Consider the following 144,179-nt stretch of genomic DNA (forward strand, 5'->3'; position numbering starts at 1 on the left):
TCATTATTAGCCTTACAACTTGTAAATGTGAAAAAACTTGGTTGATTTCTAATTATATTTCTAACTTATAAAATGATTTTCTCTATTTTAATCAATAAAAATTACTTATATGGAATACTTGACATCCAACTTTCTCACTTTTCCTCCAATGTGCTAGCAAAAGCTCTCTCTACACAGCCTCTTAGCCTTTCATCCTATGTTCCAAAATATGCAACTCTATAGATCTGCTAAACTTGAGAGAGCAGTAGAGAAAGCTCTGTCCTTTCCTCTCGGTTGTTTCTTAGTGCCACTGTGGGCAGTTCTTGGTGGATATCTAGTATTGTTCTTACAAGACAAAAGAAAAGGCTAGGTCAATATAGTAATGCAAGTTACTTACTTTCTTGGTTATAATAATCCCTTTCTATATGTTGCTATATCTAGTTTATAGTCTAACCCCCTGAGAAACAACCAGAAAAGATGGAGGGAAGAATTTAAATATGCTGATGCCATGCTAGAAGTTGACACTGAATGGATTTTTAAATGAAAGTCTGATATTAATACTAACAAATAAATTGACCATTAAGTGCCAAAGCACACACCAAATAATATCCCCGATATAATCTTTACCTCTGGTGAATAAGTGTGTGCATGTTGAATGCAGGCATTAAACACTGGTATGTTTTCTTAGTTCCTTTGAAGAATATTTGGTAGTCCCTTCTTATAGGGATTGTATATTCAGTTAATATATATTATATTTCAGATACATTGAAGATAATTGACATAAGGAATGTACTTAATTACTGCACAGCTTGCTCGAATGGAGTACATCACTTAACACAGTGGGCATCATTACAAATTCCATTAGGGAGCATTGAACAACATATTATGCTGTAAGAAGATGCAAACTGTTATATGAATATCACTGAAAAGATAATATCTATTTTTAGGAATTAAATGGTCACTGAGTATATTCAGTGTTTGCACATAACAAGTAGTCAATATATGTTCTATAACTAATTATAACTTAAAGTACTACTATAATGTACAGACAATGTTTAATATTTAATTCCTACAAAATTGGAGTGGACTATTCTCTTGTATGAATAGCTACATTGAAGTATTTTTCTTTGTCTCATTTACATAAAATATTGCTAGCAATGGGGACTCTCACAAGGCAATGGAATGATAACTCTGGTGAAGTCTTTGATCATATACCCCTCTCAAAAATATCTGCATAGCTTTCTAATTATACAGAAATCATGTGTAGTTTGTAATATAACATCATCTCCCTGGACAAGTAATGTTTAAAAGTAGATATGAGTTGAAATTCTGAAGAAAAAAAAAAACCATAGTCTTCATATTTATGGATCATTGAGCGTCCGTACAGCTTTCCTTCTCTCCAGGGATTCTGCTGAAGATTGCCTGGGCATTGGCGCTGTCAGGAATGCCTGCCCGCTTTAAGCAAAGATTCGGATTGTACTCACTTGACACATGTTCTATTTCAAGTAGGTGCAGATCAATTTCATTGTGTCTGAGCCACTGGAGGTCTAATTAAATGATGAAGTTTTCTAACCTTCTCTTTTCCCGTGTTGTACTAAACCAAGGGGGAATTTATAAACACTCGCAAGGGCTCTCCAGTCTAAAAGGAGGTGTCATAGGTCATCAGCTTGCCTAGCTATCTCTATGTGTAAAGTAGAAATAAGGATATTTGTTCTCTGTTTTGTTATTAAATAACAAGGGAATATTTTCTCAAATTATTTATGTATTCCTTTAATCCCTGTACCATAACAATTAGAGGCTCATATTGTTTAATCAAAAGTCAGGAAAGACATGCAGTAGCAACCAGTGGCCCTTTTCCTTAAGTTGAGAATAACTTGACTTACTTCCATGTGTTTGTAGATGCCAGCATCTGGTCCTGAGTCATACATTAAGGAGCTCTAGAGACACAAAGCCAAGTAAGAATCCTTCTGTTATGGTGTGAAGCATATTCTGGTGGTTTACTCCTGATAAGATTGGCCCAATAATATTTCTCTATTTCTCTCATATATTTTTCTTGAATACATTATGTTCTTCTAATGTCCACTTTTTACACTTAAATCTTTGAAGTCAGTGGCTCCCTATGAAACTTTGCTGGTACATTCTGATTGTTGAAGATACCACACTCAGGTTATAGGACCTAGAAAAATCATTAACTGGAAATGTGTCAGAAGCACCCTGCTTATTGGCTAACCATCTTCCTATAGGGTAATGAAGACTGCTAGAAGAATAGCCATCAGTAGTCTTACTGAGCTACAAATCCTATGAGTTGCAGTAAGGAGGCCCTCTGTTACAGGAGGGGCATGGCTGTTACGAGGATAATCAACCATTTCTTATTTTATTTCAAGCTCACTCCATAGATGGAAACTCATGCTTAGTTCTATAGACCTAAGTAAGAGTCCATGGCTGGGAAAGCTGTAGTGGCTAGGGGGAAATGGACTACTATTATGCTTCTAAATGGTCCTGATGTCAAACTGTCTTCTATGTACTCTGCGTATACTCATAGATTGTGCTATGCTCAGCCTTCATAAAAAAATTCTTATTTTAGTGGGTATGTGTAATGCACAAACCTATGGCTTGCAAACAGCTGAAACTAAGTGATAATGGGATGATCAGTCTCAAAGCAGCATCTGTATTACTCCCTCCAGGGGTGAAGAACATCTCAGAAGAGAAGAGAAAAAAAAAATAAGAATCAGAGTATAGGGAGAAGTGCAGCAAAAGATATCTTCAGTACATGAGGTAGCTGTTGCACACCTAAGCTCACTGCAGCTGCGGTTCTCCATTGAAAACTTACACAAGATTGGGACTGTCAACATTGCAATGTGGATCAAGGAGCCACACACATGTGGCCTCACCTTTTTCCAAAGGGACATTGGCAGTTAACAGTTCTTGATGGAAGAGATGTCATCTTCTTCAGTGTTGTAGGAACCAGTAAGTTGCCCATGTTCCAGTAAATAGCATCTCACCCCTACATGTGCAAAGAGTTATAATTAAACTCAGTGGGTCACACATGAAAAGAAGGCATGGAAGGCAGGGAACTTGATGAGAAGAAATGGTTCAGCAGGAGAGAGAAAGGATGAGAGAGGAAATGAAAGTTGGAAACGACTCAATTCATTATATACACGTATGAAACTGTCGTACTATTTAAAAGGCAGGGCAACAAATGAAAAAGTGGTCTTTGAGGTTATATAGAAGGACACCATGGAATGTTTTTATTTGTCTTTCATAGAACAAAATAAAATATTCTTGCTAGTGTCTGTTTCTAAAGAATTCAAGGTTAGAGTACCTGAAATTTCTCTTGGAGCACTTAAACAAAGAAAAACAAAAGAACAACTTGTCATAATAACCACTGCAAACTGTACAACATATAGTTCTCGAATGGCAGCCTTTATGCTGAAAATCTCCTTACACAGTAAGATTTATTTCTATCAGTCAGGAACATGTGAAAATAAATCTATCTGCTTTTCATCTAAACTACCAGTTAAGTCATATCAGGTGGGAAGAGAATTTTTCAGCCAATAATATTCACCTGTTTTTTTGAAGAAAAAAATGTAATGCTCATGAATTAACAGAAAATTATAAGGTGCCTATTATGCTTCCAGGAAAGGATACAGAGAAGAGGTCCTATGCAAGACTTTGAAGGAAGGGATCAGGAGCAGAAATATGGACTTAGTTCCAAGAAAGACATGGCAAGTCTCTGAAATCCATGAAGGAGGTTAAAGGAACACACACACACACACACACACACACACACACACACACACACACACACACACACACACACAAGATGAGCAGTGCAGAGGAGGAATCTAAGCACAGCCTTTACTCCACCAATTCCTGGAGAAAAAGGAGAAGCTGAACCTGCTCCCAAAGGGTAAGGCAAGTGAGACCTGGGTAATCCCACTACAGGGCAAGGCAAACAGTCCCGGAAGCCTCAAGTCCAGTTGTAGGTGGTGGTGAGACAATGATCCCTACTGGGAACAGCAGTAGGAGAAATGTCATTCTGTCATGTCATATAACTCAGAGGCATCAGTTTGGAGAATCTTCGGAAAGAATGTCCTCTTAAAAACTGAGCTAAACTGGAGAGCTGAGATCAGGAGACAGGTCAGCAGTCAGCAGTTTCACTTGGTTTGGCCACAAGCCCTGGCAGTCCACTGTAGAAATGAGGATGGCTAAACACGGACAACCACAGGCAGAGTACTGGTGACAAAAGGCTTGGCGAAGGCAGAGAAGTGCATATTGAAAGACAACCCTGTTCTTGGTAGGCAGGAGCAGATCTCTTTGATTGAGAATAACCTTGGTATCTGATTGCCAATGATGAAACCTCATCCTTAAAATATGACATCTCTATCACTCCATCCAAGCCCCAAGGAATATCATAAGAGAGGAGTGAAAAGAATATAGGAAGCTGGGGGAGTTGTGAGGCATTGTAGAATATTGTCTCCTTTCATGATATAGTGGCTTCTGAAGTCTCAGCTGTTGTGGTTGCATGTGCAAGCACACTATAATTGGGGAAGGGGTATCAAAAAGCACTAGTACCCCTTGAGGATCTAAAGGAAAAATAACCATATTTTGTATTATAATATTTAAACAGATCAATTATGTAGAATGCCTCTATTTCTCTAACTTAATTATATTTATAGTGCATCATTGTTTATTACTTATGTCATATTGAAAAGTACTTATAATAATTTAAAAGGATTATTAGTTTTTTTAAGGTACTAAATCCTTTGAGCTCAGTTTGATTTCTTAATATGCTAATATATTATAAGTTGAAAAGTCTCCAGACATTCCAAAACAAAGTAGCCAGAAATTTGGAGTCTCAAAAACAATAAGACCCCAAAAACAGATTGCATAAATTTACTTGCAAGGAAAAAAAGAGACACGTGTAAAATACATTTTGTCTTCAAATATGGAAGCATGAACATCCGAGTGTGATATTTTTATGTTCATAATTTCAGTACTCAGAATGCCTCAAAAGTAAACTGTGAATTCTAGGCCTGAGTGAGTGATACAGCAAGACCCATGTCACACTAAAAACCAAAACCAAAACAAACAAGCAAACAAAAACAAGAGGCAGGGGAAGACGGAGAGGATGGAAAGGGAGAAAATGGGAGGGAAGAGGAGGAGCAGGCACTCAGAGAACAGAATACATGTATTGCAGGCAGCACAAGACAAACAGAGAGATACCAAGGAGATGACCCTTCTATTCTGCATTAAAGTGAGTTTCCTACAACTGCTGCCATTCAATACTGAACCAGGCCTCCTCAGAAGAGCAGCACACTTTATGAAAGGGCAGGGTGGCTCCAGCCAAGAACATAGAGTTTCTATTAATACAGAGATAGGTTGAGAAGGTTTTTATTTCAAAGTGATTTTTTTTTTCTCCTTGCTTCTCCTGTCTCTTTTGAGTTCATTTCAAATATCTAAATTTAGACAGCTAGGCCCCCCAAGAAAGCCATGAAAATCTCTGGTTTAAGACAGATGACCAAAGAATGATAGCAAGTATTTTTAGCCCCTTGTAAAGGAAACTTACACTTTTTGGATTTGAGAGCATTGGGCGTTTCTTTTTCCCAGAGCAAATGAGAACAAAAGGCACTTTTTTTTCTGTAGTCACATTTCTTCACTATCCAATTTCAGTTACCTTCATGCTCAATTTGAAGCAAACAGATTTTACTGTATTGATGCAATTTGGGAATATCTAATTGTCTCAGAAATATTTTGAATGAATATCTATACTGGGATTTACACCTCCTATTGCCTGAGTGCTAAAAATAATAAAAGAATAAGAAACTCATTTTGTTGTGTTCACTGATTATTTCCTCCTCCTCCTCCACTTGTAATTTCTGTTGAAGAGTTTCAAAATACAAATGGAACACAGTGAGGAGACAGATGGCTCCATTGGTGACAGAATGCATTTGATCCATCTGACTGTTACCATACTGGGAGACAGAGACCTTCATTAATAGTTGGTCAGCCAGTAAAACAAATGATTTGGCAAAATGTATCTCAGATGGATATAAATATCTTATAATTGCTTGATTCGGATGTTTCTTGGGGAATCAACTTTTTAATACATTTACTTGATCATATTCAAACCAGCATAAAAACATTGCTAGCATTAAATAAAGACCGTGAGTCAGTGTACGAGCCTATTTTAGCCTCGTCTACTCAATAGTTTTTTTTTAAGATGCAATTAAAAGTTTCTATTTGTCAGTCTTCAAATACCATTATCACATATTGATGTTACAAAAAAAACCATAAAGGATTAAAAAATATCTACCTATACAAAGTGTTCTGAGATAACAGAACTTCAGGACAGGATTGGGATGAGCTAATTATCTGTATTTCACTGGGAAAATAAACCAAGTCCATAGGAAGGAGAAGATTCTGCTGAGACCCACAGCTTCCTGCCACACCCAATTCTAGAGCCTAAGATTTGGTCTTCCCCATCATCCTTCCTCATATTATCCAGTCTTTTATCTTATGTGGATTAAACATCTTACAAATGCCTCTGGTATTTTTTTTTTTTTTTTTTTTTTTTTTTTTTTTTTTTGCTTTTAAAGACTGGAATGAAAACTACACATATAAGTTGCCTTTTTCAGGGCTGTGATAAGGTACTTGACAAGAAGTAACTTAGAGGAAGTGTGCCTTTAAACTGGGCATGGTGACTATGCTTTTTGTCCTCCAAAGCCGGAGTTTCTCCATGGGTTCAAGGACAGCCTGGGCTACATAGTGAGTTCAAGGATTGTCTAAACCACAGCGTTGTGTAATCTACAGAGCAAGAATGTCTGATAGAGAAAAAAAGACAAGGAAGTGGGTTTTCCTGTTGTTGTTCTGTTTCTGTTTTGGCTTACAATTTTTAAAAAGGTACCACTGATGATGACAGGGAAAGCGTGGGATAGGTGAAGAGTGGCTGGTTACAGGGTCTCTATAGACAGACAGGAAGCAGAGCCATAGTCTAAAACATTAAGAGTCACCCACAGGATTCACATACAGCAAAGCTCTACCTTTTAAGGATTCCAGACTTTCCAAATCAAAGCTAACAGATGAGGACCAGGTGTTCAAATACGACACATTCTGTATTTAAGCTATAAGACTACATGTTAAACTACCCATGCCTGTACTTTTGCTTTATAAAATTAGATATCATTTCAATAGCTAAACATGGCAGGATACACACAGTTGGGAGGCAGAGGCAGGTAGATTTCTGTGCTTCAAGGCTAGTTTGGCCTACACAGTAAGTTGCAGGCTAGGTAGGTAAACATTGAGATACTGTCTTTTTTTTAAAAAGGGAAAAAAAAATGAATTATTGTGATGCATATTTGGGGCTGAAATGGTGACTTAGGCTATGAGTTTGATTCCCAGAACCCAGCTTGAGAAGCTCACAGCCACTGTAACTCCAGCTTCGAAGGACTCAACTCCCTCTTCCAGACTCCAGGAACAATTGCACTCACACATACACACACACATAGAGACACAAACACTCATGCAAGCACACACCACCACCACCACCACCACCACACCACACACTTTAAAAATATTAAAGAAAAAAAAAAAACAGAGTCTGAATGGCATAATTTAAATTCTAACAAAAAACATCTCCATAAAACATCTAAAGATACTCAATAATATTTATAATTAAACTATGGTCTGGAAAGAGAACTTAAAAGGGAATGAGTCACTTGTGACCATTGATCAGGTTATTGGTACACTACAGTTCTGTGACTGGCATAGTGTTGTGATAGTCATTCTTGGTTATCAACTTGACTATATCTGTAACTAAAACCCAAATGCATGGGCACACCGTGAGGTGGTTTTTTTTTTTTGTTTTTGTTTTTGTTTTTTTTTTTTCTAGATTAAATCATTTGAAGTAGGAAGATCCATTTCTAATTCAGATCTTTGAGGTTGGAAGGTATACTTTTAATCAGGGACACCCCTTTTGATAGATAGATAGATAGATAGATAGATAGATAGATAGATAGATAGACAGACAGACAATATAGATGACATTTTCTTTTCCTCAACAATTTTCCATACTTATAGAATGGATATACTTATATAGTGGTTAATAAGATGTGTCTGTGTAACCTCCTCTGAGTATAACAAAACATTGATATAGATAGCTAATATCCAAAGACAGATGACCTCTGCTCCCTACTAAAACTGAGTTTTTTGGTTTATCTGGAAATTTACCAAACTGCATAATCCAAACAAGTGTGAAAGTATGCAAATTTACTTCCTTAAAATATCTACATAAAACTATTGAGCTCTAGTTGACCATGTATATGGTGAAATATTTTGAAAGTGTACTAATTAGGTCAATTTATTTTGAAACAAGTCAAAAGGAATATAGATGTTTATATAATAATATACATATTATTGGATGTGATTAAAGCAGATGCCACCTAATATTGGTATAGAGTTCATGAAACGTAGATATTGAGGTTCAGTTGTACTTTTTTCCCCTGTATTTTGAACATTTCAAAGTCGCATTAAAAGTACTACAGAAATTTAGACATGTGAAAATTCTATTCCACTATTTTAGATATCTGTGTCAATCATCTGTAGTCTCAGAGGCACTCTTATATTTACAGTATAAAATATCCACTCAAATTTTATAGACACAAAAGACAGTTCAACTAATTTGAAATTTAAATAATTATGGCCCTAGATATGAAGGACAAATCTACTTCAGATTAGATACACTTAATAGTCACCTGCTTCTAAATACAGCTTAAAAGTATAAATTGTTCATAATTTTTAAAAGCCTTGATTGTCATAGCAGCTTGTTGCATTGGATGAAGACAAGACATTTATTCATATCCTCCTATGAGCATTCCAGAAACTCAGAGTGAGCATCAACAATCATGAACATTAATGTCTACTATGGCATAGAACATTGGCTTCTCGACTGTGCATTTGTCATATTTATGCACAGATATGATCTTACTTTCTGGCAACTTTTGTACATCTTTAAGGGCAGTGCAGTGGTCAACAAAGTGTAAACACTAGTCCGACCCTTAAACTTTCATTTGGGAATATGAACCCAACCACTGGTATACTATAAGAACTTCTTCACAGCACTGGCAAAGCACAATTAAGCTTGTGAATACCTAGTAAGTGTTTTTTGTGTCATGCTTTCTGCAAAGCACTAAACAGGGAGAATACTGATATACAATTCTTACCAGAGACTTAATGGCTGATTCTGCAGCTAGCTAGCTACATAATAAATAGATACTGCACCAGCATTGAATGAAAGAAACTAGTCTATGGGATTTCAACTTGTAATTCAAATGATCAGTTTAGGCCATCAATTAAGTATGCATTTATATTATATATGAAATTTTATTCTTGAGCTTTCATCATTAATCAATGAGAATAATAAATACTTCTGTCTTAGAAATAAAACTGACTTACTGAACATGCTATTCACACATAAATACACACATGAACACATACAAACACTGTAGATATATTTGTGTATATATATAGCTACAATTTTTACTAAAGTCTAAAAAAAAATTGTAGTCTATCTTGACTTAAACTTCCAAGAAAAATAAAGTGAAAATATACATTTAATAGCTATAACTATATTGCCCTTTAATTTCCATTTTAACAATTATAAAATATGAGGTCTTTAAAATGTGAAATCAGTCTTAGGAAGAGAAACATAAAAATACCTAAAATGTTAGTCATTTACATTGAATCCATATGTTCTGCCAAATATATGTTAAAGACTTTAGACTAATTTCTTGAGTTGTAATTTAATTTATAGCATTTAGAAAATGTACCTTACTCTATCTGACTAGGGAGTACTTTCTCATTAGTTAAGAGGATGACAAAATATACATTGAAAATCTATTAGAGTTTTAAAAATAAACCAATGAGATAATTTTAAAGGATTGTGAATCATATTCATGTCAGCATTCTGCAGGCAAAGGAGGGTCAACGTGTAGGTACCAGCTGCTGCTGAGATGTCCTTTAATTCTCTTCGGTGTTGACCATTGAAAATTAGCTACATTGTGTCTCCCTCCTGAGAGGCCCAAGAGTCAAGTGCTGTGGTTTCCAATGAGCTAGGGTAAGGGTACTGAAAGAGAGAGACAAAAGGAGAAACAGAAAAAAGAGGAAGACAAGGCAAAGGCAGGATGAAAAGGAAGTGGAGGAAGGAAAGACTGAAACACAGGGAAAGTAAGAAGAAGAGAAAGAAAAGGGTACTCTAGAAATACTATTTTTCAAATACAAATTAAAAATATTTTTAGGGTTTTCATTCAGATTTCTCCAACTATGATTCTAAAACATGACTGATGAACTACGTATAGTGCAGCGATCTAAGTCCCTCAGAAAATATATTGCTTAAAAATAAGCACCGCTGCACTACTGTGGAGAAGTAAATACACTGATCTCTGCCAGATGATGAGTGCTTTCATTAATAACTAAAAACAGTTCCTCGATCTGGAGAACACAGAGGATACGTGTCTTCATGGAATAGACATCCTTATTTCTCCCCAAATAGGTGTCCATTAGATATTTTCTTACTAAGGCAGTCATTGAAATTCTCCTATGTTGGAGGCTGTAGGGACAGACAGCTCAGTTGTTAAGACTACTTGTTTTTCCTCAGAGCACTCTGATTTGGTTCTCAACATCCACAACCATCCACAGCTCCAGCTCCAGAGATTGCTGCACCCTTTTGAGGCCTCCCCAGGCACCACACATACATGGTTTACACACCTACAAGAGGCAAATCACCCATATAAAATAAGAATGAGAAAAATGTTTAAAAAGTAAGGATCTTATCACAAGGGAATGCAAGCTAATAGAACAATAAGTCACACTGGCATTCACTTGCGAATGACTTGACTCTGCCTACATTTATTTCTCTAGGAAAAAAAAAAAAAAAACGGAGCTTGCTTGTTGTGTTTAATATTTAATACATCTCAAAAATTATTTTGCTACCATGGCCACTCACTCTGTGTTTATAAGAACTAAATTTGTTGCATCAAGAAATCATCAGGAGATAAACGATTGATACAGCTGTAGACTTATGCTTTTCTCAACTCAAACTTCTCACTGGACAGTTTCCTGGCTTTCTCAGTTCCTTCCTAAATAAGATAGTTGTACAGTCTTTAAAAACGCTCCAATGTTCTTGGCCATGTATTATGCTTATTCCACTCATTACTGCAAGATTGGTAATAGTTGAAGATTTGACTTTTTAAAAAAATTATTCTTTGTTGTGTTTGACAAGAATAGTATTAATTCAAAATTATTATCAAGTATTTCTCTCAAATGTTTAGATCATTTAAATACTGCCTGGGTAGAGATTATGATAACTTCTTCACCAAAAATAATTACATGAATACTAAGAAATAAAAATAATTTCACAATAAAACATGCTATGTAAATATTATAGAGTTTATACTTACTGGAAAGTTAGTCTTTCAAAACTTTGTATTTACTTACATTGAGTAAGCTACAAAAGAAGAGAAAGATAATGTATTCAATATTAGGCAACCTCCGTGCAAAGTCAATGTATTAACTTATCAACTCATTTCATTCTCTAAACAGTCTCCATGTTACAAAGCTAAGATTGAAACTCAATATCCTACTGCGCTAAAAACAATTTCTTAGTGTCTTAACATAAATGCCTATGAAAAATATTAGACATCAATTAGGTGTTTAGAGGGAATTTCAATAATAACTTAGTGGAAACATCATGAACACAGCACCACACACTCACATACTTAGTTTAAGATGCTTACGAATTTAAAAAAAATAGAAATAAAAATTTGCGTTTGGAATGTATTTAAATATTTAGTGCCTCTCATTATAGCTTGTCTCATGCATCCATCTTCGTGGCTAAACATTTGTGCATTGTTTTCTTGGCCCTCTCAGTCCCTTCCTAAATGAAATAGCTGTACATACTTTAAACATGAACAAAGATATTTGAGAGAAGTCTATAATTAAATAAATTTAATTAATTAAAACTTTACTATAAATGAGTTATGGCAGAAAATGGGAGGGAGAGAGGAATGGGAGGATACAAGGGATGGGATAACAATTGAGATGTAATATGAATAAATAAAATATATCAAAAAAGAATATAAAGATATAGATAAATATATCTATATAAACATATAAATAAATATGTTAATATATTGATAATGAGGAAGAAAGATAAGAAAATCAAAACTTGGAGAAGTAAATATACTGTACAGTCAGATCACAAAAGTAACCTCTACCAATAATGAGCACAAATTAACAAATAAGTAGAGAAATGCTAAAATTGCTTGTCATATAGAGAAATTTTCATTGAAAAAAGAAAACTTGTTACAAGAGCTTCGGAGTGTGGGTTCTAATGGGCCTGATACGACTGTTCATAATAACAAATTAGGGGAAGCAAAGGGCAGTGGTAGGCTGGAAGGCAGCTCCTGAAGGCCAGCATTCATGACAGGATTTCAGCAGGGAATAAGCTGAGACTGCCCACAGGGTTTGTCTTTACTGTGAGTGAAGAGATGAGGGTTAAATCAGCGTTTGCCTGACATGCCTGACCTTATTGAGAGAGCCCCAGCATTGCAAAGTATGGCTCATGAGTCCAACCATGGTTGCTGAGAATGTTTGCCGAGCTCTTCCTCCCATCCTCAGATGGGTACAATAAATTGATTTTTATGGTGAAGAACTGGCATCAGTTTTCAGGACACATTAGGATAGTCATAGCGTGCCTTAGAGTCTCTTTCTCCATAACCATAACGGATGACAAGGCATGTGCCAACTGTGCCAGAGACAGGAGAGATAGCCATGTGCAAGCTTGACAAAAGGAAAAATGGAAATAAAGGAGGAAGATAAAACTCTCTGCATAGCATTCCTGTTTAATTTATTTGAATCTATAGATTACCTTAATAAGAATAAAAATTGTCTAAGAAATTTAAAAATGAGATTATAAAACAACAAACTAATACAGTAAAAATATTAAAACCTCATATTATTTTATTATAATGTCAGGGGAAATAAATGATACAGAATACTAAAACTATTAAAATATTTTGAATTATCAAATTAAAATATCAAATTATTTATGATGCAAAGGCCTTGAATTCGTAATACTATAAACAGGCAAAAACCAGATTTTTAGTAACATGTGCTCATTATTGGTAGAGGCTACGGAAATGATTGGGATGTCCCTCAGAAGAGTAAGTAGTGTCCTTCTGAGAAAATATAAAGTAATTTGAGTATTATGAAAGATCGCATGACTTTGTTGGGCTGAAGCACATACTCAATATTCCATTCAAAGGAAGGTTCTCAAAGATAGCGGGGATGGTTTAGACACTGAAATAAAATCTGACTAAGTTACTGGAATTAAAAATTTCTTTAAACATGCCTTTAGATATGCTGGCAATGTGGTACAAGTCATTGTTTTGTGTGAAAAACGCAGGCTGGCCTCTCTGATGGGATTCAATTAACATAAGAGCTTGGGTGAAGATGGACAGAGTGCTGAAGAGAGGAGAAGCCCAGACAAGGTAAGCAGCTGAGATGTTCAAGTGCATCTGCATACCAGGCATCATCATCATGCATGAGGACCAACTGGTCACTCTCCTCTTCTTAGTCATTCTGCTAATGGCTGCCAGTCAGAGCAACATGAGTTTGTGTAGGAAGGTGCTCTGGACATCTCCAAATATGAGAGAACAGAGCTCCAAGGGCTGGACATTTAAGATGTTAAGAAAGTTGTAGCAAAACGACTGCTAAAGTATATCTGCCTTATCAGAAGGACCAGAGAGCATCACCTGGAAAGCCATCACGAGAGCATCATTCTAAGAATGACCCAGACCCACTGTATTGGTACCCTAGGCACAGGGCCCAGGAACATTAACACATCTTCCAGGTAATTCTTATGTACAGCAAGTTTTTGAACCACAGTGCTGGTGTGTACTTTTTGCAAGTAAAGATGGTAGCTCTCAGGGTAGAGTGATGGATAGGTGGTGAGAGCTTTAGTATTAGTCTTGGGCCTACAACACCAGATATCACAAGCATGGCCTCTGTGGCCTGGACCATGTGCTGTGTTATGTCCTGAGCCCTACCTTCACTTTTTGACTGACGTTTCAGCCCTGCCTGTGATTGATCACACGAAAGAAATGAAACCGGCCATCTTAAAAACAGCTTGCCATGATCAATTAAGTCCAATGGCTTTGTGAAAACCAAAGGAGGAAACAGATGGCCTATGAGTTTAGAAATAGGTAACACGGGGGTGTACAAAGAATAACAGAAAAGGCCAAATGAGCACAGAACCACACAGGGATTTTTATGGCTCTGGGGAGACAGAAACCAGCCTTGAAATGTGCCAGCATCGTGAAAGAAGTCCTTGTTACAGGTGTGATGTGTGCCATTGGTTTCCAGTCGGGGGTGTTTTTACTGGACAGAAACAAAAGACAAATGCTGTGTATATAGGAAGAAAATGTTATGACTTTTATTTCCATTTTACTTTGTCCATTTAGAATGTATTATCCAAGTGCATGATTTATAAACTATAAAGTAGTACACAATACAATATATAAAAATACATATTTGAAAAAAGCCTTGGGGACTATAAAGACTAGAAATGTATGAATTGAAGACATTTCTTCATGATGAAATTCATGCAGCAATGAAATGAATAAAACATAGGATTACAGAAACCATTTAAATGAAGAGCTGAGACCAAGTCACTGGGAGAATTATGGCTGCAAAACAGAAGGGATGTTTACGCAGAGAAAGAAACTATTTACCATAAAACCAACATAGTGAGATTGTGGGAAGAGTCCTGCTTGCCATAGGCCATAACTCCAGCAGGGCACTTCCTCTGGGATAAAATGTGAACAATGCTCCCTGGAGCTATGAAGTGAAAGAATGCTGGGAGCAGGGTTGCGGGTGTGAGCATAGGAAAAGTAAGTCTCTTGTTGAATTTCCTATCAGGTAGTCAACCAATATTGTTTTGACCGGAACATACAATTGAAAGTACATGACTCCACACACAATAGTTTTTGTTTTTTTCTTTTTCTTTCACTGACTTAATTTTTATGCTCCATTTCTTGTATCCAAATGGTGCATGTTCGGTGTTCATTCAGTTTCCTTACTTCCAGTAAAATTAAGCTAAAAAGAAATTAATATTTTACTTGACAATACTATGCACTGTAATCTTCCACTATCGAATACTTACCTGTCTGTGGAGAATGGCTTACTATTTCTTATTTTGCTGAGTTGTGTTTTTTTTGTTTGTTTGTTTGTTTGCTTTTGTTTTTTTCCTTTATTTTTCTTTTTATTAATTTATTCTTGTTACATCTCAATGGTTATCCCATCCGTTGTATTCTCCCATTCTTCCCTCCCTCCCATTTTCCCCTTACTCCCCTCCCCTATGACTCTGCCTGAGGGGGACCTCCTCCCCCTGTATATGCTCATAGGGTATCAAGTCTCTTCTTGGTAGCATGCTATCCTTCCTCTGAGTGCCACCAGGTCTATACTAAGTATCCACACCAAAAAGTAATTCCTTAAAAATATTTTACAAAACACAGAATGCAAGGAATATTCTTTCAGCCAAGTGTAACTGGTCCATCTCAGGGTCTCTTGCTTTCCCCTTTACAGTGAAGGCAATTGTAGTCTATTTTGCCAGTCAGAAAACACTGTTTTAAAGCCATGCACTTAATCTCATACTGAGTTACAAACACTGTCTTGTTTTTACCATTTTCTATCTTACATAAGTTTATACAAACTTATGTAATAGAAACAAAAAGCAGTAACAACAATGATTGTATCCATTTTTTAAACTATACCTTACTGAAGAATTTGATTTTATTATCTTCTCAATATATGACGCTTTTTTTGTCTGGAAAGCTGAGTAAGAAATGTACACAAACACTTGATGCATTGTTTTTGGAAAACCATTCACAATGGAGCTGCGTGAATAAAGGGAGCTGCATGCTTAGAAGGGAAAGCTGTTAACTGCGTCTGTATCGGGTTATCTCAATTCTTAGTATCTGTCCTATTGACTGGAAATTTGGAAGCACAATTCTGTAATCCAGAAACTAATAACAATTTATTGGAGAAATTTTAGAGGAGGAAATGGCTCAGTGGAAAAACAACAGCAACATGGTTACAATTATCTTTTTAATTTAAGTATTATGTATCACTTGTGACTGGAAAGCAGTCTAAGGGGGTTTTAATGCCAGGACGGTTCATTCCCATGCAATGAAATATTTCACATACTTCATCTGCTTTAATATTTAAACAATGGCTATATAATGTGTGCTTTTAAAAATGTGAGTAAACTAAGATCCAGTGGGACAACACAAGGTATTTTGAATTCCAGGAGAATTCTACACAGAATCTGAACTCAAATCCTGGGGTGCATTTTCTAAAGATCAGCCTAGAATGTCTGCACTATTTGGCCTCAATTATAACATAATGTTAGTCCCACAGGAAGGTTTATTCCTGTGACTCATAGAACACTCAGATATTTTGGTTCTAATGGTTGCAATAGCTAAGATATTGATACTTTGAAAAAAAGTCTTTCAGTTTTTGAGAACATAGTCCAAGGCCACAGTACCTAATCTTCTAAGAAAGTCCCCAAGCCAGTCCATGCCCTGACCCTGTTCATGGATACATATCATTACATTGCATGACATTCATTAATGTTTTCAGTTTCAACTATATATAAGTACAGACTCTTGATGGTTTGTAAGGTGTGTGTATGTGTTTTGTATGTGTGTGTGTGTATATATATATATACAGAGGCAGAGGTATTGTCCATCATGCACTGTCCACCTTTTCTTTCTTTCTTTTTTCTTTTCTTTTCTTTCTTTTTATTTTTTTTTAATTTTTTGTCATGTAGACTTGAGATAGGGTTCCTCAATGGCCTATATCTTATAAAGTATATAGGCAGGTGTTGTGTGACAGGCCCTTCCTGGGTAAATGCAAGAAACATACATCTGTCAACTCACCCCAGAAGGGAACCAAGGACAGACCAAAGACAACTGCACTAGTGTCCAACTTAGTGAATAAATTGGTTTGTTTTGTAGTTGCTAGCATGAGTGCAGTGATTGGTTACTTTCATGGAACAGGGATAACTCAAAAGTCACTGCATCATGGAATAGCCCAAGCCATCAAAGGTGATGATCCGTAAAATCCCTGGACCCATCTCCACAGTGTCCAGGCAGCTTGATAATACAATAATATCTTCGTAGCTTAGCTATTGAGTTGGCCTGCCCCAAAGTCATCTGGTTTTCTTCTTCTGCAAACCTAGGGAGGGGGGTCTTCAATAATATTCCAAGTTTTTCAGTGTGACACTTCCTCCATTATTATTATTGTTGTTGTTATTGTCGTCGTCGTCATCATCATCATCATCATCTTTATCATTATTTTATTCTTCCTGGACTCATGAGCTTGTTCTTCCTCCTGCAGGGAAGCTTTCAGTTCTAAGAACTGCTCTACAGCAGTTAGCTGGCAAGTAAGCTCCAGGCTTCTGCCTCTCTCTGCCTCCTTGCTACTGGGATTATAAGCAGGAACCCCACACCTGGGTCCTTTAGGTTCTGAGAGAGTCAAGCACTGTGCCAACTGGAATATTTTTCTAGCTTCAGACACTTATTTTTTTTCCATCTTTCATGTCAAATACATCAATTATTCTGACAAATATTGGGAGACAACAATGTAGCTCAAACCTATTCAATTCTACTATTACAAATCTTGAAATAACTGGTTTAAAGCTATGTCCAGCATTGAATAAACCTTTTGCTCCTGCCATATGCTAGGTATTTTGGCGGTACAGGGGAAGTCAATACACTTGTCAGCTTTCATATGACTGTGAATTGATTTACACCAACAAAGACTGCAGTCATTGTGTGGGGAAGATTTTCGCACAAACAAGAATCAGAGAAAGTAGAATAAGGAGACAAAATAGTCTCCTGATGCCTAGAATGGCTTGGAGATTGCTTTTACTAGAAGCTAGCCTCCAGTTCTTTTTTATTAATTTATTCCTATTACATCTCAATTGTTATTCCATCCCTTGTTTCACCTGTTCCCCTTCCCTATGTCTGTGACTGAGAGGACCTAATCTCCTTCTATATGAGTATAGGGCATCAAGTCTCTTCTTGATAGCCTGTTATCATTCCTTTGAGTGCCACTGGGCCTCCCTATCAAAGGGACCTGGTCAAATATGGGGCACTAGAGTTCTTGTGAAAGTCAGTCCCCACTCTCCACTCAACTGTGGAGAATGTCCTGTCCATTGGCTAATTCTGTGTAGGCATTTGATGTTTTCTGCACATATTGTCCTTGTCCTTGGAATATACCCAGAAGATGCTCCAGCACACAACAAGGACATACGCTCAACTATGTTCGTAGCAGCCTTACTCATAATAGCCAGAACCTGGAAACAGCCTAAGTGTCCCTCAGTAGAAGAATGGCTAGAGAGACTGTGGTACATTTACACTATGGAATACTACTCAGCTATTAAAAACAAGGAATTCCCTTGTTATGTGCTGGAGCATCTTCTGGGTATATTCCAAGGAGTGGAATAGCTGGGTCTTGAGGAAGCCCTATTCCCAGTTTCCTGAGATAGCACCAGATAGATTTCCAAAGTGGCTGTACTAGTTTGCATTCCCGCCAGCAATGAAGGAGTGTTCCTCTCTCTCCACATCCTCGCCAGCATGTGTTGTCACTTGAATGTTTGATTTTAGAAATTCTGATGGGTGTAAGATGGAATCTCAGAGTTGTTTTGATTTGCATTTCTCTGATGACTAAAGATGTTGAGAATTTCTTTAAGTGTGTCTCAGCCATTTGATATTCCTCTGTTGAGAATTCTCTGTTTAATTCTGACCATGTTCATATCAGCCTTATTCATAATAGCCAGAACATGGAAACAGCCTAAGTGTCCCTCAGTAGAAGAATAGATAAAGAAACTATGGTACATATACACTATGGAATACTACTCAGCTATTAAAAACAAGCAATTCCCGAAATTTGTGGACAAATGGATTGAACTAGAAATGATCATAATGAGTGAGCTAACCCAGAAGCAGAGAGACTCAAATGGTATATGCTCACTTATAATTGGACACTAGCCCAAGGGGCAGGTCCCATGAAAGTCTTCACCTATCAGGAAAATGGGATAGAGGTGAGGACATCCTATTGAGACTCTAGGTGAGAAAAATATAGTGGATAGGGAAGTAGGTGGATCCAGAGGGTCCTAGAAACCTACAAGAGGAACATTATGATGGGTGGATCTGAGCCCAGGGGTTCTGATTGATCTAAGGCACCAACCAAGGACAAAACGTGCAGTCATCATCAAACCCCTACCCAGATCTAGCCAAGGGACAGAACATTCTCCACAGTTAAGTGGAGACTGCGGACTGACTTTCATACGATCTCTGGTGCCCCATATCTAGCCATGTCCCTTTTTTGGGGAGGCCCAATGGCACTCGGAGGAAGGATAGCGGACTACCAAGAAGAGACTTGATACCCTAGCACCATATTCAGGGGGAGGAGGTCCCCCTCAGTCACAGTCATAGGGAAGGGGGATTGGAGTGAAAGTGGGAGGGAGGGAGGGAGGGAGGATGCATGGGATGGGATAGAAAATGAGATGTAATATGAATTATTTTATTTTTCAATAAAAATGTGTTTAAAAAACAAGGAATTCCTGAAATTTGTGGACAAATGGATTGAACTAGAAAGGATCATAATGATTGGGTTAACTCAGAAGCAGAAAGACTCAAATGGTATATACTCACTCATAATTGGACATTAGGCCAAGGGGCATGTCTCATGAAAGTCTTCACTTACCAGGAAATTGGGATAGATGTGAGGACATCCTATTGGGACTCTAGGTGAGAAGAGTATGGGATAATGGGAAAATAGAAGGATCCAGATGGTCCTAGAAACCTATAAGAAGAACATTATGATGGGCAGACCTGGGCCCAGGGGTTCCGCTCAAACTGTAGCACCAACCAGCCTCTCTAGTCCTTATCACTGCTCCTACCCACAGGTGTCACTGCAGTGAGAATGACCTAGTGAGGTAGGTTCCTGGCTGCTGCAACAGAATCCGATTAACATGCTAAGATGCTAACCCAAAATCACAAATATCAGTTTTCTCCCTTGCTTCCATACCGCCCTCACACACCCAGACACGTACACAAACAGTACATGTATTACTACATGCCATCCAGTCTTACATGTTAGCCCTATCTGCCCCTTTGCCCACCTCTTATTCCTTTCTTTCTACTTATTTCTGTAATACGGAAGAATGACGTCCATACCAGCTTTTGAACCTCTAATTTTGGTGTTAACCTCCTATGTTGTTAATAGTGACAGATTTGATAGGTAAGTAAACTTCTCAAAGCTATCAGCATCATACCACGATACACAATTTCCTATTCATTTCATCTTGGCATCACATAATTGGAGAGATTGTGTTAAAAAAAAACTACACTGAAGGCATAAAAATAAGGCAAGTGGGTGTTTGTAATGTTTTCTTAATACTGTTCCACCACGTGCTGCTAACTGTACATGACTCTGAACCTATTATAGAATAGACTAGAATTGACTGAGGAAATGAGACGGGTTCCATCATTCTTTTAGCCTACTGCAGTTCCTCTTGAGGTGTTTTGTACAAAGTATTTTCTATTTGGGATATCAACCTAGTTTAGTGTATCGCTGCAGTCAAAACAAACCCAGTTAAAACAAATGCAGATGACCCAGCACAACAGAGTTAGCCCTTTGTGTGTGAACAATTCTATTAGCTTTTGGATTGGATTTCTTTAGGGAATGATCAAAATGACATCAAACACTGTATCAGTGGCCTTGACAATGGATGCACAGCACAAGTAAGGATGGTATACATGATTTCAGAATAGCTAGACCACACTATTTACAATGAATGTGGGATTTTTAGGGAGAGTGTACTCATTTAAGATGTAAGCCACATTTTACAACCTCCAGTAAAATCAAAGTCCAGAGTGCAAGGTTTGGGCAAAGCAAAGGATGGAGACGGAGAAAGGAATGGAAATATCTGCTTGTCCAATAAATCGATCACAAAATGGGATGGCTAGGGGTGGCCTGAAAAGCAGTTAGATTTCACCAAGTCAGAAGCAGAAAAACAGAAGCACAAAAAATGATTAGCAGAAAGAATGAAAATAAGGAAACAAGGTTTGAGTGGTCTGACAGCACAAAGGCAAGCCTGCTTTTCCACTGTCTGAGCCAGTTGGTGCCTGGCAACCATGAAGGAACAGGAAAGACCCCTGGGCTGAGGGGATACTGGGGAAGCTGCTGTAGGAGAGGCTCCCAGGCTCCCCGAAATGTCAGTCTGCAAGCACAGGCCACCCTCTTGCTTCCTGCCAGCATGTGAGCGGGTTCCAGGCAGGAGCAACTGAGCCTGAGAAAAACCACAAAGGCTTGTGGGTATGAATCACATCTAGACACTTTGGTTATTTTTTTCATTGCTCAGGATGTGTGCTAATTGCTTATGAGAGGATAACTTCCTTGGAATTTGAACTTGTTGACTTTATAACTGAAATAAAATTGTTAGATGCACTTCTCAAAGCTGCCAGGTCTTAGTGAAAACCACAGTGTAAGGCAAACATGTTTCTGGGCAGTCTTCCTAAAAGAGGTCACTATTTTTTAACAAAGTCACAATTTAAACACTCTCTCTCTCTCTGTCAAATTCCAACGCTTCTTAATAGAAACATTCCTACATAAGAAAATCAAATACAAAAATGACAACAGCATACAGAAACATTTATTCCTTTCTTTTGTAAGCACACATGGATGAGGTGCCTTGCATCCAGATGTTTACGTGATGAAAGACACATATAAAAGTGTCACTAGCATTGCACGTGATGTTGAATTTGGAGAGTTTTACTATTTCAACAGAGATATTGAAATTTCAGCATCCAGAATTTGTCTGACATATAAAATAATGTTCATTTGCCTCTGACAGCAACTTGGCCAGAAAGAATGCACTGATTCTGAGAGAAATGCTATGCTGAATATTCCCGGCAGTCAATATCATTAAGAGACATTACTAGGCTAATTCAATCTCTTGTCCTAGCTTGCATTAAATGAAAATAACTCATCACAGAGTTGTAAAGCCAGTCATTTTACTTCTTACCCTTGGGGCACTGGAGCTTATATATATGTGTGTGTGTGTGTGTGTGTGTGTGTGTGTGTGTGTGTGTGTATGTGTGTGTGTGTGTGAGTGTGTGTATAGTGCAAGTATTTGCAACTCCAACAGACTAGCACCTTAGAATCAACAATGTTTATATGTGTAAACACACACACACACACACACACAATGACAGACAAACACAGAGACGGACACACACATAAACACAAAAACTCATGTGCACTCACGTACATACACACACACACACACACAGATGACAGATGCATATGCAAAGACAGACACATATACACACAATGATAGACAGACACAAAGAAAAATCCACACACACATAAAGACAAACACACCCAGATATACACACAGAGGCAAAATTAATTACAATAAGAACCCTAACCTATCAGGTGGATTTCAGAACATCCATTATTTTAATCCAATGTTATAAATTATTTCAAGCTTTTAATAAAGAGAGCGTAGTAAATCTGCACAGAATCACTGCTGAATAGCACAGTGAGTCTAAGTCCTTGGGCTTGAAGAACTTGAATAAGAGTAATAAAAGCAGTCTGAGACTTAAAGTGCCATGTATGACTCGAGAGGAAAACATCCCTTTTCAGTGGATGATCTTGTAGATTACTAAGCTGTACACATCACCATGGTGTATTTAGATTGCTGCTAGTTCCTTGTATATAAAAAGAAGGAAATTTGTGAAAGAAAGTGACTAATGAATGAACTGCCACCTGGCACACAACAAGCTGGCTCTGCCTCAAGGTATCCATATATGTCAGGGAAGGTCCCTGGCAAGTCCCATCTCTTGATTCTTTCCCCAGTACTATAGATATGTATAAATGACAATTAAATTTCAGCTTTAGGGAAATACCTACAGCAACATATGTAATAAAACTGAGGGAGAAAAGAATACAGATGATTTACAAAAACAGCATACCATGTCATTTCTAGTCCTGAGTATGAGTCCCTGTTTCAGTCATTCCTAACAGCAGTGAAAGAATATTTAACTATGAGGTCATATAATAGGTAAAATTAGGCAAACAAGAAAATGAAACATAGAATATAAACAACAGTATGCATATGCATGCATGACATGCATTTGCTATATAAGGTTCCTGTAAAAGTTGCATGATACTGCTGAGTTAAAAAAATGTCCTTTTCCCATTCTGTAGGCTGTCACTTTATTCTGTTCACAATGTCTTTTGCCTTACAGAGGCTTTTCAGTTGCATGAAGTCACATTGATTAATTGTTGACCTTAGTTCCTGGGCTATTGGTGTTCTGTTCAGGAAGTTGTCTCCTGTGCCAGTGAATTCAAGGTTCTTCCACACTTTTTCTTCTAATAGATTTAGTGTATCTGGTTTTATATTGAGGTCTTTAATCCACTTGGACTTGAGTTTTGTGCACGGTGATAAATATTTCACCAAGCTGACATCTGACAAAGGGCTAATATCCAAAATATATAAAGAACACAAGAAATTAAACAATAGCAAACCCAATAACCCAATTAAGAAATGAGGTTCAGAGCTAAGCAGAGAATTCTTAACAGAGGAATATTGAATGGCTGAGAAACACTTAACAAAATGCTCAAAGTCCTTAGTCATCAGAGAAATGCAAATCAAATTGACTACTAGATTCTATCTTATAGCCATCTGAATGGCTAAGATCAAAATCTCAAATGACAGTACATGCTGCTGAGGATGTGGAGAAAGAACACTCTTTCACTTTGGAAATCAATCTGGTGCTTTCTCAGAAAATTAAGAATAGGGCTACATCAGGACCCTGCTATTCTATCCCTTAGAATAAACCCAGAAAATGATCCACCCCACAACAAAGGCATATACTCAACCATGTTCATAGCAGCCTCATTTGTACTAGCCAGAATCTGGAAACAACCTAGACGTCCCTCAGTCAAAGAATGGATAAAGAATCTGGTATATTCCATAGTGTATATGTACCACAGTTTCTTTATCCACTCTCCCCTCAGGAACAGTCATAGGGGAGGGGAATAATGGGAAAATGGGGGGGGGAATGGGAGGATACAAGGGATACAATAAACATTGAGATGTAACAAGAATAAATTAATAAAAAAATAAATAATAAAAAAAAAGAATGTGGTATATTTACACTACGGAATACTATTTAGCCATTAAAAACAAGGAAATCCTGAAATTTTCAGGAAAATGGATGGAACTAGAATTGATCATCCTGAGTGATTTAACCCAGACCTAGAAAGACACATGGATGTCTTATACTCCATATAGTTGGGTACTAGCTCAACATGGATGTCCTCTGGGACTCTTTACTCAGTGGAGGATTGAGACAGATGCTGGGACTCACAACTGGGACTCCAGGTGAGAGTGGTATGGAAGAATGAGGAGATAGAGGGACCCAGAGGGTCCAGGAATAATACAAGAAGATCATTGAGGCTAGTGGATCTGTACCCAGGGGGGCGACCTTCACAAACTGCTGTACCAACCAAGGACATTGCACACAGCAAACCTAGATCCCCTATTCAGATCTAGCCAATGGACAGCACATTCTCCACAGTTGTGGAGAGTGGGGACTGCCTCTGACATGGATTCTGGTGCCCCCTATTTGGCCACTTCCCCTTGGTGGGGAGGCCTGGTAGCACTCAGAGAAAGGGGAAGCAGGCTATCAAGATGAGACCTGATAGGTTGTGATGATATGGTGAAAGAGGAGGTCCCCTTTTGTCTCAGGTCTAGGGGAGGGGAATAGGGTGAAAGAAGGAAGGATGGGGGAAGGGGAAGATACAAGTGATGAGATAACAATCAGGATATAATCTGAATAAATTATTTAAACAATAAAAATTTAAAAATTAAAAAAAGACTTGAAAAGAAAAATGTACTTTGTATGTCTTTAGGAGTTTTATTTGGCAGCCAATGCAGCATGGATTGTGGATTGGGTTTGGTTTGGCTCTTGTCTGAGAGACTTCTTGCACCGAGTGAGGTCTTTGGCTAGCTTTGAATGACAGATGTGATGGAGTGAACACCAGCTCTGGATCTGGAGTTTCTGTTCTCCAATCTGATGCATGCCACTGTAAACCCTCAGCCTGTGCATGGGCTACTTACTTTCTTAAGTCTGAATTCTTCAGTCTGCAAAAATAGATATTATAACTCCAATTTGTATGAAGGGCAAATGAGTTAAGAGTGCTTGGCCTGTGTCTCATACCTATTAAAAACCAGTGCTTCATGTAGTAACTCTGAGTAATTGCTTCAGAGTCGCAAAGCTAACACTACAATGCTCATGAACACTAAAGCTATGGCGGAGTAAGACACAGGAGGTCTGAGTAAAAGAGAGCCTTCTAAGCCATAGTAGATGGCTGAGAAAATTCCTCTAATCTCCATCTCTGCATATTATATTTTGCTTACTCTCACATGAAGGAATCTCAATAGCAGCCCATGTCCCAGAAATCTTCAGGGTCACAGTGTTTTCTGTCATATGACACCATATGTGTGTATTTTTATGTGTGTGTGTGTATGTATGTATGTGTATAAATATACACACACACACACACACACATACATATATATACATACACTGATTTTGAAAGTCCTATACATGCAATATGTGAACATATGGAAGCACATAATACTTAATGATTAAGTACCTAGAAGGGGTTGACTATAGTAAATTACAAAACATAAACTTTTGATCAAATCTAGTTCATTTCTTCAATGACTTGAAGTAAAAAGGGCATGGATAACAAACATGACAGGGATACTTATATTTCTAAAGCTGTGAATATTGTCTTAACTCAATATGTTTCCTTTCTGGATTATCAAGAGAGAAAATGTAAAATATATTGTGAATTTAATATAGTGGCTGAAATAATCTTTGAAGCAGATTTTGGGAAATAGAGTATATTTTAAATAAATAATAAATCAGGGATCTGCTGATTCGATGAAGCAATATGAATGAATATCACCGTAATAACATCATGTGATTCCTATACCATCCTGTCCATGAACAACCCAGGGTAGCTTACCTTTTGAAGGTATCAACTAATTAAAGTGAGAAAAATTAAACAAAACTTTCTATTGATACAATGCTGAAAATTTAAACATATATGTTACAGTAATAAATTAATCTAAGTTGTTAACAATCTTGTAGTTCTTTTTCTTTGATAAAACAAAAGACATCCCTGCTGTTCAAGCTCAAACCAATATCTTCTTTATACTTTCATTTTGGGAGAACTATTTCTCCTAAAAAGCCATGACATAAAATACTCAAAACGTGAAAAGTCAAGTAATTGTTTAAAAAGAGTTGATTCAAAAGGAAGCTTGTAAAGGCACCTAAATCTATGGATGCTTCCAACTGGAGTGGAAGTTGGCCTGGGACTGAGGTCTCCTGACATTCTAGCTACTTCTAGATGCTTTCCCTTTGCAGTGGAAACACCACACTGTCTACTCTTTTCAACACAAATTCATTAACAATTCCTAAGTACAGTGAAGCTGACACTATGTGAAGGTTTTAATTTTAGTCAGTGAGACTCTCCAGAGGTGATAATGAAAAGAAAAATGTAAATGGGGGAATTAAATAGAATTTTAAGTAAAGCGATAGCTCCTGATGCTACAAGAATGTGCTGTGAGAAATACATTTACCAGAAAAAGGGAAGGGAGTGAGTGAAGATTTCAGAAACAAGTGGGGATGGCTCACAGAAGCTGATTGCCTTCTCCACATGAAGCGAAGTTCAACAGAAGGGTAAGTGATTTTTTTGACTTTTGAATATTAACCAAATTAGAAACAGTAATACAATATTTTGAACATTTTGCTATGTGCTGTAATGTTTTCCTACTCATCTCTGTTTCTATTGATTTTGAGTAATCTTTTTATTTGATTAACTAGACCAAGGTTCTGTCAGTCTTTTTGTTTTTCTTTTAAAGAACCAGCTTTTAGATTCACTGAGTCCTTATTCAGTGTTTTGTTTGTTATTAATTTATATGTTTTCATTAACATATGCTCTGATTTTTATCATTTCCTCACATCTACTAGATCTGGGTTTATTGTTTTTCTAAAGTCTAAAGATGCATCATTAAGTCAGTTATTTGTATTCTTTCTTTTTTAACGTAACTGCTTAAGACTATAAATCTTCCTTTTAGAACTGCTTTTAATGTGTCCCGGAGTTATCATTGTGTTGTGTTTACATCTTATTTAAGTACAGGAAGCTTTCAAGTGTCTTTTAATCTCCTGAGTTCATGCACTTACTAGAGAGAGATTCGTTTACTGTTGATTTTAAGCTTTATTTTATTGTGGTCGTATAGGATACATGCTGTTATTTCAAATTTTCTGTTATCTTTACTAGTATGAAAGTGAGTTGCAGCACATTGAGCCACTTTTCCTTCATGGGATCTATTTGTTTTAAATTACATGAATTATGTTTATTTGTTTTTTGAGACAGGGTTTCTCTGTGTAGTCTTGGCTGTCCTGGACTCACTCTGTAGACCAGGCTGGCCTCGAACTCACAGCGATCCACCTGCCTCTGCCTCCTAAGTGCTGGGATTAAAGGTGTACACCACCACGCTCAGCTACGTGAAATTTTTTAAGTCCATGACTTCCCATTTTAAAAATGTCTGAATTGCGAGCCTAAGTCAAGCTAGGATAATTTTTTTAATCATCTGAGAAGTCTTCAGAAAATGTCATCAATTTATAATGCAACAAACAAACAAACAAACAAACAAACCTTCATAAGGCCTCCAAAGCACCTTAGAATACCTAGAAAATGGAGTATTTATGAAAATGACCCCTAAGTAGTATTTTGACAATTTGTTTTAAAATAGCCACTCTTATGTTTTAATAAGGCTCTATATGACATAAATAAATAAACAAATAAGTAAGTAAGTAAATAAATAAATAGAAAAAGAATTCTTCCGAGGAAGCACACTTTACTTTATTTGTACCATACATCTGGCACACCGGGGCAGCCTATCACACATCCACTCTGAACCTTTTCCTGAAATGAAAGAATCTATAAGAATGAGCATATAATGGGCAGCCAAGAAAGGCAAAGTAGAAACAATCTTCCAACAACAGCTTGTATTCTTTTTTGGCCACCCATCACTATGTCGGAAAACAATGGACACAATCAAACAAGAAGAGATTTTTTTTTTTTTTTTGAAATGGAGAGTTTATGAATTAAGTCCTTCACATGATTTCTGATTTTAAAAGACTTTATTGAACTATCTATAAATGTGTCCTATTTCTTCATTAGCAATTAAACAATCCAGCCTTAGATCCCCTTCCAGGATAAATTAGTATTCTAATATCACATCGTTTGTGTTGAAGCAAAAGTATGATAGATGAGCAATCTAAATATCCTGACTTCATCATTTTATAGGCGTGAGTGTGCGCGCTCACACACACACACACACACACACACACACACACACACACTGAAGCACCACATTGCAAACCACAAATATATACAATTATGTGCTAATTAAAAAGAAAGAAAATGATGGGCTGACAACATTGCTGAGCTGTGCAATCATGACAACCTGAGTTCCATCCTCCAAGTCCACTGTGGAAGGAGAGAACCAACTTCTACACATTGTCCTCTAACCTCCACACATGCATCTTGACATGAGCACATTTCCATACACGCACACACACACACACACACACACACACACACACACACACACACACATACACACTGACTCCCGATTCCTTAACGATTCTACTGTATTAGGAATTTATTGAAGGCATTTACCTCCCTTACAACCCGACTATCCTAAATAGAAGGGAAAGGAGACTAAGAGGAACAAGAATGAAACCTTCTGGGTATCATTTCTGTGGGGCAATTCCCCTGGCATAATTCTGAGGAGTCTTGCTGATCACCAACCCGCAGAAGGAGCCACACTATCCGTAGACCAAACTTAGAAGTATCCCTCAGACCTCCACACTGCCTTCCCTAATCCCGCAACTCTGTGGCATCATTGTCAGGCGGGAATCTCCCATCTTTCTCTCAGGTTTCCACCTCCCATTCATGGTGGTTTTGCAATATGATAGCCTGGCCTGTCTTTTGTCTTGGGCTGATACTTCCTCCTCTGAGTCTATCTCAGATGTTTATCAGTTTGTAGAGACAAAGTCTCAGTTGGGTGGCATCCTAAGACTGTTTTCACCTTGGGCCCAGACTAAGACACACACAAACACACACACACACACACACACACACACACACACACACACCACACCACACACACACACACCACAACACACACACACACCACAACACACACACACACCACCCACACACACACACACACCACAGCACACACACACACACACACACACACACACACACACACACACACACCACACACACACACACCACAACACACACACACACCACAACACACACACACCACAACACACACACACACACCACAGCACACACACACACACCACAACACACACACACACAACACACACACACACACCACAACACACACACACACCACACCACAACACACACACACACCACAACACACACACACACCACAACACACACACACACACACACACACACACACACCACAACACACACACACACACACATACACCAATATATAATAATAGTACATGTCTTAGGGTCTTATTGTTGTAAAGAGAAACCATGACCAAGGCAATTCTTATAAAGAGAAACATTTAATTTCTGCTGTTTACAGTTCTAGAGGTTTAGTCGTTTATCATCACGGCAGGAAGCATGGCAGTGTACAGTCAGACTTCTTTCTGGAGGAGCCAAAGGTTCTAGATTTTGGTCCCCAGGGAGCAGAAGGGGACTGTGTGCCACACTATGCAGAGCTGAGCATAGGAGCCCTCAGCGCCTACCTTTACAGTGACACACTTCTTCCAACAAGGCCACACCTCCTAATGATACCACTTTCTATGGGACAGATGTTCAGTCATTCCTATGAGCAACATACCTATTCAACTAGGACAGTAAATAAAAGTAAATATAAATAAATCGATAAAAGGTAAAAGGAATGAATAAGAGAGAGAAGAGAGAAACATATTTATTTTGCCTACATTTGTAAACAAACTAGATTAAGAGTTAACAACAGACCAATGAGTCCTGTTAATTTTGGTGTCTTCCCATATGTTGTAGAACACTGGTCGGATGATAGAAGCACAGTGCTGGGGGCAACTTGAAATGGGGAGAATAAGGAGAGCACAGAAGAAGGTGCCTTGGTGGCTTGTTTAATGGAAGCGCGTTATGTTGTAAAACAGAACTTAACTCTGTTTTAGGCAAGTGGGCTTCTAAAACTAAAATGTAGCCCTATAGTGGACTTCAAAGCAGGGAGTCTGGTATAAGCTGCTGGAGCAACAGCAGGCACAAATACTTTAAATCAATGGAAGCATTATGGATGAGGCCCTATCTCCTCTGCGGAGAAGTCACCAAAGTAGCTCAGTATCAGCTCTCTGTTACTAAGTTCTTGCAGCTGATCCATATTAGCCAATATCAGGCCCATTTGAAAGCAGCTGATAAATACATCAAAGATTTTCAATTATAATAAGAAATGAGACTAGCAACCTTGCCCTTTCATGATAATAGTATTTTAGAGAAATAATCTAATCAGAAATAATTGTGGATTTTTCTCCTTTTTTTTTTAATTTAAAGGAAAAATAATATGTAGCTCTATATGACTGATATACATGATTGATTACATAATGATATTTAACTCTGATATGTTTATTAATTTATTAAATCTTTCTTAATCTTATGCATGAGTCTATTCTATTAAGTTATTCTATGAATTCAAGATAGGGCTTCAACGTATTTTTGAACAACATGCTGTCTTCTAAATGAAGTATTACTTGGAGATAATGAATAATACTCTGACAACAGATATGAAATATTGAAAAATAAATCTGTTGCAAAATAGGATATCAGAAAAGCTGTATTTTGCCTTAAGTAGATTTGCCATAATTTAAAATGTTGTACAGTCTTCATCACTATTTAAACAACTAGTCAGAGTACTGGGAGAAATCAATAGCCATTATAAGTATAATTTACTATGATCATAATTCATTAGCAGCTGCTGTTTCCCACCAAATATTTAATCATGAGCATGGGCATATATGAAGCAATCCTAATGACTGGATGGAAATTGCGCTTTAGGATTTACAAACAAGGAAGAACTAATCATTAAATTTGAGGACATGCGGTAGCAGAAAAGGAAAAATGTACTACCTATAATTTTATGGTAATGATTGTTAAGAGAGCGACTTAATATTGTGAGTTCTGATATAACTGGCCTCTAATGTCACACTACATACTTTCTTTTAAAAATATTTCATCTTTTAAGAATATGTCATGAGTATATCATTTCGCCACCCCTCTTAAGACCCCTCAAACTCTCCTATACATCCCTTACTCTCCTTCAAATACATGGCCTCTTTGTTCATTGTAGTTACAACATATTCATAAATATGTACATATATTCTTAAATATATAAATAAAACCTACTTTGTCTGTATAATATTACTTGTATATATGTGTAAGAGCTAGGGATTTTTGTTGGATAAACAATGGTGCGTTCATCCCTGGGGAAGACTCTTTCTCCTACTCTCAGTAGTCTTGTTTGCCTGTGGTTCTTTAGGTAGGGTTGAGGCTCCTGAACTTTCCTGCATCAATGATAGCATGTCTATTTTTGTTGCCTAGATACATCTATAATACAATTCCATCACCCAAGGTTAAGGGAACATTGCCAAATAGGGGTGAAAAGATGACAAGAGCCAGAGGATCAGGGAGTTTGCTGTGAGAGTGTGTTTCATCGGAATGCCAGAAACCACAGCCTTAGAGTCTCACCTACATGACTGTTTACTGTTGTAATGTAATCATTGGCTCAAACAGGTGTCAAAAGATAGACATATAAGGCTGAGAGGTAATAGCATTTGTAAGTGCTTGCTACAGAAGCATAAGGGTCTGTGTTCCAATCCTGACATTCAAGCCAGGCATGGTGACTGGCACTGTGAGTGCAATACTGGAGAGAAAAGAGAAGAGAGTCTTTGGAATTCACTGGCCAGCCAGTCCTAGCTGAAATCATGATCTTCAGTTTCATTGTGTGAACCACACATATGTACACTTACACACATGGATGCATTCACACACATATACAATGATATAAATATATGTGTGTATTTGGTAATGTATTTTTGGTGCACAGATGTTGTAACATAATTTTTTGACTTAGAACAGTTTATTAATATTCATAGCAAAGTGTAAGGATCCAGAGGGTCCTAGAAACCTACAAGTAGAACATGATAGGCAGATTTGGGTCCAGGGGTCTCGCTCAAACTAAGGCACCAGCCAAGGACAATACAGGCGGTAAACTTTAAACCCCTACCCAGATCTAGCCAATGGTCAGAGCAGTCTCCACAGTTGAGTGGAGAGTGGGATATGACTTTCTTATGTACTCTGGTGCCTCAAATTTGACCATGTCCCCTGGAGGGGGAGTCCTGGTGGCACTCAGAGGAAGGACAGCAGGTTACTGAGAAGAGACTTGATACCCTATGAGCATATACAGGGGGAGGTAATCCCCCTCAGGAACAGTCATAGGGGAGGGGAATAAGGGGAAAAGGGGAGGGAGGGAAGAATGGGAGGACACAAGGGATGGGATAACCATTGAGATGTAACAAGAATAAATTAATGATAAAAAATTAAAAATAAATAAAATAAAATAAAATAAAATAAAAAGATTCTGATGCTTGCTATATAAGCATGAATTTATAACTGATCTTTTGTCATTTACCCTTAGACCCTCTGTCCAAGTTTTTATTTACAATGTAACAGTAACAACATAATTGATATAAATATAAAGATTATATTTATGAACTCTAAAGAACTGACTCACTGTTGGTCGTCTAATACAACCTATAAATCCAGCCCAGTTATAATGTAGTCCTTGATGATGTTCACACTTCCTTTCAAGGATAAATATCTTCATTGTGTGTAGAGTTAGAATACTAGTGACTCATCAAAATTAGAAAAATGTTTTTATCAATTTTGGAGTGAGAGTGTTGGCAGAAATCAGCAGATGTATCAAAGATATAATACTAAAAGATACAGAGGTGTCAGCCAAATACTAAGTGGCAGCATTGAAAAACATTATAACAGCCTCTTCTGGGACTCAGGTTATTAATCCTGTATAGGAAAAATAAAAGTACAGTCACTCTAGTGAGAATGGCTAGAACCATCAACATGTCAGCAAGTAATAAGCACATGTGTGAGTAGCCGTTGTATATGATGATGCTATTGATCCAGCACCAGTAGGGCACACACTTGGAGATGCTAGGCTGAAAGGAGTGATGAATCTAAGCTCATCTGCCTGAACTTCATTACAGAAATCAGGTGCCCTTGGGAAGCAGAATTTTCTTTTAAAATGAATCCACATGACTTGAACTGACCTATTCCAGAGGATTGACCATCCTGACTAGCTGTACCATCACAACCGAGGTTATGAGATAAAATACACTCACAACTTAAGATTGTATCCAATTTAAATTATAGTGTACTGTAGAAATTTCTCATTATTTTAAAGTCAAAGATTTGATTTATTGGTGGAGTGGTACCCACTTAAACAGCTTAAAAAGTGCCATTAACTCAGCTTCCTACCAAGATGGGCAATAATGTAATTGTTGAACGAGAGGTGAAAATAATGATATAAAAATACAATTTTGCTTAGGTGTAGGAGCAATTTAATTAAAACATTGTTTTGATACACAATATACTGTTCTTACAGAAGCCATCCTGCTGTTATACATTCATACAATTCTTATAACATCCGGCAATATCATTAATGGCTCAGATAAATAGGAGTCCTATTATTTTCTTCAGCACAAAACAAAATTACCAAAGCCATTTTATATTCATAGAAGGGTAATCATTTTGTTTGCATATTTCTTTAATTCAATATTAGTCAAATTTAAATTTTATAACACAGTATTAACTTATTCATAAACAAATAATCTACTGTGTCAAGGGTGATAATATTCATATTCCTTTGTCAAGTCAGAATCATAATTTTTTTTGAGATTTTTCTCAATTAAATTTTCCTTTCTCCAACCCCTCCCATATGCTCTTCTTCAAATTCACTGCCTCCTTTTTGTTATTACATGCATATATGTACTTGTATATAGATACATATTACGAGAAATAACCTGCTGAGTCCAGTTAATGTTACTTTCAGTAGGTTTTCAGAGTTGACAATTTGACACTGGAAAAATAATAGTATTATGTAACAGCTTTAGGCTCTAGAGCTCTATGTACTTATGTGTCCTAATGTCACAACACCATATCCTGAGTGTCAACAAGAGGAGAATAATAATGAATGCAAACAAACAAGAAAATTAATATTCATCTTACAAGGTCTCTGCAAGGACTCAGTGAAAATTTGACTCATATAGGGGCCAGAAAGTTTTAATTCATGTGTCCACCCACTTAACAGTACTCATTAAATGCTTGTTTTTATTTCTTTCTTGGAGATGGTATGTCTCTACACAGCCCTTGTTGTCACCCACTGTGTAGACCAGACTGGCTTTGAACTCACAGAGATTCACCTACCTTTGACTCCTGAGTGCTGGGATTAAAGGCCGGTGCTAATGTAAAGTTGAACGCGCATTCTTTTAAGCACTGAGCCTGGCTGGCTTGTCTTCCAGTTCTTATTTGTCTGCTGTCTTATGAAAGCCACACTGCAGTTCTATTTATTTACCTCTTGTATTCTTATTTACTTTCCTCTTCCAGCATTCAGTGTTCATAATCTATATGACAGCAATGAGATGTGTCCAAATTTTTCTCTTAATGTATGGGAAGTAATTTCAAGCAAATAATTTGAGAAATCATTTCTGTTGGTTAAGATGGTTTGGGTAGTAAACTGCTGCCATCCTTAACTTAATGTATGCGTTTACTTTGTCTACAAACATGTTTCTGCACTCTTGTCAGCATGAGATAAACATTATGACATGTGTGGATTTAATGATGTTTAAAAACAGCCATGCTACTATAATTGTTAGAAAAAAGGAGAACATCATGAATTATTAAGTAACATACAACCCATGAACTATTTGTTCTTTGTCTTAGAGACGTGTCAATATCATAAAAGGTAATTCAAATTTTGCTACCATGAAAAATTAAAACCCGTACACCAAACCTACAGGGGCTACATTAGCTACCACTCCTGTAGTTTATTGAAGATACCTTTCAACTGTTAGGGAAATCTATATAGTTCTTAATTAGTCTTCTAGAGTTCCTAGAGTGGGAGGTAATTTTGACATACATTCAAGCTTGCTGTGCCTTGAAACTGGTAAGATCCTGACATGAACCAGCGTGGTACAGAATCCAACAGTTTATACTTTTATGAAACTTCCAGTTAGCATTTCAAAGTTTCCCAAGCATGCTTGTTTCAGATGAAATAAAAACAAAAATCAGCCTTTTGAACCCAGAACTGCTATATGCCAAAAAAATTACAAGCATGATTTGATTTTATCCTCAGAAGAATTAACTGAAGGTCCTGAATTCTCATTGCTCGTCCCAGCCTATTTGGTAAGCAGTCTCAGGCCACCTCCTCGCTGAGCTGCCCTGGCCTCTGCACTCGTGAATCTCTCCAAGCTGTTGCCCTTGCTGTCACCCAGAAAACACTGCATTTCTTCATTTCATTCAGGTTTACCCAGATGGCATCTATTCATGAAAACTTTCCTGATCATTCTATAAAATTCTGTCCCCTCACTTTGCTTTTCCTTAAATTCATTTGACATCAATGAATCAAATATTCTTTAATGAGTGCTGACCCTCTGTGCTGTTTGTGGATGTTCTAATGCATGAGGAACTCAGAAAGTCTGGAGTAAAAGATTCTAGCCACAGTTCCCAGAGTGCTGCACAGCATTACAAAAGAATCAGGAGATGTGTTAGGGATCAAAACAACAAGGGCCGGGAATGGTGGTACTCACCTTTACATTTTATCACTTGGGAGGCAGCGGTAGGTAGATTCCTGTGAGTTAGAGGCCAGTCTAGTATCAAAAGTAAGCAAGCAAGCAAGCAAACAACACCGACAAAATAAAAAACTGAGAACAACCAACCAACTGAGGTCTGACAACATTAGCTTTCTCAAGGTCATGATAGCTCAACAATTATTACTAGCATTTTGTGTCACAATTATTTCCAAAATGATATTTAATCTCTTAGACTAGTGATTAGTGAAATTTGTAAAGTGTTATTTAGGCCTTTGAAATTAAGTCTATTTTTTGATGTACAGATATTTATTAAATAAAATAGAAACAAAAATACACATAGACATTTGAACTAAAATTATTTCATAAACATGTGTTTTTTACTTGTATGTAAAATATAAACATAGGTATAACTGTTTTTGAAAGCAAAAATGTAGCTTGATGTTATGTGTTTGATGTTAACCAATAACTTAAATTAGTTCTTGGTACAGTACAGAAACCTATAGTACTTTTTTTCTTTAAAGAACTATTTCTTGTATTTTCAAAAATTATAACATAATTACATCATTTTCCCACCCACGTTTCTCTTTCAGAACCCTCCTAAATAATTTTCTTTCTTCTCTTTAATGAACAATGTTTTATTAATTATATATATTTGTATACACATATACATATATTATTTTTAATAATAAAATGAAACTAAGACATCGAAGTTGGACAAGACAAATAAACAGAAGGAAAAGAGCTCAAGAGAAGGGACAAGAATCAGAGACTCACTCGTCAATACACTCAGGAATCCCACACGAACACTAAACTGTAAGTCATAATAATACAAATATTTTCTTAAGTGTATAGATGCAACCTGCTCAAGTTTGTATAATGTTCATATGTGCAGGTATTTAGGGCTAGCCATATGGTAGTAGAGAGTCAGCTACTGTGCTCTCTCCTTGGGCAGACTGTCTCTCCCAGTCTCAGCATCTCTTCGTTGCCTGTGGTCCTTTGGGCAGGGGTGAGGCCTCTGAGTGTTCCCTTATCCATGATAACCTGCCTATCGCTGTTGTCCTTAATCAGTTCATGTTTAGGTGGTCATGTTGGTGAGACTGAAACCTTATGACATTATCTTCTGACTTTACTTGTAGATATAACCTCGCAGAAAACTCCCTGATCCTCTGGCTATACAATCTTTCTGTTTCCTTGTGTTTGATGGTCCCTGAGTCTTAGGTACAGGAGTGTCTTTTAAATATGTCCTTTGGGACTGTGCTCCAACTCTGCATTTTGATGGGTTGTGTTTTTCTGCAGTGGTCTCCTGTTGCATAATGAATTTTCCTTGATGAAGGGAAGGAACTGTGGCTATAAGGACAAATATTTAGTGCTTATTAGATATTATGCTTGTTTAGTGAAGTGGCAGTTGTAGTTTCTCCTTTAAGATTCATGACTTCATGAGGACTGAGTAGTTGTCTAGGTTTTCAATACCAGACATGATTATCCTCTTGCTGAGTTGGTCTTATGTCCAATTAGAAAGCTGTGGTTACTGTCGGATATGCGTGCCACTACTGCACTCTTATCGTGTCATACTGATCACTGCTATGGTTCATAGGCACCAGAACTGGGTAAGATTGTTGGTTTTTCCTTCTTTGGGAAACTTTATGACATTTCCTGGTACCATAAAAGCTAGTCCTCAGGGAGAAGGCTCTCACATCACTTCCAGTTCTGGGGCTTCTGGGCTCTGTGTCAGAAGTGCATGGTGTCCTCAGAAATGGGGACTTGTAACCCACATCTGAAAGGAAACTAAGAACAATAACAATGGTATGTAATGTTTTTAGAATCATGTGGACAACTCCGAACCAAAATTTCAAGGAGAGTTTCTTATGCTTGGTGTGGTTTTTGTTAGGCAGTCTTTGGCTCTTAGAGGGAGATTATAAACCTAGATGGAAATTTTTCATTTAAAATATATGTATGTACATTACACACACACACAGAGCGCGAGCGAGCGCGAGACGCGCGAGAGCGACAGAGAGAGAGAGACAGAGAGAGAAACAGAGAGAGAGACAGAGATAGACAGAGAGAGACAGAGAGACAGTGACAGAGAGACAGAGATAGACAGAGACAGAGAGAGGAGTGGAGACAACTTATGTGTGTGTTTTAGATGAATCCTTATGATTTTTCAGACATTTTTACTGTTATTTTACCTTTCTCCCTCCATATTATGTTTTTTAATCTCCCACCATCTTTCCCACTTATTCCACCATATCATTGAGTACGTCAATTCCTTTCTATTGCTCTCCCACACATTCACCCTGGCAATGATCCCCTTTTACTTTCCAGGTCCCTTCAGCTATGCTAGGATATGTGTTCATATCTGAAGATTTGAAGAGAGAAAGACATTTAGGCTGTTTCTATTTCCTAGCAATTGTGAATAGAGCAGCAATGAAAAGACTGAGCAAACATCTGTGTAGTAGGATGTTGAGTCATCTGGGCATATTCCAAAGTGTAGTATAACTGGGTCACATGGAGTCTACTAGTAGAGAAATAGCCCCTATTACAGGACACTTGCCATTATTCTAGTGAAGGGAGAATGTTCTTGTGAAAGCGAGACAGACTAATAGTCTCCAGTATCACCTAATTCTGTTCTAACACCCAGTTTATCCTGACTGTAAGATTTTCACCTACATGGTTTTTACCAATATGCTTCTTCCCAGGTTTTGGTTTTAAAACTTTAAACATTTCTGGTAGCTGCTGCTCATATAACTGATATCCTTAAGTAAACTCTAAGGACCACTACCTGGAAAAAAAAAGACTTTAAGCTGCCTCCCTACAAGCTCTAGCCTTTAGACACCATGGCCTTTTATAATCCTTTTCAACCTAATGTGGGCAAAAGTTTGGATTTGCTACTAACTAGTAGAATATGGCAAAAGTAATGGAATTTATTCTTGTGAGATTATAAGGCCTAGACACTAGTTAAGCTATGCCCAGATCTATGATTTACAGAAACTTGGATAAGAAATATTGATTTTTTTAATAGCCTCCTAAGTATTCTACAATTTGTAATATAATGGGCATTTATAGTCTTTTATAAAGCTAACTGTCTTGGTTTATAAAATTTTTCAGATGTGTGGAAAAAAAGTGGGCATCTTTAGAAGAATGGTATTTTAAAAACATGACAACATCACTGCACACATAAGCTCACAGTGACTGCAACAGCAAGTGCAAGACCTGTACAAGGTACCAAATCCATCATGAGTATGGAAGTGGCATAGGGCACTCCACCTATAGTTGAGAAGCTATTGGCAATCGATGACTGCTGTAGGAGACAGAATAAGTTATCTCCAAGAATGTGGCATGTACAAAGCTGTTCCTACTCCAGCTGGTCCTGTGCACTCACACATATGTGCAACAGTGAGTAGAATCAGTGGGTTTACAAAAAGACAACATGAACTTGAGAGAGAAAAATGGTACAGAGATGGGGAAAAGCTGTAATGGAGACACATTTGATCAAAGCACATTGTATTCATGTATGAAATTTTCAAACAATAAAAATGGGGAAAAAGGGTCTCTGTATCCAGACTCCCATCCATGTACCTCAATTCAGCATTTCTGAAACATGTTTTGCTTTGTTTCTGCTAGTACATGCAAACCAAATATTCAAATTCTATGAAAATGAATGTGTTTCCTCTTAGAGGATTAAAAAAAGAAGAGAAAAGAAAAATATATATCATACTTACTGTTCTTCCAGAAGGGAGAGAGAGTTGGGAGAATATGGAGAAGGCAGGAATCATCTCCTGATACCCTTTTCTCCTGAGGAATCTTTACAGTGTCTTCATCACTAGAAGCTATTTGCCTGTAGAGATGAGAAGTCACAGAGGTGCTTCCAGTAACTTACGATATCTAACAAAGTCCCGGATGAACATTCAAGAATATTAGTTGTAGCTATCCAACTACATAATCTTGTTATTTTTCTATGCCCTTCATTTTCTTCAACTAATCTCATTTGACAGTCTACTGCCATTACAATAAAGCCTTTCACCTAACTTACAGCATAGTCCACCTTGAACCTGGGGTTTGTTTCTTTATACAAAGCCACTTCAACTCTACGTCGTGGTTGAGTTTATAAATGGCTGGTACAAAGCTGTCATTTTAACTTTCATAAAGCTTCTAACATGTCACTAACAAATCTTTATATGTATGGCCACTTCTCTCTCTCTCTCTCTCTCTCTCTCTCTCTCTCTCTCTCTCTCTCTCTCTCCTCTCATCTCCTTTTCCTCCATCCCTGTCTCTCTCTCTCTCTCTTAGTGGAAGGTGAAAAACTCTGGCATTTGCTTGGGATGTTTCCCATTTTTAAAACACCATAAAATATTTATTATTACTTTCTAATTTCTCAGCACATAATTTTGGAAAACAATTAGTTTAATGATGAAAAGGTCTCACATGTATATATTGCACTTCTTTATAGTGATCGCTCATGACGTCTTTTACCTCACCCCTACTCTTGTTGACTCTCTGCCATTCGTTTGAATGCTCACACTCTGGCATGTAAAGACAATCCCTTACGGTCTCCTGCATTTCTTCCCACCCAATCTCTCTACAAAACACTAGGTTCTCTCATAAGTCCACATATGGTCAGGAAGAGTTCTTCCAAGTATTTTTCCTTCTAATCTAATCCCAGAGTTCTATTCCTAGGGTCTGTTTTCCGCCTTTGCTAATGTTAACTTGTATCTCAAAGTTTTCTCATTTACCTACAGAAATGAGAAGCTTAAAAGTACAGTGTAGACACCACATTTCATTTTTACATTGACTTCAGAGACATATAGAAAAAAAAAACATAGGGTAGTTATTGACTTGGACTCTGCTGTAGGCCAAAGAACTTGTACTCCATGAGACTTCCTACTGATGCTCTGAAGCACATGTCTCAGTAACATCCACCAGAAAGATAAAAGGGACCAGGACTCACATGTTATGGCTTGCCTTGCATTACTCCTCTATTGACTATGAGCAGCCACACACAATGTATTTCTTACATTGATAAACTTTGCTATACTTTGTGGTCAGCAATTCCCTGGTAAGGGAGGCAGAACATGGGCAGATAGATTTGACACTCACATGCTACTGTTGTGACTAGAAACAATATACTTGGGAACTATTTTCTTTCTTTCAGAACTATACTAGCATTGTACTGCTATGTCCTGGTATTTTCTGTGCTTCCTGAAAGACTGCAGCATTGTCTAAGATACCTCCAACTCTAATAACCCTGTTTTATGTTTCTAGGTATTTGAAGAATGAGTTTAAATCCCTGCATTTTGACCTTTATTATGTTTTCCATGAAATGCAATAAGGCTTTTGTACTTGCAATTTCTATTTTCCTTCATTTTAATTTTTAAAATAAATTTAAGTAATTTCAGTAATTTTGGTGTAAGCTTTACTCTTCCAAACAAATTACCATTAAATTAAATTATTTTCTCTCTTTGAAATTTATTGCCTACTTTTCATATTGGTTTGATTTTGTGTTATCTTTGGCATTCACATTAATAACCTCAAGTTCTTCCTTGTTACTTTATGGTTTAAAACCATTCTTATTTCCTAATTTGATTGTTATTTTATGGTTCAGGTACAAGGATTCTTTATATACTTCAGAATCTAATCTTTCAATGGAATTACTTCAATGTGAATTTGCAAATACTTTCATTCTACACTGATTGTATTTCATATTACCATCAAAATGGTTAATTTTTATGAATAGTGCAGCATCTCAATATTCTCTTCTAAGTTCTTTTAAATGTTTCAATTGGAAGATTTAAATAATCTAACATATTACAGGAGAAAGAGGAAAGTGCAGGTGTTGGGCAGGTGGCTCAGTGGTTTAAAGCACTCATAGCTCTCGCAGAAGATCTTACAAATGTTTTGATATGCTTTGTGGTCAGCAATTTTCTTGTGAAGGAGGCAGAAGATGGGCAGATAGATTTGCCACTCAGGTGCTACTATTTATGTCATATATGTATGTACTATACATATATGCAGCATACATATGTAGTGTAAGCAAAAATCTATGTAGTATGCATACATATATGCAGGTGAAAATATAACATAAAATAAATAAACCTTAAAAAATAAGAATACTGCAGATGTGTGATCCCTGGAAAAATAAGTAAATTCAAATTCAAAACATTATTATGCCAGTTGATGAAATGGTGGCTTGTGCTTGAGATAAATATGTGATCATCTTAATTAGGCTTACTTAGAACGTCTGGAGTTCAAGCTAATATTATTAAAACCTTTCATCAAATAAACTACTTTATTAAATAAAAAAAAAAACAATGAACTCAGATCATTTTTGTTTGTAGTCTTCTGTCCTATGCAGTTCCTAAACGTCCTTTGCCTATCCAGTGTTCATATATTAGTATTTGAGGTACCTTCTTCAGACTATGAATGTGGGACATGGGCCAACATCTGGCAACACTTTAGGTCCTTGACAGTATCTGTCTTCACTTTGACACTACTGTGAGCGAGTGTTGTCAATTGGCTAATTCATGATAAAAGAGAAGCTTGCCTGTGCTATTCAGACTTGACGTGGGCAGGCTACAAAGATAGTGTGTTTTGTAATATTTTTCCACATAAGCTCTTGCTCTCAAAATATGTTGGTGTTTTACTAGTTGTTTTAGGTAGAGTTCATTTGTGTGTAAAATTTCAATCCCGCACATTTGTATTTTAGCCACCAAATTTATTCACTATCAATAGGATGTACAGATTTTGTTCAAAAGTATATTACACACCCTATGAGTGTGGTTAAAACAAGTACCCACATTCTCTGTTATATCTAAATGGATACAAAAATAGCAGCATGGCAGATGGGAATTTTAACAGCCCTTGTGATTAAAGGGTAACACAGAAAAGCATTTGTCAAAAGCTATAGTCTTCAGTAGGAAGATTAAGTGAACAAAACAATTTTATGTCATTAAGTGACATTGGAATTTTTTTTCTCTCAGAAATAGCATCAGTCCTAAAACTATAAAAAATACTTTGAGTTGCTCGTCTTTTGAATTACATTAATAACATCTTCCTTGTAGAGATGTAGGAGGCCCAGTATTATTATAAATGCAACAAAAGTTCTCATGAGTTCAACCTAAGTATCAACTTGGCTGTTAAAGATAATATTATGATAAACATGGAAACCCATACTTCCACGTCTGGTGGGAGAGTGATGAAGCTTCAGCAAGCAGGATATGACAAAAGTTACTTAAAAACACGTAATAACATTTGAGAATGGTGATTACAGAGAAGAAATCTCAAGGATTCCTGTTTCAATTCCCTGAGCTCTTTGCTTTACATTCAAATTAAATAGAATTTTAACATTGCTGCCATTCTTCAAGTACTTGACAATGCAGAGATTTTTGAATGTATCTAATCATAAACAGTGATGTTTGCATTTAAGGACGTGGAAGGAAACTTCTTTAATGCTTCTCTCAATTCACAATCTAATAGTGACTAATTATCTTCCTTACAGATGTGGAAGCAAAGGAGACCGCCTGACGTTACCTACAGCCCCAAACAATTGTGATTTTTTATCTGCTATGACTCACAGGTTTGTACTTCACTAATAATAAGCAATGACGATGACTGGCTATATTTCCTTGATGTATTGTCTTGCATGTTTCAGGTTCTTAATAATCATTGCAGGTGATTTTGTAAGGAGTGGATGATGTATTGGGATATGTTTTATTTTAGAAACATGGATAAGGGTAATAACTTGCACCATGGTTTTAAAACTATGTAACTATGCATGAACTATTCTCCATATGGAGGGTCTTATTATTTTATGGTGTGACTATTTATATGAGTACTTTTGAACATTACTATTATGCAGATTATTAGGGAAAATGAATCACTGCAAGCAAACAGGCAGTGGAATCAAACCACACAATTGAATGATATAGGTCTTCTTTCTTCAATAATTAGCTGACGAAACAATGCAAAGCTATTAGAGATAAAGAGTCACTAGTTTCCTAATCTCTGATTTCATTAAGTCCTACTATGAAAAGCAGGAAGTAACGGAAGTCAGGAGAAGCACATAAGATTTTGCAGTGAGCAGCACTAGATGGATGGAACTACATTTTCTCTGTAAAACTTGGTTGAATAAAACATGTAAATGAAAATGAATAACTGACATTCCCAGTAACTCCACATCCAGTGTTTACTTCCTGGATGTTGGATCTCCCTAGTTAAAAAATTTGAATGTAGATGATTATGGCATTATGTTGTATAAATCTCCTCTTAACGTGCATCGGTGTTTGTTTATTTATTTATTTAGTTGGCTTGAGGATAACACAAAATAAAATCAGCTCTGAACACTAGAATTTTTTAAAGCACTGGAGGCTAAGATGTGATGGAGGATTTAGATCTTGCTATTAATAATTTTGCTGATCAGATAAGAGCTGATGAGGCAAATTCTCTTTCCTTGAAATGTAAATGATGATAACAGCTTTAAAGTAGACATAAAAGAGCTTATTATGTTTCCATGTGCCATAACTGTTTTAGGCTTTAGCATGTAATTGATGGGAAGGATATGGAACCTACTGTGTTTTCTATGTAATACTTTGGCTATTCTCTGTTCAGCTCACAACTATATTTCTATATTTTTACTTTCCTTTGGAGAATTTTACAAAACCAATATACTTTTTATTTATTTCCTTTTAGGCATAATGCCCACTGATTCTTTTTCCATTTATTTACTTTAGGTGTTTGAATTCTTTGCCTGTATGTATGTCTGGGTATACAGTGTCCTCAGAGCCCAGAAAAAGGCATCAAATTTCCTATTAATAGATTAGCAAATGGTTGTGAGCCATTATGTGTGTGTGGGTCCAGGGAATCCAAGCAAGGTCCTCTGGAAGAGTTGCCAGTGTTCTTAATCGCTGACCATCTCTCCAGCCCCAATCCCTACTGATTCTTATTTTTTAAATAAAATATTCCCTAAGAACATAAAAACCATGAGAAATATATGAATGGATCATTATGCTCCTTCAAATGTTAATGAAGAAAAAACCAACTAACCAGTTATTACTATGTTCCTTTAGGCAGTGAGAATACCACAACTGGGGTGATCTTTGCAGGATCTGGCCGTTTACAGATAGAAGTAATTGGGCAGTCATTTTGAGATACAACAAGGAATCTGTTCATTGTATATTTTAGCTCAAAATTTATTTTCATTGAGTATTTATGAGCATTATAAATTATGAATATCCACAAACTTGTACCCTGTAACACGGATGTATGAACCACAAGCATCTAAAGTAAGCCATAGAATAGTGAGAGATTAAACTAAGAAAGAATTAGTAGAATTCCATGGTTATATTTCATGGCTATATTACAAACAGAAGGCAGTTTATTCAGTATCCCCCAAACTTGGCAAATATTTCCTCATCTGGTATATTACTAATAGTTTGAGTGTCTTCTGAAGATACTCTCTGCTTGCAGCCTTCTTTTGGGTGCTTCTTAGTAAACGTGTTTTGGTATTCTATCTTATCATCTCCCACTATGTGTCCTATAGATACATGGAGAGATTGCAATAAACATGAGTAAGGAGAAAACAGGCGGTATGATGTGGAAGAAAGGGTAAAATGTGGAAACTTTATAGGGAAATGGTGACAGACATGAAAGAGAATAGCACAGTACACACATGCATTAAGCTCTCAAGAATGAATACTGGGCGGTGGAGCACAACTCTAGGGGATTAAGTAAAGAACATAGATGCTTCAAGGCTATTTCTGTTTGTTCTATACTCTCAAAGCCACTTGAGACATCCAACACATTTATAAATTCCCTATGAACTTTGAGTAAATCTCCTGTTGCTCTGATAAAATATCTTAACAAAAATAATGAAGAAGAAAAAGTTGGTTTGGCTCACAATTTCAGATTAACAACCACCATTATAGGAAATTCAAAACATCTGGAGCTCAAAGTGTCTAGTTCTGTTACATCCACAGTCAAAAATAAAAAAACATAGATTCAGGCATGTCTATGAGCTCTCTGGACACTTCCTCTAATACAGTTCTGCAACCCTTGTCACAATTGGCAGGTCTACCCACCCCCATAAATGGTAGGTCTTCTCACTAACCAAATCTAGGCAATTTGTTATTTCTACTGGATTTTCAGGTGGTTCTAGACTGTGTCAAGCTAACAATTAAAACTAACAGTCTCAATACCTCTCCTACATTAGCTGGTTCATATAACCCGAGAATGTCACATGGAAGACCTCACAAAGGGTCTTCCCCATATGAAAAAATGTGATCCAGAGCCAGAAAGAGAGCCAATTCATTCATTGTGCTTCCACACTCAGCCTTATACCAAATCTATCCTTTCTATCGATGATGCTTTTTGAAGGGTTTCTTTTAAAAATGTATCTCATTAATAAACTCAAGATGGGAGATGGAAGCACAAGAAGCATGAGTCCAAGACACACCCAGGGTACATAGTGAGACCTCGGAATCACAACAAGCATCCCTGGTGTTACCAACACCATTATCCCTCACATCAGGTTTTCTGCTGAGCGGGCTACAAGTGCATCCTTAAGTAAGTGGCTAGCCATCAGCATAGGTATTCGTGCTTGAGAGCATGGTCATAAGCACAGCATCCAGAAAATGATTTTTTTAGTTCTATAAATGTCATCTTTGGAAACAACTTGTGTGATATGTTAAGAAGCTAATATGTAAAATTTTATATCAGGAAATATTGTTTTCTTTGAAAAAAATCACAGATGACAATTAAATCATATTGACAATGATAATGTTAGAATAGTTGAGTCTCTATATGGGAAATTTATCTTGTACTTTTCAGATTAGAAAATTATCAATGGATCAGGTAAAAGCACAAAAATGAAAAAGTAATACAAAAGAAAGACTAGAGTGGATATGTATTAAAGAGAACTCTGAAGATAGAACAACATAAGAATCATTTAATGGCACGTCATCGAACACCTATTCTGTGATGGACCCTACTCAAGATACAAACGACTGTCTAGAAATGTGGAAATGTGGTAGAGGATAAGCAGAGATGAGCTTTTCATTGGGCATATGGTCAGATTTTCTCCTCAATGGAAATGGCTTTGAAGTTAGCACTAAAGTATGAAGAGGATACTGCAAGGAGCTTTAGGGAAGGGCACTTCAGATCAAGGACATTCAATCTGAATCCTCAGAAAATGCAAACAATGTAATATAATTAGTGAGCAAGACCCATCCACAATGTAAGAAATATTAAGTGAAGAAGACACTACTAAAGCAAGGTATGGAGAGCTGGTTTCAGCTCCAGATATTTTAGGACATAGTCACTATAGCAAAGGGTCTGAATTTTATTCTGAGCACCATTGGAAGCTACTAGAGAGTTTAAATGAAAATAAACGGCACTAACACTAACAATAAAATGCCCTGGTATAAATCTAAAATGTGTAGAAAAAATGGTAAGGACAAGAAAAGTCTAAATGGGGTAATTTATTCATTAGCTGATTTGACAATGTTTGGTCTGGAAGCATAGAAATAGATACCTCAGGATACCAAAGTATGCAGAGCAAATTTGGGGATTCGGGACAATAATATTGAGTAACAAATTTGTGGAAGATATTAAAGATGAGATAGGCTAATGCTTCGAGGGTTTGCTCAAATTATATAGAGAACAACGGTCCCTGTAAAGTCCTGAGAAAGGAATGAATATGTACTGGAAGGGGTGGGGCACACTATGGGGATTTCTCTTCAGGTCATTTCAAATTTGAACTCAAATATGATGTTGAGCAAGTAGCAAATACACTGGTCTAAAACTCAAGGGAAACTTTAAGGCTAAAGATATACGCTAAGAAACTTCTGTGAACAGAAGATGCAAAAACAAAATAAAACAACAACAAAAACACATACCAAACCCAAAACAACAACAAGAATAAAATAATCAAGCTCAGATCAGTAAAGGAGACTACACAAAGTTCATTCAATTTGAGACTGAGTGTGTTTAGTATAACAAGAGCTATGCTAAATAATGTAAGGAAAAGGTTTTTTAGAAATCTAGACCAAGAAAGATAAACACTTTAACTGGTTACTGCAGGTGTAGACAGATGGTAAACTTCAGTAGCAGTCAGGAAAACACAAATTATGACAACTGGGTATCATGTTTTAGTTCAACACATTGGCAACAGCTAAAGGTATGAAAGCCCTTGCTGATGAGGATTTATGAAAATAAGTAATGCCATGTATTGCTGTTGGAGTTAAGAGGTTTTACAGATTTCTGGGAAAGAAATCTGGCCCAATTTATTAAATGAAATTACATATTTTTGACTTAATGATTTTTTTATTTTGCATATTTATTTCAAATGATCAGGAACAGTTTTATCACAATGTTTATTACATAATTTCTCCTAGACAGTCAAAGTAAATTGAATGTTTACTGGTAAGGAACAAACCATAGTATTTTTATAGTCTGGAACATTATTCAGTTATAAACACAAAAGTGTAGCCATCTATACTAAAACTAGTGTTAAAAACTTAGAGTCTTTAAAATGAAACATATATACATATATATAAGTAATCTGATTTAAATATATATTTTATAATCTAAAGTTTCTAAGTAAGAGAGATGTGAGATGATGATTAGGTAATTATTTTACTGACCTTTATTACTTGCTTTATTGAAACAACCATATTACATTTATACTGAAATTAAATATGAATGACTCATTTTTAAAGTATACAAAATAGTTTCCCTTTTTAAGGATGACAGATTACACCCACAGACCTTGTCTTCTGTCAGCTTTGTTTCAGAGAAGTTGTTTTGCGGTGTGCAGCAGTCAGAGGAGAGATGCACAAGTGTTCAATGTGCTGAGGTCAAGAGGCTCAGTGCTCAGCATCAAATGAAGCACTTATATAATCCTGACTCTCCGCTGCTACCCCTTCTCCTGCCACCAGCCAGCACCGCCAAGGCTCAGGGAACATTGCAGAAGGGGAAGTGGGACGAATGTAAGGGCTAGAGGATAGGGAGTGATTTGGCATTGTGAAACGTTGCCTTTTGGACACAGCATGCCTATTACAATTATGGTGTCAAGGCAGTTGCAGCTACCTACACAAGAACTACAAAGATCATGACAACCCAATTGTCAGCATAGTTACATAGATGGTCTCTAGACTCTACCGTGTACGTTGGAGCTTTTGGCAGTGGGTAGTTGTGGGAAGAGGGAGGAAAATTCTTTATTTAATGTGTGGCCTCTGGTAGGTTTCCCATAATTTAGTGGATGGGCCCAACGAGTGCACATATGTGCACCACTAATGGGACTTAGAGAGTTATTAAAAAAGAGGTGAGGTTGATGTAGATATGGGAGGGAAAGTGAGGGGAAGGATGAGGATGGATATGAGAATATTTATGTGTATAAGTTCTAAAAATAAAGACAAAATTAAAAATAAAGGGACAAATTTACTTCTAAATTATTGTTTGATGTTGGGTATTTTCTCTGCTAACTGTGTTCTGTTCTGACCTGCATCTTTCACTAAACCACACTGATCATTGTTGAGGTAGATAAGAGTTTGTGAGTAGGAGAGAAAGAAGAGATTTAAATCTCCTCCCATCACCCACTAGCTTAGATTGCTTAGAGATGGGCTCTGTGACAGAACTGATTTTTTTCCTTTTCATTATTACCTACATGTGTAGGCCAACCAATAGGCTACACTCATGGTTATATCAAGACACCTAATGAAAAAAGGAGAAGATGCAAGTTAGCACACAGGGTTCTCTATCAAACGAGCTCTTGCTACCCACAAAAGAACACTTCCATATCTGTAGCAGCACTGCTGCAAATATATTTAATTTTTAAATGAGTTTTCACTATGAAGAAGGAAGTTTTTATATGGAATATAATAAACAAAAGATCAACTTTAGCCAGGCATGGTGGCACACACCTTTAATCCCAGCATTTGGGAGGCAGAGGCAGGCAGATAACTGGGAGTTTGAGGCCAGCCTGATCTACAAAGCAAGTCCAGGACAGCCAAGGCAACACAGAAAACCTTGTCTTTAAAAAAAAAAATCAAGTTTAAAAAGTTCAAAGTTTAAACACAAATATCTTATCAAAGAAAAAGGGTAAATTGTCCTTAACTTTCTCTTATACTTACTAAATGCTGAGATAGTTATAATTGCTTACCCAATAGCAAATGATCAGTCCTGAGAATATACATACATGTAACTTCATACAGACTGATCAGGTTGTATTTATGCATTTAGGATTATATTACATATGCATGTATACCTCTCTCTCTCTCTCTCTCTCTCTCTCTCTCTCTCTCTCTCTCTCTCTCTCTCTCTGTGTGTGTGTGTGTGTGTGTGTGTGTGTGTGTGTGTGTGTAATGAAAAGGAAGCCAGGAATTTGAAAAGGAGAAAGGAATGGCTTAGGGAAGGGTTTGAAAGGGGGAAAATGAATGGAGTAAGGATGTCATTATATTATAGTCTTATAAATAAAAGAAATAATTACTGTAAGTAAGTGAAATATATAGTGCATTTCATCATGAATATTGGTAGGTTTTCTTGAGTGGGTGGAATTACTCCTACTGCTTGAAAATAGGACTTTAGAGGCACACCAAAGCTGTTCCGTAAATACGCCTGGAATGGGCTTCTCTTCTACTTTTCAGCCAGTCATTTGTAATTGTCTAACCTGATAGAAGGCTTATTGTCTTCCTGTCCACACTATCCACACAGAGCACACAATGTAAGAAAATAAAAATGGCAGTTACATAATGGGAACTTGTCTAGAATATAAACCACTTTATCTAGAGGCAAAGATTATAATCATAAAATAACATGAACTTGGAAATTGAAAGTGTTTCTAGACATGAGGTTGACGTCCTTTACTTTTACAAACGAAAGCCGAGAAGCAAATTTTTTGAGGTTCTGTTATACTCCACTATCCAGCACTAGAGTCTAGAAACCAAGATTGTCTAAACCTTGCAGGAGTCATCTGCTTCAACTTTTTGCACACCTGCTGTGCTCAGGTCAGACTGGTCTTACCTACATCGGGTTCTGCTTCAGCTCTTTTTTAGATGTGCAGACACAGGGAAATGGTTGAAAGGACTTCATACCTCTGCTTCTCTGTCCTTCTGGATAAACAATGACGTACAATCTAGTTCTCACATGGAATGCCCCAGCTCTATTGCTACAGCCCAGGTAGTAATAGTTAATAGTCGGTAGTAAATGTGAAAGCCGAGTGCCTTTTAGTGCTTTAAACACTTTAAACATATGAAATGTCCTAAATGCTCATAACTGGACACTGCAAATGCTTAGAAGTTCAGTAACTTTACTGTCACCATTTGTGGATATTGAAGTGTTTTATTATGGAAAGGACATATATAGAGTTAAAACGCTAACATGTTTCAGAGTCAAAATGCCAAACTGGGCAACTTAAAGCAAAAGTTATTGATTTCTACAATTCTTCTTACTAAAATATGATCCAAATCCTGTATATAATACCTATAGTATACTGGATGAGTTGTTAGTAAAATGCAAAAATTCCCATGTAAAGATCCACCTTTTAATAGCATATTTTACTCAGCCCAATACTCATACATGACGACCTACCTAATAAGTACTGTTTCCATGCTTTCCTTGATAGATAGATAGATAGATAGGTAGATAGATAGGTAGATAGATTGTGTGTGTGTGTGTGTGTGTGTGTGTGTGTGTGTGTGTGTGTTCTTTTTATATATGCAATGAAATAATGAATTTCCTCATAGAGTAAGTCAATGCAAAGTTTTTGGTTATTGTCAATGTTGATTGTGATTCTACTACTAGCACTCCCATTATTTTCTCTGCTTGCAAGCTAAACAGTTAATGCTAGGTGTTGACTTTACCTCTCAATAGTTCATGTCCTTTTAGTCTTTCAACTTTGTTTGCGTGCATTCTGGGTTAGCTTCCAGTAGGTAGATGCCATTTATAATTTTCTCAGACTCTCCCCTGTTAAATAATTATCTATGGTCCTATGGTCTTTTTTTCAGCAAGAAATCTCAGCTTTTATGTTTAATTCTGGTAAAGTGTCCTTCCTAATAGACATAGGAGAAGAGATCCACTCCAGAAAAGTCCACATAAGCTCCAGGCTTATAACTAATCTTCACCTTGGCATTATTGCAGTCAGAAGAGATCCAAGGTGAATGGTGTTAAAATCTGGGAAAACAAAGGCAGATGGACAGTTTGCACCAAATGGTCTCTCGGGCAGAGCCACATAAATACACAAATAGGTGAGAGAAAATGAAAGTTTATTCAAGAAGTACTTTCACAGTCAGAAGTGCACCAAAACAAGGGAATATATGTGGAACTGAGATTTTGAATAAAATATTTGGGGCTACCTATTCAGTGTTTTTCACTATTTGTTCTTAAAGATCTTGTCCATTTGGTACAGATATTCAGCCTCCCCATGTTCAGCTCTTCTCAAAGTTTCTTAGTGCGGCAGAGTCTTGTAGGCTAGAATACTGCAATGAACTACTTACTAGACTACCCTTCATGTAAAAGGCAGCAAGGCAGTGACAGAGCTTATAAGCCAGACATCTTGCAAGTCAGGAACCCTGCCTACCAAGAGGCAGACGTTACTGTCACAGGCACGAAGATAGATGTCTGCATAAGCCATATGGATGTGGAGCGATATGTACGGGTGATGACTCAGCATCCTAGTGCTACGATTAAGTAATCATGCCCAAAGTTAAACATATCACATGGGAGCTCTGACCCATGCACTTGTGGTTGATCTCTGATAAAGAAATTCTTCTTAATATTTTCACATTTTTTTCTGTGATTTATATACCCAGTCTGCTATTCCTCAAGTCAGGTCTTTACCAAATGTTAATGTAAATAAGTACCAGGGGCATAAAGAAATGGAAAGATAGAGCACTCACACTCTCAAAGAGCAAATCATTTAGTGGTAATCAAACAACAGTAAAGATGTTAATGAATACATAACTTAATTTTAGGAAATTATAAATAAGTAATAAAAATAAATATATTCATGAGAAATATACTACTTGAAATTTGTGTAGGCAATTCCTTTTTTAAAAAGTTATTTTATTTCATTTACATTTGTGTTTTTGTCTCCATCTATGTCTGTGCAAGGGTGGACATTGCAGGAACTGGAGTTACAGACAGTTGTGAACTGCCATGTGGGTGCTGGGATTTGAACCTGAGTCCTTTGAAAGAGCAGCCAGTGCTCTTCATCACTGAGATACTTCTCCAGCCCCACATGGTTTCTAATTTGGGAAATGAAAGGAGGAAGAAGCCATAAATATGATACTCCATGTAGAAAAGGGCAATGTGGATAGAACAAACTTCACTCTAAAGCCTTGACCAAGATATCTTCTTATCAAACATAGTATCTTTATGGAAGCTCCAGAAATTCACATGTGATAGTCGACATTTCTGACATGAGGCATAGGGTGATGGGTACAGTGCAGTTGGAGCAGTTGCCAAGTTAGAGAGAAGATAGAGTGGATGAAACCACTGGTTGAAGGGGTGGTCCAAAAGATACGTATAAGATTGAATGAGTGCTTAGTTGACAGTTAACTCTGGACATATGGAACAACTCCCACAAAGTAAAAGAAAAATAAAATCTTGAATAAGCCTAGAAGAAACACACAGAAATTTCGGCAGCTATTCATGGCAGAGAGGGAAAGATTTGGTGTTTCAATTTAACCATGTCAACAACCCATTAATAGGAAACTCAGATACTTTTAGGAAAAGGATGGAAAATTCCAGAATGCTGAAATGTGATTTTAATAATGTAAAATTTAAAAATTATTAGAAAGATATTTGAAATAATATAAAATTGTCACTTCTCTCAGTTCATAGTCTAGATTTAAAAAGTCAACTAAACACTAAACTATGATAATGCAAATAAGCCAAAGATTTTAAAACAGCTGTTATACATATGTCAAGGGCATAAAGGGAAATGTGATCATGGTAACATATAAGGGGACCTAGAATAATAGAAATTACTTTTTTTAAAATAATCAAGTGGAAAGCTTAAAGTATAAGATGAAAATTCAGTTAAAAATATTCAAGTCAGACTAAAGATGTTAAGAAAGTCAAGGACTTTGAAATTGATGATATATAAAATCATTCAATTTTAGAAGCACACCCAAGAAAAACTGACTCATAGAAAAATATTAAATGGACATCAACATGTATATGCTGCCTTCCAAACTGAGAAAAGCATGACAAGGCTGACAATAGGTATGTAAATAATTAACAATGGCAAGTATTCTAACCTTGGCAGAAATAGAGAGTTTTGATTGAGAAACTTCTATGACCAAATCCATGGACTATGTTAACATACCCAAGAAACTCATTCTAAACTCCGTGGCAAATCAATGCAAAGAAAGCGCTATCTGGCGTATCACATAGCATACTAAATCTACTTGAATCCATAAACAAATTAGAGAAACTCAAGTTTTATACAAAGGAATTAGAACTCATCAGAAACATTAGCAGAAAAAAAGACAGAACAGTTTTGTCTTTAACATTAATTAGAGTCAGTCTAGAGTTCTCTTTTCAAAAAATATACCCTTCAAAAGGGGGATAAAATAAAAAAATAAAAATGTTGGAAAGCAAAATAACCTCTTTCCAACAAGTTTATACAACACATGTTATCTTGTCTATGTTTAAATATTTCTGTCTACAAATTTCAAATTAGAAAAAGCAGTAGAAATGGTAAAAAGTATGAATGGATGTAAAAAGGCATGAAGTTATGTAGTTTACTCGAGTTCTTTAAAAACCAAAATCTGTTTTTTTTGGGGGGGAGGTGTAATTATTAATCAAACTTTGTAAAATGCATGTGGTTAAAATGAAGTTAGTTTTCTGACAAATGAACAAAAGCAGATAAAATACAATGTTTTAAAAGAAGTGGTGTTGGAACAAATGGACATCAATAGTCCAAAGAATAAGCTTTTCTCTCACCTCCCATATTTTACAAGCCTTATAAATTTTCATGATCTAAATAAAGTGGATATATATATGAAGCTTGTAAGATAAATTATAGTTGAAAAATATTGTGACCGTGATAAGCAGTGCTTTATTTTTTTTTAAACCAAAAACTTTAAAAAGGACAGAAGTCTGTAGTATCACCTTATAGCCCATGTTCTGGTGATTCATAGGATGGCAACATCACAACATTTAAGATAGAAGGGTCAGGTAGAAACTCATCATCAAATGTCCACTAAGTGACAATACATCCTATACAGAGATGAGTCAAGTGTATACATTTCTAGAACAGTCCCGTGAAAATACACAGCTTCTTAATGTGTCAAGGTTTAAAATGGCCATTTAAATAAAATATTAATTTATTCCAGGAAAAGTAGAAGAGAAAGAACAAGGGAACTAGAAAGTTGTATCTTTATATACATTAGTAAAAAAGACACCACTTTAATAATATTTAAATGTAAGGGGAAATGGATAAAAAACAACATGCTAATATATACTAATGATAAAATAATAAACCATGAAGACAATGACATGATCATCTGAAGTTAATAATAAGCAAGATGCATCAATAGCACAGGAAATTTCATTTACTACATTATTACTAGAAAAATATCAGATTTCAAGATATGAAGGTCTAGGTTTTTTTTGACATCGTGAAAAATACCAAAAAGAGTTTAAAAAGAGGAAATTTTATTTTGACTTATGGTTTCTGAGATTTTGACACAAGTTGGGTGGAAAGAAAGAAAGAAAGAAAGAAAGAAAGAAAGAAAGAAAGAAAGAAAGAAAGAAAGATGATTGGATTGGGAAGACCCTATCAGAGATCAGAGGCTTGTCAACTCAGAACAGGCAGGAAGTAGGATCCACCAAGGTGTTAGCTATGAGGCCTATCTTTCTAGAACATACCTCAGTAATCAACTTCTGTCAATCAGGACCCATCTCCTGAACTTCCATTACCTTCCAATTTAGGGACACGAACTGGGTATTGTGCCCTCAACATGTACTTCTTAGGGACATATTTCACATTCAAACCATAATAGTAATTGTGGACAAAGTTCAATACAGAAAGGCTTCATGTACAAAAATCTCAAATAAACTTCAAATACTCTTTCAAAAAGATTTGAAAGTGGTCAGTAAATATTGAAAGAAAAATTGAAAAAAAATGAAGTAATGAAAATAGATTTGTGAAGAACATTAAAATTTACCTGATATTATTTAATTGCATTTCTGTCTGATTATATACAACTGAAGGGTGAAGTCTTTTCAGGATCACGTGGAATATTTATTATATATAAATTACAAAGTACAAATAATTGAAATATTGCAGAACAAGATCCCCCAGAACAGGGGAAACAGAGTGGAAATCAACAGTAATCAGGTGTCTACAAAGGCTTTAGCATTTGAAAACAAAGTAACATGTTTTTAAATAACTTGCAGATTAAAGAAGAAACTGCAAAGGAATTTAAAAAGAACCATATACAGAATGATAATAAAGCATACCATAAAGAAATTTATAGCCGGGCGTGGTGACGCACGCCTTTAATCCCAGCACTTGGAAGGCAGAGGCAGATGGATTGCTGTGAGTTTGAGGCCAGCCTGGTCTACAAAGTGAGTCCAGGACAGCTAAGACTACACAGAGAGACCCTGTCTCGAATAACCAAAAAAAAAGAAAAGAAAAAAAAAGAAAAAAGAAATTTATAAGATACTTATTTTTTCCTTTTGTTTTTTCTAACTTTTTATTGTTTTTTTGTGAATTTCACATCATGTACCCAAATCCCACTCATCTCCCCATACCTCCATAGTCTACCTCATCCCTTGCAATCTCCCCTACAAAATAAAATGAAACAAAGCAATAAAAATAAATCTCACAGTGGCAGCTTCAGTGTGCCATGGTGTGTCACAGAGTATACACTCCTGGCCACACTTCTTAAAATTGTTCATTGCAATGAGTCAGTGATGTGGTACGAGGTCTCTGGCTTCTGCTACATCATCAATACCGGATCCTGACTGGGAGTCCTCTCAGATATGATGTTGTTGCCCTGTGTCACTGGGATCCTGCAGCTTTGGATCTGCAGGACTGGTCCCTTCACATGCTCCAGCTGTTCACAGATGAGGCAGATCTTGGGGTGGGCCAACTCAGAGCCTTGGTTTCGAGCCTGAATGGTCTCTGATTTGGTCAGCCTGTCAGCTCTTCTGAACCAGTAGCACAAGGGCTGGCTCTCCTGACAGCTGTTGTTGTTGGCAAAAGGCCAGACTGGCTCTCCAGTGTCCATGCCTTCAGGGTCAGCTCTCCCACACTTAAGCCACCTGAGCCAGGACTATTATGCTTCCCAGGTGAAGTGATGGGCCGCCCTTCTATAGAGAGTTTGAAAAGCTTTCCTCGCCTTACTTTTTTTGGCAAGGTGAGGATCAAAGACATCACGACTTGTTCATCTGAGCATATGTAAATATATTTTCTCTGGTCCTGACAGTCTGGGAATTTTATTTCAAGGCAGAATAGATCAGACACTACGCACAAATTCCATCCTATTCATATTGTGATTCTCTGTGGATCTGCATAAATCTTTTTTATTTTGTTTTACAGCAAAAATCTTTGTTGTACCCCACCCATCTGAATCAGCTCTAAGCTCTGCAGCCAGTCGTGCCTGGGAAGTGGTTAGCGTCCTTACTGCTCTGACACAGGGAGTTTAGAATGTGGCAAGAAGGAATAGATTTTCTGTTGGTCTTGCTCTTATAAGTGGAGTGTCCAGGACATTTGACTGGTTCTGCATCTTGCCTCCCATCCCTTAAATCTAGCCTGTCCGCTGGACCAAATACTCTACCTAATCCAAGCCAGTCCTTTTCTAAAGACAGTCAAGTGAGGGAAAATATAAGGTCGCTGTTGTAAAGGGAAAGACGATCTAGAATGTGCTACAGTACTGTCTCTGTTTATGAAAATGCACACTTTCCCTTCTTCGTCTTTGTAGGTACAATAGGCATCATGGGCTTAAAGAGGATCTGCAGATTTCCTCCATAGACATCACATAGAAGTATTTCTGTCATAAGCTTAATCTCTGAGGAGTGGGAAGAAATCTCCCTTCCCACCAATCATCAGAATGGGGTTGTGCAGGCGAATGCCTCAGGTGAATTTCCACTGTCTTCCTGGAAGGACTCTAGTGATGACCCAAAATGTCTTTTCCATGATTTGCATAGCTCAGTTCATCTGTAGGAGCCGGTTTGTCTTTCACCCTGTGGTGTTATCGGTGCACAGTGGGATTTTAACTCATAATTTTGTTACAGAGCTTATTTTCCTTAGAGGATTTCTGATATGCTCATCACCACTTCGTATTTGGCTGAGCCATGAGACCGCATTGATGCCATACCAGCCTCATCATCTCACAAACAAAATGTCATCCTGTCCTCCTTACTTCACCAAATCTTTATGTCCACTAGACTCTCCATCTCTATGCAGCAATCAAGAAATATATTTATGTTCTTCTCAGCACATTCCATATTTTAAGTATCAGTCACACAGGTTCCACATCATTTCAGTAAAATATGCAGAGACAGCAGAGTGAAGCCTATGGATTTGTCATAAGAACTGCTGATTGCTTCTCTTTCCAGGGTAAGAATGTGTACCTTATATACAAAGAGAGGCAATTCAAATGTAATTAAAACACATCCATTACCTCACACAATCCACTGACACACAAAGTGAGTGTAAATGCGCATACAAACCCCAGGAGGCCTTTCAAACACCAGTGAGAAGTAATTTCCTGTAATTATTTGATAGTGATCAGGGCCAAGAAAATTTCATGAAATAGCTTCTGTTTCCATGACCAATATGGTAATCTTCCTTGGCACATGAGAAGTAGCCAATAAGAGGTAAAACAACCCATGACAGATGATGTCAGCAATCTGTATTTAAAGTGTTTGTTTGGTCCCGTTACAAAGCTTCTTTGATGTGGCTATTCGGGATCAAAGGTTTTCTTTGAAGTGGATGTCCATCACTACATGCCAGTTTGTGGCCCCTTCATGTCCATAATGCATTTTAGATACTGCTGTGGTTATGATTTCCTGTGTTGTCACCAAAGAAGCCTAGGATCCAGGGGCCTCAACGCTGCCCTTGTGGCTTATGCCTTTTGTAACACCTAAGAAAGGCGACTTCCTACCCTTTGTCTGCTGTCTAGAATTATTATGAGCAATGATCCCAAAGTTGGAGCTGATAATTAAAATGAAAAAAATACTTGGTTAAAACATGATGAAGGCAGAGACTCAAAGGTGATGGTGGTGGTTGCGGGGTGGAACACATTTAATGCAGTAAAGAACATTTAGACAGAAATGCCTACTAATAGCCTCAGGCTTAAGGGTTCTGAAAATTCAGCTTTCGTAGTAAAAATTTGGAAGAAGAGTTCATACTTTTTTGGCTTTTATTTTTATCTGGCTTCTCTCTGATTAGAAGTCTTTACTCCACCTCTCTGATTTACAATCCATTCTAGGTACTAGGAACAGTTATATTTGAGATCCCTGTAAATAATCATTTTTTTCCTTATCAAAATGTCAGCAAACCTAGGAAGAAATATGTATGAACTAGATTTTACAAACTATGTTGTATGGACATGACTGTATATATTATATATTTAAATTTTTTTTTACTTAGGACTATCTACTTGCTAGAAATTTGGAAAACTCATGATTGTAAGACATAAATGCCATGAATTTTAATGACCTCGGTGCACAGATATTTGTTTCTCAATGGGAAATGTTTATTTCCACTCAAAATATAAAGTGTCCACAAAACTCACACTAAAGAGGTATAGATGGCAGACATGTTCATAGAGACAACTGGCTATCCTAGAAAATGGTGTTGAGAATCAAACAATGCCTAAGTGGCACTGAGTTGTATTTCAGTAACAAAGCCAACCATCCCCGCAAAGAAAATGTCAGTGTCATTCAACCTAACATGTTGACTGGGGTGGATATTTATGTTATTCAGAAGTAGAAGATTCAGCGGTTGCAGTCTCCTGCAAAGTTGTTATGCTTGTGTGCCTTATAATCTATACCAGTGTAGATGAACATGCTCCCTGGTGAGGATTTTCATTATATAGCAAAATATATGTTTTAGTTTCATTCCCTTTTCTGGGTAAAGTCAGGGTTTTAAGCAGACAAAAACAACTTGAGGGAGAAACAATTTATTTGACTCACAGATCCTGCTTGCTCTCTATCAGTGTAGGGAAATCAGGGCCACATGAACTGTGAAGTAGTTAGTCACATTACAGCCCTAGTCAAGAACAGAGAGCACTGAATTAATACATTTCTGCCTGTTTTCAGTTTTCTTCCTCTACTTATATTCACTTCAGACTCTCCTGCCTAGAGAATACTGCCACCAACAGTGGGCAGGTCTTCCAAGCTCAATTAAAATAAGCAAGATAAATCCCACAGAAATGCCCATGGGCCAAACTAATTTAGATATATCCCTTTTGAGACTCTCTTTTCAGATGAATTATCAATTTATAATGAAAATTAATCATCATAACATATAAGATATTTACCCAGGATGACCTTAATTTTGCTGGTTCATCAATCGCTTGATTTAGCTGTTGGGCCATAAACAATTTGCATAAAAGGCATAGAGCTCTGCCAGTAATAAAAATTTTTGCAGAGATAATTTTGTATATTTACAGCTAAAAAATCCTACATAAGAATGCTAGTGAAATAATCGGTACAAGCCAAAAATTTAGTAGTCACATCTGCTTTTCAACAGAGCTGTTCTCTTTATATGCTTTCCCTTGTGTGTTTGTCATATTTCTATGTGGAAACTCAGCCCCCCACTCCCATTTCTGAAAGGGTGCAGCTGCTTTATCAAGTGTTTATTACAAGTGTGGCTTCCAAGCCAAACTAATTCAGATTTCAAACAATTGCACGCATCATCTGGCACAATCGGAAGAACATTTTAGATAAAGTTTAATCAAAGATGTAAGTGTTGTATTAGTTATTTTTATATGGTGGCTAAAGATTTATTTTATATATATACATTTTGTGTGGGATTGGCCACTTAAGCCTGAGGAGGATGGTGGATATCCTGCAGCTGGAATATAAGAGGTTAAGAGGTGGGAACTGAAGTTGGGTCATCTGAAGGGCATTAGGTGCTGAGCCATCTCTCCAGCTACTCGTCCACTGTTCACCCACATGTCGTTACTGAAGTGACACTCAGAGCTTTATACAGTGGCAAGTACTGTGCCGCTGAGATAGGGACCCGACCTCATGCTGCATTGTGGATATTTATCTCAGATTGCGCTTACTCTCAAAATCCACAAACTTCTGGCGGCCATGGCAAAGTCTACGTGTGTCTTCCTTTATGTTCAGCAGTACACAGAATCTGCTATTTTTCCATTGCGCAAACTTAAGTTCTTGATTCAAAAATCAAGTCTCTTTGACCGAATTGGGAGAGTTTCTCCTAATCTGAAAACATGGCTAGAAAATTTAAGATCTTATTAAAAAATACAAGGTGAAATACATGCTGGGAGGCAAATAGTAAATTCCCATAAAACTAGAACATTTTGTCCTTTGGACCCAGCCAGCTGCACTTCCCTTTTAATGTTGTGTAATCTTCCAAAATACAATGATAATGCCGTAGTCAGAGGTCTCTGGGGCCTTCTCTCTTGTACTTGGTAAACTTACTCTTCCTTACTTTTCAACAGAGGTGGTCCTTACAGTGTGACAGCCAGCAATACTCAGAACTATTCTGACATAAATAGTGACATCAGTATCATGGGTTCCTTCCCAGATCAGCCTCTGAGCAGCTGTGGGATTAATCACCATTTTAATCCAGCCATACATAATGTTATCCTCCTCACTCTGCACTTAATCATGTACTTGGCATTATAGAAAGTGTGTAATAAATTAAACAATGACTCTTCATACAACAATGAGTACAACCTTAGAGAGTATGTCTAGGAAACTTTAAAAACATTTCTTCCAGTCAGAATCTTGGTTTCAAATTAATTCTTTTTTTACATTAAAACAGGAGATAAAAATAAATGTCAGACATATAAAAAGTGCCACACAACATGCTATTTCCACAGAACAGAATTTGAACACCATAACCATAGAAAGCTACCTATTTTTATTTTCTCTCTTATTATTTAACAGGGCACTTTTATATTTTAAAAAAGCTGCCTGATTGTGATCTTTTATAAGGCATAGAATTAGTGCTCGCCACTTTCACTGTTACTCCGTACTACCGAAATGGTCCCTTTGGGTGTTTGCACTAACAGAGAGGCTCACTGAAACACAGAACCATGTCTAGGAAAATCAGACTGTAAACACAGTAGGCATTCCATTGAAGATAACTAGGCAGTTGGGTCCTCCCCAGTGCAGACCCTGAGATGGAGCACTGAGAAGCTGAACAGTCTGAAAGAATGACGTTTCTGTAGGAATGGGTTGGTTTAGAGGTATTCTGCTATTGTCCTTTGAGAAAATAAAAGGTAGGTGTATGTCTCCTAGAAATAGCATAGTAAGGAATGACAGAGAAATACAATGTGTAGAGAAATAAAAAAGGACCACATCTAACTACAGAGGGCAGCAGACTATGCCAACTAAAGCTATAAACTTCTTCTGTTGAGCTTCATTGGCTTTCATACACTTTTATTACCACTGTTTATTTTTCTTCAACAGAACCTCCAAAAAAAATCAGATTACTCTTCTCCTCCTAACACACTGCAGGTCGGATGTTCTCATGTGGCATCCTTTGCTACTGCCAGAGAAAGGAAATAGTTACACATTTATGTAGTTTTTATACTTTGCCAATAATATCGCTTCCAATTTTTGTAATGCTACTATCCTAACACCTGTAAACATTTGGCCTCATCATTCTCATAAAAACACACTTCACAGCCTTCCAAAAATTATGCACTGTTTATTGAGGTATGACAATGCTACATCTGCTGTGACTCTAATAAATCTAAAGTAAGAGTGTAAATCCAGACTGTCTGTCATCAGTAGCCTGTGCCATCTCTAGTGCAAACATTATTTTTTTTTCTCTTGACTACTTTCAGTATCCTCCTAAAAACAAGTGATTTAGAGTGAAAAGAGAAGAGGAAAAGAATATTATTCTACCGTGGGACAAGGCTGTGAAGAGAGGCTGGCTTAACAAGAAGTGTGAATAAGAAGTTGGTAAAGGCATGGATGCAGCTTGAGCTGAAAAGTTTTAAGTGTTTCCATGGTATCAATACATTTTTCTATGAACCTGTAAACATTTAAATTTATAGTTCACGATAAAACATTTACCATACAAATACAATTGAAAAAGAATATAGAGTATTTTCCCTTTTTAAGGACCTTTACTATGCTGATAATCTCATTTTCTAGTTGTAGTTCTCTATTTCCTCTCATCTTCTGTTAAAATCAAAGCGTCCAGTGTGTCTGAGCAATGCCATTTTACAAATGCTCATCCAATAAAGAATGCATCTCTCATTCCAATGACTACCTAAAGGAAGTTTCAGATGAGGGCCTATTACCACAAAGCCAAGTAATACAAATACGTGCAGTAAGGCTTTTCGTTTATAAAATCGGGTACATTTATTTTTACAATATTATATGTGTGTGTATATCTAAAATTATCAGAAGCACCAATGAAATAACTTTATTGTTGGGGGTCACCACAACAAAAACAAGTGTAGTAAGAGGTCAAAGTATTAGGAAGGGGGATAACCACTGTCTTACTAGATCTTGCACTTCCCACTTCAAAACAAACCAACAAACAAACCTTTTTCTCACACAATTCCTGTTCGTGTGGAGAAGCATGAGGCATGTGATTACACATACAACAGAGTCAATGATATACTTTCTCACTTAACAGACATATCACAAGAATAACTCTAAGTTTTAAAATTATTGTCTCTTATCTATTGCCCAAGATGACATCAAATCTTTTGAGACAAGCCATTCTACCTCCTCCGCTTTCTGAGCACTGGAGCCTACAATTGCCCGCTATCACACCCAGAAGTAAGTCTGACTTGTATATAAGAGGAACTGAGACAGTTGGTTGATACACAGATCTTTTCAGTATCTCATCAAAAACTAATCATTTTGACATTATTATGAGTAATAGTGACAAAGTTGGATAAGATGGTCAATACGTACTGAGAGTCTTCATATAAGTGGACAGGTGATGCCTTTGTAACCACGATGATTGTAAAAAGACAAATGTGCATGTTGGTTTTGGTTAAGGATCACTGAAAGCACTATGGGGTGATTCCATCCAGCTGAGCTTGGGCCAGACATTTTTAGGCAGTTATGAAAGATCAGTGGATTTAGAGGCAACCTCTCCTGGAAGAATATTCTTCCACTATTCTGTGCCTTCCTGCTCTGACTGTTTCAACAGACAGGAACACAGAATTTTAAACACACACCCAAGGAAGACATTCCAGTTTATGCAGCACTTAAATATTGGAAATATAATGAATTTAAATGCGGTGTTTTTCTTTTCACACTGGATGGAAAATTCATGAGAGGAGAAGCTGCTTCTCAAACATGTTGGCGCTCTGTTTCTATAAACAGCTTCCAGGATAGAGAAGCACAAGCAAACTTTCCAATTACCAACCAAAAGTTTGCAGGAGTGACAGGAAAATTGTACCATCCACTTTCCAAGGAAAGACTTAAGAAGTAATCATAAACAGTAAGGTATTTTTGTTCCATAAAATAAATTATTAGGTTTCAAAGTATTTTTGACTTATCCTAAAAATATAGATATGGCTTAGATGATACAAAAACTGTAAAACGAACAATTCTTATGGGCAAGCATACTTTTCATAGAATTATCTGTAACTTTATCCATAAGTCAGGGCAAAAGCTCAAAGACAAAATTCCGGCTGCACTGACATATTGGCTAACCCATGTGAGTAGCCTAATGCCTGTGTTTTGATAGGAACACAGAAGAAAGAAAAACAATAAAAATTATAAGCTTAAACAATCCCAATGAAAAATACAAGAAATTGTAAACATTCCCAAATTTGATTAAATAAATAATATCATACTTATTTAAGATTGGACAATGAAACTAAAAGTCATCTATTTTCTGCATAAGGCAATTACTTTAAATATAGCATGTATAGGTTAAGTGGATGAAAAAAGTAATATGAAAAGCCAACAAGGATCCGGTGAAAGTTAGAGCAGCCATATCCATATAAGGATATGGAGACTTTAGATCAATAAATATTACTGCATCAAAAAGATGAATGTTACATTGGGAAACAAACACTGAGCTCCATTGATGCTTCGTGATAGACTTTCAAAATACAAAACAAAAAATTGGATCAAACCAAGAATATATAAAAATATATTCATGATGATAAACAAATTAGTGTTCCTGTTTGTAGAACTGTACAACTGCATAACAAGCGGCATATACAAATAATCATACTATCTACATCTGGAGTATTTGACAATTATGGAACAATACAGACAACCTCAACAGTGTACACAAACATCTTCATATAATAAGTGCTTTTTCCATGTCATAAGCCACAATTCAACAAATTTAAAGAGCTCTTGCCACAGGAGGCATGCTCTCTAGTAGAATAGAATCAAGCCAGAAATCAGAATCTCTGAAAAACCTCAAAATACCTGCATAATAAACAATATTCGAGTAAACCAGTAATTGCTTCAGAAGAAGCAAGAGTAATTAGCAAATATTTTGAATAAAATATAAAAACACTTCAAAATTTTTGAGCTAGTAAATATTTTGAATAAAATAAATATAAGGCATTTCAGAATTCATGAGCGGCATCAGGTAGCTGCTCAGAGAGGGAATCTCTGCATTCATTACTTAGGTTAATAATCTAAGTTTACGAGTTGTGTTTGAGGTGAGGTCTCCCTACAGTGCCCAGGTTATTACGTGTCTTTAGACTAAGGCTAGCTTCCTGTGTCACACTCTTCAGTAGATGATGAAAGTTATGAAACAATGATGTCAGGGTATGATAAAATATCAGAATGAAATATGAAACAGATAAAAAATAAATTAGTGAATAAAAACTAACTTTCCAAGATTCAAAGATTAAAAAAAAAGTCTATTAAAAGGTTAAACTAGATTAATCCGAACAAAGGAGAGACCATGTAACAAGAGTAAGAACTGTGAAGGCATATTACAGAAGTTATTGAAGTAGTTCTGGAACATTCTGGAGAATGGTATGTAGCAAGAATTAAACAAGGAAAAGAAACAGTAACTTGATCATAGCTGTATCTGCTCTTGTAATTGAATTTGTACTTAATAACTTTCTCATAAGAATAGACATCAAGACAGGCTGTTTTATGTTGAATCTGAAATAATTCATTCCAAAACAACCCTCCCAGAATACAGAAAAGTCTTCACAATGCCTTTTATGAGATAAGCATTGTACTGATGACAAATCCAACAATGATAAAACAAGATTCATATCACTTACTAATATAGTCCTTACTTCCTAAAATAGTCCTTAACGAAGTATCAACAGATCAAGTCCCTCAATAAAGTCTTAGAATACAAAACACATTGTAATCAAATGGGGTTTTCCCAAAGACACAATATTTCAACTTGCAAATTGACCAATTATACTGATGATTTCAACAGACTAATAAGAGAAAAAATCATCTGAATATTAAAGTATCAGAAAATTCAATTGCTTTCATAAAAACTCTCAACTATAAAAGAAGAGAATTTCAACTAGATTAAGCTATGAAAGGGAAAGTCTTAAGCAACAAAAGGGAACAGATAATATCACCCGAAGTAAAATGTTAAAATCTCCACAGCATTATGCTGAGTGAAAAAATACAAATGAGCAAAGTCTGCAAGATCCCCTGGGCATAGCATTCTGCAAAGACCATGCTGTAATGTTTGATTGCAAATACCTAGATTTGGGGCCGGAAGATAGAGGTCGAAGAATTTACAAAGAATGGAAGGAAACTTTGTAGGACTGTGACTAATCACTAAATCATCACTCTGGTAGGAGGAACATGACTACATAATTTTAAAATCCTGTAAAATATATATCTAAAAGATTAATATTATTATATTTAAATTATTATTAATTAAACCTGACATATCAAAAGACTTAAGAGGAGGTTAGCAGTCCTAAACAGAAATAGTTGAAGAGAAAAAAAGGTTATTCAGCACATCTGTACATAATCCTTTGCTAAAATTTTATAATTCTTAATAGATGCCACATTTACCAGTTCACCAATTTCTTAAAAGATATGTAAAGCAAGAATTTTAGCACAACTCAGGAAAATGCGGTTTGAGAGGAACCATCATAAACTAGAAATTATAAAGTGGCAAACTAGACAGATATTTCCTCCTGTGATAATGCTTCCGGCCTTCAATATCATGACTGCAAAAAAAAAAAAAAAATGGTCTGGAAAAATCTGTCTTGCTTTCTTCTGAGGTATGTCTGGGAAAATGTAATATTTTAAATCTTCTTTAGTCACTTTGGTTTACTGTGAAGAAAACAGGAAAATAAAAATGAGGAGAACATGAGTTACTCTACCTAGAAAAGACTGTGTGTGTGTGTGTGTGTGTGTGTGTGTGTGTGTGTGTGTGTGGTATCTGCACATGTGTGTGTCTCTGTATGAACCTGTGTGCACATGAAGAGGTCAAAGAGGAATACCCTGTGTCACTCTCCTATTTCTTCCTTTGAGGCAAGACCTGGCACTGAAACTGGAGCACATGCTTTTGGCCTAGGTTAGCAGCTAGCAAGTCCTAGACATTCTCCTGCCTCTGGCCCAGCTTAGTGCTAGGGATACAGACACATGCAGCACAGGCCTGGTTTTGAAAGTAAGTGCTACACCCACACGCTCATTGCCATGCTTGTGTGGGAAGCGCTTTTAACACTTGAGCCATCTCTCCTGCTCACAAAACATTTTCATTAAAAACATTATGGTTTATTTATTTATTTATTGGCCTCTTGAATTTTGTCTCTTGAATTTCACATTACAAATCCAAACAGAATAACAAACACAGGGGAAAAAAAGAAAGTTCATATGAGAAAATTTATGAGTAATAATGTTGTAAAAAGGTTAATTCATTTTAAATATCATATATTGTTCCAAGTCTTTATAGAACAATTGTGAATAATGACAACAAATAGTTTTTCTTATTAAACTTATTGGAAGGAGTATATGTCTTGTTTTTTATTTGTTTTTTAAATTTGAGACATGGTCCTGTGATGCAGCTTTGGCTGACCTAGAAAACAGTAATTCTTTCTCTTCAGCCTTCCATGGACTAGTATTATAGGTATAGTCTGATACAGTTGGCAATGCCTGATAACACAAAATTATCGCAAAAGTAATTTAAAGATTCAACAAAACACAAAATTAGATGAGAAGTTACATAATATTTACATAAAAACCAACAAGCATAGGCATCATATGCAAAACAATTTTAAATAAGATAACACTGGATTTCTAGAATTTACTTTTATCAGCGTACTCTTAATATTCAACATTTTTGCTTGGTGTAAGGGTCAAATGTACTTGAAAATAAGTGTAACACAAATACTGAGCAAAGAAAAGTACCCAAACATCCCAACTTCAAATTTGGAACCTCAAGCTACAGTTCACCACTAAGTTAAGAATACATTTTAGTCACACTTCATGTATTACACTTCCCCCTTGGCCGGGAGCCCTGCAGGTTTACAGGAATGGGATGAAGGCTATACGATTGAGACCTGATAGGCTGTGGTCAGATGGTGGGGGAAGAGCCCCTCTCCCCATCTCATAGGTCTAGGGGAGTGGAATAGGGCAGAAGAGGGGGAAAGGATGAGAATGGGAAGATACAGTGAGGGGATAACAAGCAGGATGTAATATGAATAAATTATAATAAATAAATCATTTTCAAAAAGAGAAAAAAAAAAAGACTTACGGAACTTCAGGTATTATCAAACAATTTGGAGGCCGTGAACGGACAATTGATCATGTGATCATCACAGAAAGTGTGTAGGGCCCGAGTCTCCCCCGTGGGACTCTTGGCTGGGGAGAGAGAGTTTCCAGACAGCATTCTACTAAGGCTCCCTGAAGACACAGCCTGAACACAGTTGCTGGGACCTTGTCTGGGATTTCAAGAAATGCAGGAGAGGGAAATCATTGAACTCAGTGCTGGCACTCCCTTCTCTCTGCCCCTTGGCCCACATGATGTGAACGGTGCTGTTCTTGGATGGGATTCTGCCATGACAGGTCAGAACCCTCTGAATCCACTACCAAAACAAACCTCTCCTCCCTTGGGTGGTTGCAGGATGTAATTGCAAGGAAAGTCACTGGCACACCTGTTTTCAGTCTGAATTGGATCTTTGTGCGCAATTCATCATGTGTCTCCTAAGTATTTGGGAGTACGTTGTATTTAAATTAATGTCTGTGTCCTCCAAAGCCCAGGAGCTGTACAGCAAAGTGGCAATCCACCTCATTTGAATTTAAGGGACCACATATTGGTCCCTGTGTGGTAACACGTGGTTTACTCTGAACAATTAAGAGGCAGAGGCAGGCAGATTGCTGTGAGTTTGAGGTCGGCCTGGTCCACATTGTGAGTTCCTAGACAGACAAGGCCATGTAGAGAGACCTTGTCTCCAAAACAAAATAAACACACCAAGATACTGAAGTTCTGTATTATATAAGTAAAGTTAAGTGCTACCATATTAAAGTGTAGGAAGCAGCTAGTATTACCAACTTGACTAAATATTTTAATACATGTGCTCACAGTAGGGACATCATGGGACACACAAAAAGGAGACAAAGAGGGGGCTCATTGGGAAGGAAGGTTTTACAGGAGAGGGAGGGGATGAGAGAGAAGAATGAGGATTGATAATAAATGAAATTCAACATACAAATTCATGAAACTTCCAAAACAATAATAAATTTAAAACGTTAATCACAGGTATGAGAGCTTCTGTTCCACTAGGAAGAGTTTCAATAAAGAAGGATTTTGGATTGACCATATGGGTTGAGTTGGGCAAAGTAAGAATATTTTTAATACTTCATGTAGGTTTTTTATAGACATTTTCCCTATTGAAGAATGTGAAGGGCATTTTGGAATGTGCACAGGTGTCCCTCATGCCCTGGATTTCTCTGTCAACAGCCATTGCCTGGTGTTCTTCCTCAGTGACGTGGGCACCTAATTTACATTCCCAGAATGTCTAGCAAAGTGTGAGTTCACTCAAGTGCAGTACAACTGTTTATAGCTTGAAATTCCAGTCAATTTGCAGTTACTTCTTTCCCATTCGACATCAAGCAAATATTCTAACAAAAATTTTCACAGGAATAACGGAATTAGTCAGCTGTGACACCAGATAATCACAGACCAAAGCTGCAATGCTACATTTAGAATAAATAGCCACATTAAAGTTAAATATGAAGTTTAATCATTTGTAAAAAAAAAATCAAAGAGACCCATAACAACTGCTTTAGCACTTGTCTGGATATATATTAGTTGAGACTGTAAATATATGAAAATGAAAATTTGTGTGTATAAATTAATTTCAGCAAATTGATTTGGTCTCTCTATCATCAATTCCAACCATTTTGAAAATGTTGTTTCTTGAATTGTAAAAGATGACTTCTCATTTAGACAGTGAAAATGGTTAATTTTGCAGAGTGTGTAGAAACGACCAAACTTTTCATGACATTTCAAAGGTTTTCAATGCTTCACATATGCCTGGGAGTACAGATTAATATTTTTGATGCCATACCATTATCTAACATTTTGATGAGAAAATCAACTACAGATAGACTGAGAAATTTATTCATGATGATCTAAGAACTGGGGCCACATTTGAACCTCTGCTCATAGCATATGTCTGATTGCTATAACTTCACATTTTAGTGTTGCTTGAGCATTTTTTTAACTTAGGGGTACTTTAAAAACATCTAGTACAAACATGGCCCAAATTCATAATTCTTCATTGCTTCTGGAAGTCCTAGATATTTTATTTAGGAAACAGTGACGGGGTGAAGCATGTGTAACTAAGGTGTTCATGTAACAGAGATTTTCCGGCACAGTCATAAAGCTCGCAAACAGACTAACCTGGGTACATAGTTGCTCCTTTTCATGATTCACATGTACCTATCTGTGTCCATATAGAGCTAACTATAGTTGCATCCTCAGCTCCAACCCAACCCAAATCTTCTGTAATTTGTCTTCATTCCATCACTTTAATAGTGAGACCCTTACCTCTTCTACTATCCATCCTAATTGTTTAATTATGGCAAATAATTCTCAGAAACTTGTGCCCTTACCTCCATGGGAAGTTTTTATTGTTTTGTTTTGCTTAACAATCATGGTACAGTGCTTAAATGTCCCTACTTCTGTTTAGTTTTATAGTCTTTGTCATTTCCAAGGGGCTTACATTAACAGCCTTCCCACATGTGATAATATAATATATTAATAACCCAGTTAAATTTTGTTGTCAAATATTTACTTATTGCTGGAGTGTGCTGACCTCTTAAATAACTTTATTTTCAATTAAAACACATTTATGCCATAATTTCGTGGATTTTCAAAGATTTGTAGTAAGTGTATTTACTACTTCAGTGTTAAGCTGAAAAGTTTCATAAATAAATGAGGAAAAATAAGCAAACCTCACATTCAAAAAGAATTCTGAATAAATTACACAGTTACTATATTATACTATATCTTCAAGGATATAGAACACATTTCCTATCCTTAAAGTGTATAGTGCTTTTTTACCTCAAGTAAAGACTAAAAAGTGGGTGGGGGGAAAGTAGCTTAAGATAAAGGGGGCAGTAAAAAATATGGCTTCAACTTGGTGTTTAAAGTTAATATTAGGTAAGGTCCCACAATGGTATGTCCCCTTGGCCAGGTAGAGGAGAACTGTATATTTATCTCTGTGATCATTCCTACAAATGTACAGAAACCTCAATCTAACTACAAGAAAAAACAACAGTTACAACAAAAACCAACAACATCCAGAAAAGGCCCAGCATAGGGATATAGTACAGAATTCGTGATCAGTATTTCTATGAACTTAAAGGTCCCAAAAGCTGGTTTGAGAGACCACTGCTGCCTAGTGGGCCTTATAAAGAGAGTATGACTAAATTCAAGATGATGCCTTGAATGGGAGTCCTAAATAGAAATAGGACATTTGGGCCAATGTAAACATACAAGCAAATATAAACGTTAATTGTTGTAATTTTTAACAATAGCCTCATTAACTGTAACCACATATATTTACCATACCAACTATAAGAGATATGTGTCCATGATATTCATAACCATTCTATTGTCAATATTTCTGTATATCTAAAACATCTTATTTCTAGAAGAAATATACAAGAGACAGCATTGAAGAGAAGTGTAACAGTGGCAGAGATTAGCTTCAGTTATAGCAAGTATATAGTAAACTCAAACCAAAAAGTCAAAAGAAAAAACAAAACAATAAAAAAACATCTCTTAAAACTCCAAGCTAGAACTCAAAGAAGGACAGTATGATCAACTTACAGATAATAATGATTCTTCATTGGGGGTGAATCTGAGGGAACTGGTTCTGATGTAATTTTAAAATCCACTGAAATGTACAGTGATTAAGAGGAGAATAAGACATTTTGTGACCATCTCTCTTTTTTCGAGAATTGAAAGTGTGTAATAGACAAATATGATTTAGAGAAACCCACGCATCAGGGAAGAGATGACGGCACAATTCAGTGGCGGGCAGGGTTAGGAGTGTCACTGACACTTGTGGGTGCTCCGCAGTAGCTTCCTGCAGGAAGCCCTGGAATTAGTTCAGGAGATTTCTCTCTTCTTTGAGACATCTCCCTGGATTCTAAGGGTTTGTTTATCCAAATGTGCTGTTCATTTGTACCTTTAAAAAAAAAACAAGGTATTTCTAAAAATCCCAATGCTTTTTCTCTTCCAAGAGTCAAGTTTCATATTTCTTTGTTCAACAGTGAATGAGTCCACAGGATATCTTATTTTCTATCTCTTTGGACAGGACTGGCTGAGGTATTTCTCCTGACAACAGGAAGTCAGGTGGAACTCTGATGATATGCCAGTAGTCTCCTCTTTCACCTGGATGAGTTCCTTGCCATGTGTTACAGGCTTCCTTTCTTCAGGATTAGATGATAGATGTAAGATGTGCCAAATCTGAACATCAGTGTTTTTAATGTCTTTCTTTTCCTCACTGATTACAATTTCCAGTTGTGAAGCCCTTCTCAGGTAAAGCATCAGACAGATACAGCGATCTTTGTTTTAAAGAGAACGATAGTGTCTTGCTAAATTTTTAAAAGAGTGCTACCACCAATGAAAAGCTTAATTTCCAGTGCCACCCTGCTTTCAGCTGGTTCCCAGACAAGGGACCCTTGGCAACCACTCCAGCCAGATCTCTAAAATGGCCGCCAAACCTCCATCTCCTCTTGACAAAGTCTTACAAAGATTTTTGCTTAAATATAGCATCATGAATGCACAGCTGCAGAGGATGTGCAAAACGGCCAAAAATTGTACACATTGCAATCTGTGGTGGATTTTGCTTTCTTTTTATATCTAGGGTGTTGTTTCAAACAGCCATGTGGATGCTGTCACTGGCACACTGCCATTTCTCTGGCACATTCATAAAACAATTAGAATGGGAGTGACGAGGTGCTGTTCCCAGAGATGCGAATGCCAAGTGAAACAGCTTTCCTTTCACTGAAATCTGCCTGAGATATGAGTGGGCAATGGTTTAGGGATCATCCACGAATAATGACTTAGTGCATTTGAGAAGAAGCACTAGTAATCCCCACCTGTGTCTTGTGTTTTCACATAAGAGTTAGCCTCTAGGGTGTTTAAGGACCTTAAATATCACTTGAGAGCACTGTCATATCCACTTCAGCACCGACTGTAAGGGCATCCCCTGGCTAAGCATAATGTTGTGATGTAAGCTTCCAGGCATCAGAGTCCTTGAGGGCTAGAGAGAGCAGGGAGATTCCATGACATATTTAGCATATGCTGTAGAAAATATTCATATACACAAAACATATCATCTCTATATATGCTAGAAAAGGAGTTACTAGAAATGACACATGGGGACGCCTGTACATATGGTGTTTATTTTCAAGAATGGAAACAGAATCTTCCTTAGCAATGCGATAAAGTTATAATTGAACCAGGGACACAGTTCAGTTTTTCCTTTTAAATTCCCAAAGTACTTAAACTGTTCAGAAGATGCAAGGCGTACACAGCTCAAAATATATCTAAGTTGTTTTCTAAGAAATTATTTGGTCCTTGAGCGAACTGAGTGAATGTGTGGGGAAATAGTGGTTGGAGTGTTTTTGAAATCAGTAACAGAATCGGCCAAAGAGAAACTTTGTGAGTAGGAGTAACGTAAATCTGAGCATGAAGCTGACACTGAAGATAGGACCTCCCAATGCAAGATTTATGTATGTCTTCTAAGATGTTGCGACATAAATATTGGGCAGTATGGCCTCTGCATTCATCTGATATCATTAATAAGAAGACTAAATGTAATAAAACATCATTAGCAGACAAATGCACTGGTAAAATGGAGAAGTGTGCCCCCATCTTAGATATTCATGGCACACATTAGGAAATAAAAGTCTTTACAGTTTAATTGGGCATTAGCCAGCCAATTAAAAGACTAAAAGCAAGGATATGTACAAATAAGGTTTAAGGGTTTTACGGAAGATTTTCAAAGAATTAAATAAAATTAAGGTGCTTGGAGAAGAGAGTAGGAGTCCAGGAGGCTGTGGGAGATCATCCAGAGGTCAAAATGGCAATGAGGATGAGGACATCAGACATGCTTCCCAGGAAAGACTAGATCTTAGTGTACAAACAAGAAGGATGTCAACATGGCAGTAAGGTGGCTTTTGGGCCACTATAAGTTCACAGGGGCCTAAAGTGCTGTATTCAGGGTGTTAAAATTTTCATAAGTTGGCTTCACCCTGAGTTGGTGTTTTGTACAACACCAGGCTCAGTATGTGAGAACTGGGCATGAGTCAAAGAATGTGTCAAAAGATAAAGGAAGAGGCAGACAAATCCAGAACAGATGAAGGACAGTGTAGCAGAGATTTATAGGCACAAGCATGTCACATGTTACAGTCATAAGCAAGAAAGAAGCCCTTCCTACTCCTTTTACAAAGCAGAAGAGAGAATTCATATCCTAAAGTCAGGAAATATAGATCACAAACTGGGGATGGACCTGGGCTCTTTCAAAATCTATTAATCTTTCAAATGTTGGCTAAGATATATTCTGGGTGTTGCTGACTGAGACAACACACTTAGCTAGACTTAGAATGACTTTGTTCTAAGTCTCTGGGCTGCCTGCTAGGATCACCTGGCATAGAAAATTGCAGTTGTGATGAAGAACCTTGGTCTTATGTCAAGATGTTTCTCTACAGATACATATTTGACAAATATTGTCTCATTTTTCTTCACTATTATTGAGAAAAGCTGGTAATATTGAAAGAAATGAGCCTCAGAGATTATGGGTACACTATCCCATGATCATATACTTAGTAACTAACTGAGTTATAACATGGTATGATGTTCTAACCACAGCAAATGTAGTTATGCTGGTACCAAGAATAGACAGCAGAGAAGAATGCTTATATAAAAATGACCCTCAGTGAAGATGCAGAAATGTTGGCTCAACAAGCCACAATCCAGCCTGGAGAGGAGGGACTCAACATACATTCAGTGACTCTTTAATTGAGTAGATAGTAGATAGCAATGGGTCATGCCAAACAGTTACAAAATACAGTTTGCTCATTGCAGCTATGTAGCCCTTCTCTCAAGGAAGAAATGCAGGCACCTATTCATCTCAGTTACTGAAAATTTTACAAAATATGGGATGAAGATTATCCCTCTCTACTGAAACTTAGTGCAAAGGAAAAGTCTTTTGTTCAAGAAGGCACAGGTTTTCAGACACTTTAATCACCGGAAGATATTTTGATTCTCATCAAATGATATATTTTCACTCATTTTATCCCTACCTCCTAAATAAATTCACACTCTAATTCTTCAGGCTACAGCAGAAAACATCCTTAGTGATGAACATGGGTGCAGGTACCAGATGGTTCACTAGTGGAAAGACAAGAAGTGATTGTAAGGGGAGAGCAGGGCCCTAATAGGGCCTAGTTCTTGTAAGAAAGATTAAGAGGTGTCTTTTCTATTGATCAGGGGGTTCTTCCAAATGACACAAATGCAGAACTGCCAAAGAGATGTATATGCAGACATATTAAATTCTGATAGTCTACAAATGTACAATGATGGGGCTTAGACTGCCCAGGGGCTTAGAGGATGCTTCAGTTTAGAATTCTACTAGTGGGATTTTATTTTTATAGTATTCAGTAATTTCTGGGTGACTATTTGACAGCACAGACACTTTTGAATACTTAATTGATTGAATTTCATTACCCCAGAAGTACTGTCATTTATTCTAAGATTGGAACACTATTTTCTGCAGTCTACTTGGATCTGAGATGAAATAACAGAAGAACTGGGAGTGATGAAGTGAGGTGTTGTCTCCAGAGATGGTTATTACTAGGTAAAAACACAGAAAAATAGGAGATTTTGAGAATGTGGAGAAACCTGTAGTTTTCAATGATAAATTCTTTAAAAAAACAATACTCTGAAACGTATTTGAGATGACAGTATAAAAATATGTGTAATTTAGTAAGTATATTGTAGGATGGTAGCACAGAGAGTGAAATCTAGAAATGGAAGTCAGCCCCTCAATGTGTGTGTGTGTGTGTGTATGTGTGTGTGTCTGTGTGTCTGTGTGTCTGTGTGTGTGTGTGTGTGTGTGTGAGAGAGAGAGAGAGAGAGAGAGACAGAGAGAGAGAGAGAGAGAGAGAGAGAGAGAGAGAGAGAGAGAGAGAGAGAGAGAGAGAGAGAGAGAGACAGAGAGAGACAGAGAGAGAGAGAGAGACAGAGAGAGACAGAGAGAGACAGAGAGAAACAGAGAGAAGATTATCAAAAACTAAAAACTGTAGCTAATTTCTAGCCACAGGTCAACAATATGTCTTTGTCCAAAGAAACTGTATCCAGGTTTCAGCACATAGTGGCTATAAGGACCGCTCAGTGGAGGAATACATTGGTGGGTTCTAGTGCACCTGACATAAGGGGTCCTCCAGTGAGGGAATAGATTAGATTTGGGTTCCAGTACTCAGCTGCCCAAGTAGTTAAAGGAATGTTTTATATGCCCAAGAGATCCACAGAGAACTGCTTGCACTCTAAGTAATGTGATGGTTTGAATAAGAATGGCCCCCCTAGATGTATATGCTTGGTCACCAGGTAGTGGCACTTCTTGAGAAGGATTAGGAGGTCTGATAAGTGCTTTGGCATCAGACATCAAGACACAGAGTTTGGAGGTTTCCCTGCTGGATTTTGGTTTTGCTATGGTCCACTATGTCCTCACCATGCTTCTTTTCCTCCTCTTTGGAATGGTAATGTATGTTTCGTGCCATTGTATGATGGCAGTGCATGATCTGGTTTTTAATTTTGATTTTACTGCGATTTCCAGTTAAGAGATTGCCATGGGTCTCAGAACTTTTAAACAGCATTAAGTCTGTTTTAGGCTATGGAAAAATTTAAAGTTGGACTGAATGCATTTTTTGCATTGTGATATGACTACAAGCCTGTGGGGTCTGGGAGTAGAATATAGTGGTTTGAGTAAGAATGTCCCTCCTAGGCTCATAGATTTAAATACTTAGTCATCTGAGGGTGGCACTATTTGAAAAGGATTAAGAGTTGTAATGTTTTTGGAGAAAGTGTGTCACTGTGGGTGAGCTTTAATTTTTTTTTCCAAAGTCCAAGCCAGGGATAGTGTCTTTCTCTTCCAGTTGCCTGTGGATTTGGATGTAAAAATCTCAAACTCCTTTCTCCAGCACCATGTCTGCCTGCATGCCACCATGAGAATGAACTAAACCTCTGAGAGCAAAAACAAGCCACAATTAAATGCTTCCTTTTATAAGAGTTGCCATGGCCATTGTTTCTTCAATGCAATAGAATTATTAACTAAGACAAGTTATAATTAATTAATTAATTATTAATTAAGATGAATTACAACTTGTACTTCCTCTCATGATGAACTAGTTGGAAGAAGGGTGCTTTTATATTTTTATATGCAAGAGATAGAGGGCCGAGGGGGCATTAATCACAGGGATGTTTCAAAGAAAAGCTCTTCTTCATTCCTTTACTGCTAATACTGACTAACTAAAAGGGCTAAGCTCAACTGTGACCAAAGTAGCACAGATTCTATGGAAAAGATGAGCTGACTTCCATTTCTAGATTTCACTCTCTGTGCTACTGTCCTACAATAAACTTACTAAATTACATATATTTTTATACTGTCATCTCCAATACATTTCAGGTTCCAGCACACAGTGGCTATAAGGATCACCACTTGTGCCATGAGGACAGAGTAATTTTATTCATAGTGAGGAATTCCAAAGGTATTAGCAAACAAAGGCTTATTCCCAACTTCACTGTTTCCCCCAAGCCTAAAACTTTCTGTCCTGGAAACTAATGATTTTTGGAGTCTTGACTTTACATCTGTGCAAATGGCAACATTACCCCAACTTTTCAAAAATAGCTTGTGAATGTTCCATGAAGGGAGGGGAAGATTAAAAGTACCTGATTTAACAACTAGTAGCAATTTGAAGTTTTATATTTTCTATTAAAATTGCTCTCTACACTGTCTTTTGCCCTGGTCTTCATGTACTCTCCCCAGTCAAAACTTCTTCCTCAGCCCAAGAACTTTCTAAATTTTAACATGAACACCCTCTCTCTCCCTAGATTCAGCTATTTATTTTCCTCACTCCCTGCTGGAAACAACAACAGCAGAAGCAGCAGCAGCAGCAGCAGCAACAACAACAACAAATCCTATTCATTTAGATTGTAAAAAGTAACAGATCTTATGGAGATAGGGCATGAAACTGCTTACCTGTGGGTTCTGTGTCCATACCTATTACTTAAGACTCGCATTGGCCCTCCTTACAAAAAGGAAAGCCTTGGTGATATATGAATACTTCAGTCCTCTACAGAGTTGAAAATTCCCTGCCTGAACTATTTCCTTGGCATCTGAAACAGATGCACGTGGCTCCATTGTTTCCAGTGTCTCCCCTGAGAGTACAGTTATCATCTTTAAAACAAAGAAGCTGCTAGTTGCTATGCCCGTTCTACCACCAAGCCTGAGAGAACAGCACGATGAAACCACTCTCAGACCACAGTATTTTAAGGGACAATCTTAAACTCTGGTGCCAAGAGCCAGACTCAGCTGCTATCAAGCAGCTTAAACAATTCTGCACTGCCATGGCCACCCTCCTAGTAAACAAAAACCATTCCTGGTTCTCTTTGCTTCATCAAAATTGGGGCCTGCTGGGCTGTGCCAGCCCATGTTTGTGACAGATTTCAGCCACCAAATAAATTACTCCTTCATAACTGCTTTTCAATGAAAACTTACCAAACATAATTAATGTTTTGTTTGAGCCCAGCTGCCCATAGTTCTTTTGAGATTTGAGTTGTGCTTTACCTGTGGTATCTGGTGCTCTATCCCTAGTCCATCATGGTCTCTCTTACTTAGGCTAGAACCCAGAACATAGAACATTAACCACAATTTTTTTTATTCTCTCTAATTGCTTCTTCCAAATTCCCACATTTGGCGATTTATTTTTCTTCTAGTACATTTCAATATTTAAAATGTTTATTGGCTATAAACATTGAAATGCTCTGTAAATCATTCATCTGGTCAATCAATTTATAATCTGAAATCAAGTGACACTTTACCTCTGCGTTTGCCAAGCCAACACATGGAAACACGTATATTCAGATAATTTTACCATTGGCAGAGCAGGTATGAGTTTGCTACCCTGATTTAGTGAGACTCTTCCTACTGGAAAGAGCCATTCAGGTTTTGACATGACTAGGGTGGTTTCTAATAAAGTACCTTGCAAGGAATATTAATTTTTTAAATGACCTTGATTTCTAAGTTCAGCGTATCTGTGCCAATTAGATGGGAATGATTACGTCTCCATTGGAATGAATACCTTCAATTGATTTTTTTCAATCACAGAATAATAACAAAGTCCAATTTCAACTGACCTGAAAATGTATTTCCATTAATATAAAGACTGAAATAAAAAGCAGTCCCTGCATATTTATTTTTAAACTCGGTGTAGTTAATTACAAGGCAATAATAATGCTTAATGTAAGTATCTTTTAACATGAAAACTATTTCAGGATGTTATAAAACCAAAGATATAAATAGGACTAAGACCTTGGGGTTGGCATTACACCAAGAGGTATTCAAAGTAAAATTAATTTTCTGTATTGTCTCAAAGATGAAGCAATTTTTTTGTGTTTTCTGAAGGGCGAATACTATAAGATGATTACCTCTTCCATAATTGGAGTTAGGTCATTAAGGAAATCTTAATGCTGGCTTTTAAAAAATGCACAATATGTTTTCCAAATGCTTTCTTCAGTGAATTTGAAGACTATTCAAAACCTACATTTTCATCTACTTCTAAGAACTGTAGCCAAATACACAGAGAAGCAGGAGAGATGTACCTTGGAATTTTACAAAGGAAATTGTCACTTCTCATTTGGGCAGGGTGGATGCAGGATGCATTTATTGCCTGGTATTCGCCTTAGAAAATAGTTCTTTAATCAGAGAAAAGGGGGGACGAGTCTTGTAAATGTTGAGCCTAGAGTTAGGCATGACATGCTTCTCTGACCTTCAAGAGGTTAATGCACTTCATTTTAGAAAGCAGAATTCTTTATTGCTAATAAATAAATCAGTCCACAAGGAAAGGCCAGTAGAAGGATGTGCTCCAGCTTGGCAACTCCCTGTTCTCTTAGTTCATGCCTGTCAGGTGGGCTGAGATGAGACTCAGCGCTGATCCCAGCAGCTGTGCAAGTGTTTCCAATGCAGTTAACCCACTACTCTCCATGCAGGGCAGTGAGTGAAATTAAACAGTAAATGGTATCTAGTTAGTACCCAGGGGCATAAACACTCCATCTTTCTAGGTTATCATGATTGTGCTAACTGTAAAAGTGAATGAGATTAAATAAAACAATACTTTATTTTAAAATCATCTAAACAAAGCTACATGAGACTCGTTTGTGCCACAGGCTTGGCAAGGTGTACACACCCAGTGTGTATGAGAGTCAAGAAACAGATTTTCTCATTAGGTGCACGTGAACAAATTTTATACACTCATCACAAAGCTAAGTGATCATTTGAATTTAACTATGAAACATTTAAGATGTCTCCAGCAAAGTTTCCCTTTACTATATCCAGAATTTGGCAGTTACTTTCCTGTGAATTCTTTGCCAGAAGCAATTTAAAGGACAGTAGCTGCTTTTGTTCCGGTTGCTACCATTTTAGAAACAAAAATAGCTTGCATTGTAACTTCTCAGAAAACTGGAAATACATAAAGACTAAAGTGTATAGAGAAAAAAAATATAAGGCTAACTTGAATTCTTATCAAAGAAGAATCCAACATATTCCACAATTTTTATATATCATCTTTGTTTTATGCCAAATTTTAATAGTTAACTTTTAGATTAAATGTTTTCAACAACCTATAACATATAAATGGAGCCCACTAGAATTTTCCATGTGCACCACAAAGCCAATTTTGCATATTCTCAACTCTTCCCTTTGTAGTACCAAATACTGACTGCAAAGTAAACGCTGGAAGATTGAATCATTGATAATTAAAGTGAAATTACAAGATATTCCAGAGTCTTACCTTTGAAATGAACATACATCGAGGATTCCATGTAATAATGCTGATTTAAAATGCTTCGATTGTCTACAAAAGAAAACTAGTCACCATCAGAGCTAAATCGGATAGGCTGAAAGGAAAACAAGATGAATTAAATTAAGCAATGACAGGCCAGGTGACTTGGCACATACCTGTAATCCCAGCAACTGGGAGACAGAGGCAGGTGGATCTCCTTGAGTTTAAAGCAAGCCTGGTCCACAAAGGGAGTTCAGGACTGCCAGGGCTACACAGAGAAACCCTGTCTCAAAAAACAAACAAACAAACAAACAAATGAGAAAACCCCCAAATTAAGTAATTACTATTTGAGCAATGAACTAGTCACATGTAAAGCACTATTCTGAACTGATAGATTTCCATGCAGCACATACGGAGGCGACTTTTTTTTATCTGTTATAATTTATTCACATTACATCCTTATTGTTATCCCCTCACTCCTATCTTCCCATTCCTACCCTCCCTCCCTCTTTTGCCCTATTCCTCTCCCCTACACATCTGCCTGGGGTGAGGGCCCTCCTCTCCAGCTTTATAACCACAGCCTATCATGTCTCATCAGGGTAGCCTTCATCCCCTTCCTCTATGTATCATCAAGGCTGCCCTGCCAAGGGAAAGTCATAAAATGGTGGGGTCTGAGTTTATGTCAGAGGCAGTCCCCACTACCCACCCCCTCTTTGTGGAGAATGACCTGTCCATTGGCTATATCTGAATAGAGGGTCAAGGTTCTCTGCATGCATTGTCCTTGGTTGGTGCATCAGTTTGTCCAGGCCCTCCTGGGTCCTGATCCACCAGCTTTGGTGGTCTCCCTGTGGAACTCCTGACTCCTCCAGGTCCTTCCACTCCATGGCCCCACTCTTCCATACAACTCTCAGTGCTCAACCCAGAATCCAGCTGCGAGTCCCAGCCTCAGTGAGGATCCCCCAGATGGACATGTATGTTGGGCTAATATCCACTTATAACTAAGTATATGCAATGTGTGTCTTTTTTAGGTCTGGTTACTTCACTCAGGATGATCCTAGTTCCATCCATTTGTATGCAAATTTCAAGATTTCCATGTTTTTAATAGCTTAGTATTCCATTGTACAAAACCACAGTTTCTTTATCCACTCTTCGGTTGAGAACCATCTAGGTTGTTTCCAGATTCTGGCTATTATAAATAAATCTGCTATGAACATAGCTGAGCAAATGTCCCAGTTGTATGGTGGAGCATCTTTTGGGTATATGCCTAGGAGTGGTATAGCTGAGTCTTAATGTAGCACTATTCACGATTTTCTGAGAAAGCACCAGATTTATTTCCAAGTGGTTTCTATAAGTTTGCACTCCAAACAGCAATGGAGGAATGTTCCCCTTTATTCACATCCTTGCCAGCAGGTTCTCTCACTTGAGTTTTTGACCTTAGCCATTCTGATAGGTGTAAGATGGAATCTCAGAGTTGTCTTGATTTGCATTTTCCTGATGACTAAGGATGTTGACCATTTCTTTAAGTGTTTCTTAGCCATTTGATATTCCTCTGTTGACAATTCTTGGTTTAGCTCTGTATCTCATTTTTTAATTGGATTATTTGGTTTGGTGGTATTTAAATTTTTTTTAGCTCTTTATATATTTTAGATATTAGTCCTTTGTCAGATATAGGGTTGGTGAAGATCTTTTCTCGGTCCATAGACTGTCCTTTTGTTCTGTTGTCAGTGTCTTTTACATTACAGAAGCTTTTTAGTATCATGAGGTCCCATTTATTCATTGTTGATCTTAGAGCCTGAGCTATTAGTGTTCTGTTCAGGAAGTTGTCTCCTGTGCCAATGAGTACAAGGTTTTTTCCCACTTTTTCTTCTAATAGATTTAGTGTGTCTTGCTTTATGTTGAGGTCTTTAATCCGTTTGGACTTCAGTTTTGTGCAGGGTGATAAATAAGGATTTATTTGTATTTTTCTACATGTAGACATCCAGTTAGACCAGTACCATTTGTTGAAGATGCTACCTTTTTTTCCATTGTATGGTTTTGGCTTCTTCATCAAAAATCAATTGTCCATAGGTGTGTAGGTTGGAGGACTCTTAAAGTTGATAAACACCTTCAGCAAAGTGACCGAATACAAGATTAATTTTTTAAAAAGCAGTAGCCTTCATGTATACAAATGACAAACAGGCTGATAAAGAAATTAGAAAAACTACTCCTTTCATAATAGCCACTAATAATATAAAGTATCTTGGTGTAATTCTAACCAAGCTACTCAAAGACTTGTATGAAAAAAAAAAACTTCAAGTCTCTATAAAAAGAAATTGATTTTGATTTGGTGTACATTTTAAGAACATGTACTCTTAAGTTGAAGGTTCTTTTTCAACTTATAAGGTGACATCACAAGTGGTTATATGGAGCTGGAGAGATGACTCAGTGGTTAAGAGCTCTAGCTGTTCTCCTGGATGTCCTGAGTTAAAATCCTAGCAACTGTATGATGGCTTATAATCATCTTTAATGGGATCTTATCTGTCCTTCCGGCATCCAGCTGTACATACAGGCACAAAACTCATACATAGTTAAGTCTTTTAAAAAAACTGGCTATGTATGGAGGCTACTTCAGATCAATAATGGAAAAAAACTTGTGTCATTACATTATAGATAAGTGAAGATAAATATATATACAGATATAAATAACATTTTTTCTGAGATTGATATCTTAGTTTTTTGATTCCTATCTTGTATGGATGATGTTTCTGTTCATCAAGAGATATAGACTGATCACAGAGATTTGCTTACAGTATAAAGATGCAGAAATTCATATTTGGAACAAATCCTGAAACAAGAGAGTACTAAGAATGAGAGACACAGAAGACCATGACATCTCTAGCAAAGCAATAGCCATTGCCAATCTGATCTTAGATGATTATAACAGAAATTATCTCAATGTAGACTGACAAGATCAAATCATTAAAAAAAAAAAAAAAAAAAAAAAAAAAAAAAAAAAGGACTCCTTTCAATGACTAGACATGCCAAAGCTAAAATTAATTTAATTAAAATTTTAACATATTTTCCATAACAAAGTACATTGCTGATTAAACAATGAGCATGTTACTAGACAAACTGAGCTCTCTGGGATGGCCTCATGAACTTGTCTCTGTCCAGGAAGTCTTTCATAGAGATAGTGGTGTAAAGAGGAGAGGACTGTGTACTTTTGTTTCTTCATACACTCATCACTGTGTATATGAGCAAATTGAGAACAGTATACTAAAGTTTTTAGAATCCTGTACCATTTATTGGCTAAAATTGATAAAGTGAAACACCCCTGAACACAAGGAGATCTGAACGCATAATACACACAGAGAAATGAGGTGGATGAATGATGACCAAAAGCTGCAGAAATGGAAGAAAAATGCTAAATTAATTTTATTTCAGAATCAGGGCATAATTTCAATGACCATCTCTAATGGCCTTAAAAATATTTTTTTATTTTGTGCTGAGTATGCAAATAGACACCAATGATTATGAAATTAAAAAATAGTCAAATCCAAGTCTATTAAATATTCTCTATGTCCCACAGTAAAAAAATACCCAGTCAAGATTTATTATTTTAATGTAAAAATAAGCAAATTCTTAAATCTTGATAGTATTTGATAGAATTTAATAGCTTTTGTATTTAATAAGTGGTAGCATTGTAATAAATCCAGTATTAGTTTAAATATATTTAGGATTTATTACCAATAAATATTTGATTCATAGACTTATTTATCTATTTACATGTTCAGCTTTGTTTAGTTGTGAGTGAAAAGTATTTGAGAATCTGGTACATACTTCTCTGGAAGACATAATTCTTACTGACATCATCAATACTGGGAGCACTGCCCAGAGAATGAGATTCAATATTAGTTACTATTAATTGTTTATTATTGACTGTGTACTTTTGATTATCTAAAACACAAAAGACAATGTCACTGGCCTGAAGGTGTGTAGGAAGCTTAAAGTAGTTAAGACAGGACAGTTCAGCTAAGGCATAACAAGAGAGTTTGGGTTGTGCTCTCTGTACTCCTAGGCAATGTCCAATGACGGAACTTAGCAAGGCAGCCACCAATCCTGCAAAAAATCATTCTGGAACAGATATAGTCTTTGCTATTGATGCTTTTTCTCTCTATGTCTGGTTTCAGTGTTCTATGTCTTTACATATAGACAGCTTTTAAGTTATGTTATTTTATTTTGGAAGTACTGAATTATTAAATAACAAATGAGTTTAGCATAAAAATAAGCAAAGTGGGATCAATAATATGTCTCTTTGGCTATATCACTGGAAATAATATGCTTGGGGGTTACATACATTATCTGATTTAATGAAAAAAAAAAGATAGTTTTGTGAGATTAAAACCATACAAGAAGTTTGAAGTATTGGGGTAGGATAAAATCATGATCTTTTTGTAGAGAAATACATATTATTTTGCTAACAGACATAGTTACCTATGAAAAGACATTTTCTCAATTATCTAATATTGTCCAAGAAGCATAAGTAGCTCTTCCCCCTTGCTGTGAAAGAGTCATCTCAAAGAATTAGACAATGAAGTCTAAGAACTGGGGTAATTTACACTGGGAAACAAAAAGAAACATAAAAAATAGAAATCACAAGAGTCCTCCAAAACTCTAAAATTGACTCAGCTGGAAGACACAACCATCAAGATCTTCCCTCTTCCAGAGAGCTCAAAAGACCCCACCCCAGCACAATGAGCTATAGGTCATAAATGACTGGAGAGAGAGAGAGAGAGAGAGAGAGAGAGAGAGAGAGAGAGAGAGAGAGAGAGAGAGAGAGAGAGAGAGAGAGACAGAGAGAGAGACAGAGAGAGAGACAGAGAGAGACAGAGAGAGAGAGAGACAGAGAGAGGAAGAGTCAGTTCTTCTCCAGAGATGACCCCCTGAAAAGTTCTCATAAGGGAGGAACACACACACACACACACACACACACACACACACACAGACAAAGAGAGAGAGAAAGAGAGAGAGAGAGAGAGACAGAAAAACAGACAGACACACAGACAGACAGACAGACACACAGACAGGAGAGGGAGGAACAGAGATAGACACACACATACACACACACACAGAGATAGATAAATAGATAGATAGATAGATAGATAGATAGATAGATAGATAGACAGACAGACAGAGTCAGAGAGATGGGGAAGGAGACAGAGAGACAGAGATAGAGACAGAGGAAACACTGTTTAACAAAGTTTTGAGTGAGAGAAGAGGAGGATTGGAGGGATATATGATGTTAACAGAGTGCTCATATCTGAATTTCTCAAAAAATTAAAAAGAAACATGTAATAATAATTTGAAAGCAAATTTCCACCCCTTGTCAACTTGTCACCAAATCATGCTTGCTTATGTTACAATGTCGTATTTTCTTTCAAAAAGAAAGTTCATGCTCTCACCTATTATGATATAAATTTCCCTTTTATAATAAGTAATGTGCAAATATTCCCCCAGAATACAATGTCTTAAGAAGTGATCAGTATTTTAGTATACTATAACTTAAACATGATTTTATAGATTGAATAATACTTAACTACTATATTATCTCAACCAGATCTGAATTACATGATGAAAACAGGAAAAAAAAAAAACACGTATCTGTATATATTACACACACACATTCTTAACAATACAGGATAAGAACACTTGTGGTGTATGTATTCATAAGTGGATTTTAGCCATATTGTACAGGATAAACATACTATAACGCACAGACCCAAAGAAGATAAGTAACAAGGAGGATCGAAGGGAGGAGGCTCAAATCTCACTCAAAAGAGGAAACAGAATAGACAGGAGCAGTAGTTGAAGAGAGGTAACAAGGTAGGAGAGGGAATGCAGAGAGATATGAGGGTGGAGATCTGACCCGGGGAGAGTGGGCGAGGTGGGAGATAGAAGACCTGAAGAGAAAAGAGAAACTGTGGGTGGGAGCATCTCTGTGACAAGCTGGAGACCTAAGTCAGGAAAGGCTCCTGGGAGTATATGAAGGTGACTTCAGCAGAGACTGATAGTAGCAGGGGTCATAGAGACTAAAGTGGACACCCTCTAACTAGACAAGTCTCCTTGTGGAGGAAGGGGAACACCAACCCACCCACAAAAACTTCGACCCAAATCTCACCCTGCCCACAAGATGTACAGAGATAAAGATAGAGCAGATAGAGCAGAGATTGAGGAAATGTCCAACCATGGCTAACCTAAGACCCATGCCATGGGAGAGACCCAACCCCTGAGACTATTAATGATACTCTGCTAAGCTTGCAGAACAGAGCAGAGTTGTTCTCTGAGGGACTCCATCCAGCAGCACTTCAAAACAGAGACTCACAGACATTGGATGGTGTGTAAGGAGTTTTGTAAAGAAATGGGAGGAAGTAAAAAAGGACTTGCAGGTAACAGGAGCTCCACCAGAAGATCAAGAGAGTCAACTAGCAAGGGGCCAGAGGTGCTTGCTGAGATTGAAGCTTCACTCAACTACCATGCATGGACTGGGCCTAGGCCCCCTACAAAGATGTAGCAGATGGGCAGCTCAGGCTTCATGTGGATCCTCTAGTGAGGGAAGCAGGGGCTGTATCTGTTATGGACTCTTTTGCCTGCTTTTTTAATCACTTTCTTCTGGTGGAACTGCCTTGCCAGTCCACAGTGGAAGAGGACATGGTGAGTTCTGATGCAACTTGATGACCTGGGGTGGATTGGAAGTGGGGGTTCCCTTTTCTGAGGAATAGGGGAGAAGGAGAGGGAGGAAGGGTGAGACTGAAAGGAGAGGATGAATGGGGCTATGACCAGTATTAAAGTGAATAAATAAATTAATAAACAAACAAGCAACACACACAGACAAAAGAACACTCATGCCACCACGTGACAATCATGGATTCTATAATCAGTTACATGACGTAGATGGTATTTATAACTACTCTCCTTTATTATTCATTTTGTATTTTCTCCACCCTCAGCTAAGATTTCAGCACATCTTGGTTCTTTACCAGGAGATGTGGTGCACATCTTTATCCTTGAATGATCAGTCAGCCTGTAACAGATTTTTGTAGTTTCTACTGACCTTACTTACAGGTCATGGTAACAATAAGAGATTCTCCAAAGATCTTCCACCCTCCAGACATATTTCATACTTCCCCTGAGAAGAAACAGTCAAGCTTCTCCCTGGTCTTCTGTATCAATCATCCCTGCTAACACTGTAATGAATGTCTTAGCCTATTGACTCAAAAGCATCAAGACTGAAAAATGGGCCCTGAAAGTCTTACGTTTAGCTTCCATTTGCTATGATTTTTGGCGGATTCTTTCTTCCCTAGAATGAAGACTTCCTGGCCAGCATATGGTTGTGTAAACAGGGAGAAATGTTTTTCTTAATGAGTCACCACAGGTTATAGTGACTGAATGATTCCATTCCCATTTCCAACTCTTGATTCCTGAATGTTGGGTATTCAGGGAATAGAATTTACATAACATTCTGTAGAAGTTTGCCTCAGCCTTTCAGAATACTTCTACCTAGAAGGCTCTGCAATACTATCTTTAGGAGACCATTCCATCATTGTAAGCTAGCTGGTTCAGGATGGTGGAAATATGGCAATACCAGTGACTTCCATGAGCCTGAAAGCAATGCTACATGAGACTTCTTTCTGCAGAAGCAATGCTGTGTTGAGTACAATGGCGATGGATAAAGTATTTTATAAGTCTCTGATTTTGAACGAAGTATTATAAGCAAGGAAAGCAAAAACCAGAATAAGCATGCATTGCAGCAGGACACAATCTTTTTATGATAGAAGTATCTAATGTAGTCAGTCAGCCACCTGGTCACAGTCAGTCATTCCAGTGAACTGTACCATATTAAATGTCTCAATGTTTGTCTCTGCTGTTGGTAGACTTAATTCAACTTGTATGAGTGGAAGTTCATTTTGTTAAGCCCATATATTAACCTCCATCTCTGCTACCATGACCACTTTGTTCATAGGTCCATTAGACAATGACAGAGGTAATAGAGAAACAGAACGTAGCATACTGTCTACTTATGTCTCTTCAACCTCAAAATAAAAAATGACATGAAACCTAAAATGTATTTTGAAATAAATCTTCTCTTTTACCTGTTCTATTTTAAAATTCTATTGTGTCATTCATACCCATCCTTTCTACTTTTTAACTGCCCCTTCATCTGGACTCCACTAATTTTTTTTTTTTGTTGTTTTTTGTTTTTTGTTTTCTTCATCTAATGCAAAATGAACTAGAGAGTTCTTTGTGTCCATAGATTTTGGCCCAGTCTATCTCACAGGCCAACTGCCAGGAGTTAGTCCTTTGCTCCAAATCTCTCTTTGGTTTTTAGGGCCTTCTCATAACTGTGTGAATTGCCACTGGTGTCTGAAGTGGTGTTTACAGCATACATACCCAGGTACATCTACACCCAAACAGCATCAATTTGAGAACCTTACGGTACTAAATGATCGCATCTTGTTCTACATCACATTACTTTCTCTTCTGAAATGCTCACTTCTCCATTATCTTATATTGATAATTGCTTTATGAAAAGAAAGATATTATCTGGAGCTTATAAGTTTTAAATATTGTGAAAGTAAAAACTGGGCTTTATCTCTGCTTTATTAAAATGATTTAATATTTATATACACATATATGAGTTGTTGTGCAGAATTTCTAACTTCTCTAAAGAAATCAGACAACTTTGCAATGAAGGGTTTTTATCTGCAGGTGACAGTAATTCATTATAGCTCAAGTGGCCATCTTTACCCCAGACATGCACTTCCTAGTGCCCTCAAGTTTCATCACACTGGAGTCTTATTCATGGTTCACACACATGTTCATTTGTCTTGAAAACCCTGGAGTACATCTTTTCCTGCAAGGATAATTCTCTGATTTTTCCTTTTACTTGAGATTTTTACTTGCTTCATAATCCAGAAAAAGCTTTGCTATTCTATTTTGTCTGGAATGTAGTTCATTGTAGGGAAATTGTCTAGAACACATAAAGCACTGGGTCCTTGTTTTTCCTTTCTACGACAACAAAACAATTAAATGCTATTCACAATCAAGGGGCACAGAAGAACTCTCACTCCACTCTTACACTTTCAAATCCTTTGAGAATTGGATTTGATCTTTTTCATTGAATTTCTTCCTAAGAACTTACTACACAAAGGCATTAGTATTTAGCAAACTATTTAAGAGGGTGGATATGTAAACAAGGATGCTTTTAAAACTCAATAAATTTAATTTGTCACTTCCATTAAAACCACAATTACATAGTAAGAGTGAAAATGAGATCACTAGCACATGTAAGAATAATTTGAAATTGCCAAGAATATATGAAAGAAATTATTTATATTTGATTTCCACAGCTGTATAAATTTGCATTACTCAAATTCTATTTTTGATAATTAAATTTATACATAATGTTTCCTCATATTTCCTATCATTATCACAATGGAATGCTTATTTGGACTCACACACAGCTAGCCATAAAGAAATAAATTATTAGATATGACCTTGATTTATAGCTTCAGCGTCTCAGCACACCTTTGTATCCAAAGTGTTAAAGGAAAAGTCTTCATTAATAGAAGAGGACTTTGTCAAGGGCAGGTGTTATTGAATCTCAGAGTCAGGCCATTAAATCTAAATTACTGAGAAGACTGTGCATTTAGAGGGATTTTTCTTCTTTTTACATAGGATAAAACACAGAGTTTAGTCTTAGGGACATTTGCGTTCCAATTTGTTCAAATAGCTTAAGTATCTGGTAATACAAAATTAATGAATGGGCTGATATTCAATAAAATGACTACAATTTAGGTTTTGAAATATAGCAAAAATTGATAAATGGTTAATCAGAAAAAAAACCGGACAGTGTGACACATGGTAGTTTAGAAGCCCTAATATCACTAATCATTTTATCCGGGATAAGAGTAACATAAAGACTCCCTTTGCTTCTTCAGTCTGTCCTTTCATTTACCCTTCTAAGGATTCTTGCTTTTGTTCTGCATTCCTGTGCTCTGCAAAGTATGAATGATATGCTCATGAAGGGAATTAAAGTGCAACTGTTGTATATTACTCTAATGGAATTGCTTGGTTTCCGTAATAGCAGGTGTGTATCATTTGTAATCAATCACCTATCCATTGATCGAAATAATGATGAATTTTAATCATATATATGTAATTTAAAGAGGTTATAGTCTTACAGTTTTTTCAGTGAAGTTCATGTCTGTCATGTCTTTGTGACTGTGACACAATTAATTTAATAATTAGGATAATTTATTTACTATAAAGTGGCCTCTTGAAACTTGATAGATCACATGATGCCGCTGTGGATGTATTTTACGTCACTCACTCCATGTGTACAGTGAAAAATGAAAATGAACCACTTTGATGGCGATAACAAGGACAGAGACACATGATGAATTTGAGGTAAATGTCCCTTTGTAAGCTTCTATTGACTCACGAAAATACCTAAACATAAACAGAGGAATGCTTGAACTTGTCTGCCTCCTTGTTTCTCATAACTTCTAGAGATACTCACCTAGAAATACTTCACACTCCAGTGTTTGTTAGGAAGTAAAAGAGTTTCAAGAGTGAAATGAAATGTTGAGGCAGCAAAGAAGCACTGGTTTGTGTAGTCATCCCTATTTTGAACAGTGTTTAGGATTTAAAGATTATGAATACGTTTCACTAACTTTTAGTGTACAATTGTATATGTTCTCAGTCTCATTATACAAACTATTACTAATCTTAGAATTCATGTTTACGTTATTTTCTATTTATACTCAGTAGATGTTATTATCATACTTCTCACTCATATTACTTATTATTTTATTCAAACAAATTTGTATTATAATTTTCAAACATATTTAACAAACATTTTCTAATGTTGGGAACTGGTAGGCTTGGGGCCCCTGGGGCCATGCCCTGGCTGGTAAGCAATTGTTATTCTGTCCTGGCAGCTTCCTGTTGTGAACATTGTGCCTCTCTGAGCTGACCACAAGTTCCTGTTTTACACCCTGGTTACCTTGGTTACATGGTTCCTCTTGTCCAGAGGACTTCCCATCTATATCATCTTGTATTTTTCCACCTGCCTCTGTACTGTATGAAAGGCCTTGGCCCCCTCCTCATTAAACGGCATTCTCTTAGAATGGATGACCTGCTGTCTGAAGTGTTCTTCAACCCACAGTCCCTCGCTTGATAGGTCGGGGTAATTGCAGCATGGGCACTGTATTCTAATATGCTAATAAAAGTATACAAGTAATACTTATCTAATCCTTTGTAAAATTATACAGACAATAAATCCACATATAACCTATGCTTAAATCAAGTACTAGACCTAAAAGGTAACCGAAAGTGTCCTTGCATCACCACAAGGAACTATCATTCAAGAACTACTCTCTTAACTATGAATTTTTCTTTGTTTTACAAAATACAGTGTGCAGCTATTGGCTGGCTTCTCATATATCCCTCATATTTTTTAATCAAAGTACATTGATGACTAAAGCAATAACTGTTCATTTTAACAATAAACTATAACAATATATATTCAGATTGTTTGTCCTCTGAGACTAATACAATAGGCATAATATGATAAAGCATGCCTCGCCGTTGAGCACACACCCAGGACTGGGCTTGCTGGATCAAATGGCAGTTATATATTTTCTTTGGTAGACACTGCAAATAGTTTTCCAATTTATAATTAGTAATGGTATAAAAATTCCATTTCATCTACAAAGTTGCCAACACTTGATGCTTTCCGCATTTTTCAACTCAGCCTTTCTAGTAGGAGCATGAGAGCACTATGTTGTGATTTACTTTGCATTTCTATAATGACTAAATTATATTGCTTGGTATTCTATGAGCTTGAACAAATTCAAATAATTGAAATATCTTCCAAACTGTTCATTTGCATTTGAGACCAGACTTTTATTTTGAGACTAAGACTGTATGTACAGGGAAAAAGGCCACTAATCAAAATGACTCCTATATTCCTTCCAATCTCATCATTCTTATATTTGAATTCTTGTGAATGGAGACCAGTAGAGTAATAGAAACTGAGTGGATATAAAAGAGATGTTAGTGAAGCTGAGAAAAATAACAGAATGAAATTGATGATGTCTATACTGCCGGAAATACCTGTAACGACAAAAATTCCAAAAACATAGATTTCAAAAGAAGGAACACTGATCATATCATAATATAGACTGTCAAAAGGAAGGTAAGAATGAAGAAGAAAGAAGGAGAAGGAGAAGAAGAAGAAGAAGAAGAAGAAGAAGAAGAAGAAGAAGAAGAAGAAGAAGTTGACACCAGGCTTGTATGCACTTTGTTGCCCATATAGAACAACACTCATGCACTAATGCCACACAGATATCACTTCCAAGGGCTGTTCTTATGGGAACTCAAAGTCATTATGTATACAGTACTCCAAATTTTGAAATAGACACTATTGTTTGTTTGTTTTATCTGCTTAAAAGTTTTAGATGCCTGTTTGTTTTCCAAAGAGAGAGAAAAAGAAAGAGTTTGGATTTGAGTAGAAAGGAAGGTGAGGATGGGATCTTTGAAGAGTTGAAGGAGGAGCAAACACCGTAACTATTAACTAGTGGTGGCATAGAACAAAAAAACAAAAGAAGAAGAAGAAGAAGAAGAAGAAGAAGAAGAAGAAGAAGAAGAAGAAGAAGAAGAAGAAGAGAAGGAGGAGGAGGAGAAAAAAGAAAAAAGAGGGGAAAAAAGAAAAGAACCCTCTATTGGCCACATTAGTTTAGGATCCTTACCACGTAGTAGGCTTCATAAGTCATCCTGAGAGGTCAATAGTATCTTTTATCTTTCTCTGGACACTGTTCCTCAAACCAAGTTCATGCTCTAGAAACAGTGTCTAAAAGACTATGTAGAGCAGAGTGTGCACATGTCTATCTTGTGTATGAGAGGATCTCAGCCATGGAAACAAACTTGGAAGAATTATATTCTTTAGGCAAATTATATTTACGTTCAGAACAAGAAAATAAGAATTACCCAGATTAAGACATAAACTAAGAAGGAGTACATTAAGACAGGTTGAAATGGAAGAGTCATTAATTGGACCAAGCAATTTGCAAAATTCAAGATAAAGAACTAGGAATTGGAGAAATAGCTTTGTTGGTAAAGTGCCCTCCAATAGAATGATAACTTGAATTGGGATTCCCAATATCCATACTAAAAGCCAGGAGTGCTGGCATCCAACTGGAATCCTAGCATATGGGAAAGGGAAGAATGAAGATGGGAACACCCCAGTGTTTGATGGCCAGATGGTCCAACTGATTAGTAAGCTCTATGCTTGAAGAGAGACCATGACTCAAAGCATAAGGTGGACAATACAAAGGATAGAATTATTAAGCCAAAATATAAAGAACATCATTCATATTGAGAACTGAGGACTGAAGGACCTGCATGAGAAGCATGTCAGCTTGGAGAAAAAAAGTCAGTCTGGTGATGACAGTTCCACAGAGTAATTCCCCAGAGGCAGAGGCCTCTTGCAGTCAGTGAGATCTCATGTAAATTCTATCACTAGGTACTCCTCAGTCTTTCTCAATTCAGAATCCTTTATGATTATTATAAATAGAGAGGGCAAATGTAAATCTTTTGGTCTTATGTTTTGAAGATCTTACTATATAGCTTAATTCCACACCATGTGCCTTATGAATGGACCTTCCCTTTTTTTCACTTTGGCAAGTATGGTCTTTCCTTGGCTATTTCTGCTGTGGCCTTAACTTTGCTGAACCATTTTCTGTATTGCTCTACAGAAAGGCATGCCTCTATCCATTGCTTTATGAGGGACTCTTGTTGCCTGGGAAGGAAGACCTGGGTTTCTTACTGACATGATTTTGGGAGTTGTGGAACACTGCACTTATAAATGGTTGATTTTTGAATAGTTTTTCAGTGTCATTTTACATGGTTTCTGCATAAAATGCTCCATTCAAATGTACAATTTTATATATTTCATTTTACAGATGATGAATAAAGGGTTTTCAGCTCTAAAAATTAACAATTGACAAGATCTGCCTGCTGCCTGCCTGCTGAATGGTTTATTGGAAGCATAGTTAAATTAACAAGAACCTTGTCATAACACTTTAATTTATCCTTGGGACAGGATCCATGATTTGGCTGACATTTCTCCTTCTTATCCCACTATTAAATATATTTTCATCCTATTAAGCTCAGACCAGGTTTAGCTCAGATAGTACCTCGGACATGAAACTGAGCCTCACATATTTTAAACATATGACATCAGTTTTGAGAATCAAATACTGATATCATGCACTTTTGAAGAGCACTAAATTTCAAAATTTTCTCAACACATTGCATAGAGTTGTAAGAAGCTTCTGTGTTCTCTTGGTCTGTGAAAAACTAGAATGAAAGGACACCTGGCATCACCAAGTAGCAAATCTTATACTCCGTCTTCCATCCTGGTCCTGGTGACATACTTCTTTTCAGAATAAAAAAAGAAAATGAAGGGATTAAAATGATAAATCATTTCAGGTCTCAGAGAAATGTTCTATTCAGGTTAGTATTTCCTGGGCTATTTGCTCTATGCTACTGGTTCTCTACACTACCCAACTATTATTTATTTTGATGCATATAAATCACTAGTCTGTGATCAATGGGTCCTCTAAAAGCGTCCGTCCACAAGTTTTGCTTTCTCTGTAGATTTTTATGATCAATTTTTTTCTACTGATCTTTCTCTCAATTCACTCTCCCTAAAGTTGTGTAATTAAGAAAAGCCTCTGGGTTAATCTATTGAGGATGTCACTGAGACATGGAGACCAGTGGGCAATACTAAGGAAAAAAATCCCAGGTTTCATGACTAAAATTTCCCAACCATGAAATTCGAATATGTTTCTCTGGAAATCATACACAAAGCTCGACTCCGAAGCCTCCCAAATAGAATTTCAGTGGGCAGCTTCAGCAGAAAATAATGATCTGGCAGATACTGCTCTCCATGAGGGGTAAGTTACGGCATTAAGAGGCTAGGATCAGGACTCATTATAGGAACACTGAGCGTTGCCTCAGATAATAGCACCCCAGGACCCCAGGTTTCCGGAGGGAAAGAGTCCAAATGAATACATCTGGGACATAAGAAGCTGAGCCACATAGATTTCACACTGAAAATAGAAAACAGCAATCCTGGAACTGAGCCAAGGGTACAGTAAGGCATGATCATATCATATAATATGGATGTCCAAGATGAAATATGGATGTGCCCATATGATGAATGGCAGGCAGCCAAAACAGAAAAACACACCTGCCCTTTGACATTAAGTTCCAGGCATCTGCACATGGGAGACATTTATATAAAGGAAAAGGTGATCAAAACTAGAAAAAAAATAGTAATTGAGAACTTGAGTTTGATGGAAAGGTGAAATGAGTTTAATGGGCCTAGGTTGTCTTTATAAACAAAAGACAAATAGTTATATAGAATCTTGAAGAAAATTTTCACCAAGTCTTTAGTATGTAGAAGAGTTTTTGCCACATATTTAGTCCTCAATAAATATCAATTAAAGGGATGAATGACATTAAGATATGAGATGACTATATTGTTCTTACAGCACAAAGATATTTTAGTGTCCCTTTTAGAATAATAATAAATAATCTAAAGTGCAAATAATCATATATTTACTTTAACCAATGACAGAGCTAATATATTTCCTATATATACAGAAAAAATGTATTCATATGATAGAATGGCACCACCTTAGATATGAGGTCTTACAGATCTGGGCACAGTTCCAACATTGTTTCATTGTTTCAAATTTACAGGTGGAAACAGGAGCTTGGTATATATTAGAGAACATAGATTCTATTGAAAAATCTTTCAAATTCTAAAGGCTGTTCCCAGTTTGTGCCCAAATCCCTCATGCTGAAATGTGCATGCCTACTAGAGACTTCCGAGGTCATGTTTTGCTGCAGATGAGGATTTATCTAAGTCCAGTCTTGAATAATTTTAAGCTATGGAATTATGCAGTCAATCTTACTTGATTTTTTAAATTGTAAAAAGTATTTAATGTAGGGTTGCAAATTTGGAGGTATGCACTTGATCACAGCCTTTAACAATTTTTAAGAAACGATATATGTTTTTCAGATGGGAAGTTGGCAATAAAAGGACAACGCTATGCCTTATCACCACTGTGTTTAAACAGTTGTTAAAAAGAATTAATTCAAAATTAACTCAAAAAAGTCTGTAGCCTTCCTATACACAAATGACAAGCTTGCAGAGGAAGAAATTAGGGAAACCACAAGCAATATAAAATATCTAGGAGTTACTCTATTAAGCAAGTGAAAGACTTGTTTGAAAAAAATTTCAAAACTCTGAAGAAAGAGATTGAAGATGACCTGAGAAGATGGAATGATCTTCCTTGCTCATGGATCGGGAGAATTAACATAGTAAAAATGGCCATCCTACCAAAAGCAATCTACAGATTCAATGCAATCCCTAACAAAATACCTACACAAATTTTTAAAGACACTGAAAGTTCAATTCTGAACTTCATATGGAAAAACAAAAAACCTAGAATAGCTAAAACAATCTTGTACAATAAAAGGTGCTCCGGAGGAATCTCCATACCTGATCTCAAACCGTACTATAAAGCAATAGAAATTAAAACAGCATGGTACTGGCACAGCAATAGGCTGGTTGATCAGTGGAATCGAATCGAAGACCCAGATATGAATCCACACACATATGATCACTTGATTTTTGACAAAGAAACCAAATCCATTCAATGGAAAAAGGATAGCATCTTCAACAAATGGTGCTGGTCTAACTGGAGGTCTATGTGCAAAAAAATGAAACTGGACCCATATTTGTCACCTTGCACAAAACTCAAATCCAAGTGGATTAAAGACCTCAACATAAAACCAGAGACACTGAGTCACTTAGAAGATAAATTGGGGAAGAGCCTGGAACATACTGGCACAGGAGACAACTTCCTGAACAGAACACCAACAGCCCAGGCCTTAATGTCAATCATTAACAAATGGGACCTCATGAGACTGAGAAGCTTCTGTAAGGCAGAAAACACTGTCAAGAGAAAAAAGCGACAGCCTACAGACTGGGAAAAGATCTTCGCCCACCCTACATCTGACAAAGGTCTAATATCCAAAATATATAAAGAACTCAAGAAATTAAACACCATCAAACCAAATAACCCAATTGAGAAATGGGGCTTGGAACTAACCAGAGAATTCTCAACAGAGGAATATCAAATGTCTGAGAAACACTTAAAGAAATGTTCAACCTTCTTAGTCATCAGGGAAATGCAAATCAAAAGTACTCTGAGATTCCATCTTACACCCATCAGAATGGCTAAGATCAAAAATTCAAGTGACACCACATGCTGGCAAGGATGTGGGGAGAGAGGAACATTCCTTCATTGCTGGTGGGAATGCAAACTAGTACAGCCACTTTGGAAATCTATCTGGTGCTATCTCAGAAAAATGGGAATAGGGCTTCCTCAAGACCCAGCTATTCCACTCCTTGGAATATACCAAGAAGATGCTCCAGCACACAACAAGAAAATTTGCTCAACCATGTTCAGCCTTATTCATAATAGCCAGAACATGGAAACAGCCTAAGTGTCCCTCAGTAGAAGAGTGGATAAAGAAACTGTGGTACATATACATTATGGAATCCTACTCAGCTATTAAAAACAAGGAATTCCTGAAATTTGTGGATAAATGGATTGAGCTAGAAATGATCATAATGAGTGAGTTAACCCAGAAGCAGACTCAAATGGAATATACTCACTTATATCTGCATACTAGCTCAAGGGGCATGCCACACGAAAGCCTTCACTTACCAGGAAACTGGGAAAGAGGGGAGGACATCCTATTGGGACTCTAGATGAGAGAAGCATGGGAGAATAGCAAAGTAGAAGGATCCAGAGGGTCCTAGAAACCTACAAGTAGAACATTATGATAGGCAGATTTGGGCCCAAGGGTCCCACTCAAACTAAGGCACCAGCCATGAACAATACAGGCGGTAAACTTTAAACCCCTACCCAGATCTAGCCAATGGTCAGAACATTTTCCACAGTTGAGCGGAGAGTGGGATATGACTTTCTCACGTACTCTGGTGCCTCACATTTGACCATGTCCCCTGGAGGGGTGACCTGGTGTCACTCAGAAGAAGGACAGCAGGTTACCAAGAAGAGACTTGATACACTATGAGCATATACAGGGGGAGGTAATTCCCTCTCAGGAACAGTCATAGGGGAGGGGAATAATGGAAAAATGGGAAGGAGGGAAGAATGGGAGGAAACAAAGGATAGGATAACCATTGAGATATAACAAGAATAAATTAATAAAAAAAGAATTAATTCAATTTCTAGCCCTATATAGGGCTATAAAGGAGATCAAAAGGAGACCTAAAAAAAATCATCATCCTTGAAGATCATCTGCAACTTTGATGAAAAAAGAGCATACATTAGTGACATATTCTGTTCCTCTGGGGATGCTTGCTTGGAAACAGCTCCAAGGCTCCAGTGCCCCAGGACAAAAAACCTGCCGAGCACAGGTGGGGTCATTGAGTCTGAAGCTGGGGGTCTATAGTGGACACCCCTGATTTCAAGAACGGGACACAGTGGTGGCTCTCCTGGAGAGAGTGCGGACATTGACTTGGTTTAGCGCTTGGGCAGCGAGAATCCAGGTTCTCACACCTCTGTTAAGCCTTGTGCAATTGGAGTAAAAGAAAAGTCGAAGCTAAGCCAAAAGCCAAAAGTCCAAGGAGGGGGAAAAAGGACCAAAAGGACAAAAAAAGACAAAAAGGAGGGAAGAAAAGGACAAAAAGAACAACAACAACAAAAAAAAAAGAGGACCAGAAGGCAGACCTCCCACTCATGTATCTGAGGTTTGTGAACCCTGAGAGTTATAAAAAGGGAAGATCCCAGGATATGGCTTCTGTTAATTGTAAATATCTTCAGAGCCTTATCTCAGGAAGATGAAACATCCCTTGGTAACTGGAGTTGGCTTTGAAATTTTTACCAGAGCAGGACTAGGTCTGTGACCCCTCTTACCAAAAAGGATTTAGAAGCCCACTAAGATGTAAACTACAATGTCCTTGGCCCAAATCATTACTGTCTTAGGCAGTTGCCTTATCCTTCTCTCTTTATATCATTCTATAGTTAGGCAAGTGACCTTTGGTATTATTCTCGGGGAGACATGACCAATATCTCCTCACTGCAGATAGAGGTCTGATCTAAGTATGTATACTACCAAAGTCTAACTTGATGAATCAATAAGTTTTATTTGGGATACCTATGGGCGTATGGATGAGAGACTATACCCACCTTAGCAAGGTAAAAGCTCATGAAAGATAAAAACATGAAGTTCACTGCACAGGCTGCAGGCAGCCCAACAAGGGATGGGAGTCTCTTCCCGGTAGCTTGGCTGGCCTCTGCTTCTTCTATGTGGCTCTGCTGGTTTGAATTTCATCTAGGAAGTACATCATGTCTCCGAATCTCTAGGAAGCTCTGCTTCCTTCTGTAGCTGTCAGGTAGTTTGGCTTGTCTGAGAGTCTTTCACAAAAGTCATTACTGCCCATATATTCTTGTAGAGGGAGGAACCTAGCGAATCTGGATCATTTCCAGTGACTTCCTGAAACCTTTGAGTTGGTTATGTCCTGAGCAATAAAGTGGAATGTTACACCTCACTTTAGAACATCCTGTGTCTTCAATAGCTTCCATTGTTAAGGAAATTGTTACATAACAGAATGTATAAAAGAAAAATAAAACCCAATAATTCATTATACAGAGCAAGCAGTTTATCATTGTGGTCATGGGACTCTTGAAATAAATTATTAGATTGTGTCATGTTAAAGCTTGGAGTATCCTCTGAAACACTGGGCAATTTCTTTGCATGGCTAAGTCAAGAGGGATGAGATGCTGTTCTGCTCTATCTCGAACCACCATTAGGCCTCTTTTGTGTTAATGACTAGTTAAGACAAGTACAAGAGTGGGAACACCATTAAGAGTCAGCAGTCCTTAATCGGTACCAATCAGATTTATTTACAATGAGACCCATCACTGAACAAGAAAATTACTCTTTCTCTCTGAGAGTCTCCATTATACACAGCATTGAAAACCACAAATAATCCTTCATGCAGCAATGACAATGCACACTTTCCCTGAACGTTTATAAACCATTAGAAAGGTGTTGGTCCTCTGTATATTATACAGCAATTTATTTGAACCTCAGTTAAAATTTATATTATATCAGCTGCCCAATACATCATAAATTTCATGTTTTATTTTCTAATTGTTTTTTAATTCTGAATTCTAGAGTGAAACTTTTGTATTTTGTTAGAAATTAATGGAGTGTTGAATCAAAAGACTTGTGGTGACAGTCACATCTTAGGCATGTGATTTTTGAGGGACTTTGAATGACATCTGTTACTTCTTTGAGACTCATGTCTTAACCCATAAAATAGCAACAACAATAACACTTCCTTATACAAGTGGCTGGGAGAGCTTTCCTATTGACAGGGAAGCCTTTTTCAGCCATATATTCTATATGCATAACCCATTCTGCACCTAATAGGAATCTAATATATGAGGTTTGTGGAATCAAACTGAATCTCAACCATTTAGGGTGAAAGAACTATTTGTTAAAACATAATTTATAACATACACTTTATATGGATCGGAGTCACTGATAAATGGTTCCCCAGATGAATACCAACTCATAGGAAATAGTATCAGCAGTCATTCAGTATTTAGAATGCTATGATTTAAAACATAGTAGATCTTTATCATTTTTATTTGTAGTTGTCAAGGAGATAGAACATAGTCAGACTTGACAGTGTTGCCTTGGGATCTAATAATTATGAAGAACACACTTAAAAAGGAGAACTAAATAGAAGGGGAATGAGGAAGAGTGCTATTAGTCACTAGAGAAAGACAGGACTGCGTCACTTCACCTTGATGACTACGATATTTGCACTTGTCTTTTTTTTACATTAGTGGTGAGCCGTCATCAAAATATTAGGAAAGTATTTTGTTTTATAGAAATGCTGATCTCAATATGAGACATGAGATTTTTTAAAATGTGAAATATGATCAGAGCAAATTCTTTTTTTTTAACACATTTTTATTGAAAGATAAAATAATTCATATTACATCTCATTTTCTCTCCCATCCCATACATCCTCCCATTCCTCCCTCCCTCCTACTTTCACCCCAATCCCCCTTCCCTATGACTGTGACCAAGGGGGACCTCCTCCCCCTGAATATGGTGCTAGGGTATCAAGTCTCTTCTTGGTAGTCTGCTATCCTTCCTCTGAGTGCCATTGGGCCTCCCCAACAAAGGGACATGGCCAAATATGGGGCACCACAAGGAATTCCCGAAATTTGTGGACAAATGGATTGAACTAGAAATGATCATAATGAGTGAGCTAACCCAGAAGCAGAAAGACTCAAATTGTATATACTCACTTATAACTGGACACTAGCCCAAGGGGCAGGTCCCATAAAAATCTGCACCTACCAGGAAAGTGGGATAGAGGTGAGAACATCCTCTTGAGACTCTAGGTGAGAAAAATATAGGGGATAGGGAAGTAAGTGGATCCAGAGGGTCCTAGAAACCCACAAGAGGAACATTATGATGGATGGATCTGAGCCCAGGGGTTCTGCTTGATCAAAGGCACCAACCAAGGACAAAACATGCAACCATCATCACCACCCCTACCCAGATCTAACCAAGGGACAGAACATTCTCCACAGTTAAGTGGAGACTGGGGACTGACTTTCACAGAGCAAATTCTTATTTCAGTCTTAGGAGAGTTTTTTTCCTGCTCCCATACATAACATCTCCTTTTTCCCTTCACCTTCTTTCCTTCTTATATCACACACACACACACACACACACACACACACACACACACACACACATACACACACACACACACACACACACACACACACACACACACACACACTATTCCATTGTGCATGATAATTCTTTCATGGAAAAGCAGAGAGAAAGCAAATAAAAGAAAAAATCATGAAAAGTTTTATAATGTGGAAAATAGCTTTAATCAGAATTGTCCATGAAGGTTTAGCAATGTAACAAAACAAATATTTATTGAATATTTCCCTGGTCCCATGCAAAAACTGTGAAATGACATGTAAATAACTTCCAAAATTACATGGATACCATAACTTTGGCTATACTCTGAGGCTATTGAGTTCTAGGACCGTTGGATTACTTTGACAATAAACTTCATTTAGACTTTATATATCTTCATTCCTTATTCACATAAACACCCTAAGTTGAAACCACAGGACCTAGGATTTCTTTTTTCTTTTTTAATGTATTTTATTAATTTATTCATATTACATCTAAATTGTTATCCAATCCCTTGTATCCTCCAGTTCCTCCCTCCCTTCTATTTTCCCTTTACTCCCTTCCCCTATGACTGTGACTGAGGGGGACCTCTTCCCCCTGTATATGCTCATAGGGTATCAAGCCTCTTCTTGGTAGCCTGCTAGAGAATTTCTAAGAGTGATGATGTCACTGCTGCTGTTAACATTATTGTACATACTGCAGTCATCAATAAATCAAAAGATGATTAAATTTCAGCTCAAATGTGGTAAAATGTAATTTTTGAATTATTTCTGAATAGTTGGTTAGGCTTTTGGAGATTCCTTGGAGCCACAGTTCAGAATGCACAGCTGGATGTTCTACCAAAGACTCCACCACTGAATTCTAAGCTTTGAAGTGATAAACTTGAGTTTCCGATATTAGTTATTCAGTGAGGTCACTTAGGCAGCCCATCAATTTGTGTTCTTCCCATTCCTAAAATAGTGATTAGAAAAACTAATAACTCTAGCCATAACTGAAATATAGCACAGACTCTCAAACACAACACTCTGGTCTTTAGCATTTGGTCAATGGCAGAAATGAGACGACACTATGAAAAGGAATGAGAGAGAAGAGTGGTAAGAATGGAAGTCAATGTTCCCTTGGGCATTCAGTAGACACTGGCAGGTGAAAGGGCTTTTCCAGAGAAGCTGCCAAATTAAGCACGGAGGAAATAATGGCCACATATTGAAATAGCCACAGCAAGTGTTAACACAGAGGTAATGTGGAAACCTTGGTCCTATGACAAGGGACGATAAGGCAAAGCGGCCAGCCAAGGAACTGCAGTAATTGCTTACACAGCTATACCACTGGCCTTTCATGGTAAAAATGAAATATAGATACAGTATAATAAAGACGCCATTCTCATCACCCATTAATAAAATAGCCCGAAAACTCAGACAACTTCTTAATGAGTTCCTTGGGGATGTGGAAGGGATTCAACATGGGCCTGGTTCTTTACAAATTCCATACTCTTAATGTCTGAGAGAGAGAGAGAGAGAGAGAGAGAGAGAGAGAGAGAGAGAGAGAGAGAGAGAGAGAGAGAGAATGCTTATATTTTTAAAACATTGCAAATTTTAAAAAATGATCTTATAAATAAATATACAATGACAAATAGCACTTAAAAGTTTTTTCTTCCTGGTTTATTGTATGTGAAGCTAACTCTTAGAGCATGCAAAGAATGGAACGTGTGTAACTTCTGTGGCCGTGCTATATATGGAAATAGGCTGGAAAGCAAAACTTTCCAGCTATGAAATATGACAGGAGAGCAGCAGGATGGATGTGTTTGTGTTATGTATGTTCATGTTTATACAAAGCATCTGCCCACTGACAAATCTCTCAGTACATTTGCATAATTAAAAACAGGAACATAATCAGCATGTTGGAACAAGAACAATGACTAGATATTGTCCCCACATAAAATACTCTGAATATCCTCCAGGAATACACATTCCTCGTGAACCCTTCTGACAAGAAGAGAAACAAACAATTGAGACATATCTGATGTGCTGAAGTTCATAGATTGGTATTTTTGAGAGCTTTGACCATGAATATCTTTTCATGCGAGGAATTTTCTTCCAGTGATGTCAAAATCCAATAGGGTTCTTATGAAAATAAGTGGCACCTTTGGTTCATAGAACAAATCCATAAATTCTAATTGTACTCAGAAACACTAAGAGTACATGGTTGTTTGTGTGTCATTCATGACCAGAGAAACATCAAAGTGCCGGTTGCTGCTATAGACAGCTGGGGTCACCCCTATAATCTTTAAATCTCCATCCCTTTTCCTTTCTCTGGCTCCACCCATTACCATTATCCCTTCAGTAAGTCTGTTGGGATACAGGATCTCTGCCAGGTTCTTTCCCCTAACTCCGTGGTATTTAGGGAAGTTTATTTCCATTCTCTACACCATGTGTATTGATAAAATTCTATTACAGCTGCCTCAAATGTTTCTTGACTGTTTTCAAACAGAGTTGCTGCTAAGCCCAATGAAAGAATGACTATTGAGGGATCAGAAAAGATGAAGTAGCCTCCTCTCCGCTCCATTTACATAACCCCACTACACCTTGACGTGGTATAAAGAGTAGCAAGGTTCAATTACATTTTAAGATGACTGAAGTAGGAAGACCTCATTGATGCTGTGCGGGGAGCTGGGGGCAGGGAGGAAGACGGCTCAGTCAGAGTGTAAGGATCTCTACATTCAGAACAAATCCACAGCTAACTTGGTGAATCTCTGTGTTGTTCTGGCTTCATTAAATACCATGAAAGGAGTTAAAATAATTTTATGTGATGGAGATGGATATACACAGCTTGTTTTGAATTGAGAACATTGATTACCCTAAAGAGACATGTTGGTACCTTGTTGGACACATTTATTGAATTTGTACATTCAGCTTTCTTTGTCCTAGTTCTACCTTTCTATTGAATATCATACATATTGAAGGCCTTTACCTAATAGCTTTGTAAGGCCTTCATAATTCATGAGAACTGTTCTCCAAATCTGGCAACATTACGTCGTTCACACAGCAAATAAATTGGTCTCGTTATCTTCATCATGTGATTACTAAATTCATTGTTTAAAAGGAATCATATACTTTATTGCACCCAGAACCTTAATATTTTAGGACAAGTTGAAAATACAGATAAAAGTTCCGTAAACAAATATTAAAAATATTAAACCCTAAGATAAATTTTATGTGCACATGCTGGAATTTTGACTGGTGTGTCGGTAAAGCAGTGACGACGTGAAGATAGTTGGTGCTACAACAAACTGGTGTGCGCTATCAGCACGTCAGTGAGAAAGGCTGAAATGCTCAGGCTACTCATAGGACACTGAACAGAGTGGAAGACAGGAGTGATGTTTGGAATTTGGGTATTTAATTACTGTAAACATTTCCTTTCTTGTGTAGAAAAGTATATGATTGAACTAAACTGGGCAGTGTGTCGTTTGCCTACAGGTTCGAATGACACAGTTTCCCAGGGTTCACTTACACTGTAAAGATCCCTTTTATTACATTGCAGCTGTATTTTCTCCCCGGGTGCCTTCTCTGTGCTCACTCTTGTTTTATACTGCATGGCTCTGATCTGGTTACTGCCAGTGACAATATGATCATTCTCTTTATTACACGGACCAAGATGTGAAGATAAGTTAATTTGGGGCTGCAGCAAGTCACACGTTTATCCTTTCTCCTTCCTTTGTAGTAATTCAGACAAGCTTTCATGTCCCTGCAGACTATATGGAGGCAAGAGCTCAATATGCTTTATTTAACTTGTAAAATCCAAGTTTCAGCCAATGATTTTCTCTTTGTAAATAACACATTTATTGCAACCAGTTTCTGCTTTCATAAAGGACCCCTTGAGCACTAGCGTTTCAGCCCTTCTTCATGAAAAAATGGAAATTAATCTTACTTCATTAGCTTAAAAGTCCCAGGCCTGCTCTAGTCAAGGCTTATGGAAAATATCAGTGAACATCATATTAACTGTTATGGTATTCACTTAGTCCTTCATAACTAGCAGCTTTATCATCATTCCATAAACAACACAACAAGAAAACAATAATTTCCATGACCCTCACCTTGAATTAGGAATTACAAATTATCTGGAGATGATTTAAAGTACTAGGGAGGATAGGTAAAGTTTATATGCAAACACTACACATTTTGCACGAGGGACTCAGGCATCCTTTGGGTTTGTTTTATAATCTCTGAAGTCCTGGAACCAACTTTCCACCTATATGAAGGGTTAACTCTGGTCTACAGAGAAGTGCCATTGGAAGCCTAATGCAAAAATAATTTGAAAGCTCATGGCATATTTTCTTCTTTATTTGTATATTCCTTCCTAATCCAACATTCATATTCACTTGTTTGTCTATGTATAGTTTTTTTTTTTCATTGTAAAAGGTTTTATTGTTTAATCATTCTTTCACCTTTCAGGCCATCTGATCATTCTAAAAGCTATATATAGTCCCCTCTATGGGGGAGGAAAAGCAATGTGAACATCAATACTTTCAAGATTGCCTTTATTTGACACTATGTGGCTGTGCAAGGAATGCTAGTTTACAACAACTGAGATTATCCTGGGGCTCCACAGGGTGGTCCTTTTCCAAGATCACTGGGACATTCGTAGCCTTGAAATACCACTGTCCATCTAAATACAACATGGACTCTCCATATGTTTTGGGGGAAACCAAGGGTACTTCTTTTTCCGACATGAATGTAAAATGAAAGACATTGGTGGCCATATGCTCATTACTCTCAAGAGAGGCCACTTCACTACGTACCCTGACTTGAATGTAATTGTTCTAAGTGAGGCATCCCTGTGCAGAAAGAAGAAGAAATGAGCCAACTTCAACGGGTTTCTGAAACATGATATCATCAACTGTTATCAACAAATGGCCGGGAACCACCAAAGCTACAAGCAGTGGCCCGTGGAAGCTCATATGCCATTCTCATAAGAAAACCACCAAAGATCCGATTGAAAATGTTCCTCTCCTGAGGGTGACAAATAGCAATGGGAATCTTTTAATTAAACTCCATAAAATATTCCTTTCTTTTAATCCTTTTCTCTGCATTAGCTTCTTTAATACATCAGTTGAATCTGTTAATAGGGAAGATTATAAGAGGTTACTTTGGCTGCATTTGAGGTCTGTTTAAACTACAAAATGAACAGAAAGTTCTACTTCACTCCTTGCATGAGACATCATGAATGAGAACGGTCTAATGTAATTGGTGAGGTAACATTTGGAGACTGCTCTCTGAAGAATGACAATTGAGGAACTCAGTGAGACATTAATTCAACTGAAATTGTTGTGTCCCCAGGTCAAACCCTAGGATCTTAATTTTTTTTTTGGTGCTATACCATAATACTGTAAAAATATGTGCACAATTAAATTTACCTCCCTTAGCAGACATCTTTTATTCACCTAGGTCAGCCTGCATGATCTAAGCAAAATGCCTTATTAGGTGAAGTGCCCCCCATTCCTCAGTGAGTTAATACAAATCTGTTTATCTGAATCTACAGCTTGCAGTGTGAAACCTTCTCCGAGTTCACTGCTAACTCCCTGGAAAAGAAAGTCACCTTGCTGAAAGAAGGGGAAAGGTGAAAAAATAAAAGAAAAAGAATAATCAGTACTGTTCTTTCCCAACAATGTGGCACCCTTATGAAGAACCTGAAAAGCAGTCAACTAGAGGCCCTTTATCCCAAAGAGTGGCTTAGAAAGTATGGCATCCCTGAAAATATTTCCCCATGAGTCAAGAATATTAGCTCTTGCTATAAAAGCTATGGCCTGGCAATTTGGGATACACAAGTATTTTTAGGTATTTTCTTAATTGTCTACTTCATTGTGGCAACCAAAGCACAGTCATAAAGAAAACATACTTAGAGTCTACCATAAGATCCCTCATACATTAGACAGCTTTACCACTATGTGCTCTCAGTGAATATACTAAATAATTACTTCTCAATCTTTTCCCTAAGATCAAAAGTTGAACTTATTAAATGCATGAATAAGTTCTTGTGAGTCCAATTTTCAAAGAAGACAAAGAGAATCAAGGAAACAAAGTCTTTTTATTAAGATAATAGAACTAGCAGATAAACTGGACTTTACTACATGGGACCAGGAATTGAATGAATGGATTCAGACGTGATAGACAAATGTTTCCCCCCTGATCTACACTCCTACCCCTTATTTTATGTTTGAGATTAATGCATGGCTTCCGTAAGTTGTACAGAATTATCTTGAGCTCATTTTGCAGGCCGGGAGAGTTTGAAATTGTGGTCCTCCTGCCTTGGCCTCTCTAGGATTGCAAGATAGCACCATCAAGCCCGTTGATAAACTGGGGTTAATGGAGATTAGCATTAGTGTAAGGTTTGCACTCTCAGTACTGTCCCTTGGTTCCCAAAATACTCTGTGGGGCTAATGAAATTCCAATCTTATTTAATAAATGAAAATAAACAGAACACAATCAACTTCATTTGGTTAGAACTAGTGAACTGGGAGGTTTTGGACATCAGAGATGCATAAGCATATAGGATGCCATGTGCTGTGCAACAGGATTGGTGGACCTATGAGCACTACAAAAGCTCAGCTAGTGGTTCAGGGGAGCTTTATGAGGCTACAGAGTAAGCGCATATTCATTTATGGCTAGGAACCATATGAGAACTTCACAAAGGGCTGTGAGCAAATATGAGTTTACAAACATGCCGATTATGACTCAGTTTCTGCATTTGTACTACACTCTAAATGATGCTAATGTTTGAACCATGCTTCAGGGATTAGTCATCTTTGAAAAACACCTAAAGCCTCAACTTATGAAGTGATGTCTGGCAACATAAGTTAAAAAAAAAAAAAAAAAAAAAAAAAAAGGGAACCAGATTCAGAGCAAGATTCTCCATATGGCACATACTTACTCTCTTTCATTGCTTGAAGGAGTCTCTTCCTGACCTGCACAAAGAGGAGGAGCTCTTTAGAGAGATGTTAACATCTTAGGTAAATACCACCAATTTCAAAACAGTTCATGAGAGTTGTAAGCAATGTAGTAAAACGAGGCCAACAAATTACTGAATTTGTTTATGAAATTCTACTTGAAGTAAAATTAGGTAAAGGAATGAATGAGTTAGTAGTCCTAGAAGCTATTTTATTTTTTTCTGTAATTAAGGCATTGTGAAATTTTAGATAAACCATAATTGCTTTACGAAAAAAAAATATATACATTGCTACTTGGCTTATCTTCTGCTGAATAGGAAACCACCTTGAAAATCGATTGCTTAAACTAATACATATTTAATGTTGCTAGAAAATCATTGAGATTTCTATGCTGGGTCCCCTGGGCCTCTGTGGGTGAGTGGCATAAACCAGCCCCCCTCAAAGGCCCAAGACCTCAGTTGAGGTTGCTTTGGAATTTCAGTGCCTAGGGTCCCCATAAATTCCTTCATGTAGAGTAGATAAATTGATTTGGGGTTCATCACATGGTATTTCTTGAGTTTCCTACAACAAGAAGTGGGAAGCACTTGTGTCTATGCTTATCTGATGCCTCTTCAGGACAAATTAGTATTCAAGGAGAGGACTTCACAGCTTGCTGGCAGGAGCTATGACACAGCCGGGGGCGGGGTGTCCAACTTAGCACAGCTGTGTCCCTGGCTATGATTAGTTCCAATCAGCCAACCAGTAAAAAGTGTTTAGCCTCACTCATCTCAGAGCCCCCAAGGGTCTCAGCCAACGTTTCCAACAGGATGTGATGTAGACAAAACCCGAGGATGAGTTCTTGATCTAGACATCTGCTAAATGACAATAAGAGCGTCCTCTTTAGCATATATCATGAGGAAACAAAGTCTGAACCATGATAGCTATTTCCATTTAGAAAGAAAGAAAACAAACAAAAAACAATAACAATCAAATGAAAACAAAACAAAAAACAGAAAAGCACCTGAGTCTAACCAGTCAGGCCCATTTTTGGTTCTTAGGAATTGCTCTCCAGTATTCCAGCTCCATATAGCTTTTGATTAGATCAGCAGTGTTCTCCTTTTCCTTTTGCCACATGTGTTTGCAGCTAGGAATTAAATATTTGTGTGTGTGTGTGTGTGTGTGTGTGTGTGTGTGTGTGTGTGTGTGTGTCTGCGCGCGTGCATGCACGCCTGTGTGCGCGTGCCTGTATGCATCTATTTATTTATTCTGTGGTTCTTTCATTTGTGCACATATGTCAGCATAGGCAGGTCATGCCATCATGCCATGTGTTCTTAGGGCAGAAGCACCTGTAGAAGTTGGTCTCTCCTTGCCTTTGGAGAATTCCCCAACCCAGCCACTAAAAGCCAGTGAGGTAATAATCTCTCTCTCAGCCTTTAAATTTTTCACAAGGAACGGTTCTGCCATTTGCTTCTCTGAGCTGTTAGATGAGTTTCTGTCTTTACAGTGTGTTATAAATGTTTGGGTAACAGTCTCCTAGGCCTCATTGGGGCTTTCCACTCATGTTTTCTTCCTCTTTGACGAACTTGTTTGCTTTCCTGGTTTATGCTTTCTCCTTATCCCAAATGCACGGCACAAATTTCATCGTTTCCTCCACTGTCACCCTATATTTTTGCCAATTTCTACCCTCAGTTTTCACTCTTCCTTTATAACAAGTTGCCCTAACATCTAGAACTTGAACCTGTTTAAAGTTTTAAACATGCAAGGTCTGGGGAAGATCTTGTTTTATGCTTTCTTATTTAAAGTGGCTTATACACCATGAATTCCTGAGAAATCTTTTGCACAATTTAATCATGTAGAGATGGATGGGCTGGCTTCTACCTAAGGTGGTTCAGAGTTCCTAGACACAAGGTGCCAATTGATGCCGTCCTTAAAAATGTTATTAGAGTGCTGGGCATGCGGTTTATCTAGTATGTGCAAGAGTCTGTGTTCATCCTCAATGCTGTAAAATAAAGTAAGTAAACTTTTAAAAAATGCCTGCATTATATTTGCTAAGATCACTTAACAAATTAAGTTCACGTACCTGAAGAGAGAAGGGGGCAGAGAAACAGACTCCAGATCCCTATTTCTTACTCAGGTTTACCACTCCAGCCACCAAAATAAATAGGTGATAGATAGATAGATAGATAGATAGATAGATAGATAGATAGACAAATAATCTTAGTTTATTGTATATCTATATGCACAAAAATGTTTTAATATGTAATAATATTCGTATTTAATAAAAGACATAGGTATATATACATGCATGAATAAAGAGGTATAGATTAATAATATAAATATATAGATATAAATAATGTGCTTATTTTAAATATTAAACCAAATATTTCTATTGTCTATAAAAAGCATGAACTTCTTCTTTGGAAAATCCTGTATATTTTCTCCTACATTCTATTTTATAGTTATTCATACAGGCTTAACTTTTACTTATTGCATTTGGCAAAAAGCATTTTTAAGATGGGAATGTAGTTATAATGAAACTATTTATTTATGTATATAATTTGCCACAGGTCAGAACCTCTGTTTCTGGTTACATGGTCATACAATGTTTCCAAAGTTTAAAATATTCCTTTAGGTGTATAATTCACTTAATTAGTTCTGTTGAAATGTACAGTTCGTCCAGTTCTCCATGCAAATTTGTTAGGCAGAATGATGATAAATGTAGAATTGAGTTTGTTACCTTCAGGTAAAAGAATTGTTTTTGAGTGTTTTAATTTAAATTGCACATTTAAGTCTTACCAGCTAAAACAAATTGTAATTTTACATAATTTAAATCTTTACTCAAGAAATATAGGCATTTGCTTCAAATTTTAATTTCTTTTTGAAAGTGCAGTGTAAATGTATCACAAAGGCTATCCATCACTCCACTAACCTCTGGACAACTTGAAAATGGAGATATTTTGACAACATAATTGTAATACAGTACCGTGATTTTTATTAGTCCATGAAAGCTCAAAGCACTATTTTCATTAATAATAACATTTCAAATAATTCCGACCTCATAATAACTACAGTGATTTTTGAACATAATAAAAATCTGGGTAATTAAAGGGATGTTTGAATATGAAAATCATCATCAGAGAGACTGTACCGAAACCTAAAAGCTCTCTGTAGAACATAGTTGTTCTGTGTTCCCACAAATTTATTCAGAAATAAGTTTTTAAAATTCAAAATATATCTCATTGGTACTGAGGATAACATTGTGGAGAAACCAGACACAGCCTTGTCATTGTTTCTTTTAGAACAAGGAGATGAACAGACAATTTCAATGCTGACTGGTCCCAGTTAAATGATCTAGAAGATATGTTCTGCATGGAACAACATGCAAGTGCCAGCCAGTGCTGAGTGACATAGAAGACTTCTACACACAGCAGTTTCTATGCTGAAACACGGAGAATGCAACTAAACTAACCAGGCTAGGTATGGTAGAGGGGAAGGAATAAGGGAGGTCATGCAGACGGACAAACAGCATGTTCCAAGACTGAGAGTTACTGATTGTTCCAAATTTCCAATTAACACTGTACAAACCATGCATAATCCAATTTCTATCATAATCCTGTGTCACTAGCACAGAATGAAGGCACCCAGAGGCCATCTTTCCCCAGTGAACACACTGTGCTTTGCCTTTATGATACTAACACAAATGCACCAAATAATGCAAGGATAAGTTTTGCAATTGTCTGTCCATTCGCACAGGCTCATAGCTTCCCAAAATGAAGACCTATGCTTATTTTTGAGCCAAGGTCTTGCTATGTTATTCAGACTACACACAAGCTTCTAGAATCAAATAACCCTCTTGCTTCAACCTTTAGCTTTGGATAACTACAGGCTCTTAGCATCTCCTTAACGAAGCCTAGGACTCCTCTAGTAACTTCTACTGACTCAAGAGTATTTAACATAGTAGATACTGAATAACTCCTGTTAGATAAATAAATGAAAGAAAAAGAACGTCATAATCTTATTATTATTGTTTATTGCTTGGAACATTTAACACTTGCATGGATAAAGCCTATTGACTATTTTAAATGCTACTCCTTGCTGTAAAGATATGAAATAAAGAAAAAGATTTCTGAAAAATATTAAAAACTAATTATTAATAATGGAACATCCCAAATACTTGAAGCCAAATGCAACAATTAATGAAATAGATTGTTTTATATTTTAAAATGCATAGTTAATCTTACTAAACTTCAGAACATCTATTTTAAAGAACTGGTAAAGAAATAGGAATATAGAATAAGTCACTGAGAAAATTATACTGTCATCCTCTTACTATTTCCACGTTCAGACTTCCTAGTAGGATGCATTTGGATTTCAGCTTTAACAGAACTTATTCAGTGAATATTAGCAATAAATATATGCAGTGAATACATGCAATGAATATATGCACAGAAAAAAAGGAGTATTGACTAAAATCATTCACATAAAAGTTTCCCAAACTGTGATCATATGCAAGTTAAAAACTGAGCAAGGCAACCACAGGTTGGATAGAGTAGAAAGGAGGGACAGCTAAAGCTTGGTGAACAAGTATTAAATTGAAATTAATGAAAGGAAATTTTCTGGTATGCAAGTGCACACTGGTTGTCTAAAATAATGATAATGTATTAGATAGATTTATTATAGATATATGCTAAAATAATGATAATGTACTAGGTAGATAATAGATAGATAGATAGATAGATAGATAGATAGATAGATAGGCCTTTTAAAAACTGAAAGAAAGGGGCTGGAAAGATGGTTCAGAAGAGCCTTAGCTGTTCTTCCAGAAAACTCACATTTAATTCATAGCTCTCACATGGTAACTCACAATCCTCTGTATAGTCAGGTTTCAGGAATCTAACACCCCTCCTTATGGTCTCTGAGGGTACTGGGAACACATGTGGTTCCCAGACATACATTCAGACAAAACACTCGATTCAGTATAATACATTAAATAATAAAATAAAATAGATTTAAAATGTTGGAAACTGCAAGAAAGACGTTTGACTAATTTTTACTACAAGCATATGATAAAATTTAAGGGGTAGATGTGTTTATAACCATATATATATATATATATATATATATATATATATATATATATATATATATCTCAAAATTTTGCATGGTACTCTTTGCATATGTATAATTTTATAGGTCAGGCACAAAAGCCACCTTTCTGAAAACCAACCTTTCATAGTACCATAACGTGATTATAAGCTGCTAAGGAATGAAAGTAATCAATAATCCTACCCAGTTGTAATGCCTGTGAACCACAATAATTACCAGAATGGCAAGATATCCTAAAGGTGCAATAGTGGAATTTATATTGATGGAAACCAACAGCTCTTTAAATCGACTTCCCTGCTTAAAAGGATGGAAATCATGTCTTCTACTGTAAACTTAAGCAACTACCTGGAGTTAATAATATGACAAACCTTAGAGGAGACCCTAATATAGCCACTTTCCTAAAACAGCGTAAATTCTGTGCTCTAAATATTTATACTGATATGCAAAGATAAGTGTAAACCTCGCCCCATCACAAAAGCTTCTTTTGTAGTAGCAGGGGACAATGTAGTAGCAGTACAGACAACCAGAAGGAGATAAAAGGAGAATAACAACTTAACCTATAGTGCAGATCTCCAACTGATACGTTTGTATCTTCTGCATCCAAGGCTCAGAGAACAATGGGAAAGAGTTTAAGAGCAATAGGACCAGAAAAGGTGATATGAGATTGTACCTATTAGCTACAACAAGAAAGCTGTGGCAGGGAAGCTATGCCTTGTAAGCGTATGTTTTATTCACCTGATGATGTAATTGTTGTGTTTGAGGCTTACTGCCGCAGTCGGCTAATCTAGGTCTATTCTTGTAAGCTTCTAGCCTCAGTACATTTATTCCAGGCATGGAATGTTTTCAGCCTCTGAAAGTTACTTTTGAATAAGCTCAACCTGAATAGCTCTTTTTGAACTGTAGCTGCTTGGTTCAAGTCAGCTGTTGTGGCTCAGTCTTCTCCAAGATGGTTAGTTCAAACTGACTTCTCTTAGCTTCTGACAGAATTTCTCTGCTTGGTCTCAAACTAACTCTAATAATCTGTTCTAACCTTCTGGCTCTTTTTTATTCTCTGCTTGTTCTGTCTTCATCTGCGTCCAGCTTGATCTCTCTTCTACCTTTCTCTGTAACACTATCCTGGTAAAACTGCCTCCTCTCTCTCTCTCTCTCTCTCTCTCTCTCTCTCTCTCTCTCTCTCTCTCTCTCTCTGTCCTGTCCTCTTCAGTCACTTCTTTTCCTCTCTCTTTTTGGGAGAGTTGGTTGTATCCTATCTCTGACTCATTCTGTCAAATCTTTCTCTGATTTATCACTTTGTCTTTTCCTCAATTAGATGCCCTTTTCAAACAGCTTCCTTCCACAAACTAACATTACCTTCATTGTTTGGGATTAAAGGTGTGTACTAAGAGTGTGTCTGTATTCCAGCTGCATCACACAGGCCTAGAAGGCTTTTGGATTGATCAGAGTAGTCATGTTGCTGGATTAAAATTCCTCTACAATGCCCATGAAACAATATAGCTGCCTAAACAAGACCTGATCAATTCCAACATCTGTTGACAACCCAATATTAATAGTAATTTTCCTTTTTTCTTGAGGACAGCATTTTTATTAATTTTTATTAAATATTTTTACATATACATTTATATTATCATACATATATGCAATAAACTATCTACAGAAAGAAGAACCAGGATGTGTGTGTATGTGTGTGTGTGTGTGTGTGTGTGTGTGTGTGTGTGTGTGTGTGTTATTCATAGTGTTTTGGCTATTAGTATTTGGCAGCCATGAAGAAAACATATTTCCTATCTTGGTGAGTCTAAAATCCTAAATATAAATCAATGTCTATCATATCTCATCATTATAAACTTGAAACATCTATCTAGACCTAAAAATCTTAACCCCTAAACAATTATCTTGTCTTCAACCCCATCAGAGACTTGAGAAGGGTTAAAATCAATTACCTGAGTAGACAGGGAGTGCAGGTTAGCAGCTTTCCAAATGATGACAGAGACAGTTTGCTTCGTGAACAGTCACCCAAAAAACTCTATATCACATTGGAGCAACATCTTAAGCCTTCTGAAAATTTAGCCCCTGGATTGCCATGGGGCGCTACTCCTAAATGAAAAGCTATAAGCAATTAGCCATGGATGAGAAAGGGAGAATTGATCAGTCTTTTCCAGGGATAAGCCCTCAACTAGTTAGTCCTAGAAACACACACATGTAGGCAACAATATACTGACTCAGCAGGCTATATTTCTATATTTATTCCTTAATAAGTATATGTAATAACAATGGTTAAAGAAAAGGGGTTCTTTGAACTTGAGAGAGGTATGAAATAGACCAGGTGATGGTTGAAGAACAGAGAAAAAGGAGGAAATGATATAACGATGGTTTAAGTAACTTTTTTAAATGAGTAAAAGTACATTCATATGTATGTATTTTATTAATGCATTTTCACTATTTTATAACAACAGAATTTTGTTAACAAAATTTGTTATTTTATAACAAAAGTTCTGTAAGAGCATAACACCCAAAAGTTTAGCATTTCAGTCTTTTTTTCATCACTTCTTATAAACAAGATGTGCCCAAAGAGGCAATGTGGCTTGCTTAAAGTGTGGTAGTGTTCCTTTTTCTGCTTCATTTTTAATAAATATTTCACTATTAACAGCGTGTGTTGATTTTTTGGATGTGCTTAATTAGAGTAATACGTATTTGTTATTGTTGTATGTACGTGTGTGTGTGTGTGTGTGTGTGTGTGTGTGTGTGCAATATGTGTCAATGAATACATCTGTTTGACAGTGCACATGTGGAGGTCAGAGGTCAGAACCCACCATTTGAGTTCTGAGGAACAAATTCAGGTCATCAGGTGCATGCAGCATGCAATTTTTATCACTGAGATGTCCAGCTTGGCATTTTATTTACTTCAAAACTATCTTTTAGATATGTTCTGAGAGCACATATCTAAGACCATAGTAGATTTTATAGCATTGATAGGTAGATACTTCTTTGGAGATTGTTTCTTTTCAGAATTTTGAAGACATGCTGATTTTCTAGTTTCACACTTTATTATTTCAAAAGGCCCAGTTATGTAAATACTCCAGTTCCAGTGACACGATATATCCTCTTCCCTTCTCAATTCCTGTGGGAGCCTGGAAGCTTGTAAGACTGCGTGCCTAATTCTCTAAGGACTTAAAATAAAGTCACATGGTGTGGTCCATGGCAACCATATAAGTAGATGGTCAGTGAAAACTTTCACTGTCATAATAGGGAGTTTTTAATCTCCTAGAATATTTTGGAATATTTGGCAGAGGATTTCTTTCACTAATTTTTGTCTTGTTCTTTCTGCAACTGCTGATATAAAGTAAATTATCATTTTATTTGACTATATCTTTCCATGTGTTTTCAAACAAAGATTTTTCATTTTTCTACTTTACAAGATTTTTATTTAACATATTTCCAGCTCTAAAGTCTGAGAATGTTTCTTTCTTCTTCCCATTTTTCCTTTGCTGTTAGTTCCTTTGCTTCTCTGAGTTTTTAAAATAATAGCAATTGATTCTTGTTTCACATGTTTGACATCTCTCTCTCTCTCTTTTTTAGAAAATATTAAGGATGACTAATTTGAAGAATGATTAGAATGATTATATTTGCATAATGCATTTTCTTTATGTTGATTTTTCTCTCTGTGCGTCCTTATGAATGCTAAAGGATTTTCAAAGACACTGATTTAAAATTATTTGTGCCTTTGATTTTTAATTATAAGCTTTCTTTGGATATTAATTCATAATTGCATACTTACATTTAAGACTGGAATAATGCTGACTAGATTCCATTATTAAGTTATTCTTTTGATAGAGATTGCATACCCACACTATAATATCTTTCATTTGCCAAGTCTAACTCGCCAGAAAACGATGCTTCTGTCTCCTGCCAACATTTCAAATGCATTAGGCAGAAGGTTCAGAGCCTCAGGAATTACTATGTAGACCTCCATATAAGCTCTGTTTTATCCATTTGGAGCTGGATTACACACACACACATACACACACACACACACACACACACACACACACACACACATATATATATATAGAAAGAGAGAGATTTTATATATATAAATGTGTGTATACACACACACACACACACACACACACACACACACACATATATATATATATATATATATATATATATATATATATATATAGAGAGAGAGAGAGAGAGAGAGAGAGAGAGAGATAAGTGTCTAATTTCACTCTTCTCTGTCTAGATACTCAGCTCTTTAAAAACCATTTACCCATTACTAAAGAGACTGTACTTTGTACTTTATCCATGGTTTGTTCTTAATGATTGTGCTGATAATTAATATGGTGCAAGTACCTGATGTATTAGTCAAATTTTAAATCATTATATAAAGTAATTGACACAAAGTAGTTTAAAGAGAAAGATTTACTTTTGCTCATGGAGTCAGAGGTTTCAAAATACAATCACTTTGCACTGTTGTTTTTGTTTTGGGTGAAGCAGAAAGATCACAGCATGAAAAAGGCCAATTGAGGACTGCTCTGCCTATGGTGGCCAAGATACAATGAGATCAAGAGGGGCAGAGACAAGATTTACCCTTTAAAGGTACACCCACAGTGATCCCCTTCCTCCAACTTGGCTCACAAGTATATTTAACCACAAAGTTACCAGTGGATTAATATTGATTATGTTAGCACTCCCTTATTCCAACTACTTGTCAATACAGGCACCAGAGGGGGTAGCAAGCTTTTAATACTACAAGACTTGTGAGCATTTCACACCTATATCATAGCACATGAAGTTCCTGGCTCTCTATTCGTAAACATTGGTCGATGTATGTTTTAATGGCAGTGCCATGCTCTTCTGATTACTACAGATTTTTGTTACATTATGAACACAGGTAGTGAAATGCTTCTGACTTTGTTCTTTTTGCTCACAACTGTATTGGCTACTCATGACAGTTTGAGTTTTTAGATAAGTTTTAGAGAGTTAACAGAACCCTTTTTATTTTTAGCTCTGTGAGGAATGGCATTATTGCTCTTTGTAGAGATTGCATTGATTATGTAGGTTGCTTTGGATGATTGAAATATATTTTGATAATTCATGGTGGATTGTTAGGTTATAACCCACTAATTGGGAATATCTTTGAGATAAGGACTTTAACAAGTCTTAATACTATGATTTATTTTTCTTTCCTTATTATTATTTTTAAGCAAAAAAAAATTTGGAGAAAGAATTTCATTTTGTAGCCTTGTCTGGCCTGAAACTTGCTGTACATCCCAAACTAGTCTAAAATTCCAAAAATCCTTGTGTCTCAACATCAGAGTGCTGAAGATTTAGATGTGTAATCATCTATAATCATGGAATCAGAATGATTTACCTTTGAACTCTGCAAATTTTATCAGTTGTATGTGCTGAGGCCCTCTAATTATTTTATATTTTGGAATGACTGAGTGTTATGTACCACAGATGATCCATCAGCCTATATAACATAAGACATATTTTTCTCTCCTTAACTGTATTTCAAAGTATTTTTAAGTAGTCCAAGCCAGTGTGGTACCCACAGCAGCAATGGCAAAACATCCAAAATGTGGATACTTCCACACTGGGAATTGCTTCTTTCAGAATATGGAGCATAATGGGTGTATACTAGGCACAGCAGGGGTGAGTTCTGCTGTTGGTTGGTGCCCCAGGTAATGGTGCTCTAATATTTCTTAAGCACATGAAGTGAAGCTACTCAGTTCGGTCAATGATGTGGAGCACATGCCAAGGCCATGTCATGGCATATGTCAGTGGATAGCTAGCCACAGGAAACAGAGATGTTGGTGAGCAAGGATGAGAGAGTGTAGGTAGAGTCCAAGAGAGTCCAAGAGCTCTCTGGCCTCTCAAGTCATGGGGAAATGTTCCTGTTTTTCATTGGTCAAAGCATGGGTACCATGGTCACAATCTCATCGCTGAGATTATAAGACTGAAGCCCCTATGCTGGCAAGGACCTATGACAATGGAGTCTTGAGTGAGATGGACACGCATAGGCTTCTGCCTGAGGACATTATACATTCTCAAGTTGTGGGGCAGTCTCTATTTCCAGGCTGTGGTGGCATAAGTTCTGTTGTCTGGATGGAGACAGTATTAATTCCTTCTCTGAATAAAGCTCCCATGCAAACTCTGAAAGGTCTCCTAAATGGATTTTTGTTGACTGTGAATCTTTCCTGTAAATAGAATATGTAGTGCCTGCACCAAGAGAGTGTGCTGACACTAACACTTATGTCTCACCCACAATACAAAATACAGCTCAGCTGTGTAGCCATGGCCAAAGTTCTTGCTGTGCTTCACTTATCTCTCTAATTTACACTTCTGTCTCACTGTGTCTTATGAAGTCCATTCTTGCCCTTGAATAGTTTCAGACCTTTCCCTCAGCCATTAGTCTAAAAATGTAGCGATCTTGCTCTTCTTTGTAGAAGAGGCAGTAAGCACTGGACACTTCAGTTTGATTGGTTTTCTGGTTGATGATGATTTGGTCTGGATTTTTTCCAATTTAAAAGTGCTCTTGTATTTAGAACAAATATAAACATTAAAATTGGACTGTATGCAGGAACAGGGCCTTCTTGGACTCTGTGCCTTCCCTTGAGGCACTTTCCCCCTACTAGGCTACCTCGTCTAGCATCAGTTGCAGAAGATGCTCCTAGTCTTGCTACAACTTGATATATCAAGGCTGGTTGATAATCACAGGAATGAAGAGAAAAGGAGAAGTGGATGAAGGGAGGGAAGGTGGAGGAAGGACTGGAAGGAAGGGAGGGAACTGAAACTGTGCTTGGAATGTAAAGTAAATAAATAAAATAATTATTTTTTAAAAGTGAATTTTTAAAAATTGACCATAAACTGTACAATGATCAAAATGCAATGTCAACTTCATGTTCACACTATGGTAATGAAATGGAAATGGTAGGGGGCATGATTCCTCTATTCTGTCAGTTTAGGATCCTACTTAGAATCCTAGGCATTGTCAGTACTTGAGTCTGACAGTTGTTAGCGTTTCTTCCCCAGATAAAAGGGAAGACTGAAAACGAGAGGTTTATTTAAAGTAGGCCTGGAAATAGCAGCTAACACTGTGTAATCTCTATGGCTAGATCTGAGACAAATTCTATACCTACTTGAAAGCAAAGCTGAGGACTGACAGCCAGATGTTCACCCACTGTATTGAGGAAGTACAGATTTTGTTGTGTAACTAGTGAACACAGCTTTGAAATGATTTGTATTGAAGAGATAAAAATGTATCTAATGATCTGAGTGTATGGTAATGTTTAAAGAGCTCATTCAAAATATCCATTTCCTTTCAAAGTTGTGTCAATGAAAGAGTGGAAGACTAGTGGCAATGATTTTAGTGTTTTCCCATTATGATCCCTATGTCCCTTCAATGGTGGTTTGCATGGATGGACAAATATAGACTGCTCTTCTACAGAGTCACATTTCTTAAAATGCCTATAGGTCAGTTGCCTTCATGGTAAGTGAAATGTTGACCATTTTAAGAGTATTTTTTAAAATGCTCATGGCATATACATACATATAGATATATCAGTATTATATTCAATGTTGCATAAATCCAAATTACCATGTGTGCTGTATTTTATGAGGTTAAAAAAAAAAAAAGCCAAATTTGGAAGTAAGAATATCCAGTTTATAGAAATGCTACTGGTTCCCTGCCTGCTGTTGACACGCTCTAATCTTTTTACTTTTCTTAATAGAACATGGAGTCTACACAGGAAATGTTCATTTGAAAAATACACTCATGGCATTAAAGTGATGATCAGGGAATCTATTTACTTCTAATTAAGATTAAATACTAAAATAGGTGCTGTTCCTACACATTCTGTTCACATACACGTGAAACCAGTTCTACCATGAATATTGCTCCAGTAGCATATATGTGTGAAAGTGTCCTTTGTTTCACTTGTAATGGTAAAGGAACAGCTTTTCTTTAAAAAAAAAAAAAAAAAAAAACTACACAAAATGGGAGAAGAAAATAAGAGCAAACTCCCATCTGACAGGATGTTTCCACTCGTTGACATGTCTCTGCAACATTATCCGTTTGATCTACCAGGACCTAGCAGAAGATGAAAGTTTCCATGGTACATGAGGCAAACTTGCATGCCATTTTTAAGCCACACAGGGATTAAGGGAAAACACCATATCTACACTTTGATTATTTTTGCATATGTGGAAGTTAGAAAGGGAATGTACAAAAGCTGAAATTTTCCATCAGCACAGTTTACAAAGGGAGCATCCCTTGCTCAATTTAGAAGAATAAACATTCCCTTTTTGGATGTTTGAAGAATGGCTGATGCCCGTTACTGAGGTGTCTCACTCATCCCACTTGCCCTCAATAACAGTTGCTTAACTAGTGCCAAGGAGAGTCACACAGGCATGGTGATTACCCCTCCTCTGGTGCATGAGATCACCATGATTCATGAAAGATATGCCTCTCAGTTTCAATCCTTCTGTTTGGACACTGTATGGGTGCATATGTAATACAAATGTAGTACTTAAACCAGAAATAAGAACACAGTCACGACAGAGAGTAAGTGTGAGTCCATCCTTAAGATATGCTTCCTACACTGTGGAAAATGAAAACATAAATCAGCTGGGAGACTAAGATGATCTGGAAGTATGTTTTTACCTCAGGACATAAACATAAACTGTTCACATATTATTTTGTTTGATGGGGAAGGAATAAACTGGTAATGATGAATTAGCTTTCAGAGACTTATAAAAAAAAAGTGCCCAAAAGATTCTCAGCCAAATAAAACTTCAGAATTCAGAATTAAAATTCCAAACTGAGTCCAAGCTGCTGGTGGACACTTGTTGCACAAGCCTGGAGACCTGAGCTCAGTCCTTGGAACTCACACAAAGGAAGAAGTTGATAAATTACTCCACAAAGTTGTTCTCTGATGATTGTACTGTGCTGGCATGTGAGTATGTGCATGCATAGCATAAACACACACACACACACACACACTCACACACACACACACACACACACACACACACACACACACACACACGATACTAATTAGTAGTGACTCCAAGAGACCATATATCATAAAGTGACCAGAAAAGGACAAGAAAATTAAAGGGAATCAAAATGTTAAGAAGGATATAGTCTGAAAGATCTCAAGTATGACTATTCCCAGGCAGTAGACACAAGTCTATGCTATCGTATGGCTCAGAGAGAGAATGGCATATGCAGAAGATGTTGAAAAATCATCAAGTGACAGGGTATTAGACACATGATGCTCTAATAAGACAAATGGATTTATCACACTTTAAAATAAAAATAGAGGAATGCATGAATGCCCACAGTAAAAAAATACCATATATTTTCATGATTATTATCTGTGGGCCTATAGACACTAGGTGATTGAGATGCCTTCTGCAAAGATAAAAACTTACCAAAGTAATGACTAGTATTGATAGCATAAACAGAATATTTTAAATTATCACACATTTGATTAGTATATAATTCTTAGATAGCAGTCCTGCAGTGAATGATGTAATCAAGCGTATTTGGCCCCCAGAATAGCAGACGTGTAGGACACCCCTGTTCAGCTTTCTCCTGAGTGTCAAATTCAGAACAAAGTTAAAGTCAATGTAAAAAAAAATCTCATTTGTAAACAACTCATGTTACAACAAGGTAAACTGTTGTGCATTTCTTTGCAACCCTGCATCTGTATTTTAGCATTTATTTCTCTCTTCATTATCCTCCTCCGCAACTGAACATTTTTAAAAAGATACCACTAGAAATCATTTTTATAATTAAATTTCAGTTTTCACAACACTCAGCCAGCAAACTACACATAGACCTCAACTAAAATAGTAAGATGAAGCCAGGCGTGGTGGCACATGCCTTTAATCCCAGCACTTGGGAGGCAGAGGCAGGTGGATCACTGTGAGTTCGAGGCCAGCCTGGTCTATAAAGCGAGTCCAGGACAGCCAAGGCTACACAGAGAAACCCTGTTTCAAACAACCAAAAAATAAAATAAAATAAAATGGTAAGATTTTCAATCATCTTTCCTTAGTAACATAGATGTGTTCTTAGAAAGCCTAATTCCTGGGTATTCAATTACCAATGTGTAGTCTTTAACACATCTGTATGCTACGTAGGTTTCATTTAGACTTAGGCTTGACTGAGAAGGAAAGTTCTTTGACTAAGCACTCTTGAAAAAGTTTGCTCATATCTTTCAGACTCTAGTTTATAATTCACTCTTATCTTCCAAACAGAGTGGAATTTGAATGAAAAGTAAATTGTTGAGTTTGGATGCCAACAAGAATACTGACATTGTGAGCTTCTCAGTTCCTACCCACTGTTTTATCTCCAGTGGTCTGTTAGTGGATTCATGGAGCCTCAAAACCACTGAGCACGTCAAGGCTCTCTAGTACAATAGATATATTCAGGACATGATCACCCTCAGGCAATTATGGGGCAAAGACAGATCAAATATGCCACTTGGCAGTTGACTGATGGTGTCAATAACTACTATTCAAGTGGCTTAAGTGCGACCATAAAGGTATAGGCCTAACCACTAAGAAGACAAAGCTCTGTGTTACTCTATCTTGGTCATACATTCTCATTACTATTGGAGAAAGGATTTGCATTTGGCAGAACTTGTCACTTACACACTGTAAAAGCAGAAAATGTTTTGTTCATTCTGGCAGGCACAATATTTTCCCTTTTAGATTTTTTAAAAAAATAATTTTCTGATTGAAAAGTTACTTAGGTAAATCATTTTCCTCAGAACTAATGACATTCCCAGGCTAGCGGGCTCTAGGCCAAAATGCTAAACCAAGCACTCTCAGGAATACTCCTCTCCAAACTGAGTGCCAATGGGATCAAACTCAGGCATGCTCTGTCTACAGTTTAATAGGTAATACACATTGAAAGTAGAACCAGAAAACCCAAAACTTCTCTAAATATCTGACGTTTGTTCTCTATACAGCATGCTTGAGGTTAAATTTAATATACAAAGTATCAACACCACACTGAATTATAACAATGCAAGGAGGTGACATTTGATAATTAGAAAAAAGCCATACCATCATATAGCCAGAAATCAAGTCTGTGCCCTAAGTACATATCAAGAGGCCTCGAAACATCCATATGCATCTTTTTACCCTAAATTGTGCTTTGATTAACCTCACTATGGTCTTTAAGATAAAGACACTTGCTAATCAGCATTGTGCCATTTTTTATCTCCTGGATGCATCCTAACGTCTGCATGTAAAAAGAAACAAACAGCTCTGCTATTTCTTCCATCTCTTGTATCTCTTTCAGGCGTATGGATTGCCTGCTGTTCTCTTCTCCGAACAGCAATGCTGAAGTCTGCAAACAACCCAGTGTTCTCTGTCCTTGAGACGGCTAAGTAAGCAAAGGATTTTAATGCAGAAAGGAAGGAAGCCACCTGTAGGCATGCAAAGAATGTTCTGGGCCTCAGGCCTAGACAGATATGGAAAGCTTCCCAGATTTCTTTAGTCTTGGTGTTGAAGAGTCAGTGGGATTTGAATCAGAGGAAGAGGAGACTGTGTTAGGTAATGACAAAGGCCTGAGTCCAAATAGACAGTGTGTGCTTATATTAATTCCTGCCCTACTCAGGGTTAACAGAAGAAAACATACATCAGAGTCCCAATAGGATGTCCTCCCCTCTGTCCCAGTTTCCTGGTAAGTGAAGGCTTTCGTGGGACATGCCCCTTGGGCTAGTATGCAGATATAAGTGAGTATATACCGTTTGAGTCTTTCTGCTTCTGGGTTTACTCACTCATTATGATCATTTCTAGCTCAATCCATTTGTCCACAAATTTCGGGAATTCCTCCAGAGGGTCCTAGAAACCTACAAGTAGAACATTATGAGAGGCAGATTTGGGCCCAGGGGTCCCACTCAAACTAAGGCACCAGCTAAGGACAATACAGGCGGTATTTTAAACCCCTACCCAGATCTAGCCAATGGTCAGAACATTCTGCACAGTTGAGTGGAGAGTGGGGTATGACTTTCTCACGTACTCTGGTGCCTCATATTTGACCATGTCCCCTGGATGGGGAGACCTGGTGGCACTCAGAGGAAGGACAGCAGGTTACTGAGAAGAGACTTGATACCCTATGAGCATATACAGGGGGAGGAAATCCTCCTCAGGAACAGTCATAGGGGAGAGGAGTGAGGGGAAAATAGGAGGGAGGGAGGAATGGGAGGACACAAGGGATGGGATAACCATTGAGATGTAACAAGATGCTGCTACTCAGGAGCTGCTGCTCTTTTGTTTACATAGACTCTGGTTTTGCTTGTTTTGCTCTGTGCTGGGAACATAAAGTTTTCTACATTATTTTCAAAAAAAGAAAACATACATGAGATATCTTTATATACATAAATGATTTCTGTAGTTGAAAAAGACAAACACTAAGAATATGTATTCTGAGGAGTAAAACATTAAAGAAGTATACCATTTAGGGTAAGTAAACTGGGTCATGAGTATGTATTGGTGCCTAAACGCATAGCTGCCATGTAACCCTCACACATTACTACAAGCTTGAATGCCCTTTGTGAGGAACTACCTCACATGTTATCATCTAGATTAAATAAAATACTATAAAAATATTGGAAAATCATTGGCATGTAAACGCTATCCATAAATGTTATCTACAAATGTATAAATTGTTCACTCTTTAGTAGCTTTATTGACTAATAATTCACATAGTATAAAATTCATCAAATTTAAGTATATAAGTTTTTTAAAGTAAATTTTCAGGCTGTTGTATCATAGCTTCAGTCTAAGTCTCTAATAGCCATTTCTTTCTAAAGCAATACCTATTTTCAATCAATCTAGCCCCTATGTTGAAATGAACCTAAATATCCACATAATTACATCCTCGCTTGTTCAGACACAAACCACTTTAAGCAAAGAAGCAGAATATGAAATCAACACAATCCCCTTGAAAATACCACTCTTCACAAACCTACAAAGATATCTAAAGTTCTTATAGAAACAGGAAAAAACCCATCAAATAGTCAAGGCAATCCCTCTTAAAAAGAAAAATGCTGCAGGTACTACAATACGTAACCTCAAGCCAACCTATGGTAACAAGAACAGCGTGAACAGCTTGACACTAGCACAAAATAGGGCATGGTGCAGTAGAATAGAATAGAGGACTCAAAATAAACCATCACAACTATGGCCAGTTAATTTTTGATGATGCCAATAAGGTATGTTAGAGAGTAACAGCCTCTTCAACAAATGCTGTGGGAAAAATTGGATTTATGTGTCCTAGAATGACACTAGATCTGTATCTTTTACCATGCACAAATGTCAAGTAAAATATTCTTAAGGACAGAAAATGAGAACACATAATATTAAAAAAAACTTCTGCACACAAAATAAAACAAAACAAAAAAATCACCAGAGTGAGGAGACAGCCTTCGGAATGAAGAAAAATTTTTTTTTGCTAATTACACCACTAATAGGATTAATATGCCTTAGTTATACAGAACTAAACCCCAAAACCCCAAATCACTCAGAGACAATTATAAAACCTAGAAATCAAAATGGTCTATAGATGTTTAGAAAGTGTACAACATCCTTAGACATAAGAGAAATATAAATTAAATGCCTCAGCAAGAATAGCTATTAGAAAACATATAACAGTAAGTATTGAGAATGTGGGAAAGAAGAACTCACACTCATTGCAGGTGGCCAGGAGCCTTGTACAGCCCCTGTGGCCATCAGTATAGGATAGAGGTTCCTCAGAAAGTTATTATGGACCATTAGGGTGCATGCTAAGGCAAAGGGTCTAAGCAATGCAGCATGTTTGTTGGTGCACCACCAATATTTGGGAGTGGAATAATAACCCAGATTTCAAAAGGCAAGTATCAAATCTTTTCTCTTTTATCCAAAAGTCTAGGTTTGATGTTATGTACAATTTATATAATAACCTGTGTGTGGGCATGTATAAATGACAAGAGTGATCAGAGGAGCTGAGAAAAAAAAAAAAAACACTGTGATGGAGATCCAGTGCGAAGGAAAGGAGGCAGGACTATCATGCAGAAGCTACAGGATTTAGGAAGTGGGAGGAGGGCAGTGTATTCAGGGGAAAAAGAAAGACAAAGCGTCATGGCTCATATGTGAAAATATGGTGAAAATCATTGGTACTGTCATGTGAATGTATCAAATCTGCAGATTGTTTAGCGTTCAACTGGCATTTTGGCAATATTAACGCTTCTAATGCAGAAGTACAGAATATCTTTGCATTACGTGTAGCCTTTATAATTTCTTTCATCAGTATTTTATACTCAAAAGTGTAGAGATAGAAATGTTTACTTAGATATTAACCTGTGAGGAATATCTTTCTAAAACAATTTATACTCTGAAATTTAAAAAAAAATTCTCTCTATCATGTCATTAGTAATAACTATAACAAGTTTTGATTCAAATTCATTGCTTTATTTGATTTGCTTCAAGGACCTAAGCAGTGCCTAGTCTAACTTGTCTAGCCTTGTCTAACTTGGAGACAAGGCTCCACATGTTTGTTCTCTCCTACATGCTTTCTGAGAATTGTAAAAGGATTGAGCAAGCCACACAGTAAGCTGGCACCAGAGGATGCTGACCTTGTAACAAAAGAGGGATATTTTCCTGAATTTTCAGCACATGTGATCTTCAGGTCACTGCCAATGTTTATCTCATTTAACAAACTTTTCTTTATGTTGACACTGTTCACTGTAGTCCACGTACTTTTTAGCACATTACCCAAGAGTTTTAAAAGCACCTTCACACCTACTTTTATAATATTAAAACAACCTTCCCTCTTACAGGTTCCTGTAGAACAGAATGAATAATGATCTTCAAAAATCATAAATGCTATAGTGAGAAAGTATTGACAGTACTAAAAACTGGAATGAAAATGTTTGTAGAGTTGTTTTTGTTTTTATTGCTGGTGCTTTTGTTTTTTGGGAGACAGAGTCTCCTATACAGGTCTGACTGTCCTTTAACACACCACGTAGACTAGGCTGGCCTTAAACTCACAGAGATCAGGCTAGCTTGGTCTCCCAAGAGCTGGAATTAAAGGCCACTACAACCAGCGGCTTTGTGATGTTTTCAATTGTTGGCATCTTAACACTTATTGGAATCATAACTGCTGCTATCGTAGGAGCTTTTCCTCTCAAATAGGGAAGAGCATTTCTACTTTAAAAGTCAAAACTTCTCAACTATATCAACTTAAAACATCTATCTAGACCTAAAAACATCTTAACCCCTAAACAACTGAGCTTAGTTGAGAAACTAAAGTATTTCATCTTTAACCCCATCAGAGACTTGAGAACGAGTAAAATTAAGAGATATGACAGATATAGAGTTACATTCAGAGTTTTAGACTCACTGAGATAGGAAAATGTTTTCTTCAAGGTTGCCAAATACAAACAGCTTAAAACACTATGGATGTAACATGAATATAATTCCTGATTGTTTTGTGGTTCTTCTTGCTCTATGTGGTTTATTTCACATATGTGTAATAATATATATGTATATGTAAAATGATAATAAATAAAAAAATAATTATATCAAAAAAGAAAAGTTTACTTCTAAACAGAATAGAAAGCCTCAGAAAACCAAAATCATACATACATACAATCTTGCAATTTCACTACTAAGAGGACAGCAAGGGAGATAAACCTCACCAGGAGATGCTTGCATTCCCACACGCATTGCAGCACTCTTAGTCTGCTGTGCATTCTGTAGCCCTCTGTATCCTGGAGGTGTGGCAATATTAGCAAGGATGTAGAAACAAGATGGAAACAGGAATAAACACTTCATCTGGAAGCTAGTGACTTCAACATAAATACAATATATATTATTCATATGCTGCACACACACACACACACACACACACACTTATACATATACACAATGAAATTAATTGACCCCAAGTAAAAAGCCAGTAAGCAATTAAGTCTTATCATTTGTAGCAACCTGAACTCAAAATGCAGGAAATACTTCTGATTTTCTGAAGCACCAAAAAATAGCCATCGATTAAGATGCATGAAATCTTTAAATAAACAGAAAAAATAAGGTAATTTTCCACGCATTTATTATTTTAAGATATGTGAATGATTATTGCCATTTCTTGATTATTATATGCAAATGTGTCTATCCAATAGCCACAGTACATTATGTAAGATGTACAAACATTATGTCCAGTGGCCAGGAACATAAATTTAATCCAAGTGTTCATTAGGCAGAGGCAAGTAGATCTCTGTGAGTTTGAGGCCAGCCTGGCTTAAATTGCAAGTTCCATGTCAATCAAGGCAACATAATAAGACTTTGTCTCAAACAAATCAACAGCAACAATAGTTTTCTCCACTTTGTTACTAGGAGAGGATTGTGTGGTCCAATCTGTTATTTTATTCTACAAGTTACACCTACTAGAATCATTCATGTTTGTCATTGCTTTATCTTTACAACTACATGACAAAGTATTGTTATTCTATCGTGTGACTATATGTTCTACCACTAATTTAATTTAAAGAGAAATATTTACCTGAGGATAATGATAACCTCTAAAATATTTTCAAATGGTGTCATAAAATATTTTAAAGTTTTAAAATCAGGGTTTTGTGGATGGGCATGTGTCTTATTAGAGTAGTGAATAATTTAAGAAATCTTACACAAAATAAAATGTACTATTCTTTTCTGGAAGTGTAGCAGTACTAAACAAATGTATGAAGACAAGATTTTTTTAAAAACTAAGAAAAAAGACCTAGAAAATGGTGGGCCCAGAAGAATTATGTGTGCCAGCAGCAGACCCCAGGTCTGATGATCCTTTCCCAGAACAGCACAAACACGTGTGTCCCAGCCAGTGACCCCTTCCAGACCTTCTCCACTACTCCAGAGGGAAGGAAAAAAATGTAACATGGAAATCTTTACCTGATCATGTGTTACAGCCCGATACTAGCTTTAAATTAAACAGGGCTAGTTCATCTTGAGTTTTCAAGGCTAGCATTGTCCTCCAAACAAAACAAACAATCAGACAAATTACAGAAACGTAAGAAGTTACATGTTTGCACTTCCTATTGTGCAAATTAAAATTTTTCTCTTCTACATTCTATCTCAGTATTCCTAAATAGATGCTGCTTGAAATTTAGAATAAGAAATAAAAGACAAAAAGGAAAATGTAATAACTTTGTAAAGATGTAAGATTTAATCTTTTCTCTTGGAGGCAATACCATTTGAATGAATGGTCTTTCTTATTTTTAAAGTTATAATTTCAGATTAGTCGTTTCTCGTGGGCTTTCTCAGATTCCTTGGTTTGAGTAACACATTCAATTCTCCTTCCCCTCCTGCATCCCTGCTTAAATACGTTAATCTGACTATCTTCTCTACTTCTCTTTATTTCATATGAGTCCAAGTATTATATATTTAAAACATTATATATAATATAGTATTTCCTAATTGAAGTTAATAATTAAATGTGTGTGTGTATATATATATATATGTATGTGTGTGTGTGTGTGTGTGTTTAGTTGGGAAATACTATCTTTAGTAAGGGTTTTCCTACTTCCTTTGCTTGAGTCAGCCTTCCCTTGCAGGGTCTGCTACCCTCTCTCCCATACTCCTGTACTCTCCTCTGTTTAAGCCTTTCTGCCCATAATATTCCACTTCTCTGCTTTCATTTTATCTATTCTTTTTTCTTCTCTCTCAACATACTCCATCAAGTGGCCCTTTGAAGTGCTCACTTCACTTGTGCAACAAGGTAATCACCCAAGAGTTTGAAGATAGGATGCACATTTGAGAAAGAATAGATGGCCTTGGACTTGACTTATCTCACTCAGTAATTTTTTTCCAGTTCTATCCATTTAGCTGCAAATTTCATAATTTTATTTTTTCATTCCCGGTGATGAGTCACAATGTCCACACGTAATTATTTGCTCCATAGCCATGTTCTTATGGGTAGCATTAACTGGATGTAGTGAGTTATCCAAACAAAACAAGGACATGAAGCTGGAAATGAGGACAGGTTAGGGGCATATGGATAAGCTTGGTGGGAAATATGATCATATTTCCTTATGTACAAGTATAAAAGTCTCAAAAAGTAAAAAGAATATTATTTACTTCCATATTTTAAAAAGACTGAAATATTATGATGAGATATTAAATGAATTAGCTGAGGTCATATTATATCTTTCATGAATATTTTGTTTGTACATGAACCCACAGAGAGACGGACAGATACACACACACACACACACACACACACACACACACACAACCTCTTTGCCCACCAAATCTCAAAAGAACTTGACTTCAGCTTATTACTCCAAGCTTAAGACCAGAATGTATTAACAGTCAACAAATAGTTTTATATTATAATTTATAAAACCACTGCATCATCTGTGGAAAAGTGTATGTTCCTCAAAAACAGTGACCTATAAACAAGCCAACTTGTCAAATATCTAAATAAGATTAGAGCATACAAATAGCTTTGAAACCATAACTGACAATTTTACAGCTTTTACAAAAAATGCTGAAGGTTTATGTAGAAAATCATCATATCTGTTCAGTTAAGCATGCTCCTCTGGGCTATGAAAATGCAGCCATTAGATGAATTTTAGGTATTGTACACTTTGAAAGTAATGCAGTTGAAATAGAATGATCCATGCACCCCAAACTCAATGCAAAATACTCCTCTAATTATCTTTCTTTCATGCCAAATTTCCATACTTGTAACTCAGAAGTTAAGGCCTCTTATATATTGATTGCACTAAATGAGCTTTATTCTTAAATATTCTTAGTATCTCAGCACTTTTTCTTCTTTGCATATTTTATCCCTTCTGTGCTTCCAACATTTCTTAGAAGATGGCTTTTTACAGTGTGGATTTCCTAACCTGGAAACATTTCTTTGCTCTTTCCAAAAAAACAAAGGCTTGGTCTCTTATCTCTCATCTCTACACAACGCAATCCTACATATAAGATAGTATATTGGTGCACTGATTGCATAACATTCTATTTCTAGTGAGCCTGAGTCCTGCAAATCATGATAGAGAAGTGGCCGCTTACTTTCAAAGGCTGCCGTTAATATAATGACACCCAGCTACCTCACAAGTATTCTCAGACCATTTTTATTACTACAAGTGAATCTTCCATTGCTTGTAATGAGAGCTGAAAGGATATACCTATGGGTGAATTCAGTTGCTCTTTCTGACACGTACTTAGAAAATAAGAGTATTGCAGATGCCTATTGGATAACAGCAAATTTCCACCATATTCTCAAAGGCTTTCAATCTTGGGGGCCATCAGTAGTCTGTTATACTCCAAAGTCAAGTCTCCAAAAAGGAGGCTCAGGGCCCAGGGGGGTCTGCTCAAACTACTGCACTAACCAAGGACAATAGAACAATAGACATCAAACCCCTACTTATGTGGAGAGTGGGGACTGACTCTGACATAAACTCTGATGGTCCATATTTGACCACTTCCCCTTGGTGGGAAGACCTGGTGGCACTCAGAGAAAGAATAAGCAGGACACCAAGATGAGACTTGATAGCCTATGACCATATAGTGGGGAAGGAGGTCCCCCTCAGTCATAGACCTAGGGGAGGAGAATAGGGTGAAAGCGGGAGGGAGGGAGAAATGGGAGGATACAAGTTATGGGATAACAATTGAATTGTAATCTGAACAAATTAATAAAATTTAAAAAATTGAGACTCATACCCATTTCTCCTAGACTAACATTAATGTAGCAAGACTTAATCTTATTCATATGTGTTGAATGCTCACATTATTCATAGGCATTTGGAACCTGGAGAAAGGAGCTTTGACATTTAGCTTGATGTGCTTTCTGTATTTTGTAGTTGTTTTATGTTTTTTTTTTTTTTTTCCTTTTTTTGCTGGAAACTTTTCTCTGAGAATCCTTCCATAGTTAATGTAATTATTTTGTTTTTCTATATAAATCAAAGTTTGAAAGCGTTTTGCCTATATATTTTTTATATTAGTGTCAAGATTAAAAAAAATCAAGGTGCTCTAAAATATGGACAAGCATCTCAAATAATTAATGCTGTCATCAAAATGAGCAGAAATCTCCACATGCCCCTAATGTCCATGGAACTGCATGGGTTGGGGATGTGAGATGCTGTTAGGGAAATTTTTCCCCTATCCTTTGGAGGGACTTCATTGAATTTTAAGAAAGGAAATAAATTGTACCAATTTTCTATCTTACCTGATTTCAAACAAAGCTCTCAATTCACTGATGAGTCCTTTGTCACACTGTATGATGGCAGGTGTCACACAAAGGAGACTTTTTTATTCACACAGTGAAAACAAGAAAACAATTTAAACCATCTTGAAATTGCTTCTAAGCTTCAATCAAGACAGTATCTGTAAAGAACTCTTGGCACTGAAAAAGGCTGGCAGCCTTCTCTTTTGCTCAGTTAGGCCAATATAGATCTTTCTATCCTCATTAGAAATAAAACATAAGAGTTAGATAAGAAGCCACTAGTTCCATAGGATTTTTTAATAAATAATTCAGAGACTGATGAGGATCAATGTTTAACTCATATTTTAAAATATGAGTCATGGTATTCCCTGACCATTTTTTAAACACGTTTTTATTGAAAAATAAAATAATTCATATTACATCTCATTTTCTATCTCACCCCATGCATCCTCACATACCTCCCTCCCTCACACTTTCACCCCAATCCCCTTCCCTATGACTGTGACCAAGGGGGACCTCCTCCCCCTGAATATGGTGCTAGGGTATCAAGTCTCTTCTTGGTTGTCCGCTATCCTTCCTCCGAGTGCCATTGGGCCGCCCCCACAAAGGGACATGGCCAAATATGGGGCACCAGAGATCCTCTGAAAGTCAGTCCCCAGTCTCCACTTAACTGTGGAGAATGTTCTGTCCCTTGGTTAGATCTGGGTAGGGGTTTACATTTTGTCCTTGGTTGGTGCCTTAGATCAATCAGAACCCCTGGGCTCAGATCCACCCATCATAATGTTCCTCTTGTAGGTTTCTAGGACCCTCTAGATCCACCTACTTTTCTATCCCCTGTATTTTTCTCACCTAGAGTCTCAATAGGATGTCCTCACCTCTATCCCACTTTCCTGATAGGTGAAGACTTCCATGGGACCTGCCCATTGGGCTAGTGTCCAATTATAAGTGGGTATATACCATTTGAGTCTCTCTGCTTCTGGGTTAGCTCACTCATTATGATCATTTCTAGTTCAATCCATTTGTCCACAAATTTCGGGAATTCCTTGTTTTTAATAGCTGAGTAGTATTCCATAGTGTAAACGTACCACAGTTTCTTTATCCATTCTTCTACTGATGGATACTTAGGCTGTTTCCATGTTCTGGCTATTATGAATAAGGCTGCTATGAACATGGTTGAGCAAATTTTCTTGTTGTGTGCTGGAGCATCTTCTGGGTATATTCCAAGGAGTGGAATAGCTGGGTCTTGAGGAAGCCCTATTCCCATTTTTCTGAGATAGCACCAGATAGCTTTCCAAAGTGGCTGTACTAGGTTGCATCATTAGTGTTTTATTTGTTTCCAGTAAAGTATGATGGTCCATGCTCTTTATGTCTGCTCTGTTTTAGTTTTTACACACACACACACACACACACACACACACACACACACACACACACACACTCAATGCACTCATTCACATGCACATGCACACATGCACATGCACACACATGCACCTTCCTTCCCTTCAAGAGACCATTTTTCTTAGTGTGTAAGCCTTGGGTCGAGGTATGCTTCTCAACAGCTAGTATTTTATTACTTGTATATTTGTTGGGCTAGCACGCAGACATTTTTGCACAATCCATACAAAAATACCTACAGTATACATAAACTACATATACATATTTGCACATGCATATGAATATGCCAATAAGAATTTATTTCAGGTAATAAGAGTTTGTGAGGAGGCCCAAACTTCAATCCACATGATTCTTTCAAGACACTTACTTTTCTGTTTAATTTAATAAGAAATATGAAATGGAGGCTGGAGAGATTGTTCAGTGATTAAGAGCACTGACTGTTCTTTCAAAGGACCCAGGTTTAATTCCGAGCACCTACAAGGTAACGCACAACTCTCTAAACCTCTAGGTCCAATGGATCTAATGCCCTTACATAATATGTACATGAAGGCAAAACACCAATGCACAGAAATCGTAAAAATTAAAATTAAATAAAAATGAGTAAAAATATGAAAAGTTTAAGAACTCCTACACTGCAGTGGTCATGAATATCTGACTTCAGTAATAATTCTAACCCATAAATTACCTACCCCTTTACCCAGAAAGTGAGGTTGTCTAGTGAAATGTTATAAAATAAGTAGTTTGTATAATGTAATTTCCTAGCAATCTGTGCTCTCACTCCCACATTTTTCCCCTTTCTCTTCTCTCTCTACACCTATACGATTTCTCCATTCAGTGTGGGTATGGTTTTGCTTTCAAGGTAGAATTTTAATGGAATTACAAAGTACGTTGGTTAAAATAATGCCATAAAATATACAAATGAACACTATGAAGAAGAAAATATGTTAAACAGTGTTAGCTGTAAAAATGCAAAACAAAATCACCAAAGACTGTGTCATTTCACACCTGTTACTCTCACTACACTAAAAAAATATGTTGTCAAGAATGTGTAGACGCTGACCTCTGGGTAACATGGGATTAAAAAAAATGTTACTTTTTTTGCAATATGTTACATATAAAATTTATTTAACCTTTTTGTTTCTCCCTTTTCACTTTTATTAATTTATCTTCATGTTGTGGTTTCAAAGTCATAAACACACTTTCAATTTCAAGTACTTAAATAAAAATCCAGAGAAGTGTCATTTTCTCTAATTTTCTTTCTATATTTTACCTAACTTCATTTTCTGTTTGTGCTTCTGGAATTTCTTTTTGAAATTATTCTTATGCAAACAATAGATCATTTAAATTTATTTATTCATGTCTCCTGGAAACTACGTGTTATCAGTTTATAGTGCTTACCCCCACTGTGCTCTTCTGCCACACAGTGCTCCTGTCTCACAACACCGTGTCACAGTTTTTCCATGTTGAGTACTAGTTTCTCTGCTTACCAGTGTTTTCTAACGGGAAGCAATATTACCATGGACCAGACTGCACATATGTATTTCTGTGCATGTTGGTTTGTAGTTTCAGGATTTCTTGTCAGTTAGATTATTAATATTTGAGGGATTTTCCCTTTTGTTGAAAATAGATTTTTTTCTCAAATGATATATCATGATTAAAATCCACTTCCCCTTCCATCCAGATCCACCCATTTCTGTCTCCCATTAGAAAACAGCCAGGCTTCTAAGAGGAAATAAAATAAAGTAAGGTAGGAAGCAGAATTATGTGTTGAAAGATAAGTGTGATTTAGAGATTTGCTAAAGTCATAAAAGCGGGTGAGCTGGCTGCAGCAGTTGGGAGAGTTGGCCATGCACCTTGCCTGGCAACACAGTAGTATTGGCCCTGGCGGAGGCAGGCAGCGGAGGTGGGGGGCGGGGTTGGGGCGGCAGGTGATCCCCAAGGGCAAGATCACAGAAGAGTTGGTTTTGCCACTTGTCTGCTGTGAGGTGGCCTGGTGTGGGAGTGAGGGTGATGCCTTCCCCTATCCCAACATCCCACCTGTGGTAGTATAGAGAGCTGGTCCTCAGGGCATGTGAGTTAGTCCCTCACTCACTGCAGCACTCCAGAAAGCTGGCCCTGTGCTTCACCTTAACAATACAGTGGAGCTGATCCTGATGGCTAAGGTACAGGTGAGCCAACCCTGAGACGTAAGAGCAGGAGAGCTAGCCTACATCACTGGAGGTAGCACGTGGAAAAGTGGGCTCCTAGCCTTGACTGGGCAGCACAGTGGAACAGGCTCTGGAGACCTGGGTATGGGTAAGCTGGTCCCAAGGGCATGATAGCAGGAGAGCTAACCCTGCCTCTTTTGGATGGAATGGTGGAATTTGGTGGCCTAGCATGAGCAATGCTGGAGAACTCACCTTGGTGGTATGAAGGAGCTGACCAACTTAGCTACCACCCAGGTCCCCATCCAGGACTCTGAGTTAACCCTCTCCAAAATCATCTTATCTATGAGTGACTGGGAGGTGTGACAGTGCCGGTCCTGCTGATCAAAAGCTGCAGAATGTCTGTGATACCGAGTAAAAACTTGATAACCAGAGAAGTCCCAGTGAAGAGTCGATATTGATGGTGTCATAGAAGGCAGAAATCTTGAACCAGTGACTATTGCAATGAACATCTGCAAGTGAAGATGTGTGGACGGAAGAAAATAGTTTGGGCACACTCTGATGTACTACAGCTTCCACGATGATATGTTTTTCGTCTGTGTATGTGTGTGTGTGTGTGTGTGTGTGTGTGTGTGTGTGTGTGTGTGTGTGTGGTGTTACTTTTCAGGGGAGGCTTTGGAGAGTAAAGGGTGGATAGGAGGAGACAGGGAGATGAGTGGGATTGGGCTCCATGATACAAAACACAAAATCAATAAAAATGGTTTTTTGTTTTGTTTTGTTTTTTGTTTGTTTGTTTGTTTGTTTTTTGCTTGGCAGGTTGGTTGGTTTTCGAGACAGGGTTTTTCTGTGTAAACTTCTCTTGGTTGTATTAGACTTAATTTGTAGACCAGGCAAGAGACTTGTTATACATCACAAATTTCTTTGCTGTCAATTCATTTTGTCTCTACTGGCAAACATAGGGAGTATGTTTTTTTCTGAGAAGGACAACCTGAACTTCTGGGGATAGTGGGTAGGCAGCGCAGTTTACCACTACTCTCCTCACCACGGAAGTTGAAATATGTCAAAAACCAAGCTTTCACATCATAAAAATATTTTTTTCAAAATTACAAAGTGAGCAATTTTCAATTCTATCATTCTATGTATGGGGAGATGAGAGGAGTCTTTTAATTCTTCTTCTTCTTCTTCTTCTTCTTCTTCTTCTTCTTCTTCTTCTTCTTCTTCTTCTTCTTCTTTCTCTCTCTCTCTCTCTCTCTCTCTCTCTCTCTCTCTCTCTCTCCTCCTCTCTCTCTCTCTCTCTCTCTCTCTCTCTCTCTCTCTCTTTCTCTCATTACCCAGTATCAGCTTGTACAATTGCACTGGAGGAATGGCTGTGCTGGGAAACGGCAGCCCGTTGAGTTAACATCTGGATACTGTCCTCATGAGACAAAAGAATTATACTCGTCAGCACTTGAATATCTGGTAATTTGGGTTCCTAACTGAAAATGAAGCAAAAAAATAGACACCCACCTGGAAAGCAACATCACATCTGTCAGGACTCCTCTGGTACTTACTGTGAAAGATACCTTGAGAAGACATACATTTTATTCACATCTTTTATATTTTAGAACCATTAACCTTACTTGTTTCATGGTATTATCAAGATAAGAACCATTTACTAACTGAGGTATTTGGTTGGTTTTTTTTTTTAAGATAATAATATTATTATGATCACTAATATGTTGGTATGGTCTATAAAAGACACACAGCTTTTGAACACTAACAAGTATCTATTAGATAAATTACTTACAAAAACCCTCTTTTGATATTAGGACAGTTAATTTTAAAGTAAAAAAAATTTAATTAAAGAAATTATTCTGTTGCCTCTGTATCTGCTCAGTTGATGATGTTGGGGAATAAAATAATAAAAGATTGCCGTAATTACAGCGTTCTCTTCTGCACATTGTCCTTTTAAATTTAATTTCACACAAAACACAACGGTGACAGTCTGCTTTCCTTGTGCATAGTCAAGATGTGATTTATTGTATGGTAACTTATTTGACAAGGCTGGCCCCTGTCTAGAACCTTCAAAGAATAGTGGATGATGAACATTTTCAAATTACATGGTCCGCAATTCCTGGTTCCACTACATTTCCACCCTGTGATCAGACCCAGTGAACTGCATTTGATGAGGCTGCATTTGGTACAAAATCTTCCTTTGGGTACATAATTGAAACTATTCTACCAAATCTGTTTCACTTTCACAGCACATAGTGCCATCATTCTATCAGCCACTGAGACATATTTGCTGCTACCATTGATGGTTAGCACTTGTATTAAAATGACATTTAATTCTCTTCCGGGATGGGAATGACATCAAACATAACTTTTCAGGGAGGGTACATGATCACTGGTCTTGAGGTTAAAAAAAACAGCAGGGGGCAGTATTTCAAGAGCAGTAATTCCTGAGGATTCTGAGTCAGGATTCAGATAAAATGATGTGAAAAATGATATTTCCTATAGGCCTCCCTTCCTAAAAGCAGAAGTCAGTAAGACTTGCGGCAAGCACTTGCACCTGCCCAGTTCAGGCTAAGCTCTCCCTCATTGGCTCTGTGTCCTGCCCACAGGAACATAAGAAAGCTCTAATGGGTAGAGGCTTACACGGGAAAGGTAATACAGATACTTTCCTAAATCACATATAAATTTTTTTTCACACACTCGAAAATTGCTCAGTTTCTCCAGCCAGGCATTCAGTAACAGCAGCCAGTTTCTCTGTCTTAATTCTATGCCTATACAAAAAAAAAAAAAAAAAAAAAAAAAAAAAAAAAATGTGCCTCTGGGCTTTCCTCAGAAGTACATGATTACCCCAGAACAGAAAAATAAGTAGGCGATGTTTGTTTTCTAGCAGGATGTTGGTTTAATTGCGGTCTGTCGAAGTGCAGTCAAGAAAAGGTGCTTTATCTTGCTAAGGTAAGTCCAAACCGAGTGCATGAGAAACTGCTGAAACTGATCTGCTCTACAGGCTACACCCAGATGTCATGAGCAGAACCCTCTGGGGAAAGCACTGAGTCCTCTCCACCTTCTGTATGCTATCCCCAAATGCAATGGTGCTGCGGTCTCCAAAAACACAAGAGTTAGTTGTTTGTAAACATGATAAGTAGGAAGAATGTTGTACTTACACCCTGAGAAGCCAGACCAAAGACGCCCCGCCTTAAGCTCTATAGGATATTAAGCTAGGGACTCCAACTGTCTCATGCCAGCGCTCTCACATGCAAGAACCAATGGTAAGGAAGAGTCATCAGGCCACAAACCCTTCTGAAATGATCAAAGGAGAGGATATTTTGGCAGCTGTAGACTATTACAAAACTTGACCTTTAGAGGAAGTGGTATATTGCCTGCTCTCAGCAAAGGCTGCTATTGTCTCTTGGTCCTGGTATTTGTGTAGTCTGTTTCTTCCCTTGGCCATAGTCTATATATTCTTTTTTAAGAAGATGTTTTAATTGATTCCTTGAAAATGTTATATATGTGCCTAATATATTTTGATCATATTCATCTTTTATCATGTATCTTCTTATGGAGTCCTCTGCTCGTGGACTGCTTGTAGATATGACAATTATCTATGACACATGAGCAATTAAATCTAATATGACAGGTCTCATAGATTGAGCATTATGGCTTAAGACAATGAGGGAGGGAATTGATGCACATTTAAAAAAAAAGTTTAGTATCTCAAAGAACATTTGTGTGATTGTGTAGTCCATTAATGTAGACTAAATTTCTATGTTGCCAAGTACAGTTAGTTTAGAATAAAATGTGATACCTCTACACAGCACATACACTGCCAAAAATGCTGGACAAAAAGTTAAAAAAGGAGATGTCAAGATAGCTGCAACATTTCTCATTCCAATCAAAACTTATTACTGATGTTACAGAACAGTAAAAATACATAATCTTCAGAGACTGTGGCTGATTACACAGAGCTTGAGAATGCGATCGGTAACAAGGACTCCGTCAACACTCAGAAGAAAAAGCTAGAGGTTAAAGAAAACACAGTAAGGCGATAACAGCCAAAACAACAACAACAAAACCCCTGTAATTGATTCAAGAACACAAAAGCTGTTTCTTTCATTTCATTCCTTTAAGTCTTAATTGGACAAACACGTATTTTCAGAATATCTCAGTTATTCCAGGTTCCACATATTGTATGACTTCCAATAAAACGGCTCAACAATTTATGGGTAGGAATGATAGGTTTTAAGATGGAGACCTTGACTTACAGTCCAAGCTATTATGCATCTCTTCAACATCCATTCAGATAGCTTCAGGTTATATACGTCCACGGAGAAGGCATTGGCAGAGTACCTGTTCAGCATTTGCAGTAGTCTCAGGGGGACAGGCATATGCCATCAAGGCAGTGTTCCATCAAATATGCTTTCAAGGGACCTGCCAGAAAGAAGCACAGACTTCTGTATTATTCATGTTTTGAACAGAATTATCTTCTAGCTAACTTTTAATAACCATGGCAATGATTACTATTTCTCTTAGGATATTTTTTGAGGACTACATTTCCTTAATTCCATTTTATTATTTCTAGCAACTTTGAACTCAGACAAGGGATTTACACCTTTCAAATATTCCTAATAATGTTTGATGCTTATTATTTGCTGCTCAGTTAATTAATTATACATGGTTCTTCAGTGTGGCCTCTTATAAATTTCTCTATTTATTGGTATGAGATTTTATTT

Source organism: Acomys russatus, chromosome 20 (assembly GCF_903995435.1).
Source record: "Acomys russatus chromosome 20, mAcoRus1.1, whole genome shotgun sequence".
In the NCBI taxonomy this organism is placed as follows: Eukaryota; Metazoa; Chordata; class Mammalia; order Rodentia; family Muridae; genus Acomys; species Acomys russatus.